The sequence below is a fragment of the Elaeis guineensis genome, chromosome 12 (assembly GCF_000442705.2).
Source record: "Elaeis guineensis isolate ETL-2024a chromosome 12, EG11, whole genome shotgun sequence".
NCBI classification, from domain to species: Eukaryota; Viridiplantae; Streptophyta; class Magnoliopsida; order Arecales; family Arecaceae; genus Elaeis; species Elaeis guineensis.
The window spans coordinates 18492016-18636194 of record NC_026004.2 but is presented as its reverse complement, the minus strand read 5'-3'; the positions used below and the strand labels follow the sequence as shown (position 1 = coordinate 18636194).

General features: G+C 38.6%; 6 protein-coding genes across 9 annotated transcripts in view; 3 read left to right on the top strand and 3 right to left on the bottom strand.

Moving 5' to 3' along the window:
- LOC105033483 (uncharacterized) overlaps positions 1-488 on the bottom strand; it is a 1118-nt gene extending 630 nt beyond the window's left edge. The window contains exon 1 of the mRNA XM_010908311.4: positions 1-488. This exon is cut by the window's left edge and continues 630 nt beyond it. Within this exon, the coding sequence (XP_010906613.1) occupies positions 1-376 (376 nt within the window). The 5' untranslated portion in view covers positions 377-488.
- Positions 489-32275: 31787 nt separating this feature from the next.
- LOC105033482 (DExH-box ATP-dependent RNA helicase DExH9) lies at positions 32276-45454 on the top strand. The gene is made up of 14 exons (XM_010908310.3): positions 32276-32685; positions 33405-33605; positions 33706-33924; positions 34101-34439; positions 35341-35445; positions 37864-37974; positions 39098-39348; positions 41633-41756; positions 42199-42478; positions 42624-42769; positions 42922-43071; positions 43156-43388; positions 44357-44621; positions 44773-45454. The coding sequence occupies exons 1-14, from the start codon at positions 32413-32415 to the stop codon at positions 45049-45051; spliced, it is 2976 nt and encodes a 991-aa protein (XP_010906612.1). The 5' UTR covers positions 32276-32412; the 3' UTR covers positions 45052-45454.
- Positions 45455-63743: 18289 nt separating this feature from the next.
- On the top strand, positions 63744-102358 carry LOC105033497 (oxysterol-binding protein-related protein 2A). 4 transcript variants are annotated; one of them, XM_073246844.1, is made up of 11 exons: positions 63748-64347; positions 75692-76054; positions 88395-88488; positions 89332-89783; positions 96591-96746; positions 99754-99921; positions 100026-100166; positions 100249-100479; positions 100589-100702; positions 101654-101851; positions 102116-102358. In XM_073246844.1, exons 1-10 carry the CDS (start codon positions 63982-63984, stop codon positions 101828-101830), a joined length of 2262 nt encoding a protein of 753 aa, XP_073102945.1. In that variant the 5' UTR covers positions 63748-63981; the 3' UTR covers positions 101831-101851; positions 102116-102358. The 4 variants fall into 4 exon arrangements, with proteins under 4 accessions (XP_073102947.1, XP_073102945.1, XP_073102949.1 ...); XM_073246848.1 differs by lacking the exon at positions 63748-64347 and adding an exon at positions 64888-65225; XM_073246847.1 differs by lacking the exon at positions 63748-64347 and adding an exon at positions 69548-70082.
- An 11849-nt stretch (positions 102359-114207) lies between these two features.
- On the top strand, positions 114208-124466 carry LOC105033481 (vesicle-associated protein 1-3). The gene is made up of 8 exons (XM_010908309.4): positions 114208-114442; positions 114894-114964; positions 115127-115208; positions 115321-115436; positions 115528-115689; positions 115830-115874; positions 120837-120914; positions 124120-124466. Exons 1-8 carry the CDS (start codon positions 114391-114393, stop codon positions 124228-124230), a joined length of 717 nt encoding a protein of 238 aa, XP_010906611.1. The 5' UTR covers positions 114208-114390; the 3' UTR covers positions 124231-124466.
- Positions 124467-124692: 226 nt separating this feature from the next.
- LOC140852970 (uncharacterized) lies at positions 124693-126231 on the bottom strand. The gene has a single exon (XM_073247113.1). The coding sequence runs from the start codon at positions 126100-126102 to the stop codon at positions 124789-124791; it is 1314 nt and encodes a 437-aa protein (XP_073103214.1). The 5' UTR covers positions 126103-126231; the 3' UTR covers positions 124693-124788.
- Positions 126232-127137: 906 nt separating this feature from the next.
- LOC105033479 (protein NRT1/ PTR FAMILY 6.3) lies at positions 127138-134699 on the bottom strand. Its single transcript, XM_010908307.4, has 4 exons — positions 134452-134699; positions 134146-134363; positions 133477-134069; positions 127138-128218 (listed from the first exon to the last, which is right to left on the bottom strand). Exons 1-4 carry the CDS (start codon positions 134570-134572, stop codon positions 127339-127341), a joined length of 1812 nt encoding a protein of 603 aa, XP_010906609.1. The 5' UTR covers positions 134573-134699; the 3' UTR covers positions 127138-127338.
- Positions 134700-144179: the final 9480 nt, after the last annotated feature.

Here is a 144179-nt window from a genome sequence, read left to right as displayed (position 1 = left end):
CGAACGGCGGCCGCCCCCAGCTCGACCGGAAGATGATCTCCACCACCCGCCGCGAGGAGTGACCCACCGGAAGCTCCTCCAGCGCCGGCAACGAATTGGCCGGCGGCGCCACCTCCATCACCACGGACGCCGGCGGCGGCGGGGAAGGTCTAGATTTAGGTTTGGGTTTGGGTTCTTTTAGGGATGGTGTTTTGGGAAGAGGGGAGGAGGGATATATTGGGAAGGGAGAGACGACGTCTTTGACGGAGTCGAAGCGACGGCAGGTGGCCAAGGGGTGGGGGTTCTTGGTCTTCCTGGAGAGGGATTTCGGGTTTGTGACGCCATCGGCGACAGCGTTAGAGTTGCAGCGGAGGGATTTCAGCCAATTCGTCGCCATTAACGGCGACGGCACCCACTAACGACCCCACAGAGAGAGAGAGAGAGTGTGTGTCTTGGTCCAGAAGGAGAGTGGGTTGAGAGATACTGGGAGTTAAAGGTATGCCTTTGGGTCTGGGTGTTACCTATATTTATTACTGGGATAGCGCGATTGTCTAACTTCGGAAGTGGTTGTACCGGGCTGCTGATGGGTAATGGAGTAAAGAAACAAATTTCCGTTCTTAGGTGAGGGATATGTATTATTGTACTTTTTGACTGTGAGATTTGTGCTGCGAGCATCTTGCATGTGATTTTTTATTTTTATTAAAATCTAATTAAATATGATCTAAATGTGATTTTCCAATATTGCTTCATACTGTGGCTACAATTAGTCTTGTATGAATATGACATCTTATTTTGCTGAAAAGCCTTTCCTAGGATTGGTTACACCAAAATTTCTTGATTATTTGAGCATGGGTTCAGATTGTTTCTTTCATACGAAAGAATGACTCACCTTTTTTTTTTTTCCCGACATGCACGGTTAAATAGCAATAATAGCTACTACATATAGATATGAAATCTGTACAGGATATGATCCAACGGTTTATGCCATAAAAAAACATCAATCAGTCTGAGACTCTGACATACGGAAATATGTCATGGACTTCTGGTTAGGGTGCAAGGTCGGCGTCAAGAGAAAAAAACCCCACGTCCCAAGCTTCCTCCTGAAAGTTGGTAGGGATGAATCTAAGTTTTATTTGATTGTATCTCTATGTTTCTAAGATGCAATGATAGTCGATAGGGGAGCTCTTCATTGAATCTTATTGATTTTTGTTACCAGGTTTACCAAAATTGAGACGTGTATGTCAAGTTAGTTTAGAATGGCAAATGTGAAGCTTTAGTAAATGAACAAATACAACCTATTTACTACTAGTTCTTTGATTTTTAGAAAAAATATTTCTAAAATTTATTCTCCCTCAGCCATATGGAGCAACAATGTCTCAGTATCTATCCCCACTCGAGCTCTCGCTGTCTTGATGTAATCGGTGTAAGGAGGCCGTCTCTATTGGTTGACTTAGGACGATTATGTGACATCAGGTCCATTATGCGACACCAACATCAAGTCTTATGGTTCCGACTTCGGTTAACTGAGGAGAAAGGTGATGTTGAGTTCAACATTAACTTGACCTAGTTGCAAATTACAGAAAAACTAATCCTATAGAAAACTCAACATAAGCCATAGGAACGACATACCACCGGTGGCAATAATTTTTTATAAATAAAATTATTACTACTCAGCTCTAAGATCGGAATGAAGTTGGTAAGGCAGAGGTAATTCTAAGGTAGGTGTGGTTGTTGCTATTTTTCATTGGATGGTTGAATTTGAAACAAAGTCTTTTTATGAGAGGTTTTTCGATAGAGAATCATCCAACGTTCAAGTCAACCAAAATTCAAAGAACAGTGGAAGAGAAAAAGAGGAATGAGTGAAATTGAGAGCTGACAATTGAGAAACTTATTTGAAAATCTCTTGTTCTTTCCTATTTATAGAGGAAGGTCGGTAATTATTTCTGAAATGAGCAGGATACATAGCAACTACAAAATAATGGGTAGTTCGTGATTAAATAAGTTATAACAGTTATCTTTTCTTCAATCATGACTACTTTAATTATACGATAATGGCTGCGAGCATAACTATTGGTGGTATGATCAGGTTAGCATGGTTGTCCTTTTACTTTGTCCGTATCTAAGATGATGAGATTGGATATTACTGAGATTGTTTCACTTTGGTTATTGTGGAGATCAATCAAAATATCCTCCACGCCAATTCTTTTTTTTCTTTAATTTAAAAAAAAAAAAAAAACTTGGCCATGTAGAGTCTCTTTGTAATAGTGTCATAGGCATGAAATAGAATATTGCAATCATCAAAATTAGTGGTCCAAGATGTGACACCCAAATATTTTTTTTTAGTTTTTCCTTCTTTTATTTTCTTTCCTTTCTTTTTTTTTTTTTTTTTTTTTTTTGATAGGGTTAAAAGAGAAGACTGAATTTATTCGACAACACTTGTTAACTAATCAATTACTCTTAAAATTTAAACTAATAGAGATTGGATCAACAGTGTATTTCAGATTTAACAAAGCCAGGATGTAAAGGACCCATGCATATGTAGTAATACTATGCAAATCACAGTTAAATTGAAACAAGATGTGCATCAATGTTACAAACCATTGCTATTGCACAACCTACTAGTGATCATGGGGAAATCCAATTGTCCCTTCCCACGAGGAGGGTTCATGGGGTCCTTGTCAAGGAGATTTACTCTTCAGTTGGTAGAGAGAGAGAGAGAGATCTGATTTCTATAATTTCATAGATCTTGTGAAATCGGAGCTTTGATCTTTTATAGGCATTCTGTCTTCTTATTCATGCAACAAGAAGTAGAGTCCTGCTTGATTAAATCGAATCATGTCTGATTATTATTTGGCTCCTCTAGGCCCACCTTCCACCCCTATTCTTGTATCAAAATTAGTAATCACCATCAACAAAAACATAATGGTTGGCGGTTGCAGTTTCTAGTCAAAAGGCATTTCCATCACAATAGAAAATTCTGCACTCTCCACTTGACATTTCACCTAAATATGCATATAATAACTCGGGTGGAAGCAGTGGATTTGTCACAATCACCAGTGCAGTACTACATTCCAAGTGAATCATCATAAGAATCCTTAAAATTTGGTTGGTTCGGCTGCAGGTAGTTTCCTGGCGAGGCATGTCGATGTCGGACCGAATCCTGATGTTTCTTGCTCTCCATTTTTGCTTGTAAACCAAGGCAAACTGGCGAAGTTTGATTCACTTTCACCTTTGATGTCCATGTCGAATTCGTTAGACTGGCGTTTTCACCAGGACATGGGAAGAAATATGTTAGATTAGTACAAAAGCGCTATGAGCCGGCTTGCTCCTGGTTGGAAGTTATGAGCTAAGAGAGGATGATTGGAGGATATTAGAAGCATACAACTTCCAACTTAGTGGCTTGCTGCTTTAAAGCTTGAGCCCAAGTCACAACTTCCAACTTAAGAAAGGGATGAGAATTTCAATTTAGTTTTCAGTATATATATTGCCGCTGAATTGCGCGGCGAGGCAGTGGTAAATAAGGTCTCGAGTACGTGGCCTTCGCGACTCCTCAGTGATTGCCAAAGTTTTTCCAATGGATGCCTTTCCGACATTCAGGTCTGTCGAAATCCAGTGAACAGTCTTGGAGAGAGAAAGTTAAGAGGAAGAACGAGTCTATAATGAGATTTACCTAAGGATTCTCTATTTTCTCCTATTTATTCAGAAAGATCGGCAACCGTTACTGAGATGAGCGGCTAATAACTGCACATGCAGCAACTACTACGTACGACCATGGTTAAGTATGCCATAATGGCTATCCACGTGATCTCGTAGTTATAACTACTTTAATCATATGATAATAATTATGGACTTAATTATAGCCGGTATTTTTGGATTGGCATGGTCGTGTCCTTAATTTGCCTATATTGGAGGTGATGAGATCGGATATATCAAGATGATCTCGATTTAGTTATTATCAAGATTAACCAAAATATCCTCCACATCAATATTTTTTTCTATAAACTCTCACAAACTTTATAAAAATTTAACCTTATATGATGCGAAAGAAAACCCAAACAAGTTTAGAATAAACTATATCCCAAGTCAAACCAGGAGTGTGTTTGGTTCACAGTTAGGATCGGAATTGAAATCGAAATTATAATTAAAATAGATTAAAATGAAAATCAAAATAATTATATTCTTTGACGCATTTGGTTTATGATTGCAATCAGAATCGAAATATGATCTAGATAATAGGAGAGAGTTGAGACTGAAGCATTCTCATTTCTCTTGAAATTAGAATAGGAAAAGGACTCTCCTAATCAAATAGTTTAAATGGGAGTCATTCATTTCTATTTCGAAGCCCAATTCTCCCCAATCAAACATATCCTGAAATCTCTCTTTCCTTTTTATGTGTGAGCAATGAAAATATAAAATATTACACAAAGTAACTATAAATATCAAGAGATAAGAAACCAGGATTATAGGGGTGGCAATGGGTTGGGTATGGTTCCGGTCAATCAATATTCATATCCATCCGATAAAAAAAAAAATCCAAATCCATACCAGCCCCATATTCATCTTGGATCGGATCGAATCAAATCAAGTAAAATGGAGCTTGAAATTAGGTTGGGTCGGGTCAGATATATTTGAAACCCCTCCCTTCTAATCAAAAAGCTCATCTCCAATTTAGCAGTCCCCATCAAAATTCAAAAAACCCCACCGATCTAAGAAACCCCCAAATCTTTTAGGGTGGTATCAACTCTCCTTCCCCACACATCTCCGAAAAAGAAAAAAAATGGAAGATAAAAAAAAAAAGATCAATCTAATAGATGATGGCTAGATTTTTCTCACCTGCAGGAGTCTCAATCGGGTGTGAGGCTTGTAGTGGCGGAATAGAGAAGCTTAGATAATGGCTAAGGTTTTGTCAGAGCCACCCTCCTCTCATCTTTCTTCTCAGATGATGGCTAGAATTTTATTTGCTGAAGAGGGAACCTTAGATGATGGCCGAATAAGATTTTTTTCCTAGACACCATCTTCATCTCCTCCTCTACGGCTCAACTGGCGAGCCTAAGACATTCGTCACCTCATTGAAGCCTTCAACCCCTGCTACCTAGTGGCTTTTCTAGCCTTTGGCCATGGCTCCCACATCGCTGCTATCGTCTGCGTCTCCACGCTCACCACCTGCCTCTGCTCCATTTGCTCCACTCGTCGCCTCCACCTCCATCGGCCAAATATGGAAGACGATGGCTAGGGACCTAGTGTTATCAGGTGGGAGGTTTGGAGTAGGCGAATAGGTAAGCTTAGATGATCAAATGGGCTTTGTGTTCAGTATATATATAAAGATTATTAGGTTGGGCTCGGGGTGGAGCATACTATTATCCATATCTGATACAAATTTATTTCAGATTTTTTAAAAAAAAATTCATATTTGTCCTAAATTTTAATCAAATTGAATATCCCGATGGGTTGAAAAAAATTACCATCCCTAACCAAGAAACTGGATATAATATAAACATACTCCATAGTTAAGCTACACATTCCCATATACGTATTTATGGGATCAAATAAAATAGTAGAAGGATATTATACATGATTTTCAACTTGTTCAAATATAACACTACTTAAACTTTTATAGTTTGGTTTTATATGAATGTATTTAGATCATTTTTATATCTGTTGCAGCCAATCCCCAAGTATGCCTAAATCCGATGACGAGTAACCTGCAAAACAAATCCACACTAATCAAAGTTGTATCCAGTGGAGATCCTCCGATGCTCAAATCAGTAGAAAGTGATGAACAAGATAGTTGAAAATAAATTTCAACAGAATATTAGCCTAGAAGTGTTTTACCCTCACTATTCCCTGATCTTTCCTTTATATAGACAATCTGGGTGTAATTGTCTGTGACAGTTAGGCACGTGGGATCTCACTTATCCCGACATTATGTGATCATGAGGTGGATAGTTAATACCCACCAATAATCATGGTAAGTAGCCATTACGCGCTTTTTGTACTGGCAATTTCTGATATACCAACTTTGTATTGGTGATGTTGGCATACCGACTGTATGTCAATGCATGTAATATGCCGACTGACCATCGGTTTATAACTCTGATATACCGACGGATCATCAATTATATCGAACGAGTCGTTATCGTTGACTTGGAATCGTCAGTAAAGTCAATTGAAAATTATTGACCGTCTGTCGATGTACTGATTGATAGTCAGATGCCCGTGTCTATGGAGCTAATAAAAAGTCGGATGATGAGCCTTATAAATATTATAGTTGAAATAGAACCGTTCGGTAGTTTGGTTTTGACAGTTCATTACTACATAATCAAGAGACCGATTGTGAATCGGAGGGAGCAGGTCAGGTTGTCCTAACAATACCCCCTCCCCCCACCCAAACTCCCAAAAAAAAAAATTGAAAATGAACTCCCCAGATTCTGTCTCTCTTAATCAAAATTTTTAAGTGGAAACAGAGTTAGTTGAAGGGAGAATGTGCAGTCTTGGTTACTACGACGTAGACGACGACGACAACCATGGTTTCATATATAAACAATTATGACATCGTCTAATTATCTCCATCTCAGCCACCCTCAAATGTATTATGATTCATAATGGCTTATAGTTATGCATCTACTACGATTCTTGCAAGTTACAGCAAATTATGTAAGAGTAATAAATATTATTCCACTTTCACAGGCTCAAATTTATAATTGCATTTTTGTTGTATAAATTATTCTGGAAGAGATATATAGAGTGAATCAATCATCTAGATAAATTTATAACGCCATTATAACGATGTCATAAGTTGTCACATGCCATTACTGAAGGTGTAACTATGGCCGTGTCAGGCCAAAACTAGTACACCCAACCCAGGATTCAAGTTGCATTGTGTTAACATATTTAATTTAGGTTGGTTCTGGGTTGAAAACAGAGTGAACAAAATCTCAACTTAAGGTATGTTCCAAAATTCCAATCTGCAGAGTAACCTAAATTTCGTAGTAGTGGTTTTCTTCAACTTAACTTGAACTATGCTTGTATGTTCTCAATGGAGCTCCCAAAACAAAGCAACCAAAGTCCAGCGTAAGTTATTTGTATAGAATGCCTAAGAACTGAACTACATGAGAGTGGGAACAAAACTAGAAGCCAGGGCTTATCCTTCCCGCAATGTTTTGAATACCAAATAAATTTGGATACTCTGTCTGAAAGTTCTAGGCATCTCGTGAAGAGCCAATTGTTTCAAGACTATGTCTAGATGGCAGGAGAAAACTAATAATGGGATCAGAAGTTAATGACTATAGTATGGATCATGTACAAAGAGAAGAAAATGGAAATCATCTCAAAGAGCTGGATATGTTTCAATTATTTCCAAGATTCCTCTCTTGGGAATCTTAGTCACATATAGCAACGTGAGTGCTTTGGGTTTTGATAAAGAGACTTTCAAATGTACCGTATGTCACGGTTTGAGATTTTTTATTTAATAATTAGGAGGGGCTAGCCCCAACTTCTTCTTGGCATTGGAATTACAAGCGCATTCTCTTAGGTTGCATTTTGGTGCATTGCCAAATAATTTTGGAAGATACTATAGATTATCTTTAGGATAGATTATCATTATTAAATTATTAATAATATAATATTAATTACTGTATTTGATATACATAAAATTACTGAAAATCTTGATTGACATATTTGATATAACAATCAGATTACTGGTAATGTAAAATCAAATTTTCAAAATATCCTCAATAATTTTACTGTGGTGCTCTTTTTTTTCTCTAATGAGAAATAGCGGAAGTGCTGTGGATGTGATGATGGTGCGAAAAAGTGACATATCGAGAGATATAGGAAACCGCTGATACTGATTTTATAATTTTGTCGTGGTGCTCTTCTTTTTCTCTAATGAGAAGTAATGGAAATGATGTGGGAGTGGTGGTGGTGTGGAGAAATGACAGATCGAGAGGTATAGAAAACTGCAGACATTGAAAGGGTGGGGAGGAGATAGGCACATATGGAACCGTGGGGGTGGTAGAGATAAGCATGGAGGAGCCAGGGAGATGGTAGGAGACAAGAGCAAAGGAGCCGTGGATAGACAAATGAAGATGGAGAAGCCATGGGTCGGGGCGCATGCGGAAGGAGATGGAGGATAATTAGACAATAAGTTTTGTGTAATTTTTTTTTAAAATAATTTTATCTAAAATTTTTATTACAAATATTGCTAAAGAAATGATAATCTGGATAACTATCTCTTTTCAAGATAATTCAGATTGTTTCTCATGAGAGAAATTGGATTGTCAAAATAATCTGTATTATCATCCAAAAGATATACCAAATGCAAGGAGCAAAATTATTATATTAAATTATCAGCATGGATAAATTGTCAACTATCAAACGCAACCTTAATCTAAAGTATCAAGGGGGATACCGTCTGAGCAAGTGCTCAACGGTCACCGTGACATTTAGCTTGGTCCCACAGCCTGCTTTTTTTTAGCCTTTCTCTTTCCATTGTTTCAATGAAGTAGGGAGTCCTATACGTGTTTTTGATTGGCACATTTTGAATGGTAGAATTCGGGATTGGTTTTGCTTAGGTTCATATTTGAATTTAGCAAGGTTCAGTACTTATAAATTGGATGATGCTTTAAGGTGTTGGTTATGTGCATAAGAAACATTTTCCTCTTTCTTTTTTTTTTTTGGCAAAATGTGCACATAAAATCTTACATAGGCCTACAACATAGTACGATGCAACACAACAATCAACCAAGCCCCATGTATCGTACAAATTCCTGCTAGGATTTCCTTGCCACTTGGTAAAATGAACTTTTCATACTTGCAATTAACAAAGGCAAAGTTTTCTTTTTTTAAAAAAAAAAAAAACTTTTACTGGCAGTCTGCTATATCTATTATAACACTTACTAATAGATTTGTGTAATAAATGATATATAAATGGAAAAAAAAAAGAAGCATGACTAACAATAATGAATAATTTATTATTTATTATTTATCTGCACTCATCAATGAGCTATAAGTATCCCATGAATATGTAATTACTTGTTCATTATATATATGTGGGCTAATGAATTTTAATTTTGTAGATGAATCCTTTGATTGCAAAACATTTGAGAATTCAGTGGGCCAACAGAAAAACCATGGACATATTACAGACTCTCTGAATAAATTAAACAACAATTATATTAATTACAACTTGAAATAAATGGGAGTTGAATCCATGGAGGACAAGGCCATGAGAAGGACAACACTAAGATACTGGCATCAGTGGAAGTAGCAAGCAGAATATTACAAACCCAATGCCTAAGAGCCAAGTATTGTCATGAAGTAACTAATTTTAGCAACAGTGTTCAGGATTTAAGTGGTCGAGGAAGCTTCCAATGATCTAATTGCTTCTAATGAGGCCTCAGGAGTGGGAGAACGGTGGAACGTTGCCATCGCCAGCCTTTTTCCCTACGCCTACGTTCCCCTCATGAGCCCCCGTAAGCGTGCTCAAGACTCGATTTGCTTGGCAGCATATGATAATTTACTAAGCTGTGGCTGGTCCTTGATCATGTGCATTTGGTGGGGAGAGTTGAGACGATCATGCAAGTCTCCGAGGGGAATGATGAATGGCTGAGGAGTAATTGACAGGCAGTGTTTTCTTTTCCCCTATCCTTGATCTTGGGTCCGTTTCGATTGAGATAATCTAACGTAGAAAAATAAATTTCATATCAGATTACTATATTTATTATAAAATAATAATAATAATAATAAAATTGACGAGCTTCATATTTATTTTTGAAAAAAAAAATAAAATAAATATCATGAAAGAATTGGTATTTGATAAATTTTCGAGTGATAATAATTCATATTTGACAAAAAGAATTCCAATAAAATTATATATGTAATCATTGAATTTATTCTAATATTTTTTTAAATTCATTTAATAAAAAATTTTTATAAAAAAATTAATATAAAGATGGCATTATATAAAGGACTTTATAATTATAGTTATCATACAAAAACTAATTGGAAGTGACGATGCTATACTAATTTAAAAAAATTATTTTATATTAAAAATTATATTTATAAATTTGATCATATTTCTATATAGATTTACCTCTAACTAAATATATTAATCTTTTTTCAATATCATTTTTGGAGTAATTTTTCTACCAACCAAAACATAATAAAAATTATTTTCCTCCATAATTATTTTTCCTAATAAATGATTTTCAAAAATTATCATACTATCCCATGATCTGACATATTCCAACCAAACGGATCCTAGAGATTGGGTTTCATACCAACAAGTAAAGAAGCTTTTTTACTTTGGTTGCAAGGACTCATTTGGTTTGTGAAAGAAAATTTCTTGATTAGAATATTTTCTTAAATATGATGCTTATCGAAATAATTTAGTATATTTGATTGATCATAAAAAAGTAGCATATTTCAAAATATTTTATATTTAGTTAAGTATATACTTTTCTAAAAAAATTGTATAAAATATTTATTATATCTTTAATAAAGAAAAAGATTTTTCCATATATGGCTTTAAAGTTATTTTTGAAAAAAAAATCCTAATTTCCTTCCCATGGGAAAGTCAAAAATCCATGTGTCATATGGATATTTTTTTCCTATGAAATATAAAAAAATTATTTTCATAGAAATACCACTTTTCAATCTCTCTCGTTTGAAACTCTAGCCAAACAAAAAGGATTAGTTTATTTTTCTGTTGATCATATTTTTCTCCCTCCTATTCCCGTCAACCAAACAATTCCTAAGTATTTTAGAATGAGAGAGAGAGACCATCACTTATACCAGCACTCTCTATTTGGTATGAAAGATGATTTGGAGGAAGGATAGATATAAAAAAGTGGATAAAAAAGAAAATGGATGGAAGATAAAAGATGGATAGAAAAGAAAGGATAGATAAAAGAGATGATAGATAGATATAAGTAATTCTCTCTATAAATGAAATGAAGAAAAGATAGATGATATTTGGATGATATTTTTACTAAACTACTCATTGATAAAAAAAATATTATTATTATCCATTTAAAATACTTATTTATACTAAAATAAGATAGTATATAAAGTTATAAATTTTAAAATTTTTAATTATATAAATATTTAATTTAATTTAATAAATTAATATATAATTTATTTGATTATATAAATAAATAATTAATTTATAATTTAATGAGCGATAATTTATTTTGGTAAAAGAGTGAAGAAGTATCAGAGCTTTGTCAAAATAAATAAATTTGTCAACATGAAAATCCATCCCTCGAACGCTCCATCTATTCTTTCTTGTATTCTTCCAATTTAAAAGGATGTAAGAGAAATTCTTTGTGCACTGCGAGCGATGCAGAATATGCGCACCGCCCACGATGATTGGCTCACGCACAGGACTAGGATACGGCACGCAACAAAAAAAATTTCTTCCGGCACCGTGGTGAGCCAATCACTGTGGGCGATGTGCGTGGTTCTGCACTCGCGGTGCATAAAGAATTTCTCAAGGATGTAAGTGGTGGACAATGATGGATGGGCAATCCCCTCTTTTTATTCATTATTCCTGATTTTTTTTAAAATCAAATGGTAGATGAGGACCATCCATCCTTTCAATCTCATCCATTCTCCTTCCCATGGTGATTATGACTTAAGAACAAAAAGAATAAGGAGCAAGTCTGGATGTTTTATGAGAAGACCAGCTCTCTCCCTTTTCCATATGGCAGCGTTGTAGCTGTGCAAGTGGTGTTCTTGGGCCATGCTTGTTCCTAGTCATGTGCGCTCACGTTTGGTATGCTAGAATGGAATGGAATCACCATTCCATTTTTCGATTCCGATTCCACTGTTTGGTAGGGTTTCATGGGCTAAAATATTCATTCCTAAGGAATGCTCATTCCATGGAATGAAAATCCATTCCATTGAAAGACCTAAGGAATGACATTCTATTTCATGAAATGAAACATTTTTTCCTAAAATACCTTCTCACCCTTCTACCCCCCACGCCCCCCCGGGTCTTCCCTCTCCTCTCCTGATGCTCGTGTCGACCCCCCCCCTCCCGTCTTCTCTGTCGTAGGGCACCCCACGCCCCCACCCCCTCCTGTTGCCCATAACCCCCTCCCTCGCCCACGATGCTCCCAACCACCCCCCCACTCCCCCACCCCCCTCCCCTCTCATGCCTCCTCTGCTATCGGTGGTGCCCGTGGCTTCCCATGCTATCACCCCCCACTACCCACGACTTCTCCACACCACATCCCCCACCGCCATCTCCTCCTGCTCATCGTCCAAACAAAAGAATGCAAATTCTTGCATAACTCCATCAGTACACCCAAACAAAGGAATAAAAATGCTAATTACATTCCTCTTTGAATTCGATTACATTACTTACCTCATTCCATTCTTATCTAATTCTATTCCAGTGTACCAAATGTGATCTAACTTTGAGCCATGTAGAGTGAAACATATCATGCCCGAATTTTTCAATGTTAGGCTTAGGTAGCCACTCGTGTCACACATTCCTAACAAATAATGTGATTAAGATATAATCATTCTGTGGGCTACCACCTGAAATATTTTCCGTCCACTATATGAAAAATAAAAAAATAAAATTTTAATACATTTATAGTTTATTGGTTATTTTAAGTCAAAAAATTTATATTTTTTGATATAATAGACATAAAAACATTCTGATGTTACTGTGAAATAAAATTCAAAGGCTAATCCCTATGCAGTTCAATGATTATAATAAAAATTTGATGCCATGTTTTTAATATTGTGATGGTAGAATTTTTATGCCTTCTACATGAAATATGGGAAAAAAGGCAAACTAATTATAGATCCCTCTATAGTTGGTTGATTACACGAAAATTCTAGAGTTTATATCTTCTGCATGGTGACCATGAAACCATTCAGGGATCAACATGTAAACTATGAAAAATAAAATCAGAAATATTTTTAGCATATTGTTAATTATATAAAGATCCAATTCTTGTGTTTCATATGGTGACCTAAATTTGATGATGGTTGTTATAATAAAGTTGAAATTTTATATTTCTAAGTAGTGATGATAAAATCATTCTTTGGTCCCTGTTGCTGCTTAAATCGATCGGGATCAGAGAACGGACACTTGGAGACCTCGAGCGGTGGTGCCGGTGCTGGAGCGACCTACAAAATAAGTTCCAAACCGGAGGTTGTAGCTCCGACAAGGATCCTCAGATGCTCAAGTCAGAAAAATAGAAAACAAATAAGCATTAACGAGTTCTCTGAGAAAGATTCGATTGAACTTACCTGGGTCCTCGAGGCTCTGACTGTTTATATAGAAGAATGTCGAATAGTTGGATCATTAGTTGTGAGATTGTACGATTTTGAGATTACCGGACCATTGGACATGCCAAACTAGATAAGATAATTCAGCCCTTAAATGCTCCCGTAAGATCAGGAGAGATGGTTATGTCAAATCTTATCTTATTCGAGATGGACAACTGTCGTGCACGTCGATGAGATAAGTCGACTAAACAGTTCAAATACATATCAGACCTTGGAGATGCCTCAGCTCAGCACGAAGATAGACTCCTCAGCCCATATGACAGTCAGTGGTCATATTAATGTTCTGAGAGCTTGACATGTATTATGATATGTGCTGATCCGAGATACTTATGGTAATCACCGTAATACTATCCGCCTACTCTTAAGTCTGAAAATCAGACAAAAATAGTACTCCAAAAGTACCTCAGATCCAATGTCAAGCGCTTCTATCTTCATGCCTGCTTCTGTTGCATTTAAGATAGATGACGTCAGCCTAATGCGACTAACACGGACGGACGTAACTGATGGGACCACTCAGACGATGATCTCTTCGAGGTTTTAATTATTTTACGATGACCTTTCATTTTTTTTTTCTCCTTTAAATTTGTTCTTTGAAGGTACAGGTAGCCACCGATCTTTTTATACTGATTGTCCATCGCGATTCTTTGAAGCAAAATGGATTCACAGTGCGTGAAGAGACTTGAGTAAATTTTGGCTCGTAAGAGGTAGGTTGTGGTTTCGGTTGCTGAAATGAAACCTGCGATCAGGGAAAAAGAATATGTTGTTTCTACCATCGAACCCATGGCCCAACCATTGTAAGCTGTAACGCAGGATTCTCCAGAGGAAGTCCCAACTGGTGGGGCACTAACAGAGACGACACCGGAGATGAGCGACGAGGAATGCTCTAAAAAAAGATCCGACTGAGGAAGTGCGGATGAAAGAGGTGGGTGACAATCCGAAAAAAGATCTGACCAAGATGATAAAGACTGGAGGATCTTTAGAGATGGCGACTCCTGCTGGATATTTTCTTGCATTCATTGCTCATACAGGATCTTCAAATCCGACGCCTCGTGCTCCATCCGCAAGAGAGATTCTATAATCTGCAGTGGAATATTTGAGGAACCTCCTACTGCCAGTCGAAAAATTGTTTCTCAACAAACAAAGGAGGGAGAAATGATTTGCCGATGCCTTGAGATCCCTTGCACATGTGGGTCAATATCTGACGAGCCTCGTTAATTCCAACCTCAATGCTCTGGTGATGAAAAAAGAGGAGATCAACTTGCTGAAGCATCAATTGAAACATCTGGAGAGGGATAGCACTGAGTTGACCAAGGAACTCAATCTTATTGAGGAGGCTCTTCAGGAGGTCCAAGAGTCGATTCTCCATCGGGTTGAAGAATTACAGTAGGCTGAAAGATGGATTGAGGCCCTCGAACAATAAAAATCTAGGATCGATAGGAAGATTGAAGACCTCGAGGGGAGGATCCAAATCTTTGAAAAACAGAGGTCTGAGGCTGAAAGAAATTATCGTCGGAGCCGTGATGACCTGGAGCACTTGAGGAGGACACATGAAGCAAGAAGAGACTCTCCGAGTTTTGAAACTCACTCTCAAAGAAGCCTCAATGGTGGTCCACCCAAGAGGGCCAAAATCTCTGAAAGGACGAGCCGAGGAGAGAGAGCTCTTTGAGGAGATAGGTGTTCTGCTTTCAAGAGAGTTCAGACCTCCCCTGAGCCACTCTCGGGAGTCTAGAAGATCGGATCAGAGGTGGAGCACTTGAAGAAGAGGTTGAAAGAGAAAAAGATAAACCATAAACTTCTCTGGGGCAAATTTATAGATTAGAGAATTTTACTCAAACATGCTGAAAGCAGGAGAAAATGGTTGGAGAAAGAAGAGGCTAAAATCATAGCCCAAGCTTGCAAAACAACATTCTTTACGAGCTTCGAGAAGTGCAAGTCCATTGTCCAGGTGCATTTTCCTCCTGACTTCATCAAGCATCTTCAAGTTGATTATTTGGATAAAGATTTACAGACGGTGTCATCAGATAGCTGGTCGAGGTTTATAATGACGTTCTATTTTTCAGATGATGTGGACAAGATCAATGCAGCTGTTCAGATCGAAGACATTATCAGTGCTGAGGAATACCACCTCGCAAATGATTGCCTCGGTAATCCCCCTGAGGAGTGATTCATGTCTTTTTCTTTTTTTCTTTTTATGATCCAAGGCTCCTGATCTTGTACTAAAGTCTTCATAGGAACAGATGTATTTCTCTTTTTTTGATAAATAAAAATTAAGCTTTTTAGTCTTTAATGTGTGCTCAACCCCTGGCTGTAACTGCAAAACCCGATTAGAGTAAATAGCTCAGGTGAATTCTTAGCATGGGCTATGCTTCAAACAGGGCATGAGTCGAGCTGAAGTCCGGGCAAAAATTTGAGCTGGCTTCTGCTGTCGTACATATTTCAAAAAGATTAGAATTTGAATTGTATCCACAAGAAAAGAATTGGAGCATGTCCGCACGTATTCCTCCGAAAGTGGTGCAAAGTGCGATACGCCTGCCATTGACATTAACTACCATATCAACAGCAGGAGTCATTTCCATTTACAGTCTCCGCATATTGCGCATATGCCAGTCTTTTGTCGATGTATGTCTCCTACAATTAATGCATCGATAGGAGGTGGCTTTTGTTAGATGTATGTCCTAAAAGTCAATATAGCTGACATATTATAATAAATTTAGGACATAATTTTATACTTCATATATTGATATGATCAATAAAAAGATAAGTTTATATTTTATTCAAGTATGATGTATCCTTGAATCGTCCATGAAATTAATTTTCGATATATATTCTCAAAGTATTGAGAATTAAAGATATGTATTTAATTTCTAAATACTCTCGATCATAGGATCATCATGAGGATGGTGATCGATCCAGATAGACTGACGTACAGATTATTTTTTTCAGGATAGATGAGTCTTTGATCTACGGTGTAGAGATACTGGATGATGAGTGTGGATAGTTGTTAGAGAATAACTAGTACTGTGCGTGACCATACGAGAGATCACTTGAATTTTTATTCAATCATCAGTAATTATCTTGATGCTGTAGTTGTGTGAATGATTCTTTGACCTGAGATGGTACTACTACTCGCAGTGAGGCTGCTGAAGTTTGATTGACATATAAACATGGATCTCAATGAGCCCTTGTAGTGGATGTTGGCGATAATTGGTCCACTGTAGGAGTAGGATGCGCATTAAGATTAGATCCATCGATCTTGATAGAGAGGAGTAGTCCTATAGGATTTGAGAGGCTAAGTCCGAGAGTCTGTGGCCACAGCAGTATGATCGATAGAAATTTTTTTTTATAGAAATCATAAATAGACTTGAGCTGATCGGATCTATCATATGACTAATGTTGAGGTTGATGATTTATCCATGACCTGCCATCTAGTCGGAACTCACAATAGAGAAATTGAATCATACGTTAACTATACCTTGAGGTTCATTTAAGTTCTATTGGGTTGTCACTACATACTGCTAGATGCCACTGGTAGATTGTGAGAGCTCACTAGGGTTGTTCTGGATTGACAATCCTTGATGAGTTAAAGTGAAATTATTTTGATCTATTGAAAAGAGTTTCAATAATATTTTGATAGAGATCATTGTATATCTTACTATCAGATATAATTGAACCTATGAGATTATACAACAAAGAGATTAGGTCTGGAATTAGCAATTGAGTTTATAAAGTGTCAATTAAATTTAAAAAAATCTGATTGGGTTCAAGCTAACCTTGCTAGCATATGGTTGGATCCAATTTTTTCTTTTCATTTGAATTTTTTATTTGATAAGATAATTCAAACTTAATTACTTGCTAAGAACCTAAATGAATTAGATTTATTGGACTTCAATTGTTGGGTGTCTAAAATTTTAGATTAAATTAATTAAGGGTACAAGATCCTAATTAATTTTTTTGATAGTTATTCTTGGGCACCACCTTGATTTGATCAAGTTGGGTGTGTCCCATGATTAGAGGACTTATGGATCTCATATGAGACATCCTTTGGGTGTATTTTGAGGTATATTAATATGGGTGTAAGGGCTCCAAGAGTTGGCATCTAAAAAGATTCCTAATGAAAGTTGAATAACTTAAGTTATTAAAAAATCCATTGTAAATAGGACTTGTATTATGTGATTGAATATGATTCAATCCTTATACCTATTTAAAGAGACCTCTCCTAAGATCCCTAGACAATCTAACCAGCAGCCCCACGCCACTTTTGGAGACCCCCCACACCCTCTCTTCTTCTCCCTTTCTCCTCCCCATCTCCTCCCCTTGGACGTCCCACACATCCTCCCTTGTTGGGGTGTCCCTTCTACCTCACACCCAAGGCTGGTTGGGCGTCTCTCTTTGATGGTTCCTAGTGTTTGGTAGCAGCACAAGCAAAGGTAGAAAGGCAAGAGAAGAAGAGAAGAAGAAGATCAAAGAAAGAGATCAAGAGTTGATCGCGATCCAGATTTCGTTCGGATTCAGTAGGCTGAATTCTCTTAGAGAAAAAAATTCAACTTGAAGAAGGCTGTTCCAGACTGATTCTGAGTAGATATCTGTAGAGGTTGGACACTTGTACAGCTAGAAAAAAATTTTTCTCTTCCAGATCTAGATTTGAAGAAAGAGATTATGATATAGGTATATGATTTGATCACAAACTAAATTTTAGCATATGTTAAATTCAGTATATGAACTAGTTCCTTGTAATTTTATATTTTTATGCATGCATAATTTAGATTAAAAATATTTTAATCTTATATTTCGCTACAGTGTTTAGAAAATAAAATTTTAAAATATACAATATGTCCCAAACCTCAAATTCCAACAGCTTTTGGATGTCCCATTAAGGTCTGAGGTTATTTAAAATTCCTAGACAGAACTAAACACGAACCTCGTTAAGCTCCAGTTTTCTTCTTTCACTGCGAGTTCTTCTCTTCTTCATCTTTTCGTGGCTTTCTTGCATGAGAGTGAGAGATGGCCACTAGGAAAACTGACTTTGTGCCGCTGGATTTTAAATCAGAGTTGATGGAGTGAGACATAATCGTGTTATATGAGCAATATCAAATACCTCTCATATTTCAACTCGAAGTCCTGGGATCGGGTGATTGAGTCTGCTGTCCACCTTCAGGGCATGGGCTTCTATAAGAAGTATTTTTGAGCTGGACTGAGGCTTCCTCTCTATCCTTTTTTGTGGTGCTCCTCCATTATTTTGAGATATCGGTATGTACGGTGGTGTCGAATGTGTGGCGACATATCTGCAGCTTCATCGTATTATGCGTATTGACTGGGATTACATGGAACGTTACATTCTTTCATTTTCTTTTCAGCCTCAAATGGCATCCAGACTCACGTGGATGGTGGTATGTGACTCCACAGAAGAGGAAGGATGGCTTCCACCTAATATTTTCAGGTATGCCCTCCACCGTGCATGGTTGAAAGTCGAGGTTTCTCTTTGTCTCGCAGATATCAGGTGAAGACTGAAATTTTTCTTCTTGAGATGAATCTCGAAAGGCTGCGCTAAAGGAACCTTTGATGAACGAGAGCCTGAAGCAGGAGATGGCAGCTCTGTGAAGCCTCAGGATTTCGAAGTTGAAGGAGCTGCTGTCGGCTCAGGCGCTATTCAACATCGGTATTAGCCAAGTCACTCCTCAAGGTACGCAAGTCAGCTGTTTTTGTCTTAAATTTTCTGACTCTGTTCGTCTTATAATTTGATTGCCATGATTGCAGAGCTGGATATTGGAAAGAGCTCGAGTCCATCAAAGGAAAAGAGTAAAACTCTGCGGAAAAGAAATGCCAAGCCTGTCATCGGGCGGAGCCTCCTGGTCAAAGTCGAGGATTCCGCACAAGCAACTCTGAAGGCCAAAGAATCTGAGTCTTCTCATCTGAAGGCCATGAGATTACATGGGTGAGAAGCAGCTCGCCTACCACCTCAGTTACTACAGACAACTGGGTGAGCCATGCAGACTAAGATTTGGAGGAGGTGATTTTGAGCCTACCTGCTCTTCTCAGCTCTCTGATCCGACCAGCCTCACACGTCGATCCTCCTCGGATGAGGCACCAATCGAGGTTATCGGTATGTCTGGAACTGCGCTAGTTGGACTGAAGCTCGAGGCCTCAATGCTGAGGGATCCTACATTGGCGAGTGAGTTACTCTTCAGACTACTGCTCCCTATGGACACAAACGAGCTACTGAGCATTTTTCGGAGGGAGATGAAGAGAAGAGCAGTGGATTGCCTCATCGGAGTATGTTGGGGCTTTCTTATTTAGCACTTACTGTATACTCATTTATTACTTATGAGTTTTTCTTCACTTGCCAGCTTACCCATTACTTGAATGGATATATTGAAAGTTCCCATGAATTAGCCAAAGAGGCAAAGAAATCTGGACTCGAAGCTGAGATGCTCAGAAGAGCGAAAGAGAGGGCCACAAGGGAAGTCGGATAAGTCTCCATGAAAGCCGACGCCGTCGAGAGGAGAGTCGAAGATGCTGAGGCAGCATCGAGGAAAATTGTTGAAGAGAATTCTCGGCTATTGGGTAAGATAGCGGAGCTCGAAGCTCAGGCAAAACGGAATGCGACCACTTGCAAGGAGAACTCTCGCCTGTAAAAAGAGATAAAAGAGTTGAAGGCCCAACTAGGGGCAAAGGAGAAGCGGATAGCCAAGGCCACTTCTAAGGCTGTGGAGGATTTTTAGACCTCAGAAGAATATGAGAAAGAAAGAACTGAGTACTCTGCTGATGCTTAGGATACCAGAAGGCTATCTATCAGAGCCCGAGTGGCTGTCAAATATCCAGATCTGAATTTGAATTTTTTAGATGAAATCTGTGATCCTATCGTGATGGATGTCTCAGTGATTGGCACCTCAGCTCCAGGCGCTACACTATAACTTATGTATTTTTTTTTCATATTTTAGGGCCATTGTACGTAAGAGAATATTGAAAGGAATAAAATGAGTAGTCTTTTATTATGCTTCTATTTTGTGAACTTACTCATATCGATCTGAGGCAACTTAAGTGGATGATAATCTTGTTCTGTTCCTTTAAATGTGGAAGATTATGGAGAATATCAATCGATGACTCACTCGATAAGATCATGCCTGGGAGACGACATAGGGTCTATGAAGATGCGCTATGTAGGTATATTTTGTTTTGCAAAGCATCGCAAGAATTTACTCCCTCTTGGAGAAGGCGCATCATTAACTACTAGGTCATTAACTCCTAAAAAGCATCGATTGGCAATTGGTCTGGCTGCTTGTGCTTATAAATAGGAGATCAGAGAGCAAAGAGATCCCCACTCTTCTTTCTGTGGCAAGAAGTCTCCTTCTCTATCTGCTGCTATGTCGTCATCTTCAAACCTACCCCCCTTAGAATTAACTAGGAGATGAGTGAGAGAGTGGAATGCCATTGTGAGGGATGCCCATCGAAAGTACTTAACCTGTGAAAGGGAGAGAGATAGACGGGCCGGTGCATCCACTTCTCATGGGGCTTTGCCTCCTTTGCCTCTCACGATCAGTCTTTCCCATCAGCTCGAGCACATCTCGCCTGCCATCCGAGAGCACTGCATCACAGAGTTTCAGGATTTCGTGACATTTCGAAGGGAGTTGCTCGATATTGCTGTCGCTGCTTTCATTCAGGACTTTGATAATTGTAAGGTCTGTCTACTGAAGATAATACCATATCTAAAACTTCACGGTATGCAGGCTGACAGTACCGACAAAGAGGTGGAAACCTCGATGGATGAAAATTGAATCAGCTCACTTAGATGTTGAGAAGGTGAAGTCCTCGATAGATGAAGATCGAACTAGCTCACCAAGTCAATCTGATATTTTATCGATTGCAACAGGATGTTCCTCCTCATCTCCTCTTCTTCCTCTTCATCTTCCACTGTCCTCCTCTTCTTCTACTATTCTCCTGTTCTCCTTCTTACCTTCCTCAGTTTCTTCTCTTGTTCATAAGCCGATGTCTGGAGCAACCATCCTCCAAAGTATTTAAAACTAGAGCTGTCAATTTGGATCGGACCCATCGGGTTGGCCCACCCCGCCATGTAAATGGGGCGGGTTGGATTTGCATTTTACCAACCTGTTTAAAAGCGGATCAAATGACCCGCCACGTTTGGGTCGGCGGGTCGGGGCAGGTCGGGGTGGGCTGACCCGTCTCATTATATATATATTAAAATTAATTAATTATTATTTTATTACTTATAGTTATTGATCGATAACAATCTTCCAAAGTCCCAAACTCCCACTGCTCCAGCCTCCACTCATGGATTCCAGGCAGCCAGGCCTCAGCCTCCCACAGTCAGTCCCACTCTCGATCCCAATTCAAAATTCTCTCCTAACCGGCAACCCCACCAAAGGGCAAAGGCCCAAATCTAAGGTAATCAGATTCCAGTTCCCAGTCTCATCTTTGATTACCTTCAGCAGCCCTTCAACTCTCCAATCCTAGTTCCCACTCTCATCTCTCATCTTTCCCCTTACCTTAACCCTTTCAGGCTTTCAAATTTCAACCAGAAGAGAAGGAGAGGTTAGAAGACTCAGAACTCAGAGCAGAGACCATCGTCGCCGGCCCACCGCCACTGTCATTGCTGTGTTCGGACGTCATCGATCGTCACCTGATTCCCATCGCACACGGTGAGTCTCTTCTCTTTTATTTTTTGGTACAACACCAGTGGTCGGTGAGGGCCTCTGCACTCTCCAACGCCTGCATCGCGACCTCGGACGGTCGAACCCCCCCTCCTCCCCTGACTCCCCGATGATCGCAATCCACCAATCCAGCCCCCCGCCTCCTCCATGCTCCCTGATGCGGCGATGCCCACATCACGACCCCCGACCCCCCTCCTCCCTCCCCCCCACCGGTGCTTGCATCTCTGACCCCCGTGAGCTCCTCCATGCTCCTTGACCCTCGTACCCCGACCCCTCTCCTCCCTTACTCCATAAGCTCCTAGCCTCCTCCTCCCCGGTGCTGCGCTCCCAAGTCCCATCCCCCCGCGCTCCCCCCTTCCCCCTGCTCCCTGGCGACTGGCGAACTCCTCCGCCCCAGCGCCTGCACAACTGCACCCCATGTCCCCAGTCCCCCATGAGGCCGCGACTTCTCATTTGTTGCCGTGAAGTAGACTTCTTCTGTAGGACTGTATCTCTGTGGCCTCAGAGCACTTGTAGACAGGCACAGGGGAGAGAGAGAGATTAGGAGATAGAATGGCATGGTTCCAAGAGGATCAAGACATATTTCACCATCTTCTATCTTGGTCCATCCAAATATGTTTCTCTTTATCTCTTCTTCTGTGGGTCAATTTAAAGGATGGTGCTCGCTTTACGATAATTATTTAAATTTTTATTTTGTATAATTATTGTTTTAATTAATTTTTTTATTTTTTTATTGATTGAATGATTGGTAGATTATCAATTTGTTTCTCTATTGTATAGGTGTGTGGCTGATTGCTTGCATCATGATTGAATCTATGAGTATAATGAATTAAGTTGTAAATATGGATGGTGATGAAGTATCTGAAGAATCTAAATTAGATAGTAAAAATGAAATTGAACCTGAGATTGAAAAATCAAATAAAAGGACAAGAGAATATTCTGATGTTTGGAATTATTTTATAAAAATAAAAAAAGACAAAGATGGTGTAGAAAGGGTAGCTTGTAATGGATGTGAAAGACAGTATAAATGTGGTGAGAAAAAATATGAGACCTCTTCTATGACCCATCATCTTCCAAAGTGTCTTATGAAAAAGTTTTATGATGTAGGGCAAATGATAATTGGTGCTGATGGAAAATAAAGATCTAAAAAAATAGATCAAAAAATTTCTCGTAAATTGTGTGCATCTGCTATTATTCAACATGATTTGCCCTTTTTATTTGTTGAGTATCCTGAGATTAGGACTTGGGTAAAGTATATCAATCTTGATGTTATTCTTATTTCTAGAAATACTGTTTGTAGTGATATTCAGCAAATTTATTTGAGGAAAAAATAAAAATTGAAACAACTCTTAACTAAGATTCCCAATAGAGTTTGCTTGACTTCTGATGTGTGGACTGCATATACTAGTGAGGGTTATATTACTCTGACTGCTTATTATGTTGATGATGGTTAAAAATTAAATAGTAAAATTTTAAATTTTGCTCATATGCCTCCTCCACACTCGGGGGTTGAATTAGCTGCAAAGTTATATGAATTTTTGAAGGATTGGAGAATTAAGAATAAAATTTTTTCTCTGACTCTAGATAATGCCTCCAGTAAATAATAATATGCAAGATAATTTGAAAGAGTAGCTTTGTTTGAATGATAGCTTATTGTGTGGTGGTGAGTTTTTTTATGTACGGTGTTGTGCTCACATTCTTGACCTCATTATTCAAGAAGGATTGAAAGTAGCCAATGATGCTTTGGTTAAGATTAGAGAATTAGTCAAGTATGTGAAGGGTTCGAAAAGTAGGATGCAAAAATTTGATGAATGTATTAAGCGGGTTGATGGTATTGACACTTCTATTGGCTTACATTTGGATGTATCTATCCGTTGAAATTTCACATAATTGATGTTGGAAAGTGCAATCAAAATATAAAAAAAAATTTACTTCTCTCTAATTGATTGATAAGAACTATAAATTTTGTCATACATCCCTTGAGTGGATAAGAGAAGAGAAAATATGAGAGTTTCTAGAGCCATTTTATGAGACCACCAACTCGATTTTTGGTTCTTCTTATCCTACCTCCAATCTTTATTTCATGCAAGTTTGGAAGATTGAGTGCTTGTTGTTGGAAAATGAGTGGAATGAAGATATGGTGATAAGTGGAATGTGCAAGAGGATGAAAGGCAAGTTTGATAAATATTGGAGTCAATATAGCATTATACCTGTATTTGGGGCTGTTCTTGACCCACGCATCAAGCTTACAATGTTGGAATACTTTTACTCAAAGATTGATGCAAGTAAAGCAAAAAATATGGTGAAGGAGGTGAGGACAAAATTGAACAAGCTTTTTGAGCAATATGCCAACTCCACAAATGCACTAGATGGTTCTTCCCAATCTCTATCCATATCACATGCATATATGCCAATGTCAAGTGGAGGATTAATTTTAAATAAAGGCAAAAAAATACTTGATGTAAGTGTCTCATCTTGTATTTTTTTTTTAGTATTTTTTTTTTATTTTCACATTTGTCTTATTAGTTATATACCTAACTTGTATTTGTAATTGATGTAGGAAATTAAAATGTTTGAGAGCCAAACTATTACAAATGCTAGAAAATCTCAATTGGATCTCTATTTGGAGGAGCCGAAACTTAAGTTTGGATTCTATGAAGAATTGGATGTATTGCACTATTGGAAGAGTCATAAGCATCGATTTCTAATTCTTTCAATAATGGCATGTGATGTTTTGGCTATTCCTATTACTACTGTTGCATCGAAATTGATCTTTTCTATTGGTGCTCGAGTGCTCAATAAATATAGAAGTAGCATGCTTCCAGAGAAAGTGCAGGTTCTTCTTTGTACTCACAATTAGCTGCATAGTTTTGTTCCTAATGGTAAGCTTGTCATGTGCTTTAGATGTTTACTTGCTTTTTACTTCCTGCTACTTTTTTTTTAGTGGCTAATTTCTTATTTTTGGCTTTTGGTACTTGTAGATAAAAATGATGATTCAGCTATGAAAGTGAAAACATCTCTTTCAAAGGAAGGTTCTAATGTTATTAAAGAGATAATTGATGAAGAAGAGGAAGAAAATGAAGAATTGAATGATGAGGCTCATAATAATGATGTGGAGGATAATTTTTTAAGATTTTGATTTGCCTTTAAATTAGTTTGAAAATTAAAACTTAAAGTCTTTTAAGTTTGGATTGTATTAAATATTTAGTTTAAGTTTGATAATTTTATTTTATGACTCAAAATTGAGATGTGAGACTTTAACAAATTGATTTGAACTTAAATTGAATATGAAATTCAGCTTATATTGCTGTTTACAGGATTTTTTTTTTTGAATTTGGATGGATTGGCTCGTTTAATCCACGGCCCATGACGGGTCGGGTCGGGTCGGATTAGAGTTTTTTCAACCCATCAGTTAAATGGGCCAACCCACCCCGATCCGTTTAGAGGCGGGTTGGGATGGGTCGGGGCGGGTCGAGGCGAGCTAGTCCATCTTGACAGTTCTATTTGAAACATCAGTTTTTCTTTGTAAAGTGCTTGTAGCACTGGCTTTTTTTTTTATAAAGTGCTTGTAGCACTGACTTTTTTTTGTAAAGTACTTGTAAAATGAATAAAAAAGAATATTTTATTCTAAAAAATTTATATTTGTAGACTGTGAATTTTGCTCAGTTCGTAGAGAACAATATAAATAGATGCTTGGATTAGCGTGAGAAAATATTTAGTGCTCAGCTCAGCATGTGTAAGATTTTAGGTTGCTTAGTTTCAGCATAGATATTTTTAAGACAACTTCGATTGAAGTGAATATGTGTAGAGCAATTTAGAATAATTTGAATGTAACTTGAATGTAATCCAGTTGTTCATAAATTTGAGGCATCGTAATAATTATCTCAATACTACCCCTTACTCCTGAGTCTGAGAGAGTGCCTTAGGCGGAAGGAGTACTTGTTGAGATAATACCTCTAACCGTATGTTGTCCATGTTTTTATTCTTCTTCTGAAGAGGTTGTGTGTACCAGCAGCGAGCTTGTGCCTATAGCATCTAGAGATCTTTAATGATGTTCTGAGGGTCTGATTAGTTATCTCTCACGAGTGGCATTGTGTACCTGCAGTGATCTTGTGCCTACGGTATCTAGCAATTCTCGTCTTCACGCGAGAGGCAGTGTGTGCCAGCGGTGAGCTTGTGCCTACGATATTTTATACTTTCAGCGGCATTCTGAGGATCTAATTAGTTATCCCTCATGAGTGGCATTGTGTGCTTGCGACGATCTTGTACCTATGATATCTAGTACTTTTTATCTTCGCACGAGAGGCAATGTGCACCGACAATGAGCTTGTGCCAATGGCATCTTGCACTCTTGATGTTATTCTGAGGGTCTGATTAGTTATCCCTCCGGAGGTTATCTAAGGATCTCCCTCCGCTTCTTGTGCGACTTGGGCTTTGTTTGGGTCTGATAAGTTAGCCCCACCTCGAAGTCATCGAGGTCTTCTTGAAAGTTTGATAAGTTAGCCCCTCGGAGGTTCCCTAAGGATCTACCTTCACTTCTCACGTGACTTGGACTTTGCTAAGGTTTGATAAATTAGCCCCTCTTCGAAGTTATCAAGGTCTTCTCGAGGGTTTGGTAAGTTAGCCCTCTGGAGGTTTTCTAAGGGTCTTCCTTCACCTCTCGCGTGACTTGGACTTTGCTGGGGTCCGATAAGTTTGCCCCACCTCGAAGTCATCGAGATCTTCTCAAGGGTCTGGTAAGTTAGCCCTCCGAAGACTTCTTAAGAATCTCCCTCTGCTTCTCATCCGACTTAGACTTTGCTGGGATCTGATAAGTTAGCCCCGCCTTGAAGTCGTCGAGATCTTCTCGAAGGTCTGGTAAGTTAGCCCTCCAGAGATTCCTTAAAGGTCTCCCTTCGCTTCTCATGCGACTTGGGCTTTGTTAGGGTCTAATAAGTTAGTCCCATCTCGAAGTTGTCGAGGTCTTCTCGTTAGTTGATCGTAGTTATAATTCAGGGTCTTGAGTAAAGAGGGGAAGCGACTTTTGGAGAACTCAGGTGCCAATTACAAAATGATGACTTTGCAAATTTTATTTTCATAGAAAATAGTTACATCATTGATGATATTTGTGAAAATTTGCTGAGTTCTATAGCCTCGATATTGGAGTTTCATCGAGCTGCTTTAGCCTACAAGCTTCTGGGCATGTCACTTCATCCATTCGGTTGGGCAATAGCCTTTCTTCTGGCACTTGCTCAGTAGGCTGTGAGACTTTGACTTACCGCATCATCAAGTCACTAGATCGAAATTGATCATTAGGTGACAAGATCCATATTTTTTTGCAAAAGATTAATTAGTCGGTATTTTGTTATCTTATCTAGATGTGGGTCAACCTTCACCATTCAGCTCAGATTCCAAATGACCCCTCAGTAATCATATGAATTTTTTCTCAGATGGGTCACTCTTCTTCCACAATTTGCCCTTTGCTCTGCTGTCGTTCCTATCGCACTGGTGCTTGTTGTGGCTGAGGTTGAGGGAGATGCGGTTGAGGTAGAGAGGGCAGCTGCTGAACTCTCGGAGCTCGATGTTGAGGGGCTGCTCTTCAGACAAAATGATTCAGCCACTTCTGCCTAACAAGCCTTTCGATCTTATTGCGAAGCTAGTGGCAATCTTCAGTATCGTGACTATGGTCATGATGGCAAAAGCAGTATCTATTTGGATCCCAACGACATTCCGTCCTCGTTCTCATCAGTTGAGGCTCAAGTAACTCAGGCCCCACCTATAGCAACACCTCTCTCCGAGGAATATTCAAAGGCGCGTAGCCATTGTACAGCCGAGGAGGTGATGGTTGCCTAATCCTTCTCGGAGGATTATGGGATTGATGATTTCGACCCCCATTATTCTGTCTCAAAGGCAAAGATCGGGAGCGCTAGCATCTTTTCTCTTCTCATTTTGGATGGTGCCCCTTGCTGGGTTCCACCGTAGTTGAACCGCCAGAAGTATCATCAGAAAAGGCCTCTTCCATGCGAACGTACTTTTCTGCACAGATAAGTATATCCAGAAGATCCTGAGGATAAGTTTTTACTAATGACTTTTTCAAGTCATTCTTCAAATGATCGCTCATCATTGCGGCCATCACGGTCGACTGGTCTAGATTTTGGACCCCCAGGGTCGTCACGTTGAATCTGTTCATAAAAAAGTTGATTGACTCACCCTCCTTTTGCTTGATGGTATGGAGGTGGTCAAATCGCTTCTGTTGTCATCGGCTGCTGATGAAATGATCGATGAAAGACCGGTACAAGTCTTTAAAGAAATGGATAGATGTCGGCCTCAAACTCGAGTACCATTATCAAGCGGCCCTTTTAAGAGTTGGAGGAAACACTCGACAAAAGATTGCATCTGATGCTCCCTGAAGGAGCATGACTATCTTGAAGGTCTCCACATGATCGATGGGGTCGGTGGTTCCATCGTAGACCACCAGCTGAGATAGTTTGAAGTACAGGAGGAGTGGTTCCTACACAATCATCGGAATGAAGGATGGCTGGTTGTTATACCCTTCGTAGGATAACGCCAAGGAGCCATTATTGTTGAGGGCCCTTTTAATTTTTGACCCAACTACTGATCGAGCTTCTGGAATCATCTTTCAAAATCAACTTCATGGACAGTACTAGTCTCGGAGCGTAGGAGCAATCGAGATCCGAGGATCGAGTCATGGTCTGACTGTGGGCTTGGAGATTGCCGCTTGATCGGTTATTGGGCCCTAAGATGATTTTGATGGGTTAATCTCCTCTCCAAATTTTGAAGAGGCACCTACGGCTCTAGCTGAGGTGGTGGTTATGGGGCCACAGACAAAACAGAATTCTGTGGGGGCGTCACTGCGGAAGGCACAGGCGGCATCACCGAGGGAACCGCATGATGCACCATTGTAGGAAATGCAGGGATAGCCTAAGGAGGTTGTGGCATCGCTTGAAAGGGTGTGAGAAAGGTCTGGACCGCCTGAACTGCAGTCGTCAGATATTAAACTTGTTGGAAGAGCTGATCGAATTGATCGACTGTGACTGACGCTAGTAGGACTGGTTGAACTGGTGGTAGGACGATCAGTTGGACCAACGGAGGGATTTCCGACACCAACGATTGAACTTGATTATCAGCCTGGCTGGCCGTCTGTCGGGAGGTGGCGATATTGAAAAATCGAGAAGATGTCCGTCTTGGAGCCATGAATACCAATATAGACCCTTTATCTATCTGTTGCTGCTTAAATCAGTCAGGATCGAAGGACGGACACCAGGAGACCTCGAGCGGTGGTGCTGGTGCTCGAGCGACCTGCAAAACAAGTTCCAAACCAGAGGTTGTGGCTTCGACGAGGACCCTCCGACACTCAAGTCAGAAAAGCAGAGAATAAAGAAGCAACAACGAGTTCTCTGAGAGGGATTCGATTAAACTTACCTGGATCTTCGTGGCTCTGACTATTTATATAGAAGAATATTGACCAATTGAATTATTAGCTATGAGATTGCACGATCCCGAGATTATCGGACTGTTGGACATACCAAATTGGATGAGATAATTCAGCTCTTAAACGCTCCCGCAAGATCAAAGAAGATGGTTACGCCAAATCTTATCTTATTCGAGATGGACAGCTGTCACGCATGTTGAAGAGATAAGTCGGCTAAACAGTTCAAATATAAGTTAGATCTTGAGGATGCCTCAGCTCAGCACGGAGATAGACTCCTCAGCTTATATGGCGGTCAGCGATCGTATTAATATTCTGAGAGCTTGACATGCGTTATGATATAGTGCTGATCTGAAGTACTTACGATAATCACCGTAACAGTCTCTATATGAAAATTTTGATTTAGATCTATTTGTAATCCACTAAATTACATAAGATCTAAATTTTTGTAGTTCCATACAAAATAATATTAAATGATAAGTGTCTTTGTAGTTTATTAATGATATTAAGATTCAAAATTCATCTTTCCTTATAATAATCATTGAATTAAAGATAGACCTCTCTAAGATTTATCAATAATTTTAGAATCAAAAGTTAACGAACGTTTCTATTTTTTTTTACATAGTGTTTAAAAGTATTTTATGGTCAATACATGAAATAGGGAAAATAAAAATCAATGCCGCATCTTTATAGTTCATTGATTATGCCTAAATTTTGTGTTTCTGTATAGTAGCCAGAAATCAATGATTATAAACTTGGTGATTTATCTCTGTAGTTTATTAATGTAATAAAGCTCAAATTTTGCATCTTCATCTTGGAACCATAGGTTCATTCTATAGTCACTGTATGAAACATAGAAAATGACATGATAGATCATCTTACAATTTATTTATTATAATAAAATCCAAATTTCTTGTTTACATATAGTGGTGAAAGAACAACTTGTGGGCATTATTTTTAAAAAATGAAAATAAAAGTAATTTCATGACAGGTCCTTCTAAAGTTCAATAATTATATTGTGATTTAAATTTCATATTTTCACATAGTGAAAATTAGATCATTTTATGGCTATGAAGTATGGGAATAGAATTTCATAATAGGTCCCCCATACTTCATCAATGAGAATAGGGTCCAAATTTCGTGTTTATGTGTAGAGTATATTTTGGATACCTGCAGTTGAAAATTGTTATATTTGTAATTATGTCTTCTATTCAGTTAAGCAGATTTGGCAATGTAGTAAATTAAAATCTCATATTTATGAATACGAATTATAATTATAATTAGTTGTAGTATTAAAATAGTATTAATTATGTCCCTCAGCATCTATCTTTGTTCGAACTTACGCCCGTTAGAAAGATTTCTCCAAAGGATTTTTTTCCAGAAGTTTTGTCTTGCAGCTAATATAGCTATAAAATATTATATCATAAAAAGGCTTCCACATACTATTTAACTGCCAAGATGTTCGTTAATTTATAATGACTTGAACACTATAAATGTGATTTATTTATATATAGATATTATAACAATCTAAGATCTCATCCAAAAAAATTAATTAAAAGATATTATTTGAATTTTTTTGATCCTATATAAATATTCAAATTTTTTTAATAAATAATCGATATATGACTAAATATAAATATACACAAATCTTCACATATTCTCTCTTTTTAAGTCATGATGTCCTCGTTAAACTAAAGGCTTGAATCTATACATCCGTGCATTCATTCATAAACATCTCGATCGGTCCGGATCAATTCTAATGAACTCATGCTATAATTTCTCCTAATCTTATGGGCCGAGTCGGCTTTGATATCACTTGCAACAATCCAAAATTTTATCTAAAAAAACTAGCTGGAAGGTATTATTTGGATTCTTTGATCCTGTTTAAATATTCAAGATCTTTTCAGTGAATAACTAATGTGAAATTAAGTACAAATTTACATTGATCCCCACAGATATAGATATTCAAGCACTTTCGTAATGACTTCAAAATCATTTGAAAAATAAAATTGAATAAGACTCCTTATGGGTCATTCATTATAATAAAACTTAAATTTTGTACATAAAATATAGACAATAAAATTTGATGAATAATCCCTCAATGGTTTGAGACTCCAATTTTATGTTACTACGTAATAACTAGATATACCAATCATTAAGTAACAATACATAAAATATAAAAAATAAAATTTAATGACTTATGCTATTAATTAAAATAAAATATAAATTTTATAAATGGCAACATATAATCATTTATCATATGTTAAATATAAAAAATAAGATTCAATTATAGATCTCCTCGAGATTCATTTATTATATAGAAACTAATTTTTTATCCTGCGCGTTACACATGGGTTATAAAATTATATCATTGATTATATGATAAAAAAATAATTTATTAAAAAATATTTTGAATGAATAGTAAGAGCATGTCCATTCATATTTCAAAGATCAATAACAGCAGATTTTAATCATCTAATTAAATAGATATAAGTCGATTTTAATACCATCCATTATGCTTGCATTTAATATCGAAAGAATAGTTAGATAGGGTATAAAAACTTGATTTGGATCCGCATGATATTTATGTATAAAAATTTACTGCTGATGTAGACAGTTTATTTGATCATTCTATTTTTTTAATTTTTTATTTATATATATATATCTATATATATATATTACACTAAGAGTGTGGGTTTCCACGCGCAATGGGTCGGCAAAAACTCTGATTTAATGTCAAGCTCACAAAGCCGGTTTACTTTGCGTGGTTACAGCAACAACGGGCTGAGCTATGAAACCTCTGGGCCCCACTTCTTCCACCAATCCATACCTGCCATGCCACGTCATGTCGGAGAGCTATATTCTGTTTGATACCAAATTCCCAACCCCGCCTCCCTCTTGGTTCACTGTCTCAAATTTAGGGTTTCGTTGGTTCGTTCTTCCTCTTACCAATCGAAGAACCCTACCCTAAACCCCTTCTAGGGTTCTTCCTCACCTCCAAATCCCCTTCTCCCTCTCCCTCTGTCCCGAATGGCGTCGGTGAAGAGAAAAACCCTAGAAGAGCCGGCCGCGGACCTCGCCCGGCCTCAGAAAGCGGCGAGGGAGGAGCCGGAGCCGGCCTACGTCGACGAGCCGGTGTCCTGCCTCCACGACGTCTCCTACCCGGAGGGCTACGTCCCGACTCGCCCGTCCACCTCCCACCCCACTGGCGAGAAGCCCAAGCCGGCCAAGGAGTTCCCCTTTGAGCTCGACCCCTTTCAGTCCGAAGCCATCAAGTGCCTTGATAATGGCGAATCTGTCATGGTAAGTTGCCTCCCACTTCTCTCATTCCTTTTCCTTGTGGGTCAAAATTTTAGTTTTTGGTCTGTTTCTAACGAGAAATTGGACCATTTTTTCAAAGGATTTCTAGACCTTTTTTTTCAAAAAAAAAGTTCTTGTATCTCGAACTAATGTTCATGGAAGTGTCATGTAAATATTTTCACAAGCTTAAAAAAATCACTCCGAATTCGTTGTCGCTGTTTAGGGTTTATTTTTAATTCAGTTTGTGGTTTGTTGTTCATGAGAATTTGGAAGGAAAATAGAATCTCTTGGATTGAAATCCTGTTAAAATTGCAATTCCAAGGTTTGTTTCTGGCTTTATAGGAAAAAATGTCTGCATTGGAAGTGTCATTAAACTTCTGTACAAGCTTAAAATTTGCTCCTTTTCCTTTCTGTTTGTACTTTTCTCGTAGTTAATTGTGTGAGAATCAAACTCTCCTTGTCGTGGCAGATATGAACCGTCATCTCTTAGTCCTTAATATTTAAATATGATGGGCATGCAATTTGTTTTATTACAAAAAACGTTTAATTATTCTGTCTCATCATGTTTTTCTCTTATAAATCATGGAAATCTAGCACATGAAATGTAATTATCCATTCTTGATTTTGATGTTTATATGGTCCAAAGTCCAAACTGCTGTTTAATGTGTATCTGTGCAATTTAGCTGAAAAGTGTGAATTTCTTTTGTTTGAGGGTTTTCTAGGTATCAGCACATACGTCAGCAGGGAAGACGGTGGTTGCTTTGTATGCTATCGCAATGTCCTTGCGAGACCAGCAACGGGTCATCTATACATCTCCGATCAAGGCTCTTAGCAACCAAAAGTATAGAGAATTTAAAGAGGAGTTCTCTGATGTTGGTCTCATGACAGGGGATGTGACAATTGAGCCTAGTGCCTCATGCCTGGTAGAACAAATAGTGCATTTTATGGTTCCTTAAATTTCTTGTCTTTGGCTGCAATCATGCCTGGATATGCAATCATTCTAATGTTAAATCAAATTTTTAGGTCATGACCACTGAAATTTGGCGAAGTATGCAGTACAAAGGGTCAGAGATCATGCGGGAGGTGGCTTGGATAATTTTTGACGAAGTCCATTACATGCGAGACAGGGAGAGAGGTGTTGTTTGGGAAGAGAGTATTGTAATGGCTCCAAAGAACTCACATTTTGTATTTCTCTCTGCAACAGTTCCTAATGCAAAGGAATTTGCTGACTGGGTTGCAAAGGTTCTTGCTCATGCCTCATTATATAATTGATATTTAGGAGTAATTGGATATCTATTTACTTTGTGAATTTTGAGCTCAGTCATTAGTGGAAATTTCTGAGATCCCCTTTATTATGTTGATTTGGTTGGTCGTGTCACAAATTTGTTCATGCAGTGCATGTTTTATGTTGTATCCAGGTTCATCGGCAGCCTTGTCACATTGTTTATACTGATTATCGACCTACACCTCTACAGCACTACATTTTTCCATCTGGTGGTGATGGCTTATATTTGGTGGTGGATGAGAAGGGAAAATTTCGAGAAGACAGTTTTCAAAAAGCTTTAAATGCACTTATTCCTGCAGGTGAAGGTGGGAAGAAAAGGGAGAATGGGAAGTGGCAGAAGGGAATAGTAGCAGGCAAACCTAGTGAGGAGAGTGACATATTTAAGATGGTGAAGATGATAATTCAGCGCCAGTATGACCCTGTCATACTCTTCAGCTTTAGCAAAAGGGAATGTGAATTTCTGGCAATGCAGGTAAAGCTTATATTTTGACTATTGTATACTTGGTTTGCCCATTTGCATTTCTTCATCAGTATTTTGCTTATCAAGTTGTGTTAATGCTGTTCCAAAGGTTTTACATTGCATTTAGGTTCCATTAAGATGATATTAATAAATGAAATAGTAATTTAGTGTACTGTATTACAACTTGCATATATGGATACCTGATTGGGAATTCATTGTTTGCCTTAATTCATCCTTGATTGATAAATAAATATTTTCCTGAACTCACTGGAATAATGAAGAAAAAAAACTTAGGTAGGAAGCTGTACTAGAGATTTCTTTTAATTTGTTTATAATTCAAATATCATGGAATGGCTCCATACCATCCTACCTTGTACTTTATGAACTATAGTGCATTACCATTCTAACATATGGTACAGGCTGGTACCCCAAAGAAGGGTGTAAGAACAATTTTTAGCTCAATACTTAGAAGCACTTAGTGGTATGAGGAGTTTGAGCTGGTTTCGGGTGGTAGCAGTCAATTGGGGCTAGTTCAGGACATTATGGGTCAATTTGCCTATGGAGCCATCTGATGGATGTTGTTTCTAGAATTATAGATGACTAAATAGATTCATGAAAATCATGGTCTGCCACACCGCGCCATACTGGACAATACAGGACGTACATACTGGTGCGGCATACCATCCTATATCGACACTACTGTATCATACCGAACCATATATTAATATTGTAATAGGATGGTATCGGTATGAAGTCCACTATTGAGATGGTGAATCTTGATTGAAATTGAGGTCATTGTTATTTTGCTTATTTCACAATTTTTAAATTTCATTTTAGTTTGTAAGAATCAGTTATGTTTTTTTTTCTTTATGGTTATGTAGTTTATATCTGGTGTCCCTTATTTTCATTTTAGATGGCAAAGATGGACTTAAATGAAGATGATGAGAAAGTGAATATTGAAACCATTTTTTGGAGTGCAATGGATCTGCTTTCTGATGATGATAAGAAGCTTCCCCAGGTCAGATATCATTCTGTGGTTTATTAGTTCATAACTTGTACTATTTTTCACTCATGCATATGAGATCAGCTATTATGAAGCACGTAATCTCTAATGGTAGCAACTGAATGTGGGCTAAATCTTATATCAGCAATAATAAATATTTATTGTTGAGAGATTTATAATGATGTTAGCTATAGCAAAAACTAATAGACAAACAAAAGAGAGGATATGACAAGCATGTCACTGACATGGTGGAATTTTAAGTGATTGAACAAGGTTGGGTTTTGGCTATCTTGTTCATTGTAGCACTTAAATCTTTTGTGGCACTTAGATCAGAAAACTAGTCATTTTCTTTGTTTATCTCTGATAGTAAGTGAGTAACTGTTTGTTGTCTTGTAGATAAGTTATTTTACCAACACTGGATCTGTTACTAAATCTGTAAATAGATGCCCATGCTCCTGAAGAAAGCTCTAAATTGTAAGGTATTTCGTGAGGGAAATAGTTATAATTTGTTGAAGCATTTAAAGCTTTGTGCCTTCATTATTGATGAAATTCCATCCAAATCCTTTATCTGAACTTGCTTGGTAGTTAGTGCGCTGAAGATTAAGAGGATACAAAACCCTTGATGGACTACAGAGGTCTTGCTGGAATTTGTTGTGGATCTGGCTTTCTGGGTATCTTAAAATGATTTCATGCCTACATTATAATATGAGACACGTTGTTGATTGGTGATCATTTTTCCCTCCTGTGTGGAGCGATCTGGTTTATAGGTAAAGGTTATTTCTGTCTCTGGGCATCTTGATGCTAACTTTTTTTTTTTTTTTGAATTACCACTTGAATGAAACAAGAGATTAATTTCGATATAACATGCTCATAGGTTGGTAGAATCTTTTCATTCTAATTTCTTATCTATTCAGTAGAAGAATCCAGCATGCACTTGTTCGCTCACAATATCTTCTCTGTTTCATTTCCTTGTGTCTCATCCCTACCCTATCCTTGGTCCTTTTGGAGTGTGTGACTCTGATGCAATTATGATATTAAAGTTAGGATGGGGAAGTGGGACTGGACTTGTTGGGTTTGTTTTATAAACCTTTAGCTGTTATCCCATTATATTTTCATGGTATTCTACCTAAAGTCAACAAGGAACATTTAACCTGTCATATGATTCATCTTTTTATGTTATAGGAGTAAACTACATATTGAAAGGCATAACCTAATGCTCATAGCTCTTTACAGGCGTGTGGCTCCTACTTTTAAGTCCATCTCCTATAGATCTTTTACGTCATAGGTTTTACATAATTTGTTATTGCAGTTCTTAAAATCTTTCGATGAGTGTTCAGTGACAAGCTTCCTCTTGGTTCTTGGGTAATTGTTTTGTCCAGCCGATTTATAGGTTCACATAACTTTCAAGCTTATATTAGGTAACTTTCTAAGAAAGATTGTGTACTCTGTGGCCTTGCAGCTGCAAAAATGGGGAGCTTTAAAAATTTCAAGGAGCATAGCTGCTTAAATTTCATTACTTGGGTAACGATCAAAAACTAGTCTGTTATGTATACTCTTTGTGAAGATTGGAGCTTGAAAATTCACCTGACACAATAAAAATGGCATGGAGTCTCTGCTATAACCTCTGAGCAATTTTACGTTTGAAAAATTGGTATCAGATCTGCATGTTGAGTAGGAGCCTCATTTGAGCCCTTAAATGTCCAAAAGGACCTAATTATGTTAGTTCTTTGATAACTAAAAAAAAATCCTCTCATGCCACTAGATTTATGTACCTCTTTGCAAGGATTGAAGGCCCATTAACAGACAAAAGAGTCCTACAACTTCCATTTTATAGGTGTATATGGAATGCTTAGCATTGAGGAATCCCATATTTGAAATTCATAGGTTTTGCTAGAAATAGAAGATGTTGGAGATTGAAATGTTTTTGATGTTAAGAAAGTAATAAATATATGCATATAGGGTGCAGAATGAGAAGAAATTTATGTTCCATTAAATGAAGAGTTACTTTTTTGCTAATATGTTTCTTGGACATTATGACACTTAAGTTTGTTGAGGCTGATTTTTCTTGTTCCATTTTGTTTTGCTTTACATTATTTTTCCTTCTTTGCATAATTTTTCTAGGAGATTGTAATTCAAAATTGCTTTGGTGCCTGTCTGTTTCTCAAAGGAAATAGGAGTGTTCCTAGCATGAATCTGTGATCGATCGATCTTAGAGTTCAGCTGGTAGGTACCATGCTGGTGTATATCATGCTCCTCTATTTATTAGAGTCGTCTTATACATGTAGTCTTATCCATTTCTTATAGCCTCACTGTAAACATCTCCTGTATACCAGCTGATATGAAGTTCTTTATATTCCTCATGTGATTATATCATATTAATTATTGTAAATTAATTCTCAAAAAAAAATCACCATATTGTTTTTCTCTCCACAGGTTACAAATATGCTACCACTTTTGAAACGTGGAATTGGTGTACATCATTCTGGTCTACTTCCAATTCTGAAGGAAGTGATTGAAATTCTCTTTCAAGAAGGCCTCATCAAGGTTGATATCAGATGTTGTTGATTTACTTTATATTCAAAAAATGCTGACAATTTTCTTAGATACTTCTATGACCTGGCTTTTCTCCTTTTTTTTTTTTCCTGTGTGTTTATGTATGTGCATCAATTAAGGTTCATTGTGGCTTTGTGGAAACATAGGATTTTTGTTCCTTGGCGATGCATATTCTGAATTGGCAAATATCATTTGATTCATATTTATTTCAGTCACTTAATTCGGTAAAAAGGGGTGTGTTTTTTTTTTTTTTTTTGTTAATATCATAATATGTTTATGTTTCTTTAGGATGTGTAATGGATGCCTACGCATAAGCTGGTGATAGGGGAACTAGTAGCAGATAGTTTCTGATGGAACTTAAAAATCTGGAGTAGCTGATTTAGCCTAATCTTAAGCTTGATTTTTAGACTTTTACCCATTCATACAAGATCATTTTTATATATCAATATAGAATCCATCAAAGTTTGACAGCTTCTGATGATCCCATGTATGATGATATCTTAATTCATTCTTTGCTCAATGATATCAACCCACCCAAATATTTGACTGTCCCACTTTTATTTCTTCTTTCTTCCTGACATAGACGGACAATGGCTAATCGGCAAATTAACGGATATTTTTCTATTTTCACATGACTTACATGGCTGTTTGATGAATTATCATCCTTACATCCTTAAAAAATCAGTTAGCTTCCCATTTCTTATCACCTCTTCTTGCCCATATCAGAATCATCCAATATCCAATAATCATATAAGCATTGGACATTTCTCCATCACTTAGATATGAGCAACTTTTTGTTTGGAAAAAATATAGCTGTATTTAAGAGAGATTTATTTTCATCCCTTGATATATTTTCCATTTAAAATTGGAAGGAGTGTCTAGTACATGTTTTCCTGTATGATATGTCCAACCTTGAAAGTCAATTTTGACTTGGGACGCAGTATCATTTTTATGCAGATAATTTAAAATGCATACATTGTTTTAGAAGGCTATTTTTCTCTTTTTCTATATTTTAAGAATCAATGTGCTGAACATTCAATTGGCATTTATATTTAAAATGATTAATTTTTCAAATTGAATCCTTGCACTATTTCTCTGAAACCTTTTGCTTCAGTGTTTGTTTGCCACAGAAACCTTTAGTATAGGTCTGAACATGCCTGCCAAAACTGTGGTTTTTACAAACGTACGCAAATTCGATGGCGATAAATTCAGATGGATATCCAGTGGAGAGTATATCCAGATGAGTGGCCGTGCTGGACGACGAGGTATCGATCAGCGTGGCATTTGCATTCTAATGGTGGATGAGAAAATGGAGCCGTCAACAGCTAAAATGATGCTCAAAGGAAGTGCAGATTGTTTAAACAGGTAGGACATTGCTTTCTAATAAATTGTGAATTTCTTGTCTTCTAGGTGCTTGATAATATGTAGGGGTGAGCATGGTCCAGTTTGGACTGGTTTCATGCTCAAACTTAAGCCGAACCAGCCCTAAATGGTTTGGCATTTCTAGAAACCAAACCGGACCAATAGAAGATTGAAACCAAACCAACATGGTTTAAACTGTCTGGTTTGCTTTGGTTTACCGGTTTATATATATATATATATATATATATATATATATATATATATATATCTATAGTGATTCATGAAGATTTGTTTCTTTTTCACATAAGAGTACCTCCAAGAGAATTTATCAAGTAAAATAATTTAAATTAACGTAAGATATTGTCACTCAACAAAATAAAATCCTTAAACAAGCACCATCATTAAGAATTAAAATAAAAATCTCCAACATATTACAATGAAAATAAATAATCCAGTAAGTCACTTAGGGTTTAAGGCTAATCAACACAAAACCAAATTGATAAACAACACCATAAATCTAGAATGGTTCTCTAATACATTGATACTCCAACATAAACAACATCCCAATCAAAACGACATCGTTTTATTAAAGCCGGTCCGGTTCGGTTTGAGAACGGTTTTATTTACTGATAAACTTGAACCAATCTAAATCTGTTTTTTATATGTCAAAAACCAATCAAACCAAATCGAATAAAATTTCAAACCAAACCGAACCTGCAGTTTGATTCGGTTTCACCGGTTTGATTGGTTCAGATTTGATTTTTGCTCACCCTTAATAATGTGTCATTTTTCTGAGAATGCCGGATGATATTAATGTCATACTTCTAGTCATTTGAATATTCATTTGAACAAAATCACTCCTTAGATTGTGTTGTATTTTGGAACTCCATATTTAACGAGGACTTTCGTATTCTACATTTATGTATGTACCATGCATGTGAGTGTATACATGCATGTATATTTAACCATAATATCGTGTAGGTTCACACAAAATGATACATTTTTTGGATAACTTTGTGGATGTCATGTGGACACTTGAGGAAACGCACTTACACATATGGTTTGGCCCACCGCCCCGTACTACCTGATATGGGGTGTACCATACTATACCATACCAGTTTCATATCAGTATACTATCTCGTACTGTACCGAATCATGTACCAATACTGTAATAGGATGGTACCAGTATGGGATTTGGTATTGAGACGGCGAACCCTACTTTCACACATTAGCTATAACTTGTGGAGATAAATTGATATGTGAAAGATTATAACTTTTGGGCTTGTTAATTAACAACATTGAATTTAAATTTTTAGAGGAGAAGATTAGTGAAATTCTGCCCTAAGCAAATTGAGGATACATTTACACCTTCACCACTAACTTTAACTGATGGAGATAAATTGATTTATGGAAGAATATATCTTTTGGGCTTGTTGATTAACAAGATAGAATTAAAATTTCCAAAGAATAAGGGTACTGATATTTTGCCATTGGCAAACATTTTTCTTTTGATCTAAGTAGCATTTAAGTAGTCTAAACAAGCCAAGGGATTAAGGTTTGCTAAACCAGCACCGGAGAGGGTACCAGTTGGCAATCAGTTTGGCATGATACAGGTCTATACCATGCCGTTTCAGAGTGTATCAACATAGGGTGAGTGAGAGAGGGAGAGAGAGGCAAAGGGGGAGAAAATGAGAGAGGAAGAGAGAGGGGATGGGAGGGGAGGGGTGGAGAGTTAGGAACAGGGAGGGAAACCCTAGCCCTAACCCAACCCATAGAGGGAACGAGGGAGGAGCTTACCGTTCTCGCAAGCAGGGAGGGCATGGAATCGAGTTGCAAGGAGGTGGGGAGCATGGAATCGAGTCGCAAGAGGGAGGGAAGCATGGAACTGTGTTGCAAGGGGGGAGGGGTGTGGAACTGTTTTAAAGTCAAAACCATGCTGGTCCTGGACACATCCAGTCTGGTACGCCCCGAATTGACTAGCTTGATGCAGTTCAGCAGACCCTGCAAGGGATAAATTTCTTCATTTTATGAAGCTGATACATTGTTGAAGGCTTTAGGGCTCCTTATGGGATGATAATGTGTTTTTGGAATTAAAAATGGAAGTCACTCAAAACATAGATCAGAAGCTTGTGATATGATTGATTGGCTTTGGGGAGAATGTAACTAACACTTCTTCATGTTAAATGCCTCTGATGCTGCTATAATTTCTTAGTGGTAATTTCATGAACTTTCCTTTGGCTTATGTAAAATAGAGCTACTTGCTGATACAATTTCTCTTATTACTCAGTGCGTTCCACCTGAGCTACAACATGCTGTTAAACCAAATGCGTAGCGAAGATGGTGATCCAGAAAAACTTCTTCGATACTCGTTTTATCAGTTTCAAGCTGATCGGGCCCTTCCTGATCTTGAGGTTTGTTGCTATTGACTAAAATTAAGGTTGTCTTGTTTCTTTAAACATGTGTGTAGCTTCTTTTATTAAACTTAACATGACCTGAAAATATCATAGACTTTTTGATACTCATTTTATCAGTTTCAAGTTTATCAGGCCCTTCCTGAACTTGAGGTTTGTTGCTGCTGACTAAAATTGAGTAAATTGCTGTCTTTTGTTTCTTTAAGCTTGTGTGTAGCACCTTTTGCTAAACGTGTTATGACCTGAAAATATCCTAAAGTATGGGTGGTGTGATTCATTCCAAATTACGAAAAAAGGAAGATATTATCTGCCAGTTACTTTGTCTACCATCTCCTTTTCCTCATGTGTATAGAACTGATTGGATTTTAGCTTTTTTTAAATTATTCATATAGTTTGCTTTTGCTTGATGCTAGTTTCCAATCCATTTCCACGTTTTCTGCAGAAACAAGTAAAGGAATTGGAAATAGAGAGAGACTCTATGATTATCGAAGAAGAGGAGAGCTTGAAAGATTATTACGATCTCTTACAGCAGTACAGAAGTTTGAAGAATGATGTCCGTGATGTTGTATTTTCCCCAAAATACTGTTTACCATTCCTGCAGCCTGGCAGGCTTGTGCGCATTCAATGCACTAATGGTGACAAGAATCCATCTTTCTCAACAGATGCTTTAGTGACATGGGGAGTGATTATTAATTTTGAAAAGGTGAAAATCCCTGGTGAAGGTAAGAAAACTCAAAGCTCAATTCTGCAACCCTGCATTTATTGTATGTTTGTAATGTGAATTGACTGATCATTGTTTTGGGCAATGGTGTTCAATTCATATTTTCATTATTTTTGTTTACACTAACTTCTCTTTAAATGTTGCAGATAAAAGACCTGAGGATGCTGATTATACAGTTGACGTCCTCACAAGGTGTGTTGTGAATAAGGAAGTGGGTTCAAAGAAAACCATGAAGATTGTTCCTTTAAATGAGCGTGGAGAACCTGCTGTGGTTTCATTGCCTCTTTCTCAGGTCATCATTAATTTTGTTTCTTTGAATTCAAATTTAGTGTTTACTATATTTTCTTCAATCCTTGTGCAGAAGCATTATTAGTTCCGGCATCCTATTTTTGTCTTTCAAGCATTTTTTTGATCAAGAAGTCACACGACTGATTTCTGAAACAGTTTGAAAGTTTAAGCAGCATCCGTCTGTTCATACCTAAGGATCTGTTGCCACTAGAATCTCGGGAGAATACATTGAAAAAGGTTTCAGAAGTTCTTTCCAGGTTTGCCAAAGATGGGATACCTCTTTTAGATCCTGAAGAGGATATGAAAGTGAGCAACAGTTCTTCTATTTCTTATTTTTTTGGGGTTTTATTAATTTTTCTTTATGGTCCTTAACATCTCATATGAATTCAGGTACAATCTAATTCATATAGAAAAGCTGTTAGAAGGATAGAAGCTCTAGAGAGTCTATTTGACAGACACGAAATCCGGAATTCACCACTTATCCAACAAAAGCTGAAAGTTCTGCATGCAAAGCATGAATTGACTGCTAAAATCAAGTCAATCAAGAAAACAATGCGTTCTTCAACAGTGCTTGCCTTCAAGGATGAACTGAAGGCACGGAAACGAGTTCTTCGCAGGCTGGGGTAATGCCTCCTTATTTTGACCATATAGCCCATGTGTATTATCTGAGATTAAGGCCCTCTTTGGATGCCAGAATCAATTATCTGGCAATAAGATCCCATGGAGGGCACTGCGGTGGAGAAAATCAGTGAAAAATCAATGAAAGTAAGAGGCATTGTTGCAGAGTGGACAATCCCCAACATTGAAGATACTGGATTCTCTCTGAGAGTTGATTTCCAGTATCCCCTTCTTTGGGAGTCTATGAATCAAGGTTTCCCTTGTAGGAAAAAACTCTCTGGTGTTCTATCCCCCCTAGCTTCTTCAAGGCCTTCATCATGTAGGGTATATTCTGTTCATACCTTATCAGGGAATCCAAACAGACCCTAAATGCCATTGATACTGAACATCTTTGTTTTGGGGTCACTCTATGCATGTTGACTTATGTGGATAAATAAATCATCAATCAAAATATACAAAGCCAAAAGGCTAAAGATAAAAATTATGAGCTTTTTTTTTGGGAGGGGTGAGTTGAGTATGCTAGCGATGGCTTATGTATAGGCATTGGCGAGCAAGAAGATGGAGTATGTTCTTGCATTAAAAATAGTATTTTATATTTTTCTTAGGGGATATTAATTAAAATTATATTAACCCAAGTGTCTGAACCACTTCTGACGCCGGTCCTAACCCAGAGGAAAAGTATTTTATTGAAGTCATGTAATGTTAATGGTAGAAGTCAGGCCATGCTATAAGATGGCTCTTGGACGTTTTTTTAAGCCGATCTGGAACATTTCCTGGTAGAAGGGTGCTGGAACTTTAATGGTCATGGCAAGAAATTGTTTAAGGACTGTTAATGATCAAGGAGACCCTTTAGCGTGTAACATGCGAACATTAAAATGCTGTACACGTATCCTTCATGGTTTCTCACCTTTTCTGTTTCCTGGAAGTTTTCCATTTTTGTTGTTGTTTGACTGTGGCCTTGTGTGGTTTGCAGATATATTACCAGTGAAGATGTTGTAGAGTTGAAGGGCAAGGTTGCCTGTGAGATCAGCACTGCTGATGAATTAACACTAACAGAGCTTATGTTCAGTGGGGTACTGAAGGATGTGAATGTGGAGGAGATGGTTGCACTTCTCTCATGTTTTGTATGGCAGGAGAAGCTCCAGGATGCCCAGAAACCAAGGGAAGAGCTCGACCTTCTTTTCTCTCAGCTGCAAGAGACAGCAAGAAGGGTTGCCAATGTTCAGCTTGAGTGCAAGGTGTCCACCTACTTGACCTTAATTTTTTTTATTTTTCCTTATATTCAGGGTAACCTCTGCAAGGGTTACATGGAAACTGCAAGTTACGAGAATAAAACAACTGATCCTAATCCCAATAAGCCACTGATATGCTTCTATTTTTGCTCCACAGGTCCAAATTGATGTGGAGAATTTTGTGAATTCTTTTCGCCCTGATATCATGGAAGCAGTGTATGCATGGGCAAAAGGATCCAAATTCTACGAAATCATGGAGATTACACAAGTTTTTGAAGGTAGCTTAATCAGGGCCATTAGAAGGCTCGAGGAAGTTCTGCAACAGCTAAATTTGGCATCCAAATCCATTGGAGAGACTGAATTGGAATCAAAATTTGAAGAGGCGGTTACTAAGATCAAGCGTGATATAGTATTTGCAGCATCTTTGTATTTGTAGTCCGATAACAATTCATTCAAACTTCGGAAATGGCATCTGAGCAATTTTTGCTTTTCTAAATTGAAGAGCTGTTGCAGTTGCCGGGCACAAAAAAATTTTGCTCTTGGACGCTAAGATTGCAGAGCAATGGCTAAAATATTTAAACTACAGCTTTTGCAAATCAAAAGATGCAGATCTAGCGACCTGTCTGCCATACCAGCCTGTACCATACCAAATTTCTTGGTCCAGAGGATTTCATTAGTTGCTGAAAGTGAAAGCTGACTAACGGGGGCAGGAGATGATTATTTTTCATTTTTATATTTTCACACATAGCTGTATTGAGAGAATTCTATTATTGTACCTTCTATTTGCACGAAATTTGTTTCAATTGGAACAAGAAAGTGTCAAAATTAATGATTCTTCATATAGTTGAAGCTCCTGCCCAGTTGGATTCATCCATGAACTTTGCCGGTGAGGTTTTCAGGTCATGTAATCAAATGAGCAGTTGAGTGCTGCCTCAAGACTTGCATTTCCTCTCGAGTATTACAATGAACACAACTTTGTTGGTCTGCTCCTTTAACAGAGGAGACCATAAAGTGGTAAATTTATGGAAGTTAAAGCAACATCTGCAACTCACGCGGAAGTGTAGACCTTATCAAATTAAACTCACAAGCAACTCCAAATCATTCAACTTAGTACCTCACATTGGACATTTCTACTTAATTCTTGCCGGATGATGAAAAGCTGGACCAGCATAAGAAATGATAACATCATCATCTGAGTCAGAACGATAGCTCGAACAAAAGCTTCTAAGCCTACTGGCTTCCTAATTAGCAGGGATGGGGCTGGGAACAGGCAAGGGACTTCCATTTCCACAGAGCCAGCGTAGGAGTCCAGACTGCAGCATGAACAATGTAAAATTGGGCCTATGGGCTGCCCATCTCTATGCCCGTTCATAAGAGTGATGAGACCTAAAGCAAGTCATTTTCAGTAATTCCCATGATCTTTTGTTGCAGAGGCTTCTAGCTCTGAAAACCTCATTCTTTTACCAGATATCAAAAATAGCCTCTTTCTTTTTACGTGCAATTCTTCCTCTGACTTCACATCAGGTTCCTCCTCAAACAATAATAATTGCCATTCCGCAGCGAAATCGAGTTCTAGCAAACTCGAGTTCTAGATCCAGCAGGTCACATCACATCATACGAAATGCCTAATTACCGTACGCGTCGACTTCGCTTGTTCATGAACATCCATTTCAATAGTGAAACAGAATGCCATTCACACAATGCGTTCGATAATTCCCTAATCACAACTACAAGGAATCTGGTGCAGCGGTTTTCTCCCAATAATAGTTCATTACACACATCACTAACAGTCAAGCTGCACTCTCATCTAAATTTAGTCCTGCTACTTGTACAGTATAAGCTTGCATTGAAGACAGCCTACCATGGAATTATTACTCTCCCCTGGAGACACTCAGAACTGTTGGTGCTTGCGACTACATAACTACCACGTGATATGAAAGCCAGTATCAATGAACCACTGCAAAATGTTTCCAATGCCATTCATTTTTTGTTCTGCACAATGGCCCACCTTCTCCATGACAGTAACATTCCTCGGCATCTGCAATAGATAGTTAAGATCTTGATGAATTCACCCGTTGTCGGAAAACACCAGCATTCTTTGGTTGATTTAGATGTTCTTATTTTCCCTTCGAGATTATCTCAATTATCCAGAAAGGTTTGAATTCTCTTTGAAAGCAGGATGTTTAACCAAAGACTACCATGACTATAACCAAATCACATCATGATTCATCGTGAGTGACCAAGATCACACCTTTATGGGTCCTTCCATCGGTTTATCAGCTATTGTTGTCATTCTTCATTGCCCTTCATCGCATTTGAGTAGCCTTGTTTGGTTAAGCACTTCCATATGATATGGAGCACCAATATCGATGGACTTGGGGATGGGAGAAGTACACCAGGTTATATTGAATACGGTATCATCATTAAGGCAGTCCATGTTATCTGAGAAAGACAAGGCAATACATTAGAAGACGAATGGGAATTATGCCTTTTTTCCCCAAGGAAAAATTGTGTTCGTAATAGATGGATCATCTTAAGAATCTAATGAACATCATCACCCAAGTTGTTTGTTTTATTCGAGTGAATTTATAGAAATGTGGAAATTTTGGGAATTGATTGGAGTGTCCGCATATCTTCCAATGGGAACTTCACGTAAAGATGAAATCCTCAATCGTAATCATCATGTGAAGATTTTGACACAGCCATGTGAAGTTAGGTGATGACGGTGAAAGCAAAGATATTCTCAATTTTCTTGGTCATGGGCTCTTCATGCTTCAAATTTTGGTAAATTCCTTTCAACTCTCAGCTCCTGAAAAAGCTTTACTAGGACAAGACCATCATGCCTTGGCAACATGTAGCGGGGAAAAGGTGAAAACATTTAAAGCAGAAAAGGAATCAGTTGGGTCGATCGGTCCATGAGTGCAAACTACATGTAGTGGCTGCTGAAAGCTATGTCAGAATTGCTCCATCAGATTCAGAAACAGTGAGTTCAATGAAAAGAATCTGGCCATTGAGTAACATTGTCATTAACATTCAAAACTGGTCACCAGCAAAGTGATCGGTTGCAGGTAAGATTACTATAGCTACTGAAATCTATTCGCTCTCATAGGATTCTAAAATATATTGAAAATAAATGCAGTCTTCATACAAAAAAAAAAAAATTTGTCACATCAATGTTATCATCACTATTATTGGCCAAGCATGCTGCCAATTATGCAGCTGGTACCACAAATTTTGAATAAAATTCTCATATTTATCGCTTTGCATCTGCGACGCATTAGCCTTTGTCCAGTTGTCAGAGATTGACCAATCTAATGCACCAAAGACTGCAAGAGACACAAGCATGCCAGTACATTGACCAATCCCATGAAGCTTTTTTGATTGACAACCACTTCATTCAATAGCAACAAGGAAAGCTCCAGCTCCAAATCTCTCTTGCCAGGGATGATTCACTGTTTGCTAGCAGGACATTGTCATGAAGGCATCAATCTCAGTGGTGTAGATTCAGGTGGTCCAAGACTACTAATGACAGAATCTAGACTCCTTTCTTTGAGAGCCTTATGGTGATTCTCCATGGACTGGCTTACAACATGTGCCTAGTCTGACCACTTAAGTTGGATTACCTCCATAATTATTGTGCCCAAAACATCATGTCAAGTCAAAACTATATACTTGTTAGCATGCTTGTTGGCTGGCCAGAAAGAATCATGTCTAGTTCCTGGTAGAAGCTGCAGCCCGTGACATCGAGGACACCAGGTACATTGCTTGTCTGAGGAATGCTGCAGCCCATGGCCTTGAACAGAAGTAGCATCTCAATTACATTTGAAGAAATGGTTCTGCTTTGTTCTCAGTCCGCTGGTTTGCTGTTGTTGGAGGTAGCTGCTGGCCGGAGTGCAGTGCCAAGGCCGCTACCATGATGCATGATCAACATTCTTTCCTCTACCATGATCACTACAGTTCATGTTGGTTTTTGTTACTGAGAGAAGTCTGGTGAAGAAGAAGGTAACGATGGGCTTCATAGATGATGGCACTGTGGAAAGTTGAGATGCTTTGAGCTGACATGCCTTGGTGATGGTTGTGGTGGTGGAGGAATGAAGCCCACACTCCTGCCAGTTTGTTGCTTGATCATTGGGTCAAAAGGATGAAAAGAAAAGTTTCACTTGGATCCCACCTGTTTACTCCTCTAGGGCTGATGCTGATATAGTAGTTGGGCAGCTTTGGAAAAAAGTATGTGATTGGATAAAGATACTCTCCTGTTGTTAAGGACCCAACCTAAAAATTATGTGAAATTTGGTGGGGGCCAACTCTAGTACATCTAGCAATCTTAGAGGGTTAGTGTGTCCCGAACCATGTATTATTTTTTATTTTAGAGGAATCATCGCCAACTAGATGTCTGATAGAACAAACAAAGATTCTAGAAGGTTTTGCTGATCAAAGGAGCTGCAAATTCCAACTTGAAGAGGTTACCAGTTTTATAATGACCATCTTGTGTTGGCACTAGCTAAGACTATTGCCGAGGGAGGACAGCGCACTTTTGTTCGCCACAAAAATAGAAATTAAAAATTTTATTGTATTTAGAAATTAATAAATTTTATTTTTACGATATTGAGATTTGAGAGTATTTAGTTGCTCTCTCCTTTTGTCTTCTTTTCCTCCTTCTTCTCGTTGCTTCTCCTTCTTCTTCTTCCTCTTCTTCTCCTGTCCTACATCAATTACAATTCAAGGAGACGGTGAACTTTGTTCCATATGTTTTCCTATTTTTTCTTCTCTCTAATGCCAACTAATAAATCGAGCACCCTTCCCCTCACACTATCTTCCTGTCTAGGTTTGCAAGTGAGTCTAGTTAGGTTCTTGTGCAGCTTGACTCAATCCAGCCCTAATCCACTTCGAACATATAGTCTACACCCTAGCTGGAAATAGATCATTGGTGGACCAAATCTTCTTCTATAATTCTAAAATTTGTCTAGCCAATTTGGTTCGATCGAGTTGACATAATGTTTTGAATTCTTGTCCGAGTTGATTGGACTTCTTTTCTCAGGTTGGGACCCATACCTAGCCCATTGGCCTCAACTTCTAGCACATATTAGGTCTTGATCTAGTTGGACGTGAATCAAAATTGTCTACCTCACTCGCATTCCTATTTCCATGGTCATCTTGGGACGGACGTAAAACATGCCTCTGCATTTTTGCCATCACAAGGGCAACGACAACTCTTACCAAAGGTTGATGCCAATGTGCTCATTTTGTTGTCTCGTGGATGCGTCCCAGCTATCCCCACATTTGCATTGTTATCGCTTACCATACATGCAGTTGTTATTGTGGGCCATAATATATTGCTTGAAGTAATATCATATTGCTATAGACCAACTTGGCATCTACTCCAAGGGGCCTTCAGGATTTTTTTTTTTTTTTTTTTTGATTTTTTTGAATGTATTCATACCAAAACAGTGTAAATTACCCGGCATAGCAAAAAAAAAAAAAAAAAAAAATCATGTTTCTTAGTCATATTTTCCCTAAGTTTTCATGACCAAATAGCCATTTCTAGATGCTTTAGAACACAGCTAAATTTATACCATTTTGCTATAATTCTAGTAGTAGTGAAAGTGTATCTATTGCTTTTTCCTTGTGACAGATATAGGAATCAGCACTTCTATTGCAAAGTGCAAAGAAATTGAATCAGAGGACAGCAGTTTGGCATAAGATAGTGGCTAAGAAATCTTTTCCCCCTCTATTTCTTGAGCAGATAACAAATCTAATAGCTACATTTCATGATAATATCTTTAGTTTTATTTCCTCTTCTCAAACATAAAACTACCTCTTATATGGGAAGCTGCCGATGTTCACGTTACCACAACCATTGATAATCAAATCTAAAATCAAAGAAAAAAACTCATGAAAAATCATAAAGAAGAAACAAATTCTTGCTTTGTGGAAAAAACTACTTCAACACCTTTACTCACAACTCTTCAATTAGTCTCCGAATTAGAGCTCTTCCTCAATTGTCAAATCTAGCCTCTCTTCTTTCAAAAAATTTAGCATATCGTGGTATATTGACCGGCTTGGGCTATAGAAACAAAATTTGTAATTTCTTTAAACCTACAATTATTTCAAGGTTAATTAATTCATTTCAACATTAGAACATATTTTTCGTTTGTTATTTAGGCCACTACCAAACCATTAAATCTTTTTTTATATATATTGGTTTGGGCTAAGATTTCAAGGTAAACAAAGTAATTTAGAAATGCAACTGATATAACTTCACATAGAGAGGTATATGCAGAATAGTTATATAATTTATTTTTGCAATCGACATGTAAATACTATTCTTACACTGCACTTATTAAGAAGGAAAATGTTGAAGCTAAAGAACATATGGATTATATGGGCACACGCACTATCTTAGAGTTCTAACTGAAAACCTTATTTGCCATCGTCAAAGTGCCACATCTAATTAAGAAAATATGTGGAGCCATATATCACCAAAGCCGAACAAATCTTTGTACACTACATGTGGTGCAATAAAAATGACGTGAAGTGCACCATCCATCCACTTTGGAGCATGTAGCCACTACTTTCCAACGCACATTTAATAACGTATTTAATACTTGCTGTTCTATTTTTTCATTTAAAATTTCGAATGACAAAAATATTTCTCCTATTTTGAAAAAATTATGATATCCTATAGCCATATTATGATATTCTGTGATTAACTTATGACTTCTTGTACATAAAAAGTCATAATTTTTTTTCAAAAGTCAAAAAAAAAGAAAGATACTTTTGTCATTACAAATTTATGAAATTTTTAAATGATGAAAATATCTCTCCCTTCCTTACGACATCATATGACCAAATTATGAATAGGAAGTCATAATTTGACTGCAAGATGTCATAATATGACCATAAGATGTCATAATTTTTTTCAGAAGAGGAGGAATATTTTCGTCTTTCAAAATTTTAAATAAAAAAATAAAATTATAGATATTCAATATTTATAAAAAAAATAGCTATATAATCTAATCAAATGAGATAGTATATTTTTTCTATGTCACATATGGTGTATAAAATATATTTTTTTTTTTGTACATAAAAAATTTTAAAATATTATATTTTATATAAAAATCATTGGAGTTTGTTCAAACAAAATTGACATAGGGATTGAAACCACTTATCATGCCCCAAATGCCATTGCCATCACTCCCGCATTAAAAAGCTTTTTCCGTACCCCTTTTTTCAACTAACTCCCATGGGCATGTCTACGGCTCAAGATGCATCCCACGTGCATGTCCGTTTCCTCATGTATGGTATAAACTTTTAAGAGGCATAACCACCGCATAGTTAATATTAAATATTATTAATATAATAAAATAATATTATTATAATATCTAGAAGGATATGGGTATAAGCGAACATATGTTCCCATTTGGAAAGATGCTTCCCCAGTGACCTCAACCAAAAGGGATTGGACATTGATAGAAGCACCAGGAGGTAGAGCCACGTTATTGGATTTTTGAAACAAAGGTTTGAGAGGGGGAAAAAAAAAAAAGAAAAAAAAGGCTTCTCAAAGTACTTCTAGGAAAGAGACAGTTACAAAAGGAGGTAATATAGGCCCAACTTCTTTTGTGTGCATGCTTTTGATTTAATTTGAAGCACACTCACCAAGTAAAAAAAAAAAAACCTAGGAAGGAGGTCATGTGGGGCAGCTCAGTGACATCATTTGTGGCCAAGGGTACTCTCTCCTCCTACAGTCCCCAACACATGGCCCTCCCAAATCTCCATTTCAGTGTTCCCTTGAGAAAAATAAATAAAACAAAGTTATTCATCACCTTTCCTTGGTTGGGGGATAAGATGTTTGGGTGGGACAGACCATTATTGGTGAGGAAGTCCAAAACTTGGTGCCACCACCTTGGTTCAAATCCAAGAGGCGCCAACCTGCTGACTTTAGATCCATTGCCTTCAAACATGATTGGATCTAGGAATTTAAAACCTAATAGAAAGCGAAGAGAAGGATGCCTGAAGTCGGCATAAACTTGATTAGATTGGAGGAGATGGTCATGCAAGTCTTGGATCCAATCATGCGCATTTTGTGTTAGGGTCAAGAGAGACCTAAACTTTGATTGAAGTATATTATTTTTGGAGCTAATGGATAACCCACTGTTTGCAACTAAGTGATATAAAGCGATTGTTCCATGATTGCTTACTGCAGGTTACAATCATAATTGATTCTATTACCTAATCCAAATGATGTTGTTTTTTCCTCCTTTCTTTCTTGTTAGCATCCTCCACTGTCACTTCTTGGAATTTAATAATTTAAAAATCAAGGTTTTGTCACCCATCTCAATATTATTGTAACATGCAAAATACTCCTGATGTGTTGATCCACTTGCCTTTCAGAAGACTATTGTAGCACATGCTGACCTTTCTGTGACTTCTACAATAAAAATAGAGATTTTAATCAATGTATTTTTTTATGTCAAATTCTAAGCATGAGTGCCAATCTCATACTATTTTTGAGAAGCACAGTATGTTTTGATTTCACAATTAAAGTATGTTTAGTTGGGAGGAGTTAGATTCTGAAATAAGAATGAACGACTCCCATTTCAGCTGTTTGATTGGAGAGAGTTTCATTTCTCTTTTGATTCTAAAAAAAATAAAGATACTTCAATCCTCCGAAACATAATCTTTATTATCTTTCTTAATGTTCAAAGTTTATTTGGATTCTGATTTTAATTTCAATCACAAATCAAATGTATCAAAAGATATGATCATTTTCAACCCATTCTGATTCCATACTGATCATGAACCCAACACGACCACCCACCGAGGACATATGGGGGACAATTTTTAGTTAGATTTTTCATATTACTATTTAAGACGCATTAAATTTGTACAATTATACCAAGTACTTGTCTTCTGTTTTCTTTTCCCCCTAAAATGGTGGGGTAGCTACTTGAATGGATGGTATATAGCCTGTGAACTTTCCTATTTCTCTTATCAATAGTATTGCGGGTAATGTGGCTGAAGGGTTTCCCCGTACTTAAATGCAATTCGTTCTTCTGTACTGAGACTAGGGAAGAAAAGCAATGCCAGGAAATTAAGACTATTAGAATTGAAGTGACAACATAGGGAGCTTTGTGGCCCACACCAGAGGAGCTAGTCCTAGTTTAGGCTATCATGACAGAGACGCATGGGAGGATTGAGATACATAGTTTCGCATTTTAAAGGGTACCCTTTAGAATAAAGCAAGGTGATCTTATATATGCTAATTGAGGTGGTGGAAATGGTGATATGTGAGGAGGGTTGTGAGAGAGAGAGAGAGAGAGAGAGAGTTGAGAGCAGAACATTCATGAAGACAAGTAATGCTTTAAGTGGAATCCTTATGCTGAACTTTCACTTTGGGTTCATGAAATCCAATGATCCAAACAAGCTAGTTTTTCAGCTGGATCAATAATTTGATGTCACTACAAAACAAACTTGTTAACTTTGCACAGAGGGAAAGAACACCACATTTGGTGGTACATTTTCTCGATAATGGTTCAATCAAAGGCAAAGTAGTTGCGTGAAACATGGTGAACAACCATAGCATGAGGCCCCCTTGTTGAGACTGGGACAGTTCAAGAAATATTAGCAACTGAGAACATGAGAAGTAGTCCTTGACATGGAAGTGACGGCCTAGAGAACCATGTGGCCCACAGAAAAAGAGCCAGTTCAAACTTGAGACTATCATGATAGACAACACATGGGTTGGTGAGCATTGAGATAGTTCTGCTCCTTCTTTGTGGGACACTTCTTCTTCAGAAGTCTAGCTAGGGGACTCAAAACTGTCCAATGAGCAAGAGTATTAGAAGCCTACAATTAGCCACTGTTGTTATTGGTGCATACTGTTATGATGCTAGAAATCTGATAATTATTCGAAGCTTTTACCATGCACGAGGACGCGTGACAGAAGGAGAACATGGCCTTTTCAGGGCGCAGCGAGCAGGAAGAAGTCGAAATTAAACATCCCTGCATCTTGTTGGATTACACTCTGGCCATGGAGAAGACTCCAATGTATAACAGAAGAACTTTGCTTCCACAGTGTGAAATAAAAATGAGTATTAAGCTGTCATGTTTGGGATATCTAGTGAGTTAGTCCTCTTATTGTATCACAGTGACATAGGAAAATATAATATATTAGGTATGTAAATTGTATCTTACTTTTAGGATGCTCAGATTATAAAACATTTTGTGTGGGTCTGAAGTTTGCCATTTGCCATATCTTCTGAAGCTATCCATCTGCTCTTGTCACCCAATGCAGAGGCCACTTGGACTTCTCTCTCTCCTCTTATCATGAGGTCTGATATGATGGTGGCACTCCATATTTAAATGAAATAAATGGACAAAAGTTTCATTCATGCAATGTGATCCAGAGGCAAAATGGATGAAGAATTCAACACTAGAATGAAATTACTACCCTTTTCTATGGTAAGCTTTTGTATATTCAAGGAGTGCAATTAACTTGCAAAGGATGTAACAGAGAAGTAGATTTAGTTTATATTTTTCTTATATTAAATTGTGTCCAACATGCATGAAGAATATTAAATTTGACCATCGGTCGGGTTTTAGAACCTTACTATAATTAGAATTCATTATAATAAGTTTACAGCAGCAGGCCACCATGATTGAGGAGTATTGATAGAAAAGGTTTCAGACATGAGGCAGTCTCTCTAGACACAGAACAGTGACATAGAAAAACTAGAAGGGAAAGGGAAAGGAAAAGAGATTCCATGTGCAAAGTCGTGTGGATTAAGGAAACAGCATGTGGTTCTTTTGGCTTTGCTTGCATGTGAGATTCATGAGGAAAGGGATGATGAGGCTAAGCCACCGATTGTTTGGACTGGGGACTACAAAGTTAGTGGTAGGAAAATGTTTGGTACCATGAGGCAGGTTCATGAGACAGCTTATGTTCATCAACTTTTTTTTTTTTTTTAATCGATATGATGTCAGTTGGATTCACAAATTGATATCCTTTTGGTGAAGAAGTATGAGCCACGTCTGCTCTCCTTTAGATCTGAACTTTTTCCAAGTTTCAACAGCATTTCTCTAGATCAGAGGGTTTTTTGTAACCAAACACCCCAAAGAAAGGGGAGAAAATTAACATGCATATGTAGAACTTAGAAAATACCAACCAAAAGTACAAAATAAGACACCACCCATAAAAGTTAAACTTAGGTACATGTATCTTCTAGGAACCGTGCCAACTAATGCTCCCATCGGGCATATTGCATTAGAGCTGTCTCCCTCTCTGGATGGCAATTGGACGTTCTGGATGCAAGTCTACGATGGTGAACCTCCAACTCATTCGACATAGATAATCATAGAATAGATAGATCTCTTCCTCTTTCTCTTAGTAAATTAAGGGAGCATTTAGTTGAAAAGAATTAGGGTTTGAAATCGGAATGGAAAAGTAGGTGACTCCCATTCTAGTCATTTGATTGGGAGGAATCCTATTCCGATTTCGAGCAAAATCAGAATGGCTCAATCTATCTAAAACACAATCCCTACTCTCCCCTAAGGATTCAAATTTTTTTTGCAATTTCGATTTTGATTTTGATTCCGATCATGAATCAAGCATTGTGGAAGATTTGGCCATTCTAATTCTGATTCTTATCCATTATGATTCACATTCTCATTCTAATTCCAATTGCGAAGCAAACACCGCCTAAAATTAGATAAACATATGATGCTACTAGTGGGACTTGAGTACCTCTCAACTCTGACCCAAACTCGTAGAAGGATTAAGATGTTTAACTCAATCCTTATCCAATCAAGTAGTTAGGATTATATAGAGTTCATCGAGTCTACAAGTTGAGTTGAAGCATGCTAGCTACAGACTCAAATTTTACTATTGCCACAAGGCTTCGGAAGATGGCTAATGTGGCTGGAGATAAGCGCTACCAGGAGTCTGGGATGTTGAGGGGGATCTACAAAGAAAATCCACACTCATAGGAGGTGTTCCAACGGGGGATTCTCTGATGGTTAAATCAGTCGAAGCTTGAGGAATAGTAGAGAGAAAAAAAAAAAAGAGGTTGCGAAAGAGCGGAGTGCTCTTTTCTTAGTCTTTCTTTCAGTTCAACTTACTTACCTTGGGGTCCCTTGGTACCTCTTTTTATTTGGAGATTGAGCCTTAGTCAGAATTTGTAGGTTTGTCAGACCTGATTCTTTAGAACGTTTGGCTACATTCTAACTATTTGTTTGGAAGAAAGTCTGTCCGTCAACTATATAATCAAGATTGTTAGTTGGGGGTATTCATCATGGGCTTCACCCGAATGGCCAGTTGAGCTGGCGGTCTGAAATGGGCGTTGGGTCTAGATCTTGTGCCTGCATATGGTGTGGCTTCACCAAATTACTTTGGGTGCTTATCATGGGAACGGTTGAACACTCATCAATTCTTGCAAAGTTTGGATCAAGCATGGTTACATTTGGGCATAAGTCCCATGCATATTATGATATTTCGTATTCTCAATTCCTTCCATGCCCCAGAAAAGTTTGCTATCGACATTGTTATGAAATATAGCTAATAAATTGTATAAAAAATGCAAATGGTATAAGGGTAAAGCTCAAAATTCCTGGTGGGAGTTCTAAATGGACTGAATTCCATAAAATCCGGTCCCATAGTCATAATATAGGGGAGTCTAGCTGGGTACAAGACTTATTGGACTTAAAACCTTTGATGGGTCTATTTTTGGCTCTACAGCCGAGCAGAATAAGTCTACAGATTTGTGTCAAGATCAGTTAGGGTCTCAATCAGGTCCAAATCAATGGATCTTACTAAAACCCTAAGTAGTTTATTGGTAAATGAAAATTATACGTAAATAAAAGGAAAAATAAAAGAAGGAAAGAAAAAACTCGTTGCAATTTTTTTTTTCCTTGGGTGGAAATCTTGTCAAATATCAACTCGAGAGTGAGATTGAACCTAGGAGCATAATAGGATTTGTCACAGAGATTGAAAAACCTTCAATCATGAGTTTGTTCCTTCCCCACCTGAGAGATTATTTAGTGGGATAGTGTTGGGGAAGTAGATGATTCATGGGTACCCTTGTAATCAAGTTAATCTCATATATAGAAGGACAGTCACTCACTCAGCTTGAACATTATAATTTTGCCTAATTTCACACTGCCTACCTCAAAACCTAGAATTGGATTAGCTTCAATATTAAAACTTAACCCCAGTCTATTTTAAAGAAAGTTCAAAAAATAAAAAACAAAATACTCCAAACTATTTACCTAAATCATGTGATAGGCACCAAGCATGAGCTTCATGCAATTAAACCTCAAAAATCCCATCTTCATGGTAAATTAGATTCCTAACTTTGTTCATATATATATTGAGGGAGGAAAATAGAGAAAAAATAAATTAACCTTTTGGAGGCATTTTGAGATAGCTCGGATTTGATGCCCGCTAAAATCATGCTTGCCAACTAGACCGATCAATAGTTGGATGAATGTGACGCATGAAAAATCAAAGGTTGAGCAAGCCTTTAGGTAAACAGCATGGACAGTTATAGTTCGATATGATCTTAACATATCAGATAAGAAAGGATGTAACTATTTAGGACGGCATGTCAAAATAGAGTATAATAGCTCATTTAAAGATTAAATGACCAAATCGCGATGGACTTTCATCTTTTTTCTATATAAACTAGGCCAGAGGACCTTAAGTGAGGAAGGCTTTCACCTTGATTTCACCTCATTATTCTTTTCAGTTCTCTATTGTTTCTTTTTAAAATTTTATTTAATTTAAGCATAAGAGAATCTCCCATTAAATACATTTTAGCAACCTCTAATCGCTTCTCTTTGGTTGCAGATCGTCTCTTATATCATGCAACTTAAATCCCACCGAGCTGAGCAAACCAATCTTCATCCACCAGATTGCTCAACTATGTTTGGTTGAGATTTGGGCAGTACCAAATTGAGTAACAAAAAGCACATAAAATGAATATATATTATTGCATGTGTTTTTTCTTTCTTTAATTTTAAAACTTTGACACTGTCAAGTGCAGGAATAAGTAATGCTATTATTCTTTTCTTTTTATCAAAATAAGCTTTTCAACTACCAAAAAAAGTTACTTCATTCATGTTGTTCTAACCAAAAAAGACATGTTACTTCATTTTAAGTGTCAGGATTTCAGAGCAATCTTCTTTTCATTTGAACAAAATATACAACCCATTGATAATTACACTGTCCTCCTTTATAGATGCAATCTTTATCTTTCACGTGGTTCTACATGACAGTAGTTACCATGTCATGATCATGGCCACGACAGTGGTTTTGGAGATCCTTATCATGCATACTCCATAACAGTTCACAAGAAAATGTAGCTAAACATTTGCTTTGGTGTTTCAATATTTAGGAAAGAATGAGAGATGATGCTCATGCTAGGAATATATATATATATATATATATATATATATATATATATATCATACAAAGGCTGGTATTCGGTACATTTGAAATACGGAACTCTGCAGTTAAAACAAATAATTACTTATAATTCTAATACTCATATATAAATATTATAAATATAGAATATTATCATAAGGGAAGTATTCTAATACCATAGATTCAATAGCTTTTTGTTCCCAAAAAAAAAAAAACAACAACCAATCCATCCCCAGTGATAACCATAGTCAAAAGAAAAGATGCTTAATAATTAAAGTTCGCTTAAATATTATTGCTTCACAATAGTTACCATAACAAATTGATCATTATAACTAATGGAACTTTAAATCTAGAAACCACCCATTTATCAAAGAAAACACAAGCAAATAAAACAAACAAAAAAAACTTAAAGGCAAACCTAAATAGATAGACTATTATCGTAACAAAAAATAGATAGGCAACTCTTCAGCTACTCCAAAACCACCAATTAAGATTCGGTCATGCCTTCATTCTAATCCGAACCGTCTCTCATCACAGTTGTTGAAAAATTAAATACTTCAATAAATATCCTGATTGCACCATAAACATTACTTATAGAAAAGCAATAGCTCAAGTAGTTTGACCATTCACCATAGGTGGGAGGGATTGCTTAGATATGCAAATATGGTTTATTCACCGTATTCATGAAATTCCATGCGATCATGTCAACTTAGTTATTTTTAATATTTATAATGAATTCTGAAAAGGACATCACAAGAACCTTGGATTTCTAAATACTTTTTGTTTTTTTTATTACTTATGGATAATAAGGTTGTTCAACAAAATAGACTAACAAACTGCTTGTCTTATTCTTTTCAAAAAAAACATCATGCATCAAACCCTCCTTTTGGTCCCTAGTCTCTACTGTCTATTCTCTCTTTCTAGCATGGTCAAATCCCTCAGCCAACCGCCCCACACCTTCAATGTCAGTGAGAGTTATTGAGGCCAGTACTGACAATAAAAGCTAAAAAGAAGAGGTTAGACAATAAACCATTGCTTTGAGATTAAAAATCCGTAGCCTTAGCTTGGCCGCTAGTATACCTCTGTACACCAAGACCAACTCTTTTGTGTCATATAATAACAATGTCCTCAAGTACACACAGAAAAGCTGTACTGCATTAGGATCAGAGCAATTCGGACCATCGGATTGGCAGCATATATTTTTTTCTTTGTTTTTTTAAATTTTCTTTTATGGTTGTCTGTTCTAGTATTGTGGGTTGGAACCACCTGGCAGTAGTACAAAAACTCGGGCCCAGTGGAGCCGTACCTGGCACCCTGGGCTTTATATCTGGCATCATCCGGGGGTTTGGGGGTGATCCGGGCCGTCCGTTCTGTGGTCCCCGTGGTCTTCGAGCTCGAGGACCGTACGTGTTGAACCAGTCGGTCTAGCTGGAGCGTGGTCCGGGCTACGCCGGTAGGCCGTAAAATGCCTGAGGGCCGGTGGACCCGTGGTAGGCGGAGGAGAAACGCGGGAACGAACGCGGGGCCCGCGGCGAGGGATGAGGAGGTGATGCCATGTGTGCTTTGTTGCTGGGTCCCATGTGGTCCTCAACGTTCGGCAGTTGCATCTCCGAGACGTGCGGGTTTTCTTCTCCAACGAGAGAGTGGGCTTGGGAGTCAGGGCCTACGTATACCCTACGTTTTATTCCACCCATCAGTCATCACCTAAATTGGACTTGTAGTACTGCATTAGAATGTTGAGGTGAATTAAATAAAAAAAAAAGTGATATAAAAAGAAGAGCTTTCATTTTTTGTTTTTTTCTTTCTGAAGTTCACTTGCATGTGATTTAAATGGTGAGGAAAATATTAAAAAATATATATTTTTTTAAATAATTTATATACCGTTATTTTAATTTTATTTTTAAGTTGATGACATCTTATGTTGTCTGGAACTAGATCAATAGAGAGAAGCATCTAAAGATTGGAGAAGACATGATGACATGAAATATAGAAGTGATTCAATATTGAAAAAAAAAAAAGAAAATTTATTAGGATACAAAAGGTGATAATTGGAGTTGATGGGTAGAAGTCATTCAAGCCATTATTTCCATGATTGATAAATTATTTTTAGATCGTTTTACATTCATTTTTGACAAATTTAAGAATAATAGACGTAGCACAAAGTTTAGATAGGCAGCATTAGTTTTCATTTGTCTTGTCACAATTGCAGATTTATACCTAGGCATTTTATTAGTTTTCCCTCTGGTACTAAAAATGATTGTGTCACTGGGTGTGGACAAACAAGATGCTTGATCATGCATGTGCAAGATGATGACAAATGGAACCTTGTATGAATGATATTTATCTTGAAAAAAAGTTTCTTGACTACGACTGGAAATTATGATTTGAAGATCAATTAGATAATTAAGATAAGTATTAAAATGGTTAGATACAAGGCTCCACCAAAGAAGGATGCAGTAGTGAAAATCCAAAAATTGATAAAATTAGAAGAAGAAGTAGAAGAAGAAACATTATATAATCAAGCCCGAAATTTTGTCTCTCTTGTATTTTGGAAAAAGGAATCATCCTATATATATTGAACATCTAAACATCTCCTGCCTTCAACTATGATCATGTTGTATAGTGGAGGTTGGATGAAAAGTTATTTCTAAGTGAAATAAAATTTTACAACTAGATGAACTTTCACACATGAGATGTTATAAAAGAGGTTGCAATGTTATAGTAGATCAAAAATCAAATAATGTTGAATCCTAAAAATCTAATTAACTTGTCTCGTGGTTTAATAATTCACTCAATGATGACCACATAATCACATCCAATTCCAATATTAGTTATATAAAACACAATCGTGGTTAAGTAAAAACCCTCACATATTGTCCTATACATAGGATCATCATTATCCAAAAAAGCTAGCACTAGCATACAAAAGAATTGTTCTAATAATATATACATACATACATACATACATATATATTATATATATATATTATATATATATATATGTATGTATATACGTGCGTGTACACTAAAATAGAGACTCTAAAAGTGCAGAACTTTTCATTCACCATATTGACATCTTTAATAACATCATTATTAAAGCTATAATAAATAAAGTTTTTAATCAAAATAAATAATATAATATTATTAAATTTCATCAAATAAAGAACTTTAATTAGTATTACTCAATTAATAAAAAATTAATGATATTATTAATTACCTTATTTGCTTGATATATGCCAATATTAATAAAAAATAGTTTTCATCGGTATCAATATCCCACATGGGTCTTAGATTACATTAATATTTACCAAATTCTATTAATATAGTAAAATAATATATTATTATAAAATGATATATTATTATAAAATAATAAAATCATGATCCAACCTGTATACAATTAGAAATAGAAAATTATTATATCTAGGAGATAGTTAAATATGATATGTTGGGATTACCAATGGTTGTACTTTCACTAACTCAAACCCAAGGCATTGGGTATAACTTTAGCTTTTCTCTCCGTCTAGAAGAAATGTTGAGATAATGATACAAGATCAAGATCTCTTTTTAAGTTAACTTGTCTATTTCTCTCTAGAAATAGAACTTAATTGGTGTAGATGGTAAAATTATAGGTTCTAATATTTGGCCAGATTTTCTTCCATCCTAATTATCAAAAAAAGATTTTGGAGAAAAAATTAAATCCCAACAAAAGAATTCCGACTCATTTCCCTTTATTTCCAACTTCGACCATAGCAATAGTTTCTGCTTGGAAACCAATCAAATCACACTTTTGCATAAACAAAAAATTAATTACCTTAAGAATACATGATACCAATGTATGATTCATGGCTTAGCATTACAATAGTATGCCGCTATAATTGTTATTATGACTATTTTAAAGGTCATCTATCATGCCATAAATTCATGCAAAAAGTTTTACATTAGCTATTTTCTATATTTTACCCACCTTAATTTAACATGAACACCAGTGACCTTCTACTAAATAGTCTATTGTTTTATATTGTAATTAAGTGCATATATTATTATTATTATTATTTTTTTTTCTATCAAGTTTTTCATACATACTTAGAGTGTGTTCTGAAAACAACATAATAATATATAAATATTAATTTTTGTCAAACAACAATTTTATTCAAAAAATTTACTTTCTCTTTTTTTTCATGTGGAACATCTATTATTTTATTCAAAAAAATCCAAGGGCTCGGATTGCAGACAAGTTAGGTGCTCTCTTTATAGCAATCAAAACAATAAATCTAGACTCTTGAAAAAAAAAAAAAATCTTAGGAATCCGTACCATTAATAAAGCCTTGCAACAAAATCCGCTGGGAAAAATCAAGTAAATATCAAACTAAAGATGTCAATATCGTAGTAGATACCCCTTTCATAAGTTCATCTCCTAACTTGTTAAAGTCTATCATTAAATTTAAACCTAACACAAGCCACCCTCATTTCCCACCCTCAATTCTTTTCCAGTACATCCAAGTCCAACAGTTCCTGTGACTTTTATTCTTCAGAAAGTTTAAAAAAAAAAAATCACTTTTATTAACAGAAAATCCCCTGTTTAATAATCTCTGAAAAAATATGAACATTATCTCTCGCTATCCCTTCGAGTTACACGTCGCCATCCTCACGAGGAAACAAATATAAGTCCCCACCAGCGACAACTCCAACCCCCCAACCCCCATTTCGAATCTTCCCATCCCCTCCCCCTCCTTCGTGCTATTTATGTTTCAGTCCCTCATCTTTCTCATCCCACCCCCTCCTCTCTTTCTCTCTGCGTCTCTCCCTTGCGGAGAGCTTATAGGTAGATTTTTCTAACGAGGGAACCCAAATCCTATTGGAATCCACTTCTCCAGTGGCCCCGGTGGAGGAGAGGAGAGATTTGATGGGAGGACTGGGATCAAAAGTGTGAGCTTTGGAGGGATCGCAATGCGAGCCAGGGAGATGCACCCGCTCTGCTGCATCGCTCTCGACTGCCCCGGCGCCGGCGGTGACCGCTCGCCGGAGACACCGCAGTTGGGATCGGACAGCAATGCCGGGGGTGGCGCGGCGGCGGCGGATGTCAGCGTCGCGGGCTTGCTCTACAAGTGGACGAATTACGGCAAGGGGTGGCGGTCGCGCTGGTTTTCGCTACGGAACGGTGTCCTCTCCTACTCCAAGATCCGCGGCCGTGAAGGCCCGCCCCCACCGGTGCCTGCCGACGTCCGCCTCATCGGCGACGCCTCCGCCCGCTTCTCCCGGGCCGATCCCGCCGGCCGCCAGCCCCAGAAGCCCGTCGGCGTCGTCTATCTCAAGGTGCGTCGATCCCAACCACAAAAAAACCACCAAATTTATAAATAAAAATCGCTTTTCTCACCGTTTTCTCCATTTTTTATTCAAAGAGAAAAAAAGGGTCGCATCGCATCGCATCAGATCAGGATCAGATCCCTTTTGGCGGTCTCGAGAATTTTTTCCAAATGTAGATCTGATTAAATCCAACAACTCAGTAAAAAGCCTTTCCAATCCCGTCGCTTCTCTGCTCTTTTATCGCCTAGATACCTGAGCTCGGGGGATCACGCTAAGAACCATAGGGTTTCTCTCTCGTTCGCCTGAAGAAAAGTGGCAGTTTAACCATTAGCCATTGCAGTCTATCTCCAACCTTTATCTCGTCTTCATCACCATAAAAATCGCTTTTTTATCGCCTTTTAATCCCATGTTTACTGTTTGGGACTAAGCGTTCACTTGCTGTAAATCTGGGAGTGGGTCACATCACCGCTGCGAGAGCGCCAATGCCTTTGGGTCACGTCACCGCGGGTGGGGAAACGGGTAGAGGGTAAGGGAGCGGTGCAACGTAACTCTGGCTTAGGGTGGTTTCTCTGTGTCGCTTCCTCCCCGTTCGAGGGAAAGCCGTGGGCTCGGTGTTTGTTTTTTGAGCTAGAAGATGATGTCTGTTTTGACTTCGTGACGGGGAAGTGAGAGAGCTCTGTTTCGTCTTCTTTGGACGCTGGTGTTTAGATGCGTTTAGGGGTGTCTACGTTGGGAGTTCGTTCGTACTGTACGAGCCCCACTCATAGGGGGGGCTCCGTGGCATGAATCTAGGGTTCGTATCCAGCCTAAACACAGCTGGATTTCGGTACAGGTGGTTGGATCTTTAGTCATGGGAAGAGATAGATCGAGGAAGAGGTACAGATCAGGTAAAAATAGAATTTGCTTCACTTTTTCTTGTCTTCTCTTTAGGAAGAAAACGTGGATTGGAATTTAAGTGATGTCTTTTTTTTGGCTTTTGTGATGTCTTTATTTCTTCTTCACCATCCTTTTCATTCAAAAGAAAAAAAAAAAAAAAGCAGTTTTTGTTTTTCAAATTTATCCTTTTACTTTCTGCCTTTTTCTTTTCCTGGTTGTCTGGAAAAAATAATCACCTTGAGTTCATATTTGGGTTCTGGAGGATCGAATAGGGTTGTAAGATCGTATAATGGTTTGCTCACCGATCTATTATAGCTAAAAATGTGGAGGAAGTTTGGAGTACATAGCTAAGATGACAGGTCTGATAATTATGATGTTATTTATGCCTTAATGTCATTAAGGGGTATGATAATTATTGCTTATATATATTTTTCCTGTTGTTCGTATTGTGATGTGGTATTGTAAGTGAAGAGAACCACTGCAGTGTCATAGTAGACGGTATGCATGAGGCAGCAAGCTTCGAACATCATCATGAAACAGTAGTTAGTTACCGTGTCAAGTTTTGGCAGACCGCATGTAGTTGTTTGTCTTTTTTTGACGGAGCATGTAGTTGGCTGGATCTTTGATTGAGATAAGGTTGTTGCATGGATGTGAAATTTATCTTATGTGAGAAAACGAGAAGTTTGAGATGATGCTACCTTTGCTGGTAACCTGAATCCAGATGCTATTTTTGACTCCATGCTGGATATGAAGGCAGCTAACAAGTGATTTAGGATCTGCACTGAAGTGATTTTCCCATGCTCAGTTTGTTAATCTGGATTATGGATGATACATTTGCCAAGCTTTGACGCACATCCATTCTCCTATAGTTACTTTGTTCACCGTAATTTATACTTTATCCACTAAGTGTAATCAAATGTTTAAGAATATATTGACAAAAAAATGTGTGTTGGAAAATAAAATATCCTTTTTGTGGGTATTGAGACTTAGTCCACCGGTTGGCTCTATTCTTTTGTTCAGGAGAAGACCTGGTCTTGAACCAGGAAAGTGTCATTTCCACCATGTTTCTCAAATTTGGTACTGATAGCCTTCAATTCTGACTCCTTTGTCCAATCAGAAATTCCTTTTTTTTTTTTTTTTTGGTTGTGATCATTAAAAAAATAATCAGTCTCTCACTTAGCCATCACAAAGTTTGTTTTGATCCAATTCTGGCCCTCCAGGACACTAGCAATTGAACCATCATCTTTTTTTGATGACATTTATCGTTTGTCCGATTTGCAGTGTTTGAGCCTATGTCAACCTTTTAGCATTGCTTCTTAATGTCCTTGCACAAATTTTAGACAGCAATTTTTTTCCCTTTAAATACCATTAGAAATATCATGCTCTTGTATGCGTTTCTAATAATTTCAAGCCTGAAGTAATTTTTGGCAAAGATTGAAAAACCACCTTCTACCTTACAAGGTGACACTTTTGGTTTCTTCAAATTTATGAGCATGCCCTACAAACTTGGCAATAGCAAACTCACTCTTATTTTCATTATAAATGCAAGTGGTTTGAGTATACCTAGATTAATCTTGGATCCAAGACATTCAAGGCCAAACTCAAACTTGACATCCTATGATGGGGAGCAAGTTCAAAAGCCAGACTTTGGGTCTCAGTCAGTTGCCTTCAGGTCCAATGATGTGAACTCATTGATACCTAATTGACCTGTCTTGGAATAATAAAAAAGGTCTAGGTTAGGCCAATGATATATAAAACAGATCTTGATCTCATTGGAGATTTACTTTGTTACATTCTTTATTTGGGAAGTGGAGGCGACTGCTTCTAAATCTTTAACCCAATCACAAACTTGGTTAGGTCCATATGAAGACAGTCCCAAACTAAGTAGATAGTTCCATCTTTATTTTTCATGCATTTGTCTTAATTTTCTTAAAAAAAATTAATTAAAGATGAATCAATCTTCACTACCCTTCGCATATTAGTATATTTGGTAATTTAATCAAATTAGAAAGTTTGTTTGAATTTATGTCGAAACTCTTTGTTGTATCTATTTCCATCAAGGTTTGCCATACCATGCCGAACCGGCCGATACACTCCATCTCGTACCGGACCGACGGGGAACCGACACGATTCGGTCGGTAAAATCGGTACACCGGCGGTACTGAAGAAAAAAGAACGGAAAGTGAGAAAGAGAAAGAGAGAGAGAGAGAGGGGAGGGGAGGGAGGGAGATGGGAGCCGCCGGTGGCCGGCTGTGGCCGTCGGAGGGCTTTCGAGCCCTGTATCGCCCGATAGGGCTTTCAAGAGAGCAAAAAAGAGAGAGAGAGAGAGCGCTCGGAGGGGGGGGGGAAACTACCGGACGGACGGTGCCTCCGTTGCGAGGCTCCTAGTGGCCGGCGAGCCGACGCCGATGGCCTGAGGGCGGTCGAGCGGGCGGAGCCTCTCCGCTGCTCCGCCCCCTTCTTCTTTTTCGAAACAGACGACGTCTGTTTCGATTTTTTTTTTTTTTAATTTTAAACTTATGAAGTTGGCAATTGGGTTGCCAACTTAAGAATTTTTTTAAAAAAAAACAAAAATCGTGAAGCCGGCAAATCGTTTGCCGACTTCACTTAAAAACCATGTTTTTTTAAAAAAATTGTGAAACAGGGGCGATGCCCCTGTTTCACGCCTGCGGTGCCGCGCGCGTGGACTGCGCCCTCCAACGGCCACGGCGGCCAGTTAGAGGCCGTCCGGCGGTCCCGTCGGCTCCTTCCCCTCCTTTTTTTTTCTTCCTCTTTCTCTCTCTCTATTTCTTTCTTTTTTTCTTTCAGTTTGGGTCGTCAGTTCGGTACGGTATGAAACCATACCGAACCGTACCGCCGGTTGGCCGAAACAGCCGGCGGTACCGGTTCAGCATACCTTGATTTCCATTCTCTCTATATTTTGCATTCGATATACATACATAAGCTTAACAATTAAATTTGTTAATAGAATTGAGTTGCTCTTGTCATAGTGGTCATCTAGATTAATTGAAGTACCGGTGTTAAAATAAGAGAAAATTACAGTGACACTCCAACTTTTCGTGATTTGCATTTACATCCCAAAACTTCGAATTTTTTTAATTAGACCTCCAAACTTAAGATTTCATTGCAATGTACCCCTGTTGTCTATCTCTGTGAACATATGATTGTCACGTGACATGACTTCAGACATTGTATTCCATGAATATCCATCCCTGCTGCATTAGGGGAGGGGTAAGTTTTTCTATTCTTTAATGTAAACATAACAATGAATATAGAAATTCCTAATTTAGGGGAAGTACCTTCCCTCCTCTGAACTTGATTCGCATGTAGGGGTGGCAACGGGTCGGGTCGGTTGATGTCCGTACCTGCCCCGATAGAGAAAAAACCATACTCGTACCCGCCCCGTACCCATCTCGGATCGGGTCGGGCTCCAAAGATGGGTCGGGTTGGGTATATCCGAACCGATCTTCCCTTCTCCTTCCCCATCTCCACCGTCGTGCCACCACCGCCGACAACCCCATCCGGCAATCCCCAAACCCTACAAAATATCTTGCTTCCACCAAGATTAAGCTTTCAAAACCTCAAGGGACCAACTCACACCACCACAACTGGCACAAAATCCCATATGCTCGAGAAAAGACCTAAAAACCCTTTCGATCTCCCTCTCAGGTGCTCTCCTTCACCAACTCACATCGCCACAACTCCAGAAAAAATCCCAACCAGAATCTAAAGAACCCTCCGGTCTCCTTTAGGTGCTCTCCTTCACCATAGATCTCGAAAAAAGAGAATGAAATGAAAAGAAAAAGAATTGAAAAGGATAAAAAATGATCAACCTATGTGAGAAAAGGCCTTACCTGTTAATTTTTTCCGTCCTCCCCCTTTTTTCCTTTGGTTTTTCCATCCTTAGGAATCTCGATTGGGTGAGAGGCTTGGAGTGGCTAAATAGGGAAGCTTAGATGATGGCTAGGGTTCCTTCGCCGCCGCCGCCGCCGCCGCCGCTAAGGGTGCCAGGGGGAGGGGGGAAGTAGGGAGCTGCCGCCGACCGCTGAGTGAGCGAGAGAGGGAGAGAGTCTGAGAGAGGGCGAGGGGTTAGGGGATCAGGTGGGAGGCTTGGAACGGTCGAATAGGGAAGCTTCGATGATGGGCTAGGGTTCCGCCGCCACTGCCAGGGGTGGCCGAGGGGGGGGGCATTGGAGGGGGGACCCTCCGAGCGAGAGAGAGAGAGAGAGAGAGAGGGCAAGGGGCCGGGGAAAAGTTGGGGGTGGGGTGGGGGGTGTGTGGTGTGGCCGAGTGGGACGAGTTTGTTAAAATTTAAATATATCGGGGCGGGTTCGGGGCGGGGCATACCATCACCCGAACCTGCTTCGGGTAATTTTTTTTAAACCCATACCCACCCCGCCTTTTAATTGGATCAGGTAAAACCCGTTCCATTCGGATTAGGTCGGATCGGGTACCCATCGGGTCGAGAAAAATTGCCCTCTCTATTCGCATGCCCTTCAATGGGTTCGGGAATAGTAGTAGCAATCGAAAAACCAAGTTCATGTGAAAGGGTACATGGAAGATGAGGAGGAAGACAAGTTGTCTGCCTGGACTGTATGAGTTAGGTGGGAAGGAATAATGGTAGTGTTGGTATGGCTTCAAGAGGGAGCCACCACATAGAGAGTTGCTCTTGTAATGTTCTCTTTAGAGGTGATGTGAAGGCTAATGTGTAGAGGGTTGGCATGATTTCCGAAGGAAGTTATATTGCACAGAGCTATTCCTATAAATTTCCATGAGAGAGGATGCGAATACTAGTGCTGATAAAGTCAACATGAATTCACGAGGGGGCTATCATTCAAAAAGTTACTCTTGCCATGTTCATTTTTGAGGTGTGGAAGCTTGTGTTGAGATTGTTACTCCTTTATTCTGGCTTTTGTTTCTAGTTTCTGGTTCAAGTTTGAAAAATAACTTGTGAATGTTGAACCTATTTTCAAAATTATGTAATTCATTATAACATATGTGGATGGATTGAATTTGACAAGTTTGCTGAAAATATGTTATAACTTGTCGGAGACATGGTTAGATACTGGAAATCATCTCTTGAAGTTAATTTGAAGAACTCATTTTTGATAACTTGCTGGTTCATTTCCTTGGAAGAGGAAATGGGGTCATGCCTCTTCCACGAACTCCATTTTCGAAGGATGTGTCCATGAGTTGGGAAATATCTCCCTTAGGGTAATTTAGTCATTTCACACATGTTGTTAATAGTGTTAGTGCTCGGATGGATGGTTGGGCCAAACATTGCAATGAAATATGAAGTTTTGGGGTCTAATTAAAAAATTAGAAAATTTGGGATGTAAGTGAAAATTGCGAAAAGTTGAAGGGATGTTGCTAAAATTTTCTCTTAAAATAACTAGGAAGATGATGCTGGCTGAGTTTCAGCAAGATGTAAAGTAATAAGAAGAACCATTGGATTTTTTGAGCATATATCCTTATAAATATTTGAAATTTCATCTATACCCTCACAATATACATTTTTTTTCATGTATAACTTTGTAAATACATGAACTTGCATGTATACCCTTGCAAATTTATTGTTTGCATGTATACCTATGCATATATATTTTTATGTATATACCCTCTCAAATTTACTATTTGCATGTGCACCCTTATAATTTATTTCTTTTTTGTGTGTATACTCATATAAATTATTATTTTTTGCATATATACCTTTACTATTTGCCAGGGTATACATGCCATTCTGAAATTTATGAGGGTATACATGCAAAAAGAAATAATTTATAAGGGTATACATGTAAATAGAACATTTGTGGGGGTATACATATAATATATTTATAAAGGTATATATATGCAAGAACCCAATAACCATCTAGCCTTTTTGCAGTTATTTGGGGTTCGCTTTACATATCCTTATTCACCAAGTATTCCTATTTATGGCCCATTTTAATGTTATTCCAAGCTTCTCTACCTCCTTTTTGATAACTTCTATCCATGTTATTTTAGGTCTTCTCCTTCATTTTTTTCAACACTCAATACATTTACTAAAGTACCTCTCCTTATTGGAGCCTTCTCATTTCTGTATTATAAATATCTATGCCATTTTGATCAATTGTCCACCACCTTTCCTTAATTTATGCAACTCCAATATTTTCTCCAATATATTCATTTCTTAGTCTGTCTTTTCTTGTTTTACCATAGATCCATCTTAATTTTCTTACTTCAACCATGTGCAACTTGTTTTTGTGAACTTTATTTATTACCAAAACAGCATTGCATGCCATATTGTTATATTGGACTTTTCCTTAAGTCTTAAAGGTTTGCATCAATCGCATAATATTCTAGATGCACATGTTCACTTTATTCAACTAGTAGATGTATCTTCATCTATCTCTCCATTATTTTGTATAGTAGATTCTAAATAATGAGATTGATTACTCTTCCATATCCTGTCCATCAATCTTAATCGGAATCTCATCTTCATTTTAGTTCCCACTTAAATTACATTCTATATATTTTATCTTTTTTCTACTAATATTTAAGTTCTTTTCCTCTAAAGCTTTCCTTTATGAATCCAATTTCGTATTTAATCTAGTTTTTATTTCCATCAAAGAACGCTATATGATTCGCGAATAGCATACTTATTGTGATATCTTTCTAAATGTCATGAGTACGTTCATCTATAATGAGTGCAAAAGATATGATTAGCGTCGATCCCTGGTGCAAACATATGGTGAGCGGAAATATACTTGTTGTACCACAATAATTCTAAACGCTTGTCAAATGGTAGTGAAAGCTACTAATGATTTCATTTACAGTTGCATTTAGTTAGATGTAAAATAATAGAGAAAGTTAAATCTTTAAAAAAGAGTCTTGTAGCATAACTTGTGAATTGTTGATATGGCTCAGGAAAATGGGTATGAATGGGCCTAGGCTAGCCTAGTATCATGGACTCATAGCCCAAAAGCTTAAGTTGTTGGGAGGAGGATTGCTCGGGCTAAGAAATCCATGTGGCACTCCTTTTATTAGTCAATGTGGTATTATGACAATCTTCCCCACCTAATCTCGTGATGCTGTCATCACAGTTGTTCCCTAATCAAGAGAGGGGGGCCTGCCCATGGTCCTAGGTCCTACTTGACCCTACCAAATCCTCCTCAACCTTGGTATCCCTTAATGAGGGGCCACATGACCAATAAAGGTTGTGATGTACCATGGACTTGGCTTTGATACCATTTCTTATGGACTCAGCCAAAAGCTTAAGCTGTTGGGAGGAGGACTGGTCCAATCTAATAAATCGATGTGGCACCTTTTTTATAAGTTAAGGTGGGAGCTTCTTGAGCTTACTCATGGCTAGGTTGGGCTTTATTAGGATGGGCAATGGGTTGGGCTTGGGCTGAAACTTTTAGGTCTGTATAGGTTTTCGGCTTGACATAGGTAGGCCCAAGCTTGGTTGGGTCAGCCCATGACCCATTGGCTTTTTGTTAGCCGAGCCTTAATTCCTTATCTTCTTTCCATGATCACTTCTCCCCATTATTCTCCTCTCCATGGCCATGTTGACATTGTCAGACACCATCACCACTGCATTGTTGTCCTTAGTAAGCAATGATGTGAGTACACTGTGGTGGCCTTCAATGGAAGGGAGCACTTGGTTGTGGCATGTGGTGGATGAGGCGGTGATGGTGAGCAATAGACAGTACATGGTGGCGGCAAGTAACGAAGGGGATCATGCAGTGGCAACATTTGGCAAAGGGGGATACAAGGTGGTGGCGAGTGATAAAGGGGAGGGTGTGGGGGTGATGTGCATGCAGTGGCAGTATTGGCATGCAGTAGAGGGGATCAAGTGGTGGTGGCAAGTGATGGAGGGGATCACAAATTTTGTGGCGAGTTGTGGAGTGGAGATCACTTTCAGTTTATATATATATATATATATATATATATGTTCATATATCAATGGATATTCCATGTTCCTGACCTACTGTTGTTAGACCTATGAAGTTGGATGCCAGTTTGGACTTCAATTGTCTTTTTCGTCCAAAGATGGCTCAGTCAACCAATGTCTTGGGAATTTGTTGAGAAACCATGTTGGTGATCAGTTACGGTGGTGGATCTCATCTTTGCCCAAGTTTCGGTAGATTTTGTGGCACAGGGAATCCACTTGAATGAATATGTTTGAAATTCTGAACAGAAGGAATCCTACTTGTGCTCTAGATTTGGCCCATTTAAAGTTGGAGCATTATAATATGAATGCTGGTTACTGCTGAAGGGATGAAAATATGAGATGAAGAGATGTGAAACTGAATACATAAAATGCAAGATGCAAAGCAGCAGCTTCCTGTCATTGAATGGTGCAGGAACTTGAAGAAGGAAATGCCTGATGATTGTAAAGAAGGATTTTCTTTTGGTGAAAATAACTAGCTTTGCAAGAAGGCTTTCCATATGGTCTTGAAGAAGATTCATAAATGGAGTTGAGTTTTGACAAGTTTTAATATCCATAAAATCTGAAAATGTTTTACATTTCTATGAGTACAAAGGAGTTTTATCCATATGGTCTTCACTTCAACTGACATGCTAGTTGAAATTATGACTGGAAGAGTAAGATTAGCTCTCAGGTTTAATGGTAGATCTAGCCAACAAATTTCTCATGTTTAATGGTAGATCCGGTTGACAAACTTCTGAGGCTACTTAGATTTGTGCAAAAGGTGGAGAAGATTGTCAAAAACACTGTTGATGTTATGAATCTATATGCTCAATTCTAGTTCTCCCCATTTTGGAGGGACTACTTAAACTGATCCACCAAAATATGTCAGAAGCATATTTTATAGTACATCACTGGTTTGTTTTCATTAGAAGCCTCTTTATCTTTCAATTTTCAATTTTTTTCTGTAAAAAAAATTATCGGTTTAATTCCAGATTGGAGTATTTAAGGTTTAATATTCATTTCTGTAATTTATGATTAAATCATGAGTTATATCTACTATTTCTGGGAAGGTCAGTTATTGGGGGCTCTTTTGTAATTTCTTGGCTTAATAGCCAATTGGCTGTCACATCTAATAGCAGTTTGGGCGAATATTTACACTCAGTTTGCAATTGGAGGGGCTGTAATATAGTAGTTAAAATGAGTCTATTAGGTTGCTCTAGCCCAATATGTGGGTCAAAGTTTACTATCTCGGTACCAGATCCTGTACCGATATTATCCTATTACAGTGTTGGTATGCAGTTTGGTACAGTACAAGATGGCATACCGAGTGTCGGTATGGTATGAGACCTGTATAGTATGGTATGGGGTGTATTTTGCGGTTCATCCCGGTACGGCATTCCATGATTTGAATCCTACAGCGACTTAACTATGTTTAACTGACTGCCCCATAACTTAGCCAAATAGATTTTGTTCTAGCCACTATCCCTTATCTTCCTTTGAACAACAATAAAACCCAGCGGCATAGCTCCAATTCTTTGGTCTTCTTTTCCCCTTTTTGTTGAGTTTCTATATTACACAGCATCAGGGAGATCAGTTTGCTATTATCATTTCGTTCTACCTTTTATTAGGCTAGGTAACTTCAGAAGTTGGAACGTAAGCTATAGAAAATTATCATACAGTAATACTAATACTAGCTTATAACATGCACTCATTGACATAATGCTAGTGCTTTATGGTTTTTCGAGACAGCAGTCATATGTTGTTCTTCGCAACATGCTGATATTGCTCAATGGCCGGTGGACTTCACAGAGTATTGCTTTGTGAAGCTTCATATGCACCATATCCTTTTCTGTTTTCCCTGACAAAATATTATCTTTTTGCTTCTCTGATTCTTAAGTTCTTGGTGTAGAGATATTGACAATTGACAATAATCTCCTGGGTCTCTTGTGTTGGTAATGCAGTTATAAATATTGGTTATTCAGTTTTTCAGGATTAAAAATGTCACTGTCTTCAATTTTTTGTGCATTACAGCAATTTCCTTTTCCTTTTTTCTGTGCTTCCTTTATATTTGATACATTTTCTATAGAAAGGAAACATTATTATTTTCTTGGTTCTTTTGTGTTGAAACCCAGAATTACGGCAGTTATAATTGATTGATCAATATAAGTTGCTACTGACTTCTTTCATGCATGAATGCTTGTTGCATAGCCCGGCCATGCACCCTCCTCCATTTGGAATTTTGGGAGGTTATTTTTCCCTAAGGTTTTGACCTGTTAGTTCATGTTATTTCTTTCAAGGAAGTGACTGGTAGTTCTCCCACCATTATCTTAAAAATAAATAAAGAAAAGGTGAGTTTGGATCTGTGCCTGCGAGATACAAGATGATAATATAGTTGTTCTCTGGATGATACAACAAGTGCATCTGAGGTGCCATCCCCATGTGCTGCATCATTTCAATAGCAAGCTTCTAATAGGAATCGCTTTGCATTTTGAAGTCTGCTTTGTTGTATATTTGGCTAGATTTGATAGTTAATTATCTTGTTTACTTTCTGGTTCTCCACAGATCTCATCATTTCGTGAGAGCAAGTCTGATGATAGACGATTCTACATATTTTCTCCAACAAAGACACTTCATTTGAGAACTGATTCAAGGAAAGATCGCGTGGCATGGATTGAGGCTCTGGTCTCAGCAAGAAGTGTATATTCCCTGAGATCATTGAGTGAAAAGATTTCATTTACCCCCAATGACATATCCTTTTCAACTGCAAGGCTTAGAGATCGTTTGCATGTGGAGGGCCTTGGCGAGGAACTTATAAAGGACTGTGAGCAGATCATGCTGTCAGAATTTTCAGAGTATCAAAGACAATTAAGGCTTCGATATGAAGAACATTTAAACTTGTTTGGAACATTTCAGCCACAGTTTGAGGTATCCATTTGCTTGTTTAGGTGCATTCTTTATTTAAACAACGAATTTTTGCTGCAATCATGCTTAGTCTTATTGGTAACTGATCTAACGTTATGCTTTAGTCACAGTGGAGAAAGGTTGCATCTTGTCTTATAACTCGGATTGTAGAAATTACTATTTACACAAAGGACTGTGGTTTTGTATTTGTTGATTATTCTAGATAAATTTGCATGTGAGTTGATTATAAGTGATAACATAGCTTTTTATTATGATTTCTCTGGTTTGCCATTCATCAAGGTTGAACAATTAAGATCTAGTATCTTCTGTAGAGTTTTGTCTTAGTGCTCCTTTTTCCTTATTGACTTAGTCTTAAGAATGTTTTGCAATTTATTTTCTGCCCTTTTGTACCATAAAAACTTGTCTGAAACTCTGCAGGTTCTAGCTATCAAACTTCAATTCTGACATGGTTCAATGCATGGACAATATAATGAATAAATTTAGCATTACATAAATCATCTTGGTTGCTACATTGTCATAGTCAAAAAAAAAAAAAAAAAAAGAAAGAAAAGAAAAAAAGATGCAAGTGACAATATCTGGATAATTTCGAACTGCAAAGATGATGACATCTCCAACTATCAAGTGATCATCATTACAGGCTTTCCAGTTAAGATGGATTATGCTGTGAAGCACAACCCTAAGTCTAGAAGGTTTTAATTAGAATAAAAAAAGAGTCTTCATGGAATCCCCAGAGGTGCAAATCTACCAACTTATAATGCTTTTACATTTGATACATATTTGAGATAATTTTGTTGTAAGCTCTTGTTTTATTGCAAGGAATTTAAAAGGCAATATTTGTAAATGAGTGACCATGGGGATTGCATAATGCTTAGGTAGAAGGAGGTGCGTAGGCCAATGCCTAGGCTACATTTCTGGCTCTGCCCCTGCATGGTAGGCCCTTCTATTTGCCTTATCGAGGTGTTAGGTTCCAGTTTAGCTGGTTGATGTCTAGTTGGAAGCCAGTTTGAAAATATCATGAAAGCTTATTCCCATAAAGCCAACTTAGGTAGATGGAATATTTGCTTGTTGGCTAAGGTCAAGGCCTAGCTGAATAGCTTCTCCATTATACATTGCCTCCTGGAGTATATTTTATAATGTTGATTAATTTTATAATTTTTCTTCATTTTTTCATTCAACCATCTCCTTGATGAACTCAGCTATATTATCATCCACGAGTTCTAGAAGGGCCATTAGTGAGGTATATGTCTAATATGTAAACTCTTGTGTTTTTTTCTTGTACATGATTTGTGTGGCTCATTTGGTGTCCATCTTGTCTAGATCTTTTGGCACATGCATTAATTGCTCACCATTGCTTTCTATTGAAGGTTTCACACTTCCACATATGAAGGGATGAAAGGTGTTGCGGCCAATCCCCTCGTCGTCTGATCGTCGGAGACGCGCACCTGCAAGGAAAGTCTTCACTGACCGGAGATGTCTCCGGCGGGGATCCTCCGACGCTCAAGTCAGAGAGGAGACTAGGCAACAATGGAAAAATCAGGGGCTCAGCGAGAGAGAGAGCTTATCAAAACCGTTGCCTTACCCCGTTTTATAGTAGAAGGCGGTATGGTCCCGCCATTAATGATGTAGACAACTGGAGAGTTGTCAAATCGTCGGAGACTATCAAATCGTCGTGGGTTGTCAGGTCATTGGAAGTAACCCATGTCCTTGGTAGGACAACGCCCCATGGCGGTCGTACAGCATGTCCTTGGCAGGACAACAGCCCATGGCGGTTGTACGGTGTTTGAATGGGCTAGCCGACTATATGTCGGTATTTGGTTGTCGGGACGTCGGGTGATGACTCGGAACACCGTCGGTTGATCTGGTGCCTTATGGAAGTCGGATGTCGGTTGCCACCCCCGATAGTGAGTCGGTGATATGGGTTCGGCCGCTCGGCCGGTTGGAAACAGTATTGGTCTGTTTGGCCGGCATACCTTTGGCCGGATATTGTCGGCAGTCATTGTCGGAGTCATCTGTCCGTCCGGTGGATAGAGTCGGACGTCGGTCGAACCGTTCCGAGGATAAGTCGGCGTATAGGGGTCAGTCGGTATATCCCAACAGTTTCCCCCTCACTCCTGAGTTTGATGTCGTGTTGGCCGTCGTTACCACGTGGGCGACGATCTCGAACGAAAGGAGTGATTTTCCATCACGTCATGTCCCGACTTTGCCGATCGTACCAACAGACGATCCGGTGTCAGACGTCTCATCGGGAACGCAAACCGCCACTGGTTAATTAATTCTGAGATGCGGTTTTTCCGCCACTTGTCGGGGGGCTATTGGGCCGGAACCGTTCGCGCAGATGGAGGCGATGTGGCTCGATCTGGGACAGGTGCGTCGAACCATCGGATCGAGGAAGGGCCCAGGCGCTGCCACATGTCAACATCCGGGAAACCCTTGTTCGGCGCGCTTTCAACTCGACCGTTGAAGGGCCTTATATATATACGGCCACTCGTATCCAAAGCTTCACTTTTTACTGTCCTGTTTCTGGCGCTGAGGTCCTGTCGAGTTATCCCCCAGTTCCAGGTAGCTGTTTCCGTCCTCCTTTGAAAGTTTTTCTCGAAGCTTTTCATGCTTGTCCCTTTGCATCTTCGCTCCCTTTGTATTTTTCTTTTTAGTCTCTTTTCTTGGGGCTAGCGTTATGGCTAGAACCTCTCTTCGAGGAAGTCAGTCGAGGAACCCGACCGATGATTTTCGGTCGACCTCGGAGGCGGAGGCTTCTTCACTTTCGGGGCCGAACGTCGAACGGCTTAGGGAACAATATGGTATCTCGGAGCAGTTTCGACTTTTCGCCCCTGGGGCTGAGGGTTGGGTTAACAACCCGATTCCGGGCCAGGTAGCTTTTTATGTTGAGGACCTTCAGACTGGTCTTCGCTTCTCGATTTCGGAGTTCGTCCGAAATGTCTTGGATTATTACGGGCTTTGTCCGGCGCAACTGGTGTCGAACTCAGTCCGATTAATAATCAGCTTCGCTTTGTCGTGTCGGCTCTTGTCGATCTTTTCCTGTATCTCTCTCTTTCGGGCATTCTTCGTCCTCCGACCCCACCCAAAAGCCCGAGGGTGGTGGTTCTTCAATCCCCGGAAGGGCCTTTCATTCATTATCGATCTTCTATCGTCGATCCACGGGTGGAAGAATCAATTTTTCTTCGCTTCTTCGCTACCCTGGGGGTTTTCTTCTCGCTGGGACGACTTTCGAACTCAGCCTAACGAAAACAATCGAGTGGAGGTAGAAGACCGAGAGGACTTTCACCGACTGAAGGATATGTCGGTGCCGAAGCAGAGAGAGCTCATCATCGAGCAAGCTCTCTATGACGTCGGTCTAAGTTCGGTTCCTCACTTAGGTACAGTTCGGTCTGTCGGTCGTCTTTTGACTTTTTCATCTGTCTTCGGACTTATGCTAATCTTTCATTGAAATTGCAGGCATGCCGTCGAGAGTAAGACTAACAGATGCCGACATTCGGCAGCATGCGACGAGGAAGAGACCGACGTCCGGGGCCGGACCTTCACGGCCACCCAAGAGGCCCCAGACATCATCTCCGACCGTCGTTGCGATGGCGGCTGCACAGCCTGACACCGAACGAGCGTCGGGCTTTGAACCAGTCATCGCCTTATCGGCGCTGGCGGTGCCACCCGAGGCACCGTCCGAGGGGGTGGCGGAGGGGGTGGCCGAAGGAGTATCGATGGCCTCGCCTGTGGAAGAGGTTCGGGTCGAAGCACGAGAGCCCGAACGACCTGCGACGGCTCCCGTCGCGCCCTCTGGAGGAACTCAGTCGAGTTCAAGTTTTCCATCTTTCTCCGATCTCCGGGCCTGGGTGACTGATCGGGGGAAGGCTCCGATGACGCCGGCGGACGACTCAAGGTCAGCGGACCGCGTCGCGTCGTTCGATGTTCGGGTTTCTGAGGGAGCATCGGCCTTGGCCAACCACAATTTCGTCAGGAGGTTGTGTCAGGCAACCATTCTCCCGGCCGATCGGGAGCTCTTGAAGAGTCGGCAGGTGATCGAGATGCTCTCTTCATTCTACCCAACCATGATCGAGGTGAGTTCTTCTTTTTCTTTCCTCTCCATTATTATTTTCATCATTTTATTTTTCTGACGACCGGCCTTCTACTTGCAGCTGATTTACAACATGTCTGAGTTGGAGGCGGGTATCGGAGGTTTGGCGACATCCGGGCGGCCTGGAAGGATAGGGCGGAAACCATCGAAGCCGAGAAGGCGACGCTGGTGGAACAGCTGAAGCTGTCGGTCGACCGCGAGGCCAGGCTCGAGGAGATTTCCCGACTCACCGACGGCCTGGCTGCCTCAGAGGCCGAACTTCAGTCGGCCCGCGAGCAGGCCAAGCGCAAGACCTGTTTCGTTCATCGGCTGTGGCGTGAGCGGGACAGTTGCATTAGTGAGCTCGAGGCCGAACGCGAACAACTTCAGGTCAGCCTGGAAAATCTGTCTAAGGCCGAGGAGAACCTGTCCTCTGCCCAAGCCGACGCCGACCTGAACAGCGTCGTCCCTCCAGGGTCAGAGGACCAAGCCGCAGAGGAGGCCAACCCAACACCGGAGGATCAGACGGCCGCGGAGGGGGCCGTAGGCCGGTGGAACGAGCTACTGAAGGTGAGGCGGCTCCAACCTCCAATCCCACTCCGACCCGAGCGGGTGCACAGGTCGCTTCCGAACCCTTGGTCCAGGAAGTCGATTCCGACGAGTAGTCGGAGTATCTGCTCCGTTGTTTTTATTTTGTTTTTGTTTCGCCTTTGATACTTGTAATCGGGCTTTGGCCCAATTTTGTAAGTCTAACTTTAACTAAATGAAATCGAAGACTTTTCAAATTTTTTCCTGCATGCGGTTCAAAATGTATGTCTCGCCGAGACATCCCCGAGGGTATAGGTCGTAGATCCGACATACCTCGTTAGGATGTTCGGTGGGATCCAGCATAGTTGATCAAGGTAGTCAGTAGCGTGCGCCATGTTAAGGGCAGAGCAAGCCCCGATTGCAGACCGGCGTCCTGACTGTCATACAGCTTGCGTAGGATCCGATGGTTGAGAGTCGTTCGATGCAGTTAGCTTGGGTGTCGACTGTAGGTCGAGCGTCCGTCGCCTAGAGCTTGGTCGGGCGTGCACGTCGAGCCGGGTGTCGACCAATCTCCGAACGTAGTTTGTTGACACGATCATTCTGCAGAATCTGATAGTCGAGTAGTGTCCGACGTATTCAGTTAGGATAACGATGACAAGTCGAGTATCCGTTGCTCGATCCTTGGTCGGGCGTATACGTCGCGATGTATGATAAACAGTGGCAAGCCGAATATCCTTCGATCGGTCGTGACCAAGTCGGTATGTCGCAAGTGCGACCTTGATCGTCTTGGCATTTTGTCCTTCTTAGTCGAAGCCAAGTCGGCAAGTTAGCCAGTCGCGCTGATCGAGAGTCGATTGTGGAAGGAGTGCGGCTTCAACTTAGAGAGGTTTCATCGCCAGCGCTGGCCTTCCGTTAGTGTAGGCAGAACGGTTCTCGTAAGAGTTCGATGTGTCGTCGGTGATCGGGTCATAGGTTCCCAACGAAACGTTGGGCCCAAGTCGGGACGTCGGGGCTCGTACTTCTGACGAGGGCCGACCCACGGCGGAGAGCCGAACTTTGTTGACTCTGGGGTTTTGAAATTGAGTTGTATTTCGAACAAGGGCATACAGAATTCACTGATGATACAATTTCAGGTTGTCGGCATTTCAAGTTCGGGGAATGGCCGTCCCTTCCAGGGTCTCAAGTCGGTAGGCGTCCGGCCTGCAGGTGTCCGCTATCTTGTAGGGTCCTTCTCAGTTCGGAGATAGTTTTCCTTGACCCAGAGGCTTCAAGACTTTCGTCTTCCTTAAAACTAGGTCTCCAGGTCTGAAAAACTTTGGCTTAATTTTAGCATTGTAGTATCGGGCCACTCTTTGTCGGTAGGAAGCCATGCGGAGTTGAGCCTTGCGTCAGAGCTCGGGTAGGAGGTCCAAGTCAGCTCTCCGACACTCGGAGTTGCCTGGTTCACAATACTGCTCAACTCTAGTCGATGGTAGCCCGATCTCGAGTGGGATCATTGCCTCCATCCCATAGGCCAAATTGAAAGGAGATTCTCTGATCAGAATACGGGGTGTCGTTCGGTACGCCCACAAGATTGAGTGCAATTTCTCGACCCAGAGGCCTCTAGCTTCGTTCAGTCGAGTCTTCAATCCATGCAGAATGGTCCGGTTGGTTACTTCGACTTCTCCGTTGGACTGTGGATGTCTGACCGAGGTCAGTTTGTGCGTGATATGAAATCTTGCACAGAACTCTTTGAAGCCTTGGTTGTCGAACTGTCGTCCATTGTCGGTGATGATAGTGTGTGGCAGTCCGAATCTGGAGATAGACTTCTGGATAAAGTCTTCCATCTTACGCTCGGTGATTTGCGCCAGGGGTTCGGCCTCCACCCACTTGGTGAAGTAGTCAATTGCGATGACTTATGAACTTTCTTTGGTCAGACGCTGGAGGGAAAGGGTCGAGTACATCGATTCTCCATTGGGCGAAGGGCCACGGGGCGACAATGGAAGTTAGCTGGTTGGCGGGTCGGTGTTGTATGTTGGCGTACTTTTGACATGGCTCACACCTCCGAACCAAATCAGCCACATCTTTCTTCATGGTGGGCCAGTAGTAATCTTGCCGTAAGACTTTGTAGGTCAAAGATTTGCCCCCCAGGTGACTTCCGCAGATCCCTTCATTCACCTCTCTGAGTGCGTAGTCCACGTCCGTCGGTCCCAGGCATTTAGCAAGGGAAGGAAGAACGATCTTTTGTAGAGTCGCCTGTCTATCGTTACATATTGGGAGGTCGTCCATCGGAGTCGCTTGGCTTCCACGGGGTCTTCGGGGCTGGTTCCGTCAGTCAGATATTGAACGATTGGATCCATCCAGTTTGACTTGGTCGTCAGTTGTAGCACCTCAGCCTTGTCGACACTCGGTTGCTCGAGACTCTCTACGAGTGTCCGATCCAAAGCGTCGTAGGCGGATGTCGCAAGCCTGGAGAGTGCGTCGACCCGAGCATTCTCCGTCCTGAAAATGTGGGAGATCTCGAAATACTTGAGGTGCGTCATGAGATCTCTCACTTTCTGAAAATATTTCGCCATGGTCGGATCCCGCGCTTTGAATTCGTCTCTGACTTGTCCTACAATCAGCTGGGAGTCGGAGAAGACTCTGAGGCTGTCGATCCCGAGCTCCTTCACCACTCTCAAGCCAGCGAGAAGCGCTTCATACTCGGTTTGATTATTAGAGGCTTTGAAGTTGAATCGGAGGGCGTACTCGGTAACTACTCCCTTCGAGTTGGTAAGCAGGAATCCAGCCCCGCTCCCTTGAGCATTGGAAGCTCCGTCTATGTGTAATACCCAGGTTGATCCGGGGTTATATTCAGAGGTTGCAGCTTCTTTGGAGCTCTCGTTTTTCGACATTTGGTCGGTTGCTGGGCATTCCGCAATGAAGTCGGCCAGAACTTGGGCTTTCAAAGCAGGTCGCGGTCGGTACTGGATGTCGAACTCGCTCAGCTTTACCGCCTATTTCGCCAGTCGTCCTGATATGTTGGGGCGATGCAGGATCGCCCTCAGGGGCTGATCGGTGAGGATCACGATGGCGTGCGCTTGAAAATACGGACGAAGTCGTCGCGCTGATATGACCAAGGCAAATATCATTTTCTCTGCTCTTGAGTACCGAGTTTCGGCTTCATGGAGCACTTTGCTGGTATAATATATGGGTTGGTGAATTCGGCTCTCGTTTTCCCGGATGAGTACCGAACTAACCGTCTCTGGGGCGGTAGCCAAGTAAAGGTACAATGTTTCTTCGACCTCTGGCTTTACAAGCAGGGGTGGAGAAGTCAGATATTTCTTCAAATCTTCGAAGGCTTGCTGGCACTCATTCGGCCAAGAGAAATCCTTTGTCTGCCTCAGGGTTTTGAAGAATGGGAGGCATCTCTCAGCTGATCGAGAAATGAATCGGCGGAGTGCGATGATCCTTCTATTGAGCTACTGTACTTCCTTTTTGGTGTTCGAGTGCCGCATGTCGATAATCGTCTTTATCTTTTTGGGGTTGGCCTCAATTCCGCATTGAGAAACGAGGAACCCGAGGAACTTCCCCGAAGGCACATTTGGTCGGATTTAGCTTCATCCGATGTCGTCGAAGCGTGCGAAAAGTTTCTTTCAGGTCTTGGACGTGATCTGAAGCCTGTGCGCTCTTCACCAGCATGTCGTCCACGTACATCTCCATGTTGCGTCCGATTTGAGCTTTGAAGACCTTATTGATGAGTCGCTGTTAGGTGGCTCCGGCATTCTTCAGATCGAAGGGCATCACTCTGTAACAGTAAAGGCCTTTGGCGGTCACGAAGGTCGTATGCTCTTCGTCCTCGGGTGCCATCCGAATCTAGTTATATTCGGCAAAGGCATCCATGAAGCTGAGCAGTCGATGACCGGACGTCGCATCCATCAGTTGGTCGATCTTCGATAGTAGAAAACTGTCCTTCGAACAGGCTCGATTCAGGCCGGTGTAGTCGATACAGATCCTTCACTTTTCGTTGGCTTTCTTCACCATGACGACATTGGCGAGTCAGTTGGGATATGTGGTTTCTCTGATGAAGCCCGCCTCAAGTAGTTTGTCTACTTCCTCGTCGATGGCCTTCTATTTTTCGAAGGCGAAAGACCGTTTCTTCTGTCTCACCGGCCTCATGCCAGGGGCGATATTGAGTCGGTGAGTCATTGTTTCCGGAGGGGTGCCGGACATATCCACTGCCGACCAAGCGAATATGTCGGCGTTGGCTTTCAATAGCTCTATCAGCTGCTGTCGCTCTGGATCGGACAATTGCGATCCGACCCAGATCACCTGTTCAGGATTCTTTGCCATCGGGATGGAAATCAGTTGTTTAGCCGGTTCACCCCGTTCCTCCTCTTTTCGTTGGTCCAACTTGTCGACCGACAGGGAATCCTTCAATTTATTGTTTTAAGTTGAGATTTGGAAGCATCTCCGAGCGAGCCGTTGATCCCCGCGCATTTTTTCAACTCCATTTTTAATCGGGAATCGGACCAGCAAGTGATATGTCGAGACTATCGCTCTGAGAGCATTTAGTCCGGGTCTTCCAAGTATGGTGTTGTAGGCCAAAGGTACTCGGACGACCGTGAAGGTCAAGTAGACGGTGCTTTGTCGTGGTTCGGCCCTAGCTGTCACAGGAAGAGTAATTTCTCCTTCCACTGCGACGGCATTCCCGACGAAACCTACTAGGGGCGTAGAGACTCTCCTGAGTCGGTCGGTCGACAGTCGCATTCGAGAGAAGGTCGAGTAAAATAAAACGTTAGTCGAGCTTCCATTATCAACAAGAATCTTTTTTACATCATAATTCGCTATTGTTGCCGAGACAACAACAGCGTCATCATGGGGAGTTTGGATTCTCCAAGCATCTTCATCTATAAAAATGATTACATCATCCTGGCGTGGCTTCTTCGTCGATTCCCCTTCAACAGTCGTCCCTCGGTCCAGTCGTTTGAAGATCATGTTGATGACTCCGGCAGTAGGCTGATTGTTTGCTGCCTCTTCAGTCGGTTGGGGTCGTCGGTCGAGAAGGGGTCGAGTTGGCGGGTCCTTTCGATACTTTTCGAGATACCCTCGTCGTATGAGGACTTCTATTTCATCCTTGAGTTGGATGCATTGCTCGGTGTTGTGACCGTGGCCCCGATGGAATCGGCAGTATTTTCTCCGATCGCGGCCCTTTGCCTTCAGAGGCGGAGGCCATTGCAGATATTTCGCTCCTTCGATCTCCATTAGGATCTGCGCACGAGGAGCGGAGAGAGGGGTGTAGGAGTCATACCTGCGATGCGTCGGTCTCGGACTCTGCCGTCGGGGCGATCTCAGGCTCCACCATCGGGGCGAGACCCGTTTATCGATCGGGGGCCTGCTGGGTTCAGCAGGAGCTCGATTTTTCTTTCGCTTCTCCTTCTGGTCCTTGCTCTCGGTCAGGCGTCGGTCGGAAGCTCCTTTGTCCGCGCGCATGTATTTGTACGCGCGCTCCAGCAGTTCGGCATATGTCCGAGGGAGGGTCTTGTCCAAGAAATATGTGAATCAGGACCCCCTTAGCCTCCTCTTCATGACTGAGATCGCCATGTCTTTGTTGAGGTCTCGAACCTCAAGTGTGGCCGCGTTGAATCGGGCCACAAAGTGTCGGAGTATCTTATTTTCTCCCTGTTTGAGGGAGAAAAGACTGTCCGAGATTCGTGGCGGTTTCCGACTGGTGCTGAAATGGGCCACGAAAGAATGCTCGAGCTGTCCGAAGGAGTGGATATCTCCTGAGCGGAAGTCGGAGTACCAGGCCCTGGCAGCTTTACGAAGTGTGGCGGGGAAGCCGATGCAGAGGAGGTTATCGGTTGCCCCTTGAATTGTCATGAGAGCCTTGTAGCTCTCCAGATGATCAACTGGGTCGGTGGAGCCGTCGTAAGGCTCCACATGAGGCATTTTGAACCGACTAGGGATTGGTTCGTCGAGGATAATTCGAGAGAGAGGTTGGGTGGTCCGGAAGTCGACGTCGTTTGAAGATTTCTGACCATCCGTCTGGAGCTGGGCAAGCCGACGGTCGATTTCTTTGAACTTATGTTCGTAGTCGTCCAACCGTCGGTGTTGAGAAACTCCAGGGGTCGAACTTTCCAATGAATTTGAGAGAGAGGCGGATGGTGTCCGCGGCCGCTTCTCCTTCCTTGCTCGCTCCAGCTGGGAAGGAGAGGGACGCCAAGACTGGTGGGTGTCGCGTTGTGGCCGCCTCCCCCTTCTCGGTGGGAGTGCTTAGACGGCTGCTTTTGAGGAGGAGACGGAAGTTGACGCGGGCGTCGGCGGCTGCTTCTGGACGGCATCGGGTGCGTCGTCGGTTGTTCCACCAGCGGTTGCGGCAACTGGGTTGGTTGTTGTTGGAGGTTTTTGACCGCGTCCGTCAGAATAGTCATTTGCCGCACAATCGCCGCAATCTGTGCCTCCGTGATCACCACAAGATGCGGAGAACTGGGTTCTGCCATGGAGGGTAAAGGAGGGGTCTCTTTCCGACGGGAAGAGTGCCTCGTCGATCCGGTAGCCCTCGATCGCTGAGTCCTGGTTTTTATCATCTCGAGAGATTTTTCAAGCTCTATGGAGCTCGCTGTCTTACCGCCGCCGCGGCCGCTCCCCCTTCCTGGCGCGCCAAATCTGTTGCGGCCAATCCCCTCGTCGCCTAATCGCCGGGGATGCACACCTGCAAGGAAAGTCCTCACTGATCGGAGATGTCTTCGGCGGAGACCCTCCGACGCTCAAGTCAGAGAGAAGATTAGGCAACAGTGAAAAAATCAGGGGCTCAGCGAGAGAGAGAGCTTACCAAAATCGTTGCCTTACCCCGTTTTATAGTAGAAGGCGGTATGGTCCCGCCATTAATGGTGTAGACAACTGGGGAGTTGTCAAATCGTCGGGGGCTATCAAATCGTCGTGGATTGTCAGGTCATTGGAAGTAACCCATGTCCTTGACAGGACAACGCCCCATGGCGGTCGTATAGCATGTCCTTGGCAGGACAACAGTCCATGGCGGTTGTACGATGTTTGAATGGGTTGGCCGACTATATGTCGGTATTTGGTTGCCGGGACGTCGGATGATGACTCGAAAACACCGTCGCTGATCTGGTGCCTTGTGGAAGTCGGATGTCGGCTGCCACCCCCGACAGTGAGTCGGTGATATGGGTTCGGCCGCTCGGTCGGTTGGAAACAGTATTGGTCTGTTTGGTCGGTATACCTTTGGCTGGATATTGTCGGCAGTTATTGTCGGAGTCGTCTTTCCGCCCAGTGGATAGAGTCAGGCGTCGGTCGGATTGTTCCGAGGATAAGTCGGCGTATAGGGGTCAACCGGTATATCCCAACAAAAGGTTTCCACAAGATCGTTTGTTTATATTGAAATGAGTTTGCTATACCCAACTTTTGACATGCCTGCCACAATGTGCTGTTGAGATTTATGATGTGCTTTATTAGGTTGGCAGATTTAGTCCTAGACTTGCGCTGCTATTCTCGCTTTGCTGTGTTTTCTTTGTTCCACCAATGTAACTTATGGGTTCGACCACTCCCACTGAAAATCTCTTTTTGAGACATGTGCAGCAGGGGAATTATAGATCCTTTGTAGTCTCATTCCGTTGATGATCAAGGCAAATGATTTCGTTATTAATCTTACAGGTCTTCTTTTGTATGGGTTATGGGCCTTTCCTTTTTGTTTTTAAAGGCTGAAAGATCATTATTTTATGTCATATGTTGAAATTTTATTCTTAATGCAATATTTCTATGTTTCCTCAGGAAGTAAATGTGGAAGATGAAACAACAATCCATGGGGCCCAATTAAAGTTAATGGAAACTGAATTTTCTAGCTCTGGACATGGAAAATATAGTGGTATGGTATATGCTCATTAAATCTTTTATGTTTGATTGTCTTAAGTGTGAGCATGTTCATAAAAATAGCAATTTATGTCTTGTATAGCACAGTCGTTGTCTTCTGATTGATCCTCTTTGAGTTTTTTTTTTCCTTCGAAATTTTTTGAAGCTTCAATTTGTTGAAAACTAGAGAGGTCCTGTACTTCAGTTGTTTCCTTATAATCTATAATTCCATCAGTTTACCTTTTCAAATGATGAAGAAAAAAAATTAATACTAGTCATGGGGATTGAAATGCTACAGTTAGGAAACTGGTAAATGGATATTAGTCATGTTATTTGGCAATGCTTTTATTTAGAATGTTGTCAAACAGAAAATTTATATTGAAATGATGGCAACAAATAGTTGCATTGGAGCTTAGTGGGACTAATGTGCGCAAGGTCAGTGTGGCTTTTTTTTTTTTGAATATTTTAAACCAATAACTCAAAATCTATGTGCATGGGCGATCACAACATTATGTGTGGGCCAAAAAATATTGTTGTCACCCAGTCACACCATCTGTTTAGTGCTTGAGTATGAATGGAAGAGTTGATTTTCTTTATAGGCATTTCATGTGAATTGAATGATGCTAGAAGATATGCGGATGTTTCGCGTGCAATTAGACCGACTTAATTGACTCGTGAATGCATGGTGATGTGAAACAATGTTCATAATTAGGCCAACTTGCATTTTTATGTAGTGTTATGACTCTAGTAGCTATTGAACTTGCTGCTAATATCTCATTTGAAAATTGATATACTGCTTATTTTTCTTGATTGCATTTAAGATGTTTATTCTGTTCTCATGTTTCCCAATTTTGTCCAGAGTACAGTACAACAGAATCATCTGAGGATGTGGAAAAGCAAGAAGAATTTGATGAGTTGTCAGATGAAGATGAACGTTCCTTTTTTGATACAGAGGAGTGTTTTAGTGACTCATTTGATACGTGTGCTTCCATGACAAGGGATACAAACCATGCAGGTCAGAATTGCAGAAGTGAGAATAGCACATGTGATGTGGAGATGATGCACGCTGAAATAGAACATAATGTTCATCATGCATTTCCTCATGTCGAAAGAAGGAAGAAATTGCCAGAACCTATTGAGAAGGAGAAAGGTGTTAGCCTCTGGTCAATGATTAAAGATAATGTTGGAAAGGATCTGACTCGAGTTTGTCTACCAGTTTACTTTAATGAGCCACTATCATCCCTTCAGAAGTGTTTTGAGGACTTGGAATATTCATATCTCTTGGACCAAGCTTATGAATATGGGAAGATGGTAAAATCATAATCGGAACTTTTCTTGCATTTCATCTTTGACATGAATTATATGTTTCTAGCTTGATATATATCTTGGATCTAGCTTATGAATATACAAAATGCAAAGGACACACTTTGAATATGCCTTGTGTCTTATCTTTGATATCAATGGTATGTTTGTAGCTTAATGACATAGAAGATGATAAAAAAAAGATTAAAATCCTCAGCTTCATGAAATTCTGCCCATTTAATTATTCGTCCAACCTAGTTATCATTTATATCCTATAAGATGTATGCATATGTCACTTGTGTGTCATAACCTTCTGTTAAGTGAATTTGTGTCCATATTATATATTTAGTCACATAAAATTTTTATGAGATTAGATCACTTATTCTTGATAACTGCCTTATATAGTTATATAAGAATTATGTGCTGCAGATTATTATGGATTTTATGATGGTTTATAACGGACTATCGGCATGTGTTTCATACTTGAATTATTTCTTATATAGGTATATAGATTCAGAAATTTTCCCTTGATAGTTGATTCTTTGTGTTACTACGTCTTGATAGCTTGCATGTCAATTTTATGAAAGCAAGATATCATCCTTTTGGGTGTTCTAGTGTGTTAGGGACAACTGGACGGCAAAATTGTGGTGAACTAAGACGGTATGGATATGACCTTACCATAGGAGATGCTTGGGTATGTTTTGAAGGTTTAGAAAGGAGGTAAAAGTCATGTAATGGCAAAGATAGTTCATGGAAAAGGATTCGCAGAGCTAATCCCAAGTAGTTGGGATAAGTCTTGCTTGATGATTATGGTTAGTCCTTTGGATCACGATTCATCTTTCCTTGGAACTCTAATCACATCAGGATGCATCTTATGAGACTTGCACCTGCACAACTGCTGTTGCTACTACAGTGTTAAACAAATATTTTGAATGTTGGAGTTCTGTCACTTGTGGACACTCAGGCATGTCATGACAGCATCTGGCATTTCAAAGATGGAGTGTGTTGCTTACATCAGCTAAAAATGTGGGCCCTTGGATTTTTTTAAGTGTCCTGCCAATGAACACCTTAGGACAAATGATGTTAGCTGAATTTCATCTAAGTGCTAAATGATACTAATCTCAAGTGTTTGAGCTTGTTTATGAGGTGGCACACCTTGTTCTTCTTTTCATTTAATACTAATATGGCACTAAAGTAGGTCTTATTTACTTACAGTGATGTTGACTCGTTAACCCAGTATGGTAGTTAGCATATCTATGTGTGCACGCAATGCTTTCAAATTGTTTTGTGTCTCATCTTAGGTTTTTAGGAAATTGAAGTATAGGGCGCATTAGGCATGCTGGACTCTTGGCACATACCAAATGTCCAGGTAATATTGTCAATGCTACCTTTGTAACACCCGGCCCATTTGGGCCTTGGACCAGGCCTAAAAATCTAGAAGCCCAAAGCCCATACAAAAAAAAAAAAACAGAACGGAAAGAAGACTCCTGATAGGAGTCTTCTTCTCCGATGAATCCCGGACGGAAAGGGAGTCCTAGGACCATCAGAGCCCTAGGACTCTCTATAAACAGGCCTCCCCCTCCTTCACGAGCCTCCACCGGCGATCGTTGAGCTCAATTCCTCCCCTTTTTCTTTTGGAAGCCACGGCACACTCTTCTTGTGTTCGTCGAAAATCGAAGGTCGAAGAGGCCACCAGAGTTCAGGTAAGGGTTCAATCTTTCTTTCTCTCCCTCTTTTCTTTCTTCCCATGGTTTTAGACTCCTCGTCGGCAGTCGGGATCGTCGGAAATTCCATGAATCATGAAACCTCTGTTCGGCCAAAATTTTTTCCTCACTTTTCCGGCCACCGGCTCTGTCGGTTGTGGCGTCTCATCCTCGAGATCGGACCCCCATCTCTCTCTCTCACTTTCTTTGAGTGCTTGGCTGCCGGCGACCGGCCAATGGCCGAAAATCATGAAGAAAGGGGACGGATCCGCTGTTTTTCGAGAATTTTTTTTTAAAAAAAGAAGGAAAGCTTGCCGGTCGAACCTCGTCGCCGGCTAGCTTATGTGGTCGACCGTCGCAGTCGAACCTCCGACCGAGCCACTACCCTCATCGGAGCCAAGTCGAAACCCCTCGGCCCGTCCCATGTTTCGGCCCAAGGGGGGTCGCGGAAAGAAGGAAAAGAAAAGAAGAAAAGAAAAAAAGAAAAAGAAAAAAAAAGAGAAAAAAAAAGAAAAAGAGGAGAAAAAAAAATAGAAAAAAAAGAAAGAAAAAAATTTCTCTCTCCTCTCTCTTCCTCTTTTCCTCTCTCCTCTCTCTACTTTCTCTCTCTAGATTCTCTCTCTACTTTCTCTCTAGAATCTCTCTTTAGGATCTTTTTACTCTCTTTCTCTCTCTAATTGCATCACGGATCCTAGGACAAACTTGAGATGAAAATATGATGAACTGAGAGTGCTTTGAAATTTATGCAGTAGATTGGATCCCAGCCCGGTCTTTATTCGAAATTTATAACATCGATCATGGTTAATTTATATTGAGTCACCTTGATATGATCTCTGATAATCTCGATCATGATTGCCTCGTCTGAAGGATACAAAGATTTTTTCTCTCTAAAATTTTTTCTCTAAAATTCTCTTCATGAATTTTCTCTCTATAAATTTTGTGGACCAATGGAGGGTCCAGATACTCAGACAAATCTCGATTTTGGGTAATCCTAGGAGAAGTCCTGGATTTGTGTTATTAGGATCGATTATCGATAATTTCTTCATGATTTTTATATTTGATTAGGATCATGAAGAGATGTGATTGTCTGCATAAGATATCAAGTGGAATATCTTGTTAGAGAAATTCATAAATCAAAGAAGAACATTGATTTCTGTGTTTGGATCAGTCACTGGTAAAGGTAAGAATCCTTGTACATGATCATCATTATATATATGCTATTTTACCGTTGATCTTGCATTATTGGTTTTGCATCGTTGGATTTAAGATCGATGAATTTGCTATATCCGAGACACCGTTATTTGCTTATATGATTTTTGAGCATGAGTATATTATGTCAATATATATATATCAGTGATTGATGGCATGATTATATGGATATGACATATCTAATTTGATCACAATGTAAATCGGAATTGATTTGGTGAAATCAACATATAATGATTAAATGAAAAAAAGATATAGTTTGGACTAGCTTTGTCATGTGAAACAGCCCGTCAGGAGCTTATGCTTGGGACAGCCCCCACTGGCTTATACGTGGATCAGCCGGTCAGGAGCTCATGCTTGGGACAGCCCGCCAGGAGCTTATGTTTAGGATAGCCCCCCACGGGCTTTCGTACATGGGATAGCTTGCCAGGAGCTTATGTCTGGGAACAGCCCGTCAGGAGCTTATGCTTGGGATAGCCCCATGGGCTTATATGTGGATCAGCCGATCAGAAGCTTATGCCTGGGATAGCCCGCCAGGAGCTTATGAGTGAAAATTTGATCGGATAAAAATTGAGGCATAGTGTTGGTTAGTCCAGAGCCAAAAAGAAAAAGGTTAAAAATCATGTGATAATAAAAAGAGAAATGAAAGGCGACATGAAATAATTGTTGAACAAAAGTATTTCACATGATGCATCTCTTTTGACAAGACAGATAATTTATAGATATTTGCATTATTCCGTATATTGAACATGGGATTTTATGTTTTATTGCTTATTCTTATTTTCAGATTATATTATTATATTGGTGTGATATGATAATTCTTATTGGGCTGTAAAGCTCACACCCCTTCATTTTTTTTTCTTCTCAGAGTTATGGAACGCTCGTGATTGGTTATAGTTTGGATTGCGGGTGAGCAGATGAATAAATAGAATATCATGATATCTGATCAGAGGATTGAAAGAATTTCAATTGTAATTATGCAAGTTTTACTAGTTATTATTGAAATTAGATATTATGGATGTTGAGGTTGTAAGGAATTATTTTTGGCCTTGCATATTCTTTAGGATTTGCTCTAAGGAGTGTGCGACCATCACGTATCTGAATCGACTGTTGGGTTCGGGGCGTGACAACCTTGCTTTTATCTCTTTTTCTTCTTTTTCTTCCACTTCATTAATAAGTCTGATAGGCTAAGTTACACCGTGTTACTATCTATACTACATTCATTTAACTAATGCCTCTTACCTAACTCCAAAACTCTCAGTCAGAAGCTCCTCCACCTATTCACATACAATTCCGTAAATCCCTCATAATTGGCAAGCTAGTCCACCAAACTATTCTCCTTTTGCAATCTGCGAGTTATTTTGAAATCTTGCAGTTTGCCACATATGTCCTGGGACATGAAGTGAATTTCTTTTTTGCCAGAAGTACCACCAGTTATGTAATCTACCACCAAGATTCATATGCCCTTGTCAGCCAGTTCATTCAGCCCTTTTTTTATTGGAGTCCCACCTTTTGAACTTCGCTGAAACTTGTGAAGTTACCCTGCATTTATATTTAAATTGACATCCAGCTTTATAGTTTCTAAGGCTGTCCTCCTCCTCTGCATGTTGTTATTGTGAACATTCAATCCACCTGTACATAATTTATTAAGATGATTTAAGCAGCGTGCACATCGGTGACCACTTGATGCCACTGTTGGACCCGACGTGACCTAGACTGATTTGTTTTACCCCATCTTGAGCCTGCATATATCCATCTTGTTGGCTAGCTTAAAATGTTCTCTCTTTTTAGGGCTCTTTATTGCCCATGATAAATTTGGGTGTTGTGATTGCTGAAAACTGATAGTAAAATCTTTAAATGCTTGACTATCCATTACTTGTCCTCATAACCTCCCCCCCCCCTCCCCAATCAAATGTTTGTGCTGCAGCATTTATGCATATCAATGGGCTCTGATCATGTCATGAGGCAGTCTGAAAAAAATTTGGAGTTACAAGCATCTTTTTAGTCCTTGTTCTCCTCCTTGTAAAGATGACCTCATTAACACAAGGGGGATTATAAAATCTAGACTCAGTCTAGGTGGTTTGAGCACTGGCTAGTTCCTTGCAGATTGATTTAGGAATGTGGCATCAATTATAATGAGCAAGTTACAATTATGAAGGATGATCTTTGATCCGATTTCATTATTTCAATGAATTGAGTGGTGGTTTGCTGATGTTTTTCTCAAAAAAAAAAAAAAAGAAAGAAAAAGGAGTATGGCATTTGTGCATGCGCTAACTCTTTTATGTTTGGCCTTTTTGTCAATGGATTGGAGAATGCTTTTCTTCATTGGTGACAGCTGTCAGGAAGTCTATATGCTGCTTTCCTTTTTACCCTCCAATCTAAGAATGCAGCATTAGTTGCATTCATAATGCCTTTTTGCCCTTGCAATTTCTCCTCTAATCATACATTTTGTTAAATTTTATGCTCAAGATTTCTGTTGTCCAATTTAGATATCAATCTTTTAAGGTTTTACAAGTTTAAATGAAAGGTATAAATTCACTCAATTACATCAACGTAAATAATTGCCATAATGCTTAAGAAATGAACGAAATGGAATTTGAACATCTTTTTTTTTTTTTGTTAAAGAAAATAGAATTTGAACATCACTAGGGGAACTTTGCCCCTTTCCTCTAATCCTGTGATTCTATGTTGAATTTTCTTTTGAGAATATTGAACAAATTTATTGAATTGACTCAACCCTAGTTTTCCAAGTCAGTACATGCTCTTTCCTTTTTTTGCTTTTGTGGTTAAACAATATATGCTTTACATTTCATGTAATTTGCAATCTTCTTATCTTCTATGCATTGTCGTGCACTATTTTCTAGTCGTATATCTTTGTTGCTGTGCTTTCCTATTACTAATTCTCTTACGATTTTATTATTGTATTGACAGCTTGTGATCAATTTTTACATAGTTGAAAAGGTTCATTGAACCGGTATCAGAGGGTGTACTGGCCAACAATCAGTTTGGCATGGTATGGGTTCGTAATGTGCCATTCCGGGTCGTATCGAAATAAGGGAGCCAGAGGGGGAGAGGGTGGAAGAGAGGGTCAAGGGAAATCCTAAGCCCAACCCTCGGAGAGAGAGAGAGAGAGAGGAAGGGGGCGCTCATGAACTGGAGTGTTTGTGAGAGAACGAAGGGAAACCCTAAACCTAACCTCGGAGGGAGGGATGGAGGGAGGGGGAGGGGGGGGGGGGGAGAGAGAGGAACTCACTGGTGGCCATCAAAACCCTCGGGGTAGGTGGTGTTTGCGAGTGGAGGGAGGGAGTGCTCTCTTGAAACACTGCGATGCTTGGGGGGGGGGCGGGGGAGTTGGAGAGGCATGAATTGATGGAGGTTTTTAAGCAAACCAGGGTTGGAGAGGGGTTTTATAACCAAACTGACTTGATCATGCTGAACTATTTCGAGTTGGCATTGGCCATAATGAACCACTTGGTTCAAGTCAGTTTGGCAAACCATGGTTGAACATGTGATGCATGTGAGCTTACTAAACAGCCGGTGTTTGTCTTTTCCTTTTGTTGGAATCTTTTTATTATGTCAATTATTCCCAAAATTGTTCCTTCTGTTAACAGGCATTGTTTGGATTTATGGAATTTATAGCTATAATAAAGTTTCTACTTTTTTATGTGTGATTCCTCTTGTGAATTAAATCGGTGGATACTTTTTCTTAAACTGAAAAAGTAGTTTCCTTCTGCAAAGATGCACTTTTTGATGGCTTTCAGTATAATTTCAAAATCCATTTCTGGGATTGTCATGGGTTTTTAATTGTTTACAGAGGCTTGTATGTAAAAAAAACATTACCAGAACTCAGTAATAATGTACTTCTGTGACATTTTTAATAATATTATTGTTATCTCTTTGTATCTAGGGGAATGCCCTCATGAGAATTTTGAAAGTAGCTGCATTTGCTGTCTCTGGATATGCTTCTTCTGATGGCCGACTCTGCAAACCATTCAATCCTTTGTTAGGAGAAACATATGAAGCTGAGTATGTTGAGAAGGGGGTTCGTTTCTTCTCAGAGAAGGTTAGTTATTATTAACTAATCTATCTAAAATGGTATGAGATATCTCTCACTATGGCAAATGATATTTCTTCCAATCTTTACTTTTTCCAGTATCAGTGAGCATCATATCTTTGTCAGATTGGGATTAATCTGTATCAGAAGGATTTCTTTTCTAGGATTTTTGCCTATACGCTGCTTAAAAATCTCCTACCCTCCAAAAAATATCAACCCTAATTTGTTTTGACTGGGTTGAGATTAATTTTATGACCTTAATTATTATAAATTTGGAAAACTTTGTGGGCTATATCTGAAATGTTGTCCCAATGGTTGGGCTGTCAAATAGATGAGTTGTTTGCGAGCAGCTCATGTTCGACTCAGACAGTTCAAATTCATTCTGCCCAGTAAACAAGCCTTGCTAGGGCTAGGCTAGGCTTGGCTGTCTCTTGCTTGGCTTGATTAGGCTCAAAATAGAAACAAATAAATAATTAATATATATATATTATTATATGTCAATAATAATTTATAAATAAGAATATGTTGTTTTCATTTATTGGTTAAAGGCTAACATAATCTATATAAAATGTATTTTGAAATAGGTCATTGAGATAATGTAGTGTAAATTAGTGCAAAACATACATATTTATGAAAGCCTTAAAGGACCTTCAACTCTCACCAGTTCTCTTAAATGAGCTGGTCATAAGCAGCTCAAGTTTGGATCAAGCTCGGGTGCATTACAAAATGAGCTTGAACTTGAGCTAGGTTTGGCTTACTCTTTAGAAGGCCTAGATTTTATGTACCTTCAGTTTTTGAGGGGTGTTTAAGAAATTAAGGACTTCTGGAGAAGTGGACATGTGAAAATTTTATATTGTCCAAGCTACTTTTTGTTTGGAAGACAGTCTAAACCCCAGTGGGTGGGGGGGAGCATTTCTTCAAGTTTCATATTTTTGGTGGAAAATATATGCAACTTTAAGACTTTTGAGACTAGGGGCATGTGTATATGCATATCTCACTTTTCGAGATGTATTTTTTTTTTTCAAAAAAAAAAGAGCTCTTCGAGGTTTGGAGGGTGTATTTGCAAAAATCCATTTTCTTTGGTTATTAGCTCTAAAATTGAAGCACAATGAATCTTGATAGATACCCTTTTTTTGTGAAACTAAAGTTTATCATTGAATTTTGTGAAGTGTCTTGGCAATCATTCTCTAAATTGCTATTGGATGATAATGCTTGTTAATGAAATAACTTATGCTATTAAGTATTCAGTCTCATATACCCTAAGGCATGTTGTTTTCTATCATGTAAGTTAGGATTTGAGGCTCTTGATTACTTTTCATTTTATTGCTTGCATCATTATTTTAAAGCTTATTGTAGTTCACTTTTTCTAAGTTATTTGATAATATTCCGAACTGTCAAAGAGTCTAAGATGCATTCACCCAGGTTAAGATTTGCATCCTTGAGATATGGTCATCTTCCTTACTGGGCGTGATACTTAATACTCAAAGTTCTTGGTTTTTTCATAAGTTTTGAAGTTGTACGTTGAGGATTTGATGCTTAATGTGGCAAGAAGGCCAAGGAATTAGAGATGTGGTATTCCTGTTAAAATTGCAAGTCATGTTGTGAAATATATTGGTCTAAATGCCATTCATCTTGATTGCTTAGTTAATCAGCTCAGTTAAAGATCTAATCTTGCTCTTGGGATCCTTTTGTTTATGTATTTATTTAATTATTTTTTGTTTTGGTATGTGTGAGAGAGAGAGAGATGTGGGACATTGCATTTCAATCCTATGATGTTGGAACTTGCCCATCAATTATGTAGTTTTATTTATCCACATGGGTCTTTCTCCCATTTTCTCATAAAATAAAAGTGAATAAACTTGCTCTCTCAAATTCTTTTCAGAAGTGCTATCATGATGGATATTCACAAATTTCACAATTATCGACATTCATATCCTGTTGCTGCAAAAACATATAACTGCAAAACAATCAATCAAAGTTTGCTGTACCGGTTGATATCATATCATATCGAATGTACTATACTGGTACCGAATTGGGATGCAGTCTTGTACCATACCAACACTTGGTACATCTCTTGACCTCTTGTACCATCCTACATATTGACACTGTAATATGATGGTATTAGTACGGGGTCCAGTACCAAGATGGCGAACCTTGCAGTCGATTGTATAATATGTAGTTCTCTCTCATTACTTGCTATAAGGCCTTGAATGTAGGTATTCATGATCAGTTCATTAGCTGTTCATCTAGTCACTAGTTTCTCAGAGTCACTCAGAAAAACGTAAGCTAGTCTGAAAGAGTTTGTGAAGACTCTATCCCTTAATTTGGTTCTAACCTAAGAAACTTTCACTTTTTGAGCTTTTTTTGGAAATAAGCATCAATCACCTTGAATGTCTTTTCAGTTTTGTCATATTCTGTCTTTTTTTGTAGTATTTTCAATAATCTTTATTCATTGCCAAATTATATGTGAATCCTGACCCTTCGAGTGTGAATATAACTATATGTAATTAATTTACATATATCAGATTTTTTAGTTAGATTATGTTTCTTTTGGAGTGTTCGCTAATTACGTATTCACAAGATAGCCGCTTTCATGTTGGCCTGTTTAGATGCTGACTGGTAAGATTTTCATGTGGGGGCTGTTCTTCTGAACATACACTAGAAGTTGTTGATTGAAAAACAGTTAGTAGTTGGAGGGGCATAAGTAGTTAATTCCATCAACATGATAAAGGGGCATGATTTATAACCATGGCCAGTGTCTTTGAATTAGTCTAGTTGATTTCTTTCCACAACATAACATGCAAGCCCTTTTATGCAACCAACTACATCCAAGCATGCTTAACATGAATATTGCCTTCAGAAAACTTGCCCAATTTGTCTTGTGCCCTTGTCTTTTGAAACTCTGTTTATGATGAATTTGGTTTTCTTTAACTCCATATGTTAAATTTTTTATAACTCAGATGCACGAGAGGGTTTTGTATTTGGATATGAGCCTGTTCATCATTTCCATTAATAGGTCAGTCACCACCCCATGCTAATTGCCTGCCACTGTGAAGGCAAAGGTTGGAAGTTTTGGGGTGACAGCAATCTCAGGTCAAAATTTTGGGGGCGATCTATTCAACTAGATCCAGTTGGCATTTTGACCCTGGAATTTGATGATGGTGAAATATTTCAATGGAGTAAGGTGTGTAGTGTAATTGTCCTCTTAAGGTTCCAGAAGCTCAATTTTTTTAACTGTGATCACATTCTGCCATGTCAAGCAATTGATGATGTGCTTCTCTATTTCAGGTTACAACCACTATTTACAACCTCATCCTTGGTAAAGTATACTGTGATCATCATGGAACAATGAGCATACGAGGCAACCGCCAATATTCTTGTAAACTCAAGTTTAAAGAGCAGTCTCTCCTTGACCGCAATCCTCGCCAAGTAAGAAGTACATTGCTGAGTCATGCATTTGATCATACTTATTGAGCCTTCCTACTGAAAAAGAGCTAATTATGCGCTGCAGGTGCAAGGCTTTGTTGAGGATGTTGTGGGAACTAAAGTAGCCACCTTAATAGGAAGATGGGATGACAGCATGTACTATGTTAAAGGAGATCATATTTCCAAGATTAAGGGTTCTAATCTAACACAGAGTGCTTCCTTGCTATGGAAAAGGAACAAGCCTCCTACTAATCCCACTCGGTACAACTTGTCATCATTTGCCATTACACTAAACGAGCTAACTTCTGAACTGCAGGTAGAGATGACGCATAATGTCTGCTCAGTAACTTTTACATTTTTTACTCTTATTCATCTCTATTTTCTGTTCTAGTTATCTGATCCCAAATATTTGATCACGGATTAAGGAAAAACTTCCACCTACGGACTCAAGACTCCGTCCAGACCAGCGGCATCTGGAGAATGGGGAATATGAGAAGGCAAATGCAGAGAAGCTACGATTGGAGAAAAGGCAGCGAATGGTACCCTCCGCCCCCCCCCTCTCTCTCTCTCATGCGTGCTTGCACTCAAGTTTTTCACAGAGAATTATCATCTCACCTGCATTTGTAGTGTATCAGACTTGTTGTGCTTGTAAACCAGTATCAAAGGGAATCTTCAGAATATTGTCCCTTGTATGAATTCCATGGTCCCAAATTGCTATAGAGTATACTGGGAGTGAGTCCTGCTGCGGTTCCTTGAGTTTAAGACAAGCTGAACTCTAGGATCTTATTCTTTTCTTTTTTTCTTCTTTGGGAAACCAGCTGGTCTTTGCATTCTAGTGCAGAGACAAGCCTAGAAAATTAGCAAACAAGAGTTAAACTAAACTGGAAGGCTGATGGACATCCCACTGAATAGAAACTTGTTTAATGCTCCAAAATTGCTGCCCGGATTGCCAGTTTATTTGCTTCACAGAAGACATGGCTTGCTGTAAAGGCTTGCAAATTAAGAGAGAGATTCGAGATCGAAGAGGATGGTAGTCATTGGCAACATTAGGAAAGTTATTATCCAGTTTATAACAGTTGACACGTAACTTTCTAACCGCACAGTCTGTAATACATCTGCTATATAGATTAATCTTTTCCATGCTGCATGAAGTTAAAGCAACAGGAACAGTACAGTCAAGTAGATGAAGGCCCACAAACACTTAAAACTCTGGGGTCTTTGCTTGGTTAACTTCATCAACCAGAGCTTAAACATTGCCAAAAAGGATGGCAAAATGCTCTAGTTTCTCTAATTGTGGTACCAATAATTCTCACCAAAGTACTACATAGAGGCATGGCAAAGGGTTATTGTTGTGGAGAAATTGAATCTCTGTTTTGGTCCCTAATATCTAGCTGTAAGCACATGGCCTCATCATGTAGACGATAACTGCATCTATGTGATGCTCATTATGTGGTGTTTTGACATTTACTGCATGGTCATTGGTTTTGCAGTCAAGGAAATTGCAAGAGAATGGTTGGAAGCCAAGATGGTTCCGAAGAGACAGTGAAGATGGTACATACCGTTATATTGGTGGGTACTGGGAAGCAAGAGAAGAAAAGAAGTGGGATGGATGCCCGAATATATTTGGCGAAATTTTGGAGGATACAAATTTTTCTTCCTGCGAATAAGAACACTGAACACTCAATGAGGTAAATGCTCCACTTCTTAACTTGCTGCAGACTCTGTAATTCCAAGCAGGGCTAGCCACTGAAAACATGTAACCCACCCACGGGGCCATCTGATGTGGCACCTGTCTAGCTTCTCACAGTTCACCTTAGAAGCTGTCCACTGATTGTGAGGCATATGAAGTTGAAAAGCCATTGGTTTTTGTTTATTTATATTTTTTCTCTGTTAATTTATTGCTTCCTTATTGCAACAGCAATATGCTTACAGTCCATATATTATAATTGCAGATCCATTAGGGGCAGTGCTGTCAATGGTTGGTCTGTTAACAACGTAATTTTAATCCTTTACCTTAGACAAGGCGAAGTCCGAGCTAGGTAAATTTTGCTAGCAATAGCATGGTTATGAAAATATGCAGATTACCTTATGTGATGACGATAAAACAGTCATCCCAATTTTTTCCCCATCCAAATGTTATTATTTGATGTACGTTTTCCATTGTTTCATCTATAATGTCATATTTTAACTGCCAACTATTGTGTATGACATTTTTTCGATGTGATCTGGACTTTTAAACAAGGATTACCATTGTAATATATATTTACTTAATCTCTGCCCAACTGTTTCTACATTGCACATGCACGTATTTTTTTTTTTTTTTGGCCTTATTCTTTCTGGGAGTGTATTGCAGTTTTCTATTCTGATCAAAAAGTGCATGGTGGGCCTTCCAACAGATTGATCTGTAACATTCATCATGATACATGCCCCACAAAAGAAAGAACAGTAAAGAAAAGGAACTCTCCATACAATCAAACAACCCCAAAAAGACTTGGTGTGAATGGATCTCTGAGTGTTACTTTCTCATCGGATTCGTCTGTAATGTTGGCTCGGTGATCTGAATAAATATCGAATCTTAACAATAATTATAGTTGAAATGAAAACTAAGGTAAAAAATAAAAATCTTTCTGCATTTTATCTTGATTAGCAAATATTTTTCTGCATCTTCACTTTCAACAGTATCAATTTTGTGGATTGTTGCAGTATCCCTTCCGGCTACTGAAATTTGGTCAGATCTCGTTGCGTTTTTGCCTCCAAATGGCAAAACACCAACATGGTGCCAAATTTTCTGCTAAAGTCCATTTACTGGCAGCTATTTTACCTTTTTTTTAATCTCTCTCTCTCTCACAATTGTGGGAAATGAGTTCTTCAAGTTCGGAAGGTTGGGAAAGGGAAGAATTTGGTATTGGTAGTGGTGGCTTGAAAACATGCCATTTTCATCTTTCAGCTGTAGGAAAGATATCATAGAGTTGTGCAAATCCAAGGAGTTTTTGGATGTGCCTTAATTATGATATAAGAAGTCCCGTTTAGTGGATTTTGTTTTAATGGATTTGATGTTACAATGGGAAGGATAATGAAGAGTATTTTTTATTTTTTTATAGTTTGATGGACCAGAAGGAAAGTATAGAGTATAAGATATCTCGATTCAAAAATTAGCTTGTCGGGATAAAAAGATAATTTGTTTTAAGGAGAGAGAAAGGAAGATGTAGCAGATTTTTAGTTATATCTTGTTTGATAATGATTATTCTGATTTTTTCTGACCAATAGACCTAATGAATGTAATTGTTAATCTTACTTATCATGACAATATATTTGCTTCTTGTAAAAGTTATAAATGTCAATATATCATAATTTTCTAGCTTTAAGTGGATTGATGTCATTTATAGAGCCATTCTGTTATCAAAATGGTTTGTAATAAACCAATTAAAATACAATGATAATTTTCTTACAAAGCACCCAATATAGCCTGATATATATAAGTGGTGTTGATACATTAATTGTTACGGTGTCATTGCATCTTTCAAACTCTTAAAATATTGCAATAGGATCAGATTTTTCACTTGTTATCAGACCTTAAAAAGTGAATATGTCAAATAAATATATCATAGTACTTAACCAGCACATTAAATGCTAATGTGATACATAATCAAAATAAAAAAATCTAAACAATCATTGTTTACATATATTGGTGAAGTCTTTAAGTATGCCACGATATATTAGTAGTGTATTAACTGCTAATGTGATATATAATCAACAACCAATCTAAACAATCAGAGTTTTAGCTATTACTGGTTAATTGTACATATATTAGTAACATAATAAGTGCTAATGTGATACATAACCAACAAATAACCTAAACAGTATGACATTCATAATTCTTTGACAAAGAATCTATCACATTCATTATTTATTGAAAACCAACATATGACATTCATAATTCATTGAAAGACAATATACCACATTCACATCGACAACCAATGTATCACATTCACATTGAAACCCAGTATATCACATCCACATTGAAACCAAAAGTAGTATATCACTGTATCATATTCATATATTACATTCAGAAATATAACATTCACTTTAATTACAATCAATACAATATTTAGAAGTGTGACTAAAATCATTTCTAAGCAATCATCATCTTTTTTTAGAATCATGTGCACTATTGCCTTGAGTTGATATAATTCTTTGATCAGTTGCAGTGCCACCCTTACTATGACCACCTCTTCTAGTACCATACTTAGATATCTTTTCTCTTATAGGTTCCTATAAGATAATGAAAAGCTTGTTCATAATTATAAAGTAGTTAACATTAAGTATACACAATGTTTAAATCTCATCCGATAGACTATGCCAAACCCACTACTAGTTTCAACATAAATGGGGCCAGCATCACTAGTACTTGTATCTATAACCTGCCACATTATAATTTTGCATAAATAACATATAAATAAAGTATGTGCAACATATGAACAACTTAATTATTATTACAAATGAAAAATTTCTATAAATGAACTTACATCTGCATCCCTATCTTTCTTCTTATTTTTTCTGATTTTTAGGCCAGGTCTCCTTGGCTTTTTATAGATTTTATAATTGTGCCTGGCCTGCATATGGTTTGAGTATCTCACAGAATGGTACCTAATTTTCATCCCATCTTATTTTTTAGGCTCATCAGGGTCTCTTTTCCTATTCTTCTTAGGCTTTTTTGGTTGCTTCTTCATTATAGGAGGATCAAGAGATTTAAAGTTTATTTTCACACATCGCTCCTTAACTAGGAATAGGATAAATCATAGGCTTATAAGTCTTTATATATGCTTTTCCTATAATAATGACTGATATATATTTCAGGATGTTGTTTTGAGGATATATGGCATCTATTGCATATTTACAAGAAACTTTTGTGAGTTTCTATTTGTTACACTCACAAGACCATTTGTTTAAGTCAACACAAAATGTCCTATTGGAACAACTCACGATATACCAAATTTCCAGCATATGTAGGCAAATAAATATTTGATGCTATTTTCCCCTCTTCAAGTATCCTTTTGTGCATTTGATGTTATTTCTCATTTAACGCTCTTACTCCTATTTCACTTAACTTGAAATCATTGTATAAGTGCAGTTCTAATTCACTCTACCATTGTGAGTATTGACTTATCCCTTGCTTCCAAAATATAGTAATTAAAAGACTCACAAAAATTATTTACTATCCGATCTATTTTGCTCCTTGTGCTGAAATGCATGTTTTGCCCATGTCTCCTTCTTTATATCAGCTATATAGTCATACGCTATCTTGGATTTAACTTTTAGCTTCTTCATTGCTATGTTAAATTCAAATTTTATATGTACAGATGCTATCATCCATAGATCATCTTTTAAAGCTTTGTCTTTGTGTCCTTTATCTCCGAAGTTGGCATTAAGACTGAAAATGGGTCAGGTTGATCCGTTACCCAATCCAATCCAATCCAATCTGATCCTAATTATTTTAAAAGATCCATAGATCCAATCGGATTCTAAAATTAGATTCATTCTATTTTTCGGATCAGATTTGGATTTACTAAATTTTGATCTGATCCGATCTGTGGAGACTTTTGAGTTAATTTAGATTTTGAGATAAATGATCCGATCCAATCTGAACCCATCCCTCATCTCTCTTTGTTCCTTTATTATATGAATGTTAATTTTGATCAAGTCTGCTTTAATATTTGCTGTTCTTGAAAATGTATTCTATTAACTTTTAGATATTTATTTTTTAAAATTTTGTTAGAATATTTTAAATTTAAATTAACCAAGTCAGGGATGATGGTGAGAAAAATATGATTAAACTTTTTAGGTTCTTAGGTGAAGAGTATGGGATATGGAGGCTCTAATTGTCCAATGCATCAGGATCAAAATTTATAGTGCAAATAAGGTTATTTATAGATCTTTTACTTATTAATCTTGTTATTTATAATTTAGATTTGAATCGGTACACATTCAGATCCGAATTGGACTCGTATTTCATGGATCGGGACTGGATTATATATGGATCTGATCTGATCCGAATGATCCGTTGGATCAAAAAATTTGATCATGAATCCAACCTGATCTGATCTTTTGTTGGCCTAGGTTTGAGTCTAATATTTAGACTTGATCAAGAAATCAGATCGGATCGGAGTCACTCATGATCCAGTCCGATTCGACCCATTTGCACTCCTAATTGGCATACATATACCGCATACAGATTCTCCACTCTGCTATTGGTATTATACTGTCAAAAGTCTCTGTTAAATCCTGCAACATAACAAAAAAAATTAGAAGACATTCATGTAATAAATAACAAATATTAAAGTTTAGTACAATACCTTCTATCTATCTAATATAAAAACCTATCCATGTTGCTCCATTGGGCCAAACTAGTTCAACAAGCAATCTAGAAAGAACTCAAATAAGCTTCTTGTTTCATTTTTAATAATTGCATATGTTAGAGGAAAGAAATTGTTGTGGCCATCCTTTTCTACTGCACTTAAAATTTGTTCGTCAAATTTGTTCTTTATGAAGTATCCATCCAAACTTATGAAGAACCTACAACCTTCTAGAAATCCTTACTTTTGTGCTTCTAGGCATATGAATATTCTTTGAAATATAGGATGCAATGACCTCTCAGGCCTCTCAATAGCTATCTTTATTCAACTGTTTGAGTTGTGCTTTTATTTAATATCTCAGCATAGTCCCAAACTCTAGTGATTACTTCATGTTATCTCCACATACATTCTCCACAACTTGCTTCTTTGTCTATAGATTATATGCCTACTCACATCTATATGAAACTCTCTCATAACTTGATTTTTGAAAGCTTTAATTTTTCAATCAAAATCATACTTCAAGTTCTCCATATATTTCTTTCTCAACCATCTTGTGATCTATTTGTTCATAAAATTTCTTCCACAATTATGAACTTGATGAAAAGTCTTAATTTTGAAAGACATCTTTCTAGTAACATTAGAAGCATGAAGCCTTCGTCTATGTCTTTTCTTGCACTCAGTAGTTATTCTAATTTTTTCATTCTTGATGAATATTATATCCTAGCATCCTTGATAGTGAAATTTTTTTAATGCTTCTTTGAACTAATACACATCTTTGAATAATAACCCCACATATGATTGAGGATCATCCATGATTTTTGGATCAAATTCAATATTTTTGGGTCCCCTAGGGATATCATTATCTAAAGGAGGCAGACTATACAACTCTTCAGTTGAGACTTTCTTAATATTTTTATCTACATTTATCCTCGGTTTTTTACCCTTATTTTTCTTGACTTTATTGTCCGACCAAATGTTAGAACGAGTTGAAGGTGGTTTAGTTGTGTGCTTAGTCCCTATATCAAATATGTCTTCATCTCACTTGATTCTTCAGTGAAGTGTATCCTGTAGTTATCAAAATTTTCACACCCTCATTATTTTCTTCAGTATCCTTATCACTCCATGCACCTTCTTCAGATACCTTATTACTTAGTTCTTCGTCTTCCTTCTCACTTTCTTCTTTTACTGTCATTTTCTTCTTGTTCATTATCACTTTATTTTTGTTCATTGTCAGCATCATTGTCACTTAAACCTTATGTCCTAGGAAGGTCCCTATTAGTTGCATTGGGATTTTAAGCTACAGCTGACTGCTCTATTTAACTTTGACCCATAGATTGAGTGGATTGTACATAACTATCAATTCACTTCTTACCTTTATGGCAAGTTAACATATCCATGTAATTCTTATCATTCCTAATAGGGCTAATACCGATTTGAATTAGCATGTGCGGCAATAAGTAAAAGAGCTAATCTCCTTTTATATAACAAAAGTTTGCTACAATACCCTTAATCTCAAAATAAAAAACATACTCTCTGTCAAAATCACAGTAAAATCCCAACTTCCCATTAATGTACCTCTTATGAGACATCTCAACAAACTTTCCTCCATAATGTACTCGAAAAGATATTGCATTAAGACATGACATATCTACATTGAAGATAAAAAAGCACATAAATATATGATATGATACGAAGAATAATAGAACACAGAGTCAATGTAGGTTAAAAAATTATGTATTGTGCCAGAATACGAGACCATAGTGCCATAACAATAAGCAAAAATAATGGTGGCAAAGCACTAACCGAATATTATAACATGCCACTGTACTCACATTGTCTATGGTGAGCATATCATCCACCAACTTGAATATCTATAATTTTCATATTATAAAATCATGTACAATAACAATCAAAGACCTACAAAAGAATCAAAAACAAAATATGAAGATTAATAGAAAGATGTGGACAAAAAAAATCAATTTATAAACACTAATTTTTAGAAAATCATAAAAAATAAAATAAAACAAAATTGATGGAATAGGATTAAGATTCGAAAAACAGACATAAAAAAGAAAGCATAACTCAAAAAAATAATTAGATTGTTATAAGATGATTTATTAGAATAGTAAAATTAGAAAAAGAAGCATATCTCTATTAAATTGGATGTTTCTTGAATCAAATTGAGATTAAGATTGGGGCACTCTCTCTTCCTAGTCATTTAAAGCAACTTATAATGTAGAACACGAACAATATAACGGGTATTTTAAGAGAAATTTGAGGGAAAGAGACTATTAGCGATGGACTGAAGTTGGGAGGAAAAGAAATGTACTTCGGATGATAGGAATGAGTATGTGCAGGTCCCGTATGGATATTTATCCATCTAAGTTTATCCACATCAGCTTTCATGTGGCTCTTAACTTGACATGTCGGGGTCACTATCCTCCTTAACTTTCCACGTAGACATCAGTAGCTAGGTCGAGCCCAATTTCGATGGTGGGATATTATAATAATCTGTAAAGTGTAGGATTGACATTACTGAAATTGAAGATATAGAAAGATATTTATAAATCTAGATAAAATATATAAATTTTTTTTATTTTTAATCTTAAAAATTAATATTTCATACTCACGTGTGTTTCTAAAATATAATATGGGAATCACGAAAGACATGAAGCTTATTAATCAATAGCAACATGAACAGGAGATTAGGTGCTTCTCTGTCATCCTCCACTAGGCAACAGTATAGTAGTAATGTCACCAAATTCACAAACAAGGTGCAGTTATGGAGAGCCACTACGTTCCCTCCTCGGAGGCCTCTATTGGGTTGTTGGCATAGAAGCATCCCTTTTATTTTTTGTTTTTTCTAAAGCTGGAAAAACCAGCAAATTACGTAACAGTGTGAATAACAGATATATATATAAAAATCATAATTATGTACAAATTACTTCTTAAATTTGTATAGGAATTTAATATAAAATAATAATTATCTAAGAACTGCATTAAACATGAAATCAAGTGTTGGGGCTGTCTCCATGGGTCAACTACTAAAGTCATACATACAAATGTAAATATAGTTTGGTTATAGTAACATATATATTTATAATAATTTTTTATGAAAATAATTACATGATTGTCTATCTTTTAGTTCCTTTGTCTGCTTTGCTGTTCTAACATCTTAATTTACCAAGGAGATCCGATGTTGTTGAAGATATAATAAATGTTGTGTCTCCAACCATTGGATCATGTAGCCAAAAAAATGTGAAGGTGCATGTAGATACATTTTCATCACGGACATTTGAAAATTCTACTTACAGTTGTACAACAAGAATTGACATTAAAAAATTAGATAAATATTTAAATTTATTCTATAAAAATTAAGATCCAATAAAATACAGCTACATTTTGAATAACATATCATCTATATCATTAATGCTATCATAATATGTAATCACCATATGGATAGGTGAGGAAGCGGATATTTGACCTAAGGACTGAGCTCCTTTTAAAAGGCTTAAAAAGAATTAGTTTTTCTTCCTTTTTGACTTCAAAAAGAAAAAAGTCGCTTTCCCTTGCAATAAAACAACACCAAATAATTCGTAGTAAGTGAATGGATCTCTCAGCATTACTTTCTCAATCTCTACTAAAGATATTGGACAGAGTCTGAACTAGTAATTGAAATAATATATAAAACTTCAGTTGCATGTATATGTATAGCATATCTGGTCTCTTATTTCCTAAGCTGCCCATTCCAAATTGCACCTCTAAACGAATAAAGAATGGAAGTGTCGAAATTATTGGCTGGGGAAGGAGAAGCTAACAAAGGAATAGCTTATGTTGCCATGGAAACAACTCTAAAACATAGCATTGGAAGACACGCATAATGAAGTATAGGAGGGGAACATTTTCTATAGAAAAGAGATGCAGGAATGGAAAAAGTTCTAATAGCATTACAGGCTGTATATCATAATTGCCATACTTTTTACAAGTTATGGGCAATAAATTTAGTAATACATATATTAGTAGCATGCAAGTATTAATTATATAGCATAAACATTATACTTTTATTAGTTACAGCCACAAATTTAGTAACTTATAACAATGTATATTAGTTGTGGCTTTTTTTGTTTAAGAAAAATGTCGCCACTAGTCTCATTATCTTATTTAAGCAATAAATTTCAAAAGAATTCAAGTTATGATGACTCATTTTAACAAATGTGATAACATATTTCTATGGTGAATTGTATAGCTGTATATAATTCGAAACAATTACGACAGGTAGGAATTTACCCTTGCTTATTTAAAAAAGGAATATATTTATATTCATGATATTTTTATTTGACTCCTTTACACTTTTTAAGATTTGCTAAGAAGATTTTAGGTTGCTTCTTGGACAAAAGGTGGCAAAGGGATAGAGGAGGGATGCACACGGAACCAAAACCAACTAATTTGTTACACCGGGTCAAATAATTACAATAGAACTCAACCTTCTTATGAGCAGGTAAACCAACAAGACCTACATATTTAATAAACAAGTTAGATCGGACTAAATAAGTTAAACATAGCATAAATAAGTTAAATGAGTCATAGCCGTCTTGACCTGATCCAACTATTGGACAAGATAGCCTCTAAAACCTTAACCTGACCCATGTAATAAATGGGACAAGTTGGGTCAACCTGTTTACACCTGGGATTTATTTGTGCCAAACTTGAACTGCTTAATGCGGGAGTGTTGTGAGTCTAGTTGATGGTGCCATAAGAAGTTGGCTAATTACTTATGTTTTTCTTTCTTGTCTTCCTTCAACTGCAGCTCATAAGGGATCGTTATAGCTTAAGTTCCTATATTTCAAATGACTTCCCCCTGCTATCATACCCTGAAGCATTTGTCATAGTTTGGCTTAGTGAAAATAAAACATAACAGAACTAGTTGCCCAACTGTTTCTGACCCATTATGGTGCATGACATGGATCCCATGAGTCATTCCAATCCTCTCTTGCCACATCTGATTGCCAGCCAACTCAACATCAACATTGGCCCACATAGCAACATAAATAAAAAAAATAGGATATATTTTCCATCCTTTCCTCCAAGATCCTTAATTTCCTCTTCTTGTTTAGTACACTGGTGCTTAGGATTTTTGAATGTCTTTGAAGACATGGGTAAGAAGCTGCTGTTTGAGAAATTGGAGATACTTATAGACAGGAAAGAAATAAGATTTCAAGCAATAGCAACATAGGCACTATTTGAATGCCTGCAACTAGGTGTAGGTGAATCACAGTTGTAAGGCATAGCACTTTTTGGGTATATGGATATATGTATGTATATGTGGGACTATATATTTGAAGTTACATTGGATCTGAATTGCAGCATCTTGCTCTAGGATCGGATCAGCTGAAAGATAAATTGCAATGTGGCATGCTTATGAGTTATGACTTCCAACCAATGCACATGTTAGTGTTATTGATGCAAGCATAAACCAGAGTACTAAATTTGCGACTCCAAATCTAATAATCCTGTTTTATTTAACCAACTACAACTGAAAGCTGCAGGTATCCAAATAGCACCATAGTCAATGACACAATACAAAGAGAGCTTGATGATGGACAAAAGGTTTGATTAGGAGGGGATAGAGTTAGAAATAACTATAAAAGGGTTCAAGTTGTATCTTTCGTGCAAAAAGAATGATTAATTTTCTTTCATGATTTTAATTATTAGATCGTATTTTGTATAGTTTTTAAAACATGATGAACCTTTTTCTTTCATCTATAGCATAGGTTATAGAGCTGATATTGTATTTTAAAAGTCATGCAAAACATAATCCAACAACTAAGATCGTGAAAGAGGACCGATCATTCTTTCATGCCAAAGATACAATTTAAACCCAATACTAAATATAATATTATATTTTATTGAGTGCTAAAAATTTTAAACATAATGTTTGCTTTTACATAAAGTTATATATATTTTTAAAAAATGTCATGTAAATTTGGAACTGATCTCAATTATCTGGATTGGGCCTGCCATATTATAGTAAAGCTATATTTGCAGACTGTGTGCATATTTGCTCATGTTTTTTTTTTTTTCAAGAAATAATTTGCTCACGTAATATTCATAGATTCCATGAGCCACAAACTCTTTCCAGTTATGTGGGGTGTGGACCCTGCATCCAATACAGTTGGGGTAGATCAGACACAGTCAAAAGATTTTGAACTGTTCCAACGACTTAGGTGGGAATATTTATAGCTGGTAATAAAATATTTTGATTGGACATTTTTTGTGCGATCAGTGCCGTCCAACTCGATCATAACGACACGACGTTTAAAGCGCATGGAGGTTGAGGTCGCTCGGGACCGAAGAACAACCTGTGAACCCTGAAGCCCTCCCTTCTTCCCATTCTACCCTCCACCTGCCCAAAAGTGAGCGGGTTAAAAGTATGGTCCCCACGAGTTATAACGGCTTCGGGTTTCCTCCGTCCATTTACCCAGGTAATAACAAAAAATAACCCATGAGAATCAAATATTGTTTAAAACGATTATGTTCTAAAATATATTAAATAAATGACAATTTCAATTATATGATGTAATTTCTTCAAAGAAAATAATGATATTATTTTCATTTTTTTTGTTCCTCACTCTTAAAAGTGCGACTGTATTTCGGTTGATTTTTTATTTTATTTTAAAATTAGAATTTTGATGATTAAATTATTAATAATGATTAAAAATATTTAAATAAAATTTAGAAAATAAAATAGTATTTTCATAAAAGATGATAGAAATGATCAAAGAAATAAATTCAAATCCAAAATATTATTTTTTTTCACATGCAATATAGATGTTCGAAATAACTCCATGTTGCAGTACTTTAATTGTTATATTTTTTTTTATTTTTTATTAAATACTTATAGTTTTAATATTTAATTTATTTTAATATCATCTTTAGATGTGGCAATCTGGTGAATGAGATATGGAGCATATTAAAAATTTATAAATTCGATCCATTTATTAAATAAATAAAAATTTAAATTTAAATTTGATTTATTTATTAAGTAGTTAATTCATCTTAATTTGCATGATCTATTTACTAAACAAATCAAATCAGAATAAATAAATTAAATAAATTAAATATATTTTTAATAGATTAAATAGACTAAATGGGTTAGATTAGATGGGACGGTTCAATCGATTTCAAAAAGATTAAATAGATTTTAATCAATTATGAGTTAGGTTATTATCCGATCTTTTTATTAAATAAATTAAAATAGTTAAAATGAATCAAAGGTCTAAATATGAATTTGACTCGTTTAATAGCCGGTGGATTAATTCATTTATGTCCCAAACAAATCTGAATCTACTTAAAACAGACCAGGTTAGATTGATGGATTGGAATATAAATCTGAATCCAGCTAAAACGTGTAACAACCGCCGTTGTAACCGTTATAATTGTCGATATCGGTATTATGATTCGTGGAAGAATGCCGTTAATGAAACCTCGAACGCGACGGCGTGAACCCGGGGTATTTTAGTCAATCAAGAACTCAAACATAATCACATCACATAAAACAAAGGAGAGAGATCACCTGTCCCAACGCCCCGAGCTGTCTCTCCTCCCTCTTTCTCCTCGCCGAGATCTCTTCGAGCCCTCTGTTTGAGCTCCAATGAATCGAGGAAGAGGGAAGAAGAGAACGAGAATTTAGCTAGAATTCGAATGCAAGCGCAAAGAAGAGGGGAAGAAATCGTTTTTCCTTCTGCAAATCTTTCCTTTTCCTTTCTCGATCACATCAATCTTTGGGTTCGTCGTTTCTGAGAGGATCGGGGGAGAAGCACATTCTTGCTATCTTCGAGAGAGAGAGAGAGAGAGAGAGATCTCAGGCCATAAGAATGAGTACCGGAGATTTTCTCCATATCCAGCCGGCAGAGCTAAAACTTCCTTGTAAATCCCATTTCTTTGCTGTTTTCCGCTTTCTTTTTGTAATGCATGATTGCCCTCTTCATATGAGTTCCTCCATTTCCTACTATTCGTAGATTTCATGCGTTTATGTGGGGTTTTTCGGGTGAGATCTTGATCTATCATTCGAGTATGTCGTTTTCCTGTTTGTAATCCATTACTGATGCTTGATGGGTTTATTTTGTTCGGTTGATCCCAGCAAAGGTGAGATTTTGAAAGAGGGAAGTGGTATTATGGCCATGGATTTTCTTATGGGTTTGTAGTTTAGTTGGATTTTGGTTTGGTTTTCTTGTTCTTATGTTCTTTTCTTTCATGCCGATCTCCAAAAATGAGTTCTTTTCTTATGGGTTTGTAGGGTTGATTTGATTTTTTTTTTTTTTTTTAATTTGCACTGACAGCATACGTTTTTCTTTGTCCATGTTTTTGCTTTGAAAAGTTGAATTGAAGAAGCAGAGCTCATGCTTGATGCAACTGGCCAACAAAACTGATCAGTATATTGCCTTCAAGGTAATTCATTTCTTAGTTTTCTAGTTTGGTATCTTAAGTTTTATTTGTTTGCTTTCCTTTTTGATGCAATATTTTCTTGTTTTATCTCTGCATGCTTCTTGGTGTATATCGTTGTTGTTGGGAGGCGATTGCAAATACATTATGTTTATTGACATATTGTAGGTTAAAACAACCAACCCAAAGAAATATTGTGTTCGCCCCAATGCGGCAATTGTTCTACCTGGATCAACATGTGTTGTCACTGGTAAACTATCATTATTGGTCATACTACACCAAGTTTTGATGTGATTATCAATGCTTAGTTGTTATGTAGTAGAATATGATATTCACTATTGCTTTGATTTTGGGATTGTTAGTAACAATGCAAGCTCAGAATGAGGCTCCACCTGCCATGCTATGCAAAGACAAATTCCTCATCCAGAGTGTCATTGTGGAACATGGTGCCATGGCCAAGGATATAATCCCTGAAATGGTGGCTAGTTTCGGGCAGCTTGCTCTTTATGGTCAAATTTCTTTTCTCACTATGTTTTAGGAGTGTGCTGACTTATATACTAAATTGTCAGTTTAATAAAGCACCTGGTAAGGTTGTTGAGGAGTTCAAGCTGCGGGTTGTTTACATTCCTGCCAATCCTCCCTCACCTGTCCCTGAAGAATCAGAAGAAGGTTCTTCCCAAAATCCTTCGACATTTGAAAATGGGGCTCAAAACTTACCGTTGTTTGATTCTGTAAGTAGTTGTTATTTACTTACTCTCCTTAATATGTCACTGATTTTTTTTTTCCCCATTCATTTTCTGTACCAAGAGTTTATACGTATATCTTGCAAGTTTTAGCTCATCTAAACTGCATGCATGAGGAAAAATTTCAGGTATCAGAATCTCATGAAGAACCGTCCAAGGAGAAGTCTTCAGAGGTGACTTTTTGTATCTTGTTTTGTAGTTGCACTTCATCTAAGAATTCAAGAATTTGCACACATGGTATGAGGATTTATTGTTTCTTCTAGATTTACTTTGGGCATTTGAAAATTCCCTTCACTGAACTTGGATGTATAACCCCAAAAAGGGCAAGTGCTCAAGAGCAGCTATTAACTTGAGACATACTACAAGTAAACAAATGTGGCATGTGTGAACGGGCAAATCATACACTGGCTAGCAAACAGATCAGAGCATGATTTCCCCCCTTTTTGTACATTGTTTTAATTTTAGGGATTTTGCCTTTCCATGTGCCTGCACCTTCTCTCCTAAATCTTCATGATGCAGAAAACCACACTAATTATCGAGCAATATTTTGATACATGATGTTGGCTAATTATAAATATTCAGGACAATTCTTTTAGACGAATGTGGTGCTAAAAAGATGAGCATGATCTTTGAGAATAAACACATGTTATAACAGCCATGATACTTTCTAACTGTTGAATTGTTACATTAAAAACACCTTGTCTACAAATGTCTTCATCTATGATGTCATTGTAAAAACTGTAATGAACATAAAATCATTATTATTGGAATCCTGTTAATTATTGTATGGATTCTTTTTGTGCATGACAATATAAGTGTGCCTCGGAATTGTGGTAATGGCCATCACAACCTTTTGGGACATTGTCTAAATTCATTGCAATGAGCTAGGCCACTTTGAAATGTCTAACCAGTTTTGTTAATATGTAAAGATTTTTAACTTTAGTTATTAGAGATCCATTACATATTTTCATACCTATAACAACAAAGTTTATTTGCACAATGAACGATAACCTTCAAACAAGTGGACTTATCACTCTTGCTTGCATCTTCTATGTGTTCTCAATTTACAATTCTCATGTGCCTGCATTCCTTGCTTACATATTGCATCTATACCTGCCCCTACTTCATGCTACCTTAAGCTGACAACTAAGTTCTTATTTATCAGTAAGATGATTTGATGTGTGTAAATGGACTTTGGAATGAAGATGAATGATTTGTGATGTTTTTGGAGGGATACTTGATGCTTCTAATCTGTCTTATACTCTTACCTACTAAGTTAGTTACGTCATTGGGAGCTTAATTTCTATTGTAGCTTATTGGTAACAATAAAAATATTAGAGTTGTGTAGATGCTTGTGAGAATTACATCTTGGTCGCTAGAACTGGGAGCAGAAGCAAATGTAGGTTCAGTTGTGGGGTGGATATTTTGAAGACACTTTTAGTAGACAAGAGCTTAGAAAGCAGATACAGGTTTAGGTTTGAGATTCCACAATGAGTTTGAAGTGGGTGTTGCCCTAAGTAAAAAATTCCAGCTGCTAGGAATTACATTGAGTAATTAGAACCTATTTCTAGCTTGTGGCCATATATAGTGTCATTACATGAAGTTTCATGGACTTTTGTGCATAAAGATTGATAAGACACTAGGAAAGAAAAGCGCGGGGGGAGGGGGGTGGGTGGGTGCTTGAACTAGGAGATATTGGAGTTTCTTCCTTACCATCTGTATGCCTTTGTTGAAGTTACCAAAGAACCTAATGATTTGGGTTGTTATTGCCATGTTTGTCATGAATCACAAAAGATATAGCCATGTTTGTCATGAATCACAAAAGATATGTTTTAATGATGAGATCATTAAAGTAATTATAGGTTACTACATCTCATTATATGCTATGCAGAGCCATTGTATATGCAATGTTGGCCACCCCCTCGTCACAACACATAATCCCTCTTCTATTGGTCTCTCATTCATTTCTTGCAGAACTTGTGGACCCCACTATATTCCCTTCCAACTGCAAGAAACTACTATGACCTTATCTCCATCATATTGTTTTCTAAGGTCATATATGGCCGATTTAAAGATCTTTGAGTGGTTCTTTCAAAAAAGAAAATCTTCATATCTTCGAAACAAGATCATAGGAAAACTCATAAGCCCTCCCTCTCTTTGTAGGTGAGATCATAAGGGCCTTCCTATATGCCCATGATCCCTCTATCTAGGCATAGAATGGCAAGCTCTCCACATGCGCATGTGTGTGTGCTGGCAAGACTCAAGATCAACCCGTTATCCATGATTTTGCTAGATTAACCACATTCCCTTTCTTAGCTTTTCAACTCCTCTTGGAAGCCAACAAAACTATGGAGTGCACAAGATTGCGATTATCCTTTGACTCTATTCCTTTTCTAGGCAACAATCCTTGCCTGCCTGCTTTCTGTCACCACTGTTATTGCCCTCTCTGTATAGACTACAATGAAGGATGTGAGCTAACAGGTCTCAGGAGAAGCTTGGAACTTGCAAGTCTGCCCATGATTGTGATCTCATTCCTTGCATAATATTATCCTTTTAATGCAGTTAAATATTTTTCATTTCCATATGCTTCATTCCAAGCTTGCGAGGTTTTTGTACTTTTTTCTATAATTTATCCTTGCAATTTTCAAGTATATCATGTTACTACTGTTGACAATATATTATGTTGTATTCTTTGGAAGAAGAAAGAATCTCATACCTTGTCTTCTGAAATTGTTCATTCTCGTAACTTGACAACAAAAGGGTGGTCTTATTTTCCTAATTATCATTAATATTGCACAACTTTTTTAACAGCTGTTTTGAACTTGTAATCAGTTCTTCAAGAGCAAACAATTATGATTTTCTATTTTTGTTATTTTAATTAAATCTTTAAATTATTAGGAATTTACAAATATACAAATATAGTAAAGTGATAGGACTTTGACCAATCTGCCACTTCTGAGGAGCATTTCATGGATGGCTGGATTTTATCGTTCATGATTTTTTATGATAGTTTGATAGTATATTCTATTTTAGTCTGTGTACTTTTTCTTTTTCCTAGTCACTTGTTTGAGGGTTCGTTTGGTTAGGTTATGTTAGAATACAGGGTAATCTGATGATTCTTGGGAGTCATTTATTCAAAAAAATGATTGCAAGGGAAATAAATTTTACAACATTTGGTTGGTGGAAAAAATACTTGGAAAACATGGTCTTTGAAAGGGATTACTATGTTTGGGTGGAGGTAATGTCATATGGGAATATTGCCAAATTTCCATCAATGCCCTTAAATAAACAATTCAAGTAATGATATATTTTTTTTCTCAATTTATTTGTTGGCCATTATAGCACATTTACCTTAACACTATCAATATTGGCTATTTCGAATATTAAAATACACTTACATATGTTAATAAATTTTTTTAAATTAATATTTGTTTATTATAAATAAATTTTATTATGGTTTGGTATATAAATAAATGCATTAATTATTAATAAATCCTATTTTAGAATTATTGGTTTTTATAAATATTTATTATTTATTTATTAATAAAAATATTAATATATTAAATATATTATTTATTTATGAATATTGTTAATCAATATATTAATATATCTATAATATATTAATTTAATACTAATATAATATATCTTAATATAATTAATATTAATTATATTAACATAATTGATGCAATATTAATATAATAAGTGAGGGTATTTCTATCAAGAAATGATATTTTTAGATTACCGCTACTCGGTAATCTAGGGTGGGAAAATAAATATCACCTCCTGATGGTATTTGTTTTACCTTTTCTCTCGGAAAAATAGATATGGGACCCACAATTTATTTTTTTCACTCTCTCATCCACTTTTTATGCCAAACATGATAATCTGATATGGTATTTATTTTCCCATGTTAGATTTTACCCCTAAACAAATGGGACCTGAGAGTAAACATGGAAGGTATATTATCTACCAAGAAGAAAAAAACATGGATGGTATGCTTACCAAAGCAAGTGTGTTTATTAGGCATAGCAACATAAGAGAGAAACATCTGAAAATTCTTGATTATACACTGAACCAAAGCCACTTTTTTATGGGCATGCACCCCGCAATAAATGCACAAATCCTTAGAGGCCAGTCTTCCGTGCTGGATTTTGAATCTTTTGTGTTATATATTGTTGATCTTTAGATATAGGGTCATTATTGGAAAGATACGGATTGCCTGTATGAACATCGATAACCCTCTAACCATAAGAAAAAGCTTTGAACTGGAAAATCGAAATTTCTTCATTTGTACTTATATTCTATTTTTGGAATTATCAAGGAACTAATTAACTACAATTTGTTATTGCCATGTTAATGACGGATAATTAAAGGTGAGCAAGAGGCATCTGGATTTATAAGTTAAGGCATGAAGGATGAAGCATTCTTGCTTGCAGAGAAAACTACAGACCAAACATAGAATCTACCTTCTAGTATCTTAAACATTCCTCACGTGATTATTTTATTGGGACGTAGTTCTAACATAAATCCTAGTTGACAAAGCCTGGCGGGCTTGGCCACTTGATTCTCTATAAAAAGAGTACTGTTGCATTACATACATGTTAATAAAGAAATCAAGGTAATTCGTTCCCTTTTTAGTTATCTATGTCTTTATTCCAACCTCTGGTTGCTTTTTTAGCTAGTTCATGGTTTCTGGACTCAATTTATTTTGTAGCTTGTCCTCAGATCTATTGATATCTCAGTTCTAGGCCTCTTTTACCTAAATATCTTATAAATCACATCTTAAATCTCGATCACTTCAATTTCTAATTTCTTTAAGGCTTTTTATATGGCACAAGTGATCTTTGTACAAAGTAACTTGCTAAAGCAATGTTCTTCAATAGAAGTAATAAAGTCTTATTTCCATGCTAATCATCCTGGTTGTACTGAAATGGCACATTGGATAAGTGATCTGATTCTTCTTAAAATTTTCACAGACAATGGAACTCCTTTCCTTCCATTGGAAAGATGACGCCCATACTTGACAAATTATTCTTATCATGATGCTTCAGCAATTAATACATTAACATTTTCATTTATTGTATCTACTTCTGGCTTCATAGTGGCAATAACCTGCTGTAATATATGATATGTAGGCACTGGCCCTGATTTCCAAGTTAACTGCGGAGAAAATATCTGCTGTTCAACAAAATCAGAAGCTCCTACAAGAGCTGGTACGGATTCAGTTTTAGTGCATATTTAATTTATGCTATTTTGAAAGACATGCTTTAGCAATTGTAGAGGTTGGTAAATTGAATCATATCAATGGGTAGACATAAAAATTAAACATGTGAGTCCATTCTGCTAAATTATAACTTTTGTGCTTGAATTTGTTCCATGCTTATGGTGCTTTTAGAAGCTTCTCCACTTTGTGATTGAATATCGAGTTGGTTCTCTTTAACCTGCTCTTCCTATAAGTATTCCCTTTTCATGTAAAAGTATGCTTATGTTCTTCCTGATGTATTCTTCCAGCTGGATTGCTTTGATGTGCATATATATTTCCCACCTTGTCTATTCAAAATTATATTTAGCTAATGAGCAATATTGTTGTTCCTCTAATCAACAAAATAGTTTAGGAAATGGTGGAATAATTGATTGGGTCTTCAGAAGCATTCCTAACCTACAAAAAGAATCATTGAGTTTGCTTTAGAGATGTTAGACCTTTTACTATACAAATGTTGCCTAACTCGTACAATTGATGCTAGGGGTGCACATTAGTTCTGGTTTGTAGCTAACTAAGAACCTAGTGGGTTTTGATTATTTCCCAATTTTTGAATCTCAATGAAACAAATTAAAGTGGAACAAAAACTACAATAGACCATGGGTTGATGATATGTAAATAGTCTATGTTACAAATGTAAAAATAAATCTAAACCCTTGACCCTAGAACCATGATGGGTGATGTCGACATGTTATGTGAGGCCCACGTTTGGTAGTTCGAGATAGTTGCACCAAGGCTTTAAAATTTAGTTTCAGTTTCAATCCCTTAGGTAGAATTTCCTTTCAGCAATTTTGCTCTGAGTTTCAGAGTTTTAATAAAGATGTTAGAAAAATCCAGAAAACAAAGAAAATTTAAAAATCGTAAAAAACCAAAGCATATTTTTTTTCCATCATTTGATGGTGTTTGAAGTTATCTAAAATCATAATTTATATAGGCTGAAAAATTAATCTGTATTGAAGCTTAATGCATTGAATATATCACATGAATGTGCTCTTCTAAATAAATACCAAATATCACTTAAGCATTGGGTACAAGACAAGCACTCAAGAGTACAAAACACATTAAATTTACCTATTTTGTACCTTGTAATATTGCCAGGTCAGTCATGCAAATAATATTAGTCATTATCATTCCCATCATCATGATGTGGGTATGATGCTGATGGGAGTGAGCAATAATGAGATAGCTCACTACTAATCCATGTAGTTATAGAATGTTGCATTTAGCTTATATAAAATATTATTTTTGTGAAATGTAATGTCGTTAGTTGTTTACAACTAATTTTGTAAAGTACTATAGTAAAGATCATTTTAGAGGCCTTGATCCATTAAGGACTGCTTATTATATATCTCCTCATTTAACTCAATGAAAAAAAAAAAAGAAGATTCATTGACAATTGGAGCTCTATATCCTACATAAAGAAAATGGAGAAATGACTACAGTTTGGTAGCAAGGAGCAAATCAAAACTTTAAAAAGAGCATTTATAGCTAGCTTTGGTAATTCCTGCTAAAACTGGCCCAACCACCAAAAATTGGATCAAAACAGGCCAATTTAGGTTTAGTCTTTGCCAAAATTCACCGGCTGGACCTCTTACTGGTTCCATTCTATTGTTGTGTCGGTACATCTGGTATAGGACCAGTTCAGCATACAAACAGTTAGTACACTCCCTATACTATGTACCAGTTCAATACCGGTACAATACAGTATGATCGGTACACACTGGTACCAACCAGTGCAGCACTCAGCTAAAACTGATTCATTTCAGCCAAGATAGATCAACTTCAGCAAATCATAAAACCTTGCTTTACTAGGGCCCAATTCATCAAAACTTGGATGGTCCAAGCCTGATCCAGTGGGCATGGTTATATATTTTTTGGCCAACATGCCCAGATTCCAAGAGATGAAAGAAAATGAAAGTGTTTGAAGACTATTAATGACTGAATGCCAAAACTTTAATTCATCAAAGGTGAACATTCAAATCTACTAATAACACTTCAATAAATATAGACCAAGGAGGAAGGGTCGCAAAACTCAGCTTTGACTGTTTCCATAGTTTTGTCTTGAATTTTGAAGTTTGGGCAGAAAAATAAGAAAAATGATGAAAGCGAGAAGTTTGGCACCATGTCTATCAAAGATGAACAACATATCATACAAGCAGGTGCAGTCAAAGTGCCAATTTCCCCATATGATATTTTATAGACATGAAACAAAAAGGTTTGAATACGTCTCAAGAAAATTTAAATAAGTTAGTTATATTCATGAAAATTTGCTGGAAGGTTGTGGAGATAAAATCTCTATCACTTGATTATTTTAAATGGCAGGTTGGTAGATCTATTGGCGTGAACTTCTAAAAGAAGAATTTTGAGGAGAAACTAAATCAAAAGATGCTATTGCCCTTTCTTTGTGCAAAATTCCAAATGAGCAGAAAAGAGCATGACAGTTGGATTGGCTTGTGCAAATACATATGAAGTGGAGATCAGGAAGTAGTGTGGCATAAATAGCGGTGAGAGTAGGACCTCAGGGAAAGATTCCAGAAAAAAAATTAGAATATTAATTTTGCCTGGTCTGTTTTGTTGCAAGTAAATATGATGCAAGCACTGAAGAATGTAGCAGTGTTAAAAACATAAAGGTAGATATATGGTGAAAACAGGAAGTATGCTGTTTTATATGGGCAAGCCAGAGGTAGCATAGACAAGGAGGGGAAAGGTGATCCAGGGCAATTTCTAGCAGAAAAATCATCAGAAATGTCTAGAAAGAAAAGTTAAACGCATTAAAAAAACACCATGCCAACGTTTAAGTCATCTTATGTGTGTATAACTTTTTGAGTTGTGATTTATGAAAGCTTTTCTTCATGTCACCGGGACACCCTTAGAAGTGTTGCTTGTCCTTGGATTGAACAAGTGGTTAACCAAAATACATGTAAAACAAGATATGGATTCTTCCTTTAAAGGTTTAACAACATGCAATGCAACAACCTATGCAAATCACACCATATCTATGCTTGAATCCCCCTAACACATCTTTAAGGGATAACATTGATGCGGACATATGAAGTACTACTTCTATTGCCAGATGAATGCAAATATACCATATAAAATTTAGTTTAATTGTGTCCTTTCTTTCATATTGTGACGTTTCTATGGAATCTTCCTTCCAGGAATTTCTAAGAAAAGAAAGCAGCAAGCATCATGGTGGTTTCTCGGTCACGTTTGTGGTGCTGGTGGGTCTCCTTGGTGTCCTTGTTGGTTATATCATAAAGAAGAAATAGTAGAGACTTATGCTCACAAGAGTACAATACAACAGAAGTCCTGAAGTATTTTCCATGGTATGCAGCTGTTCCCTTCAAATTCGTGTGTTTTATTCAAATTTGTGGACTTGTTACTTTGTAAAAGAATAGTTTTACAGATATGTTGATTCATTGCGTTTAGATGAAATTGCTGTAATCATTAAAAGTAAAGACTCAACACAGAAATTGGGAATATGTATGTTTTGGTTTTCTCCCAATGATGAATGTTTCGGTTCTAAGAATTCTTGAAACGTCCAAACCATGGTAGGCCAGAATAGAATTCCATTGTGAAGTGCAAATTACACTGAAAGAGAAATATGATGTGGAGAGGAAAAAAAAAAAGAAATGAACCAGAAAAATAATCCACGTATTCCATAAAGAACAAAAAAGAGAGAATAGAATCTCAATAGCAGAACTATAGAAGTTTGTTCAGACTGTTCAGTAAATATATGTCACCAAACCAGCATTTAATGAGACTGAGCAAATACAAAACAAAGAATGATTCATTTTGATTAGAAAATAAAGAGAAGGGCATCCATCTCAGGTCGGGACAAGGTAAACTGTCTCCTCCATCCAGAAGATGTTTGCGACCGCTACCCCGATCAATGCAATTGCGAATCCTGCTGCTGCTGCAAACCCCATAGCCATGCAGTTCTTGGCCTTATATGGCTGTTGTTTTCTCTCTCTTCCTTTCTCATCCTCTTTGACCTCTATTTTTTGCATCCCTACCATCTCTGCCTCTTGTTTCCTTTCTCTTCCCCTCATTGGGGCCCCCATCATTTCTCCTTCCTCTTTCCTCTCTTCTTGCTTATCATCAATCACCTCTCCTATGCTCTCCCCTACCATCTGTCTTTCTTGATTTCTCTCTATTTCCTTCTCAACTTTTCCCAGCTCTGCACCTTCTTTGCTCTCACTTCCTTTATCCTCTTCTCCCTCAAACTTTCTTTCTTTTACCATCTCTCCCTCTTGTTTCCATCCTCCCTTGTCTTCTGTTGCCTCTACTTTGACCTTCTCGACTGTCTTTTCCTCGCAATCCCTGTCTCTTTCTTCAGCATCCATTTTTACCACTACTTTTCTTTCCTCTACCATCTCCGCCTCTTGCTGCTGCTCTCCGGCTTCCTCATCCTCATTTACCTCTACTTTGCTCTCCCTTACCTTCCCTCCTTGTATCCTCTCTCCTCCTTCTTCCCCGTCCTCAGTAACCTCTACCGTACTCTCCCCTACCATCTCTCCTTGTTTCCCCTCCCTTCTCTTCTCATCCATTGTTACTTCTGCTTCTCTTTCCCCTTCCTTCTCTTCCTCTCGATTCCTTTCCTTTTCCTCCTCATCATCAATTCCCTCCTCCTTACTCTCCACCCTTTCCCTCCCTGCGACCTGTGAAACCTCTGAAAGAATGGTTCCCGTCTCCGAAGCACCGAATTCTTTAGCTTCTTGGTTGACATTGTCTTCCTCTACAAACTCTTCATCAACAACGCAAGACTCGGTGCATGAGCACGAGGCAGACGTATCAGAACTCTTGTTGACAGCCCCATTGCCGTCCCTTGATTCCACCCACTTGACAAGGGTCTCATCAACGATGGAGAACCTTGGGATCGCCCAGTCGGCGAAGGTCTTCTCCAGGATGGACAACCTCTTGACCATGTGGTTCAGGTGCTCGGGCCTGCCTCCAAAGTGGGAATCCATCTCGGCCGTAAGGAGATTCTTGATGAAAGAAATCTTTCGAGCAGTCTGGTAGACACCGACCTTGCCGTCGACGCCGTCATTGATGTATGACGAGGGTTGATCCAGTAGCCTTCCGATCTCTGATTCGAGTTCTGCGAGCTTCTTCTGCAATGCGGCGTTCCCTCGGGCCATTGCTTCTCTTCTCCTACCTCCTGTCCTCGCTGGTTTGTGAAGGAGTTTTAGGGCTGGGGTGGTTATGGGAGAACACAAGAAGGGACGGGAGTCCTATTCTTATTGGGGTAGGGAGTCTTAATACACTTCAAGGGGATGCAACGTTTACCTCTCGGAAAGACGTCTCCTAGTAGACTGGGGAATTTGAATTCGGTTTTGATGACGTTTAGGCTGGATCCCGGCAACCTTTCCACTTGTGTGCGAGGTCACGTGCATGCTAGTTTGTCACGTGAATTACATCTTTTTGAGGTAAAAATCTCTGGTGTGGTGGGGAAGAAATTTCGTTTTATAGCAGTCATAAATATTCGAATCTTCTTTTAGTGCAGTATATGGAAATTTTTTCTTTTTTTGTTTGAGAATATCTCTACTGGTTATTGATGTTTCAGTCGATAATTGTTCACTAAATTATTTCAAATATTTTGACAGATAAATTTTCTCATTTACTCCCAATAATTTGGTAATTTGCAAACTACTTAACAAGTGGGAGATTTTAATGCGTTATGAAACAACGTAGGTTATTTTGTGAAATAGTTATTCTTTGTTTTTGTTAGTGATTTACCTCTAGGGTATTGCAGTGAAAGTCATCATTTGCCATTATTTGTCATTACCGGCCCTTTCTACCTGCACAAGCCATACCTAGTGATTTACCTTTTTTTTTTTTAATGTTTAAACTAATGATTTTTTTTCTTTTTTTATTTTTTTATTCATGTTGATGTAGAGGTTCAAATGTTAAGGAAGGACTTGTTTGGCTATTCCAACAAGAGCCCAATACCCTAAAATTCATGGATTGGGCCAGCCATTTAAGTACAGCCCTGTCTCAACCGGACTCCGCTGAGCTCAAATGTTGTGGGAAGAAGAAAAGATTTATAAAGTTCTTTTTTCTCATCCCACAACCCAAAAGATAAGATCTAGGCTAGGTTTGGATAGATTCTCAGAAAATGAGAGCTAGAGGGCTCAAATGTGTCCGATTTTAATAGGATTTTCAGTCCAATCCCGTAGGAAAATCTAAATAGCTCAATCTTTTTAAGCTTAAAATTATCCTTGAAATGCCGACCATACGACCGTGCATAAAACCATGTACATAATATTTGATTATACATTAGCAAGATGGAAAATGCTTTTTTTTTTTTTTTTTTTTTTTAACAGGAGGTATTGAGCGGTGGTCAGAAAATAGGAAGATAAATTATATCATGCACTCTAATGGTAACATGCTTCTGCCTCTGTCAACTCCACACCAGCCATGCTATCATCCTCCGCCGCCGTCCGGCCCTCCTTGTAAACATACCACTTCGCCGCCACCAAGTAGAGCCCCAAGTTCACCAGGCACAGCACTGCCAACAGCCAGTAGAAGTTGTAGAGCTTCCCCCGGTTTAGATTGTCTGCAAGCCATGCTCCATGGCCACTCTTCCCTGTCACCTTATGCACAATGGTCACCAATGCCGAACTTACGAAAAACCCTAATGACAGGGTGCTCAGGAACAGCCCTGTGCTCATGGTCTTCATTCCTTTAGGACACTCCCTTAGGAAAAAATCCAATTGGCCAATGTAGGTAAAAGCCTCCCCAGCCCCAACTAAGAAGAATTGAGGGACCAACCAGAAGACACTCAATGGAACAGTAGCTCCCTTGTGGATGGTGTTTGGGTTGGACCGGGCCACATGGAGGCGCTTGATCTCGGTGAGGGCCGCAGCTGCCATAGCCAGAATGGAGAGAACGAGGCCCACACCGATGCGTTGGAGCGGAGTGAGGCCATGGGGATTGCCGGTGAAGCGGCGGGAGACCGGGACGACGATGCGGTCATAGATGGGGACGGTGAGAAGGATGGAGCCGACGAAGAAGACGGTGAGAGAGCCCGGGGGAATTTGGAAGGATGGCCCAATATAGCGGTCCATGGTGGTGGCCTGGGAGACCGAGAAGGTGGTCATTTGGGCGTAGACGGTCCAGAACATGATGGTGGTGGCCCAGATGGGGAGCATCCGGATCACAATTTTCACCTCCTCCACATCTGTTAGGGTTGATAGTTGCCATTTGCTTTGTTCGGTGGTCGGGTTGACGGTGATTGCAGCATGATCCAGAAAACTGCAACAAAGAGAAGATTATCATGTGAAATAAAAATATTTTTGGAATAAAATAATAACATAATATCTTTTGATAGCAATTAATTATCAATGACTATGATCTAAAATAAAAATAATTTAATAAATATTTAATTGAAAATATTATTTTATTTAAAAACAGTGAAAAAAATCAAGTGGTATGCATTGTATCAACTCTTACTCAAATGTTTATCATGTTTAATATGCTAGCAAATGTCAAATGGGCATTGTTCAATGCATACTAAAGGAAAAGTTGTTACATACAATGAAATAAAAGATACAAATATATTAGATAAATATTAAAAAATTAACTAAAATAAATAATTAAATTATAAGATTTGAATATTAAATAAAATTTAAGAATATGAATAAAAATAAAAGTAAATGTACATTATTAAGATTAAAATCAAATTAAAAACAGAATATTAAAATAATATAAATAAATAAAAACAATTAGTAAAATATAAAAAAGCCAAAAAAATTAGTGCTGTATTTGAAAATTAATACATCATTAAGTTTATATATAACTGATTAAACTGAATATTGCAATTCAACTGCTATTCCTTTTTGATTTATTCTTTCGTTTCAAATCAATCATGAATCCGATTCTCTGTTTTCTGTTCTCATTCCATTCCAATTCCTATTCTGGTATTTTTCTCTCCTGCGAACCAATCGGTAGCGTTATAGGTTTCAAAAAGGGTTATAGATGATAACAAGCTAGTCCAAAGCTGAAGTTGTTAGGGAAGGGATAAGAATATATATCAGACCTTAGCAGTCCCCTCACATAGCTGGATTGGACAATGCGTGCAATGGCATGAACAATTCAAGAATGACTCAAGATAAGAATGAGTTTGACTTATTCCCATTCTGATTCTTTTTCTTTCATGAGAACCAAACATAGGATTAGAGGGTTTAAAAGGAGTTGCAAATGTTAGCAATCTAGTCTAAAAGTTGAAGCTATTAGGAAAGGGTCAATGATGTATGAAAAAGTGTGGTGCAAATGAGTCAAAAACTTATGAATGAGTTAAGAATGACTTAAGATACTCGGAGGATGTTTAGTTGGCGGGAGTGGGGGTCTGAAATCGGAATCGGAATGGGTGACTTCCATTCTAACCATTTGGTTGGGAGGAGTCCCATTCCGATTCCGATTTTCGATTTTCGAGTGGAATGGGAATGGCTCAATCTACATAGAAATCAATTCCTACTTTCCTCTATGGATATAATTTTTCATTCCAATTTCGATTTCGATTTCGGTCACGAACCAAACGCTTGGAAAGATTTGGCCATTTCAATTCCGATTCCAAGCCATTTCGATTTTCATTCCGGTTGCGAATCAAACATCCCTTCAATTGGAAATAAGCAAAGGAAAGATAAGACACCAAAAAATTATAGGTTTCAAAATGGGTTATAAATGTTAACAATCCATCTCAAAGGCTGAAGTTGTGTGGGAAGGGTCAAAATGAGTCAGGAAATCTTCAAGATAAGAACAGGAAACAACTCAACTGGAAACAAGTCAAGAAAAGAAAAGACTCAAGAAAATAAATGAGTAAAATTGGTCTGAAAGGGGATCTGAACTGTCATATAATTTGGAGCAGGCCATGCACTAAAGGCATGAACTGAGTCAAGAATGGCTTGAGATAAGTTAAAAACAAGTCATCTGAAAATGAGTCAAGGGAAGAAAGGATAACCAATGAGTAAGATTAGTATGAATAGGGATATCAACCATGACCTTTGAATCTGATACGATGTTAACTAAGTACTGGACTCCAAAAGTTTAAGATAATAAGAGGATAGGCCCATATGTGATCAAGATCACGTAAAGTTTCTTGCTTATTTGATGTGAAGAAATTATTACTTAGAATTGTTCTACAGGACACATGCATCTTGGGCTATCTAATAAAAAGTTGCCATATCATCGAAAAAACATGAATTTTTTTTTATTTAAATCAGCAGAAGTTGTTAGCTAATGATTAAAGTGGACCTTTTATTCCTCAAAGTTTTAAACTAAGCTAGGGCAACAGTGAATTTTTTTTCAATAATAAATAATAAAATAATTTTTTATTGTATAATCTAAGATACATATAGTAAAATAATTCTAATCAATAATTTCTCATTTGATGCGGGGCTATCCCACTTTCCAATATCTCCTTGTATTTGGAGAATCTATGGGGCGAATCTTAAAGAAGAGTCGCATACGGAAAGAAAGGAGAGGAAACAAGTTGTGATGGATAACCAAGGATGGCTTTCTCTGATACCATTTTAGTAATCCAGTCTAAAATCAGTGTTAGGGAGGAATCCACAATATGTGTTCGACTTTAACACATATTATTAGATAAAATCAATATATATAAATGCCATATAATCATTCAAGGCATACAAATGTTAAGCAAATATTAAAAAAATTAGTGACTTAGCAAAATGTGTAAAAACTTTACGATATAATATGCATTAGTATTGCCCTACAGATGCACACAGCTGCAAGATGATAAAGGACTTGAATAATAACGTAAAAATAGAATTGAGAAAGAGGAGATATGACAATCTTAAAGAAAAACATGTCATCAAGCAGCAAACATATGTTTTTGGAATCGTATAATGGATTTTGCTGAAATGATTTAGAATTTAACTAACAAATATTTTCTATTTTGCTAAGTGACTAAGACAGAGAGAGAAAATCGGGAAACCACGGAGAAGCAGGAAATTAACATATAAAAACAAAATCTTAGGAAAAAAAAAAAAAAAAAGGATGCTACCTTTTAAAGCTAGCTTGCAGATTTGATGATTGGCCACTTTTTATGTTTAATTATAGGCTATACATAAAAAAAAATTATCCAAGAAAATAATTTAGTTACGTTTGAGAATTAAATAGAGATAGGTGGGGAGAGTGAGACAGGGGCCGGTGGGCTTGCAACGGGATAGCCCGTGATCCCTGGGGATCCCCTCTGGCCTACCTTTATTCTATGTTGTCTTCACGTCATTCAAGTGACCGGAATAATATCTTGGGAAAATTGCAATATTATTTAGCTTTCTATTCCAATGTCTGGTTTCACAGTATCCACCGTTGGGCAGAGACAGCTCATAAAGAAGTCTCACAGGCATATTTAATCTCCTCTTGGTGCATCTATTTGTCCTATGCATGGGGGGGAATAAAGTAAAGAAGGCCAACTTTGGAATCTTATGGCGGTGATTTAGTTACAACGGGCAAGTTAGAGGAAGGACGCTTCATTCTGTGTCTTGTTCTGAAAAAGACTTCATTTTTTATATCCCTCTTTTATAAAAGTTGGTATGTTTCCATCTCCATCATGTTATTAACATTTGGTCTGCTTCGCACATAAAAGATTTTTCATTTCGAAAATTTCAGATGCCAATTCTTTAAGTTATTTTGTGCCATTGTAAGAAGTAATAGCAATTGTTATACAACTAATAATAATTTAATGAAAAAAATTTTAAACATTCTAGCTTTTTGTTACACATTGGCATCATTGCTACATGCAAAAAATGACGGTTATCTTATTTTATTATTTTAAAAAAAATATTTTAACTCTTTCGAATGAGTTTTAAGAAAATATCATTTTAGTTTTAGATCGCACAGCCAACACCAGATAAACACAACTGTAGCCGATCGCTCTCATCATTCAACCTCTTTGGCTCGGAGCTTGTTCGACCTCATCAAATTTCAAGCTTGGATGTTTGCAGCAACACATTCTATCAACACATTCTATCAATTATCATAATTGCTATGACACCCCCTATGGATTCTTGATGACTCTCCGAGCTAGGCTTCCTATTACCCTTTACTATTAGTAGTCAGTTTCCAACAAGATTTAGGATGCATGCACTGTGGATAGGCTTAGAATCCTAGATTGGATTCTTGAAGTGCATCTATTTCACATGATAGATATTGGCAGTATGTGGTGGAAGATTTTCCTCCTTGGACTTCGCCTAAAGTGGGTGCAACACTTTTGTCACCATCATCTTTGGCCAATCCCATGGAAAATCTCATAGGTCTTTTGATACCACAAGGACCAAAAGATGAGGTGGGGCGAGCCACGCAACCCAATGCCACATGGGTTGGGTCCCGAGTTAGCTATCAGACAAAGCATATCAACTTGTAGCCAGTGAACACGCGAATTCGACCGGCTTTAACACTGTTACATCCTCTCCTTCCACAGTCTCAAGTGCAACCAAATAGGAGGTGTCATAAAAGATTTCAAATCGTTGAGGTGTCATAAAAGATTCCAAATCATTGTCCCGCCTTGGTCCAGATACATCTCAAAACTACTCAGAATCGAAAAGTTTATAGATATTTAAATAGGTTACATACCTCATAATTATATATCCAGGTCATGAATGAAAGATTTCCAATATTGGTGGTTAGGATTGGATATGTCTTAAAGTTATGTGTGGTCATAATAATGTTAAACAAAATTCTTGACCTTCTAATCTTCTAAGCTAAGAGGAGATTGGCTTTACTAATAAATTTAAATTTAGTTAACATCAAAATTGTCTGTCTACGATGCAGGAAGAAGTTATTATGCAGATATGTCAAAGGCTTTCACTTGAAATAGTTGACAAGTGTCAACAATTTAAATGATCTCAAATATGCACCTTATGTTATAGGTAAGAAAGTGAGTAAAGATCAAATGTTGCCCATAGAATTTTTATATATCTCCACTATGATTGTCGACATCTATCGCAAGAAGCTACTCTTACTTTTAAGAATGGTAAAGCTGATGCAAAATTGGAGTTCCATATCGCAATTGCTATAGCATATTTGCTTGCAGATAATATTATGAGTCCTCAGTTACTTTTGACACAACAGCAGTCCATGTATTTTAATCGCTTTTCTTTAAGTTTAAGGATCTATATATAAATAACGCTCTTAAGGACAAACATGAGACCTCAATATATAAGTCCCTTGAGAAGGTAAGGCCATGGAAACTACTAATACATCCAAGACATCTAAATGCAAATTCGTATCATGTCTTTTTCCTTGTGCCAATTAACTTTCAGCCTGAAAAAGGTAATAATTGGCACAAGAAAACTTTGGCAAGACATTGCTTGGCTCTGCACCCAGTTGTCCTGCATGTAATAATTTTTTCTCAGAGTTCAGTTAGCGCGAGCCTTCTTACGTTTGTTCACACAACAATGAGCTACGTGTCAAGTACCCATTTGCCATGTCAATTCCTTTTTTTGGTAACTAGCCGTTAGGGAGAGAAATGAAATAAGAGAGGGAATTACCGGAACTGTTTGGTGTGTGGAAGCCTCTGCTTCTCCCCAGTGCTCTTTTTGGAGGTCTTCTCCTCCCCTTGGCCGGAGCTACCATCTATATCGTACAGCATCGAAGGATCCGATGGCAATTCGAGCCCCCTCTTCCTCCACGCCGCCACCACCACCGCTGCTATCTGCGTCAGGGGACTCCCCACCAGCTTCTTGAACCGATACCTTCTCGTCCCCGATAGAAACACCACCAGCCCCGCCACGATCGCCGCCGCGCAGAGCCCGTACCCCCACCGCCGGCCGATGTTGTCCTGAATGTACACCAGCACCGTCACCGCCAGCAGCGACCCGAGGCTGATGAAGAAGAAGAACCAGTTGAAGAACTTCATCATTTGGTGCTTCTCCTCTTTGTTCTTCTCGTCGAACTGGTCCGAACCGAACCCCGACACGCTTGATTTAAGCCCGCCAGTCCCCAGCGCCGTCAGGTACAGCGCCAGGTACAGCACCCCGAGCTGCGCCGGAGAAGCTTTCATGCAGTTGCCGGATGCCATATTGGGGCACTTCGGCGGTCGCAGCCCCGGCACGGCGGTTGAGATTGTGAGGATGGTCACACCCTTCAGCATTCAGCAATCCAATGTTAATTTGATGTGGGTGAGGAATTGGGGGGGGAGGGTTGTGGGGGTGACTTACGGAGGCTTGGACGGCGGCGAAGATGGCGATGGTGAGGTAGCGGCCGATGAAGGTGTCGGCGACGAAGCCGCCGAGGAGGCAGAGCATGAAGGAGGTGCCCATGAAGTTGGTGACGGTATTGGCGGCGGCGGCGTTGCCGAGGTGCATGGTGCCAGTCAAGTAGGTGACCAGGTTCACGGCTATTCCCAGGGTCGTCAGCCTCTCATTCAACTCCACCACTGAATATATGGTTGAAAGAACCTTAGATTTCTTTCCATGTGGAGGTTGGGATTAGGATGTGGGGATACAGAGAGGGAGTACATGTACCTAAGATCATGGCGGCGCTGGTCCAGCCGCCGGATTTGGATCGGACGGCGGGGCGGCCCCTGTAATCCCAGGCATCAGAAAGGATGTTGCCCGGTTCACCGGTTTCAGGGAGGCCGACCATCTCTGGGTTTTATTTATCTCCAATAAAGGGGGTAATTGGATTTGTTTTGTTTATAGGGTGAGGGGGAGGTGGGAAAAAGGGCCGGGGGAGGGGAAGGCTTCTCTTCTTTGGGTGTGTGCGGAGAGGGGACAGTGTTTTATAGAGGGGGAGGAGAGGGTTAGTCTGGTCTCAGGAGGTGTAGCCAATTAGTATGGTGGGGCATCCATAATTAATGGATTTTTTTTTTTTTTTTTTTTTTTGGGTGACATTTGTCAAATTCGGTTTTGGATGAGTTCCCCACTTGGGGATAGATGCATAATATGTGCCCCTCTAGTATTGCATCAAGCTTCATCCAACGGCAGTGAGGAGAGCTGTCAAGGGTCACACATACATGGGTTCGTATGATAGAACGGACGGCCACCGCCATGTATCTGTTCCTAGATCTCTTCCAAGTGGAGAGGGATGCCAACACGGTAAAGTTTAGTTCGATGAAGTCACACTAATTAAATTCGATTCTTGACGGGGCAATGAAGCATAGCAGCCCATGGTGGCTGTGGATCATGCATCGGTGATTATGTACGATAGATTGCAGAATTCATATGCATATAGAGAGGGATGTCGAGAAGCTGAGCTGAGATGGTAGGATAAAATTATATCAATCAGATTCGATTTATATGGCCAAGGTTTACACAAATCATGTAAGAGAATGGCAGTTGGTAAACCATTTTTTTTTTTTTTTTTTTTTTTTGTTGAAATGAAAAACTTAAGTTTCTTCTTCTATCACAATGGATGATCTCAAAGTACCATCTATAAATGTTACTTATCTTTTTTCGGAAAAACAATTACAAGAATAAAAATATTTTTTGTTTTCAAAAATATATTTGATATACTAATTTGGTTTTGGTGCAAGCATGAGGTATTGAACAATTTGCTTCATATACGTGCCTGTCTGCAAATTGTTGAATGATCGGTGAAATGGCACATTCAAGTGAAATCAGAAACAGGCGAGCTCTAATAAAAGACAGTGGAACTCATAATTTTAATCCGAGTGCATGGGAACCGCAAACGCACAAATTGTTTACTGCGGCGTTTCATTCTCATGAGACTATCAATATTGAGTTATTTGATGGAGGCAACCTTGTAACGTTGCGTCACGATTGTATAGATGTGACATGTTTCAGCCACAATCAGCAACCACTCGCACTCTCGCTTATCTCATCAAATCACTTCTTCTTTTTGGCAGATCGCTCCCTTTGAATGGGTGGCTCTTGCTTTGCTCCGTGACAACTTTTCAACGGTTTTGGGATAGAATTGACAAGTTATGATCAGTAGCCATCAATCCAATTCATGAATGATCTATTTTAAATAAATTTAAAATTATTATTAATAAATTTAGATAATAAATAGATTAATTTATTCAATAGATCCGACTCAAATTTAAATATTTGATCTGTCTAATCCAACCAAATCTATTAGGTTGGATTATGACTCGATCTAATTCGATTGTTTTAGATCTATGTAATCCATTAATCTTATATATTTAATCTATTTTATTTATTTCATAAATAATTTATATTGATGGGATTGAGTTATCTATTAGATAAATTAGAAAAAACTGTCCACTTAAGTTTAAATTTAAAAATAATTACTCAGTTGAGTTTCAAGTAAAAGCAGCTATTCATTTGAAACATAAGTTAAAAGCAGCTATCCAAATGGGGATGAAATAATCCAATTGTCATTGCAATTATAAAACAACACCATACTATTATAAAGTAATACTGTACTATTATAAAATTATACTATACTATTATAAAGCAATAATATATTGTTGTAAAATAATATTATAATAAAGAAATACTACATTATGGTAATGTAATACTATCTTATTGTAAAGGAATACAAAACTAGTATAATATAATAAAGCAATACTGCATCATTATAAAAAAATACTATACTAATATAATATAATATAATTTTATTATAAAAGAATACTACACTAATATAATACAATAAAGCAACACTGTATTATTATAAAGCAATACTACACTAATATAATGTAGTAGCACGTTATTGTAAAGAAATACTATACTAGGATAATATAATACTATAATATTTTAAATGATATAAGGGTACAAAGATCATTTCAGTAAAAATAAATAATTATTTTTAATTTATATTTTAAATGGATAGCTATTTTTATTTGAAACTCAAATAAATAATTATTTTTAAATTTAAAATATGATTTAAAATTTATTTTTAATTTTTTATTTGATCATCTAATTTTTTTATCTATTTAATAAATAGAGAAGATTCGAATCGATAGATTGTTAATCTGATAGCCGGCCCATTGCCATCCCTGGCTTAGTTGGAGTTGTTGTCAGGTTGACGTCCACGGAAGTTTTGGATTGGAGTCGTGCAGATCGATCCAATCTACCGTGTGAGACCAGCAAAGCAGGTGCGAATTGGTGATTAGGATAGCATGGGCCTACATGACCGACAATTTGGTACTTCTGGGGTCGCCCATAGAGAAGCGAGTTGCAGCGGATAAGAACTCCGGAATCAAAACGATTCACACGTTGCCAGACTGCCTCCTTGCCAAGTTCCAACAACAATGATTGGAGGTATTTTTCTCCGTTATCCCCCTTCCCCAGGTAAGAGGTATCCATCATTTCAACTGAGCAATAACTCCCAACGCCTGGCTACAACCCTAACCTTGTGGCAATGGAGGCATTCTCCAAGCCCCATGAAGGCTCTATGCTGCCCTCACTTGTATGACTTGCGGTATTTTTCTTTTTTAAATTAGCAAAGAAAAGGACGGTTTTGTGCATAAGAGTTCGGTGATTATAGGAACCAAGAAAAGTCGGTTTGGCATGATTTTACCTTTGCATGCATTAATTTTTTTTTTTTTTTTTTTTGTATTTTAAACTCATGATCTCATATGACATTTGGAGCAATCTTATTGTTACAGCAAGGCTCACCCTCTAATTTATGCAAATTTTTTTGAGTTATTAAGCAAAACAAATGATTGCTAATTTATTCTCCTTGGCAATATGTGCCATTTATTCATGTGTTTTACTAAGAATGCTGTTTTGAAAATCAAATAATGAATTTGTTGCCGCTGGTAGTCGAGCTGACTTAGATTGCTGAGCTAGAGTCAGAAGAGAGAGACATTTGAGGAACAACTAGTCAAATACCTCCAAGTCAGATGCTGATGTTAGATCCTCGGTCGATCTCTCAAGCTGGATCTTATAAAACTACAAAAGATAGAAAAATCCTCATGCTGGAGGGTTTCTTGATGGTGGATCCTTTAATGCCTAAGTCACTTTCCCACGGAAACAAACAGAAGAGATCTGAATTCTTGAGAGAGCTTGGTAGTGGAGTCGAGTATAAAGTATAGTAAATTGGAGTAAGAAAAATAGTGAATGAAAGCTCAGACGATGTCGTATAGAAGAGGATCGGAGGATGTCGTATGGAGGAGGATCGGAGATAGAGTTAGGAGAACTCAGAGCTCTGTAGAGGAGATAGATTTCAGTTTGTATGAAATCAATCTCTGAGAATCTGGGAGAAGGCATACAAAGTAAGTGTTCACTTTCTTAAAAGATCCCGGAGAGTTGAGTTTGATAGATGAAGATGGGTATCTATCAACTTCAAGAACATGCGGCATTTGCCAGAAAATAGAGGTCATAGGGATATACTTTGGTTGTTAAGGAATAACGGCTTATACATTATGGAGTTTGTTGAGATTATGAATCTCATTGAGTGAAGAAAAAAGTGGAGCTGCGAGCCAACTAGCAGCTTGTCATTTTGCCGATAGAAGACTTTGGAGCTCCTCTAGTATAGTCGTAAAAGATTAGGTGGTGGAGGTTGGACAGTCGCTCCATCATCTTCTATTAAAGATATATGTTGGGTTGCTATTGGGTTGTTAGTACTATGGTAGATGATCTATTTTTGGGTGTATTAAGATTTATCTCAAATGTGAAAGCATGGAGATTGCCGCTCCATCACTTTCTATTACTTGGATGAGTACATTGGAGTGGAATCTAGAAGGAAGTACCTAACATTACCGACCACAAATTAAAAAAAAATATTATTTTTAATTATGAAAATGTTTCAAAAAGTGGATGGAATTATTGTTTTTTTTTAATGTTAAAATGCTATTCTCCGATCAATAGATGCACGACCATGAAATGTAATTTATGTCAAAGAGTTAGAAGAACAAGAAAGAGAAGCAAATGAACAACTGAAAAGCAAAAGCATTGCATAAAGTAGTGCCTTATTTGCATTTGAGCTCATGTGAATGATTGCTAAGAGAAATTTATATTGCAACTATATTTTGATAACAGTCTAGTAGGTCATGTAACATATAATCCAGTATTTTGTGAAAGATTTAAATATGTAAAGTTGTATTTATGCTCTATAACATGCTATAATTCCATAAATCAATTAAAAAAATAGCCAATTGATATGTTAACACAACTATCGAGGTGAAGATTACTAACTTAATTCTATCCTAGGCTTTTTAGAGCAGAAGCTTAAATGTTGAAATTATACTTGTTAAAATCAAATGAGTTTTGTGTTTTAGATATTAGGTAACTATTTTAAAAACCCCTAACATACCAATTTGACCTACTTTGATAAATTAATGCAAAAGAGCTTAAAAACCAGCTAACCACTAGTTAGGGGCATCAATTTAAGTGGACCCCTAGCCTCTTTTAATGGTACAAGTAAGCCAGGCTAGGAACAATATAGAGCATGTTCCTATGTCTCCATCCCTCTTTTCCATTTCTTTGATAGTTCTCCCTCGTTGATCTAAAATACATATTCCCAACGTCCTATATTCTTCATGTATCTTCTTTTGAGAGGACTATCTCTTTAATCTAATTTTATATTCTGATTTATTTATATATTTCTTTATTTTTTTCTTTGAGAGGATAAAATTCTAATGTCCTCTATTTTTTGTGTTCACGAAGAAAATCAAATCCAATATTTAATTCTCATGATCAATCTCTGTAGGCCCATGCTACAATATTTTCTAATTTATATAAAGTACGGGCCGAATCCACTTTAACATTATTTCTAATAATATAAAATTATATCTGAAAAAATTAGTAAGAAAATATTATCTATGTTCCTTAGTTTTGTATGAGTATCTAAGATCTTCCCAGTATATAATTAATGTGAGACTAAAAGCAGATCTTCATGAATTCCTATGTGCTAGGTACACAAAAGTTCTATTAGTCTATAATTTGTACCGCCAGCTTCTTTAAGCTGTTAGATTACCAAATCAATCATGGATTATATGATCACTCCATATCCCAGAACTATCAAAAAGTTCTTCCATATCATGCAATCTGATAGGTTGAGCAAGTTGTTAATAACTTCATCGCATTTATTTTTGTTGTGCATTATCATGTTGCCCTTCTACCTGCATTGATTCCAATCCTCTATATCTTTTTCCATTCTTTATTTCATTTTTTCCCTCAAAATATTCTATATTTCTTTTCAACAATAGTGTGCATCCAGCAACCTGCACTGGTTTATAGACACGAGTTGCTATATGTCAAGTGAACACTGCTCCTTTAAGTAGTCTTTCTTTTTGATATAAGTAGATATTGGGTGGATGTCTGGTCAGGACACTACCTCTCAAAATCTTTTCAGTACCACACGATGCAGCAGAAAAAAAAAAGAAACAAAACAAAAATAATTAAAATACGTGGATCTGTCACAAAAGGGCTTACTTCTACGGGGCATGCAAATTTCACTATGAAAAAAATTTTTATAAGAGGAGATATCATCCTCAACCCTTATACACCCAATTCTTTCTCACAGAAAGTTCTTCTAAAAAAAAACTTTCTCTCTTGGAAGACCCTCCTGAACCCCTGAAGTGCCTGGCGTCCGCTGTCCAGGAGCCTCCTGCTTCTTCTCTCTCAGCGCTTCCGTCTCTCTCTCTTCTTTCGGGTTCCTCCTCAGGTTCACGCCGCCACAGGCGCTCACAAGTCTCTGTGAGAAAATCAGGCCAAAAGACCACCCGATCAGCCCTATTTAAAGGGGTTAAACCTGATTAGAGAGGGATTAGGAGACATAAACAAAGCCAAATAACCCTCTGGACCGTCGAGTCAAGACTGGGAGCCACCCATGCTGTCCGATCACGCTCTGATCTACGGAATAGTACCGTGGACCATGAAAAATGAGTGGAAAATGCCCATGCGGTCCACAGGCCCAACCGTGGACCGTTTGGTCCACGGAAGACCGGGGTACAGGCCCAGGCAAGGCGCCTGGGTCTGGGCCGACCCGTGCATGCGGGCCTGGGCTGCGCCCGCGTGCGGGCCCGCGCACGGGCTGGGCCGTGCGCCCGCCTGGGTCGTGCATCCAGTGCGTTGGCCCCGCCTGGGCCGCACGCCACCGCCGCTCCGTCGGCCGCCGGCGGTCCTCCACCACCTCTGATTTTGTGCCGACTTTAAAAGCTCGTATCTTCTCCGTCCGAGTTTCATTTTGGGTGATCTTGATCTCGTTGGACTCCATTTTTCATCGCGAACCTCGCTGTGGGCTCAATGTAGGCTGAATCTCGAGGCATCAAATCCTAATAATCTCCACATCGACTCGATATTTGGCCTCTTTCAAACTCCGAGAGCTTCTGGATCTCCTCGCCCCATGCGCTGGGGCAATCGCCTGCTGATTATGGATGGGCAAATATGGGAGTCGAGCCAAGCTGCTCGATCCCATCTCCATCGTATGCTGTGCTCCTCCTAATCTGAGACCTACTCGGGGCATTGTCTTGCGGTAATAGGAATCTCACCTTACGACGTCGCCTCTCATCCTTCCGAGTCTCCTGTCTCGTACCCGATCCACCTCCTGGAGCTCCACCTCGCTCTGGGCTCCGCTTGGCTCCCGAAGCTTCACCTCGCACTGGGCTCCCCATCAGGTAATAATGTCCTCTGCTCCCTTTCTTCCCCTCCAGCACAATCCTATCGCCGCGTAACACCCTCAGGATTTCTCCACCAGCTATCGTCCTGTAGCCTCTCGAATCCAGTCTGCTAAGTGAGATAAGATTCCGTCTGAAATTGGATATGTATCGGACCTCCCCCAATCTCCTCACTGCATCGTCAGTGTCCTCCAGCTGACCGTTCCAATGCCTCTGATCGCACAGCTCGATCCATCCGGCAGATATACAGTGCTCTCACTATTCTCCAGGGAGTCAAATTGCTCTTCTCTGCAACATATATGATAGGGGCATGCAGAATCTAATATCTACTACTGGAAAGAAGTAGATACCTCGTCAGATATCTCCAGGATATCTCCATCTGAATCACTGCCAGCCGTCGCTACAGCAGCCACCGTCTGATTTTTGAGTTGAGAAAAATCTCTGGCTAGATGCTCTAACTCCTCATACCGGTAACACCTGATTTTGCTCAAGTCCCTCTGGGACTTGGACCGCCCTCATTGCGATCTCTTGTCGCTCCGTCTACCGCCTCCTGCTCCTCCAGAAGCCACCAAAGCTGAGCTACCGCCACCTGAGCTTGAAGCTGGGTTCTCCCTCCTGAGAACCTCATTTTGGAGTATCGCTGCAGTAACCTCATCCATCTTGATAGTGCTCTTCTCCACTAGAAGAGCAGTCACCAAGGATTCGTATGAAAGGAGAAGCGATGTCAGCAAAACCAATGCCCTGGTCTTCTCCTCAACATTCTCGCCAACGCTGAGGAGGTCGGTGAGGATCTTCTGGAAGTGGCTCAGATGCTTTTGCATGCTCTGTCCCTCAGTCATCCGCAGTTGGTAGTACTGCCTCCAGAGGAAAAGAGTGTTGGTGAGAGACTTTGCCATGTACAACTCCTCGAGCTTCGACCACAGCACCGTCGAAAAAGTCTCGCTCAGCATATGGATCGCCACCTCATCCGCTGGGTACATGCGGATGGTGCTCACCGCCTGCATCTGTAGCCATTTTCAATCCTGCACCTCTATGGTGGTTGGCTTCTCATCGCATAAGAGAGCATCGATCAACCCCTGTTGGATGAGCACGTCCTTCACCCTTACCTGCCACAAGGAGAAATTATTCTTACCATCAAACTTGTTGATCTCCATCTTGATTGTTTCTGTCTTTTCCATCTTTAGTCTTGCTCACCATCGCTGCAATCTGCGTCTTTGTACCGTCTTGTTCTGATACCACTTGTTGGGTGGATGTCTGGCCAGGACACCACCTCCCAAGATCTTTTCAGTACCACACGATGCAGCAGGGAGAAAGAAGAAACAAAACAAAAACAATCAAAATACGTGGATCAGCCACAAAAGGGCACGCCTCCATGGGGCATGCAAACTTCACTATGAAAAAAAAATTTTATAAGAGGAGATCTCATCCTTAACCCTTGTACACCCGGTTCTCTCTCATAGAAAGTTCTCACAAAAAAACTCTCTCTCTTGGAAGACCTCCCTAAACCCCTGAAGTGCCTGGCGTCTGCTATCCAGGAGCCTCCTACTTTTTCTCTCTCAACGCTTCCGCCTCTGTCTCTTCTCTCGGGTTCCTTCTCGGGTTCACGCCGCCACAGGCGCTCACAGGTCTCTGTGAGAAAACCAGGCCAAAAGACCACTTGATCAGTCCTATTTAAAGGACTTAAACCTGATTAGAGAGGGATTAGGAGTCTTAAACAAAGTCAAATAATCCTCTGGACCGTCGGATCAAGACTGGAAGTCACCCACGCCGTCCAATCGCACTCCGATCCATGAAATAGTGTCGTGGACTGCGAGAAACGCGTGGAAAATACCCACAAGGTCCACAGGCCCAGCCGTGGACCGCCCGATCCATGGTGGACCGGTACAGGCCCAGGCAAGGCGCCTGGACCTGGGCCGGCCCACGCGCATGGGCCTAGGCCACGCCCGCACGCTGGCCCGTGCGCCCGCCTGGGCCGTGCGCTCGACTGGGCCGCGCACCCGCCTGGGCCGCGCACCCGCCTGGGCCGCCCGCCCGCCTGGGCCACGCGCCTGGGTCGTGCATCCCGTGCGTTGGCCCCGCCTGGGCCACGCGTCGCCGCCGCTCCGCCGGCCTGCCGCCGACCGTCGGCAGTCCTCCGCCGCCTCAGATCTCGTGTCGACTTCAAAAGCTCGTATCTTCTCCGTCCGAGCTCCATTTTGGGTGATCTTGGTCTCGTTGGACTCCGTTTTTTGTCGCGAACCTCGTTGTTGGCTCAATGTGGGCTGAATCTCAAGGTGTCAAGTCCTAACAGTAGAGGATCACACAACTCTGATGTGAGCACAATCTATAAATTCAGAGTAGAAAATATCCCGTAGGCCTGGCTAGCACGACTCATCCTATCTCCAAATCCAGTCTCTGAAGTGCTTCACAACATAATACGCGATTCAATCTGTCATGCTGTTCATCTCGAAAAAAAATATGTCAGACATGTATCAAGACTGAAAGATGAAGAGTAGTTCAAATATCATGAAGAAGTGGATGGACCTCTAATTGCTTTGTATTGTCTTGGATCCATCTGATAATGGTGATGAAATCTTTCTTTATAAAAATCTTCACTGCCATTTCTTCTCTAATAAAAATAATATCTGCCCAGATGGCATGAAGCTGAGCTCCTGGAATAGAAGGCTCAAGGCGATAAGAATAAATAGCCTTTCAATAGGCGGTTTA

Excerpts from the sequence above, each read along its gene's own strand:
- LOC105033482 (XM_010908310.3), top strand. The coding sequence starts at position 32,413 with ATGGCGTCGGTGAAGAGAAAAACCCTAGAAGAGCCGGCCGCGGACCTC. Across the intron at positions 32,686-33,404 it reads ATAATGGCGAATCTGTCATG|GTATCAGCACATACGTCAGC; the intron begins GTAAGTTGCCTC and ends AGGGTTTTCTAG. Across the intron at positions 41,757-42,198 it reads GGGCCCTTCCTGATCTTGAG|AAACAAGTAAAGGAATTGGA; the intron begins GTTTGTTGCTAT and ends CGTTTTCTGCAG.
- LOC105033497 (XM_073246844.1), top strand. The coding sequence starts at position 63,982 with ATGCGAGCCAGGGAGATGCACCCGCTCTGCTGCATCGCTCTCGACTGC. Across the intron at positions 64,348-75,691 it reads TCGGCGTCGTCTATCTCAAG|ATCTCATCATTTCGTGAGAG; the intron begins GTGCGTCGATCC and ends GGTTCTCCACAG. Across the intron at positions 99,922-100,025 it reads AAATATTTCAATGGAGTAAG|GTTACAACCACTATTTACAA; the intron begins GTGTGTAGTGTA and ends TCTCTATTTCAG.
- LOC105033481 (XM_010908309.4), top strand. The coding sequence starts at position 114,391 with ATGAGTACCGGAGATTTTCTCCATATCCAGCCGGCAGAGCTAAAACTT. Across the intron at positions 114,965-115,126 it reads ATCAGTATATTGCCTTCAAG|GTTAAAACAACCAACCCAAA; the intron begins GTAATTCATTTC and ends GACATATTGTAG. Across the intron at positions 120,915-124,119 it reads AGAAGCTCCTACAAGAGCTG|GAATTTCTAAGAAAAGAAAG; the intron begins GTACGGATTCAG and ends TCTTCCTTCCAG.
- LOC140852970 (XM_073247113.1), bottom strand. The coding sequence starts at position 126,102 with ATGGCCCGAGGGAACGCCGCATTGCAGAAGAAGCTCGCAGAACTCGAA.
- LOC105033479 (XM_010908307.4), bottom strand. The coding sequence starts at position 134,572 with ATGGTCGGCCTCCCTGAAACCGGTGAACCGGGCAACATCCTTTCTGAT. Across the intron at positions 134,364-134,451 it reads CAGCGCCGCCATGATCTTAG|TGGTGGAGTTGAATGAGAGG; the intron begins GTACATGTACTC and ends CCATATATTCAG. Across the intron at positions 128,219-133,476 it reads CCACACACCAAACAGTTCCG|TTTTCTGGATCATGCTGCAA; the intron begins GTAATTCCCTCT and ends TCTTTGTTGCAG.